The sequence below is a fragment of the Eretmochelys imbricata genome, chromosome 2, assembly GCF_965152235.1.
Source record: "Eretmochelys imbricata isolate rEreImb1 chromosome 2, rEreImb1.hap1, whole genome shotgun sequence".
Lineage (NCBI taxonomy): Eukaryota > Metazoa > Chordata > Testudines > Cheloniidae > Eretmochelys > Eretmochelys imbricata.
This window is the reverse complement of record NC_135573.1, coordinates 192281932-192400570: the sequence shown is the minus strand read 5'-3', so window position 1 is coordinate 192400570 and position 118639 is coordinate 192281932. Positions and strand designations below refer to the sequence as shown.

Below are 118639 nucleotides of genomic sequence, written 5' to 3'. Positions count from 1 at the left end.
AAAAGAAATCTCTCTGTCTAGCCACACCTATAATTAATGTGCACGCACACGCATAGCTGAGAGACACAGGCGAGGGTGAGCGCTATATGGGAAATTGCAGAAACATGTGATTAATTAATTGTTCCGCACCTTTGACTATCACCTGCACTCTGCCCTAATCCGTCTCTGCTAGGACTACACTTTGGGATGGCCTGCATAACTGGTTGTTTTGCCATTGCTGAGCAAGGTGTCCATCACACCTTCCTGTCCCACCATACTGTCATATGCTCGAGAACAGAGGTGGGCAAACTACAGCCCGTGGGTCTGTCCTGCCTGCCCCTGAGCTCCCGGCTGGGAAGGCTAGCCCCCAGCCCCTCCCCCACCGCGCCACTGCCGTGCCGCGATGCCAGAGCTCTGGCCTGCTGCTCCTGCCAGGCAGTGTGGGCGGCGTGGCTGACTCCGTCGGGGCTGCGAGCTCCTGCTGCTCTGAGCAGCATGGTAGGGGGGTGGGCTGCCGGGGGGTTGGATAAGGGGCAGGAGGTCCTGGGGGACAGTCAGGGGACAGGGAGCAGGGGGCAGTTGGATGGGGTGGAGGTTGGGGGGGCAGTCAGGGGAGGGGGAACAGGGGGGGTTGGATAGGCTTGCGAGTCCCGGGCGGGCTGTCCGGGGGCGGGGGCGTGGACAGGGGTCAGGGCAGTCAGAGGACGGGGAACAGGGGGGTTTGGATAGGGGGTGGTGTCCTGGGGGGCCTACCAGGGGCAGGGGTGTGAATAGGGGTCGGGGCAATCAGGGGACAGGGAGAAGGCGGGATTGGATGGAGGGGTTGGATAGGGGTTGGGGTTAGGGTCCCAGGGGGCATTTAGGGGTGGGGGTCCCAGGAGGGGACAAGGAACAGGGGGGTTGGATGGGTTGGGGGTTCTGAGGGGAGCAGTCAGGGGGCAGGAAGTGGCCCTCAGGCCAAAAAGTTTGCCCACCCCTGCTCTAGAAGCATGAAGGTAGAGGGGGCAAGATTTAGAGAGCCAATAGGGGTCCATGCTCTCTGTTCAAAAGGCTTCCTCTTCTCCAATGTGCAGGAAGGTTTGGACTGTGGGGAGGAGCCAGCGGCTCTGTGCATGGAACCATCACCCATGCCGACAATGCAGCCTTGAGGTTGCGGTAGGGCAGGGGTAGTCAATTATTTTTTGTCAAGGTCCAAATTTCTTGGTCAAGGTATAGTCAAGGTCCAGAGAAAATAATAATAAAAAAATGATGATACTAAATACATAAATGAAAAGATTTTGGGGGTCCATTCAAAAGCATCTGGCGGTCCGGATTTGGCCCACAGTCCACCTATTGACTACCCCTGCAGCAGGGAATGCATTGTGGGGCTGCAGCTGCTCTGTTGCGTGGGCTGCATTTTTCCCCTCCCGCTGAGCCAATGGACCTCACCTGGTGCACAGCCCAGTCCCTCAGGATGTCTGGATTTAAAATTGGCCCCCTATTACTGTGAGCTGGGTAGAAGATCAGCCCCCTAAATAAATCATATGTAACACCATTTAGACAGGCTGATGAGACATCTCTGAGATTCACATGTCAAGTGCACTGTGATGGGGTCTATAGGCCCCCCACTGAACCAGGGCAGGGGGTAGAGCAATTCTGGGCTAGGGAGGCCCCACTCCTTAACAAGGGCAGGGCATGTTCCCAGGAGAGGCACAGTTAGAAGGACAATGGTAACCCAGGGAGAGGGAATAAGCCGCGTGTAGCACTGGGAACCCAGGCTGATGCTGAGCAGGGAGAGGCAACCACGTAGTGAAGGTTGCTCTAGCAGCAGGGATTTAGGTCTTGCCCACCCTCCCTTTGGGAGCTGAAAGCCCTCAGAGAGATTGACTGACTGAACTAGACACTGAGTGACCAAGGAAACTGGTGACCATGCCCCAAACTGAGGAGCTCCAGATTGGCAGGAAGTGACCTGGGGATAACACAATTTGGGGTTGCTCAGTAACCGGGCTGGACACTTTGAGACACCTTTAGGGCCCTAGGTTGGGGTCTGGTGGAGTGGGTGGGCCTGGATCATCTTGCCTTCCCTCCCTTTCACCCCTAGCTTGTTTGTACTGATGAGCTCTGAGGCAGCAATCAGAGCATGGAAGTGTGATTGAGACTGCAGCTGGGGCTCCCTCTAGGAGGACTAGACCGGCAGAACCTGAAAGGCCATGAGCTGTTCACTAGTCCAGCTGGTCTCCAGACCTTCCCACTATATGCACACTGCTATAAACACTGTTTATTTGCTACTCTCTCCACTAACCAAATGTTGGTTTCACTGGCATGACACATGTGACCTACCGGTCAGTGTGTTATACATTGCATGCAGAGACGAATATATAGTATGTCCCTGAAACATTGTCCCTTGTGTACTACGGGGAAGAGAAGCCTTGCCTTGTTGTACAACTCTATTCCAAACCAGGAGCTCTTGGAGCTCTTTTATTCTTTCCCCAAGGGCCTCATCTAACTCTGGTCAATAGAAATATTCATATGGATTTAAAAAGGAGTTGGATCAGGCCCCAACGTTTCCTTTTTTCAGTCAGAGGCTGAAGAAGTAAAGAGCCCACTACCTGCAGCTGCAGCAATGAATCCTGAGGTTATCTCAGGTCAAAGGGATGGGTTATGTCAGAACAAGGGGATGCGTTTTTACTTCTTTAAACATGGCCCTTCATTGTACTGTAAGGAGCGATGTGTGTATGTCCTGCTTACTGCAGTTTTCAGGGGAAGGAGCCTGCTTTTAGTGTTTTTGCACTGTCAGCAACCCCCATGGTTTCAAATTCCTTGAATGGACTCTTTGCAAAGAATAACTGCTTATGAGTTAGTGGGTCAAAGTTTTATTTTTATTCTTGATACAGTTCCTAGTTTGTTAAATATATAGTGCCCATGAATCATTAAAGCAGAAGTAGCATGCATCATTGTGCAGGCATGTAAATAAAACACTTACAGAAAAAGTGGCAGATGCAATAAATAAGCCCATATTTCTTCCTCCTGAGGTTACCTACACTACAGCAGAAAAAAAGAGATGAAAAACACCCAAGCAGCAAACCTGGCTTTAACAATAAAAAAATGCACTGGGAAGTGCAAGGTGAGCACTCTTGTAACAGCTGAGTGGTGAATGCTTGAACTGTCCTGCCTGATTATGGATTATCTATTAAATGTTTATAATGTGGTCACAACCAGAGGTCCTAATCAAAGGCTCAGGACCCGACTGGGATCAGCACTGTACAAACACATGCAGAGATGTGGTCCCTGAAGAGTTTACAATCCAAGGCCCCAAACCTGTAAACACTTGCACAGGTCATTGATGTCAGCTTGGACCAACTCGCATGTATAAACACTGTCAGGATCAGAGCTAGAATGACCGACGGAGAGACTACACTCAAGACATAGACAATTTTCACACACATCTGTAACTTAAAAATTGCTAGAAACAGATGATATTTTAGCGATCCCCAGCAGCCATTGGCCTACTTCCAATGGGCATTGCACCATAGATGGGAAAGGGATGGTTTTGTGATGAAATCAGGATTGTTAAAGCAGCCTGGTGGAGACATGCTTCAGAGTGCTCCTTACTGCTATCCCAAAAGAGATAAGTGTATGACTCCCCGGGTCCTGCTGCCAATCACAGCATATGCTCGGGGGAGCACCCAGCCTGTCTTCACCACCAAACCAGCTGACTACATGCCCTTGGGTCAGTTAGGACCAAACATGATGGCAAGGAGTTACAAAGGGAACTCACAAAACTGGGTGGGCCTCAAAACAGCAGATGAAATTCAGTGTCGATAAGTGCAAAGTAATGAATCTTGGGAAAAATAGTCCCAACTATACATACTAAATAATTAGGTCTAAATTAGCTGTTACCACTCAAGAAAGAGATCTTGGAGGCAACGTGGATAGTTCTCCGCTCAATGTGCAGCAGTAGTCACAAAAGCTAACAATGTTAGGAACCATTAGGAAAGAGAGAGCTAATAAGACAGAAAAGGTCATAATACCACTATGTAAATCCATGGTATGCCCACACCTCGAATACGGCATGCAATTCTGGTCACCTATCTCAAAAAAGATATAGTCAAATTGGAAAAGGTACAGAGAAGGGCAATAAACATGATTAGGGAACAGATTCCATATAAGGAGATTAAAAAGACTAGGACTGTTCAGCTGGGAAAAGAGACAACTATGGGGGGATACACTAGAGTTCTGTAAAATCATGACTGGCTTGGAGAAAGTGAATGGGGAAGTGTTATTTATCCCGTCACATAACACACAAACAAGGGGTCACCCAATGACAGTAATAGGCAGCAGGTTTAAAGCAAACATAAGCAAGCACTTCGTCATACAACACAGCCAACTCATGGAACTCGTCACCAGGGGATGTTGTGAAGACCAAAAGTATAACTGGGTTCAAAAAAGAATTAGATAAGTGCATGGAAGATAGATCCATCCATGGCTATTAGCCAAGATGGTCAGGGGGCAACCCCATGTTCTGGGTGTACCTAAAAATCAGACTGTCAGACGCTGGGACTGGATGACAGGATGGATCACTCAATAATTGCCCTGTTCTATTCCTTTCCCCTGAACCACCTAGCATTGGCCACTGTCAGAAGACAGGACACTGAGCTAGATGGACCATTGGTCTGACACAGTATGGCCATTCTTAGTTCTTAACATAGTGCTGGCATGTGTTAGCTGGCCTCCCACCCAGTGCATTAAGGATACATCTACACTCCAAAAACAAACCTGCAACAGTAAGTCTCTGAACCTGGGTCTACTGACTTGGACTCATGTTCCTGCCTGGGTTGAAGCTCAGGCTCCAAAACCCAACCCGCTCATTGGGTTTCAACACCATAGGACGAGCCCCTCAAACTTTGCAGACTTGGGCTCTAGACTTGCTGATTTTTTGTTGCTGTTGTTTTTGTGTTGCAATGCAAACATATCCTTAAAGAGCTAGGAGTATATCCTGCCCTGGTAAAGGATCAGGGCCCCGATTCAGCAGAGCTTATAAACACAATTGTCATCCCTCTTCGACAAAGCACCAAAGCATGTGCATAAAATTAAGCATGTGCTTAAGTGCTTTACTGAACTGGAACGTATTACCAGCTCAGGGCCAAAGCACCCACCTACCCAACACAACAGGATTTTATCCACAATAATTTTTTTTAATTCAGTAGCTGCTTTGGCTTTGAATAAGAAGCAGAAACATGTTCCCCTTGCATCTGCAAACTATTACAAATCACACTACGACACTAAGAGCCTCTCCTCAGAGGACATTAAGTTGTATCCACTAAAACCCTAATGTGTTCAGCTCATCCATCTGCTGAAACACAATTTCTTAGTGGCAGAAACTTATCTCCTAACCTAACTAATTAACATTAGAAAGTCATTAAAGCTGTTACACTTCTGCACCATTTTAGCTTTCTTTAAGCAGCAGAATATGCATTTATTCATTAATTTATTATTATTATTATTTATGAATTTATTCATTCATTAATTCCACATCCCAGCCCTAGAGAATCAGCTTTTCAGTCTCTCATGAATGCTCCCTTTTATTTGTGTTAAGTGAAGAAGAGCCACTGCTCATAACCATAGGTTCTGATGAGCCTCTGTTCATGAGATGAGTTTTATTGTTCCACTGCCAGGCAGTCGAATGCTTTTCCAGGACAATTCTTTTATTTTAAAGCTATAAAATGAGCGATTCAATCTGAGATCACATTTTTATGAAAACGTCCCACAAACATGAATTCATAGATATTAAGGTCAGAAGGGACCATTATGATCATCTAGTCTGACCTCCTGCACAACGCAGGCCACAGAATCTCACCCACCCACTCTTGCGAAAAACCTCTCACCTATGTCTGTGCTATTGAAGTCCTCAAATTGTGATTTAAAGACTTCAAGGGGCAGAGAATCCTCCAGCAAGTGACCCAGGCCCCATGCTACAGAGGAAGGCGAAAAACCTCCAGGGCCTCTTCCAATCTGCCCTAGAAGAAGATTCCTTCCCGACCCCAAATATGGCTATCAGCTAAACCCTGAGCATGTGGGCAAGATTCAGCAGCCAGATACCCAGGAAGGAATTTTCTGTAGTAACTCAGATCCCACCCCATCTAACATCCCATCACAGGCCATTGGGCCTATTTACCAGGAATATTTAAAGATCAATTAATTGCCAAAATCATGTTATCCCATCATATCATCTCCTCCCTAAACTTATCGAGTCTAATCTTAAAGCCAGATAGATCTTTTGCCCCCACTGCTTCTCTTGGAAGGCTATTCCAAAACTGCACTCCTATGATGGTTAGAAACCTTCGTCTAATTTCAAATCTAAACTTACGTATTACTAGATTGTTCCATGCCACAGATTTAATCAGCTCCTCTCTCCCGCCCTTGCAGTGCTTAATGTATTTAGGATTCCACTGGGGCATGGCCTGAGCAATAGATGATGTGCAGTTGTGCCGCCCCAGCTACAAAGCAAAGGCCAGATTGTGATGCTCTGGTTCCCGGTTCCCACCTTGCTCTGGGGGGCAATGGGAAATACTGTGCTTCAGCTCCTATACCTGGCAGGTTGGTTCAGCTACACAGGCTGGCATGTTGAGGGAGGTGGAGCCAAGGTAGCAGTCCCACAGAGGCTACTCTCCAACCCCTTGTGCTGTTACCCACAATACAGGTAGCCAAGGCAAGGAAGTTAGATAGTCCCTTATGCTGATGTGTAAGGCAGCTCATAACCAAACCCTTATTTGGATGGAGGGTGAGGGGAAAAGGCCATACAGGGATTCTCTCTGTTTTGAATCGGATTACCCTGTAAGGTATTTACCATCCTGATTTTACAGAGGTGATTCTTTTACTTTTTCTTCAATTAAAATTCTTCTTTTAAGAACCTGATTGCTTTTTCATTGTTCTTAAGATCCAAGGGTTTGGGTCTGTGTTCACCTATGCAAATTGGTGAGGATTTTTATCAAGCCTTCCCCAGGAAAGGGGGTGGAGGGCTTGGGGGGATTTTGGGGGAGGAAGACGTTTCCAAGTGGGCTCTTTCCCTGTTATATTTGTTAGACGGTTGGTGGTGGCAGCAATAAGGTCCAGGGACAAAAGGTAAAATAGTTTGTACCTTGGGGAAGTTTTAACCGAAGCTGGTAAAAATAAGCTTAGGGGGTTTTTCATGCAGGTCCCCACATCTGTACCCTAGAGTTCAGAGTGGGGAAGGAAACTTGACAGTTGTGTAGGCTGAGATTTTTCAAAAATAGATACTTAAAGTTTGGCTTCTAAATCCATTGCTAAGCACCTAACCAGGGGCCTAATTTTGCACCAGTGCTGAGCGCCCAACATCAGCTCAGTGGCTGACGTGGGAGAAGAGCGTGTCTACTGCTGCAGCATGAAGTAATTCCCTCAGGGTTGAGGCTGTGCTCTGACCTCTCCCCTCCTTGGCAGGACATTGCTGTCCAGGAATGTTGGGGAAGACACCAGGGAATGTGGGCAGGTCACCCAGCACCCACTGGAAACCTCCTTGTGACCTTGTGGGAACATCTACACTTGAATTTTTAATTGCAACTTAACATGTTAACTAACACGGTTGTAAATTCTAGCATAGACAGGACACAAATGTTTGTTGTTGGTCATGTTTATCTTCAGCTTAGGGTTAGACTCAACTGGGAATAAAAGTTTGTGGCCTGGAACAAACATTTGTCTAATATCTGCTATAGAACTGACAATGGTGTTAGTTAATACTAAGATGTGATGTTCCATTAAAGGTATTGCTGCCATTTTCATGTGGATTTATTATGGTATGCATTCTTAAATATTTGTGATCTTAGAGGTATAGTCTAGGTGAGCTCTATACATTGAAAAACAGAAATATCTCACACATGTATTGAATAGAATCATAGACTTTAAGGTCAGAAGGGACCATTATGATCATCTAGTCTGACCTCCTGCACAATGCAGGTCATGGAATCTCACCCATCAACTCCTGTAACAAACCCCTAACTTATGTCTGAGCTCCTGAAGTCCTCAAATCGTGGTTTAAAGACTTCAAGGGAGCATTTTGAACAGTAGTGGAAAGTCCCTGACACTTGATGCCTAAAAATGACGTTTGTCCAGTTCATTGTTTCCTTTGCTTCATTTCTATTCCACTTGTTAAATCTGATAGAGAATGTTTTTGTTTTTTTAATTTGTAGCTGGTGCTTGGATTCATCTAGGACTGAAAGAACAGCATAGGCCTATTTATGATGGATCTCAGCCTTTTGGTTAAATATACATACAGGATGTATTCCTCAGCTATCAGATGTTAAATAGATACTAGTAAGTATCTTCCACCTCTAACTTCTGTTCACTCCGCTTTCATATCACTTGTGAGTCTCCTACTCTCCAGTGTAGCTGCTCATTTTAGCGAGGTTTTAATGTTATGTCCATCACTGTGATATCTGAATGCCTGCCACAATGGAGGAGATTGTGACTGCCACTAACCGTGTTCTCAAGAACATACAACCTTCACCCTTGGACACGATTTGTGGGGAAATTTTTGTGCTCTGCCCTATAGCCTGTGCAGCAGGCAAAGGGGTTGCACAGGTGTAAGCTGAGATAGAATTTGGTCCATGCTTTCTCTAATTTCAGAATATATTGTTCTGCCCCAGCCAGAGGCCTGTTTTAAGTCAGCCACAGTGCATCCTTTCCTATAAATAAATCATCTTAAATGGAGGTCTGCATGGCTTGTCAAGGGGAATGTTAGTAGTAATAGAACTGAATGAATAAAAAGTGGGAAAACTTGATTTGCCCTTTTGAAATGTTTTTTTCTTTTTCTTCTTGAGGAAAATGGAGCATGGGGGTGACCAACCACTTGTAGTCAAACGTGCACAACTCTGCTTTTTAGCCATAAATCACATTATTCTCCAGTGGAGAACATGCATTAAATCTACTTTTCTACTCATCTCAGTGCTTAGATGTTTAATGAAGCCCTGAGAAAGTTGGTGTTTCCCTGTACTGCGGCTTTATGGGGTACAAACAGAACCTCCAACTCTTCTTTCCCATTAATATTATGAGAGTTCTACATATGCCATGACAGAATAAATGCCAAACTACAGGAACCATTTACTCCCCAGGGGGAAGTGCAGCTACTTCCGGCAGTGTGAGAACAGGGCTAAAAGCAACCAGAAAGACGAGAAAGAGCTTCCAGCAACGCAGAAGAAAGAATCTACAGAAGATTAGTAATGCCAGGCAAGCAAGGGGTTTTGGAGTCTAGCCACATGATAGTGCTTGGATTGGGGACTGGGTACCAAAGCAACCAAACATCACAAAGAGAGTACCAGTAGGCAGGCAGGGCCCAGGTGCTATTGCAGGGGACTATATGAACTGGCTGACTGCTCCAACAATTCCTAGAGATGGAAGGCAAAGGCATAGCCATGAAATCTTTGGAAATTCTCCATGCAGCAGCGAAGGTTGGTCAGTCACAAACAGTAGGAACTGGCTGCAAAACCAACTCTTCTAGGACTAACAGACTAAGCCGAGGAGCTACAGAAGACCGAGCCTCTGCTCAGTACACTTTCATGAGGCTCTTATAACTGCTGAGCTCCTTCAGTAAAATCTGGTTTTAACCCATTTCCATGTACTCTCTTTTCACACAGAGTTCACGTCCGGATAAGAATGTCAGTAAACGAAGAGCCTCCCCCTATAATTATAGCAAGTGCCAATGTGACAAGGAATGATACACTTCAAGAAAAATAGTCTTATTCTACTGCATTTATTACGTTATGATACAAACCCAGTGCTTTCCTTCAGTAACTTCCCCGTGGCAGGCTTTGACATGTCCCCTGTGCTTTAACACAAAATATGAACTTTTATATTTTAAAATTAAGCTGCTGGGCTTGTTCACTTTCAAAAGCAACCCTCAGAGTGCAAAAACATGGACATTTACCACAGCCTTGAAGAGAAAAGCAGCAGCAGCAGAGGAGGTACTGAATCTGCCTTTCCACTCATCTTAGCACTTAGATATTTAAGGAAGACCTGAAAGGGTGGGATTTCCCTGTACTGCTGCTTCCTGCCATACAAACATAGCTGCCTACACTCCTCTGCCCCCCCCGCCCAATTCCTATTCTTTCATAAATGATCTGGAAAGGGGGGGCAAACAGTAAGGTGGCAAAATTGCAGACAGAAAACTACTCAAGATAGTTAAGTCCCAGGCAGACTGTGAAGAGCTACAAAAGGATTTCTAAAAAGTGGGTGACTGGACAACAAAACGGCAGATGACATTTAATGTTGATAAATGCAAAATAATGCACATTGGAAAACATAATCCCAACTATACATATAAAATGATAGGGTCTAAATTAGCTGTTACCACTCAAGAAAGAGATCTTAGAGCCATTGTGGATAGTTCTCTGAAAACATTCACTCAATGTGCAGCGGCAGTCAAAAAAGCTAACAGACCGTTGGGAATTATTAAGAAAGGGATAGATAATAAGACATAAAATATCATATTGCCTCTATATAAATCCACAGTACACCCACATCTCAAATACTGTGTGAAGATGTGGTCGCCCCATCTCAAAAAAGATATATTGGAATTGGAAAAGGTTCAGAAAAGGGCAACAAAAAAGATTAGCGGTATGGAACGGCTTCTGTATGAGGAGAGATTAATAAGACTGGGACTTGTCAGCTTGGCAAAGAGAGAATTAAGAGGGGATATGATTGAGGTCTATAAAATCATGACTGGTGTAAAGAAAGTAAATAAGGAAGAGGTATTTACTCCTTCTCATAACACAAGAACTAGGGGTCACCAAATGAAATTAATAGTCAACAAGTTTAAAACAAACAAAAGGAAGTATTTCTTCACTCAACGCACAGTCAACCTGTGGAACTCTTTGCCAGAGGATGTTGTGAAGGCCAAGACTACAACAGGGTTCAAAAAAAAAACAAAACAAAAAACACCTAGTTAAATTCATGGAGGATAGCCAGGATGGGCAGGGATGGTGTCCCCAGCCTCTGTTTGCCAGAAGCTGGGAATGGGTGACAGGGGATGGATCACTTGATGATTACCTGTTCTGTTCATTCCTTCTGGGGCATCTGACATTGGAATGGGAAGACAGGATACTTGGCTAGATGGACCTTTGGTCTGACCCAGTATGGCCATTCTTATGTAACCCACGAAGAGGCTCACTCACATCCCCACATCCTGCTTTTTGCTGAAGGACCCTGACATGATCCTTGTGGGGCTTGAACAGTAACATCAGATGAAGCTGGACCACTCAAGCTGCACCTTCCCCTCTGTTGAAATTAATGGGAAGACAAGCTGTAGAATCCGTATCTTTCCCCACTCCTCACACACCCCTACATCCAAGGAAGGGAGAGCTGCTGCTCAGGATACAGCTTTCCATGTGAACACTAGTCTGGTCATCCATGGATTTCAACTGAGTCCTCCAGCCAAAAGAGAGAATTAAGCTTATGCTCAAATAAATTTGTTAGTCTCTAAGGTGCCACAAGTACTCCTCTTCTTTTTAAGGAACAGATATTCCTATAAGAGCAAAAAAGCTTGAAAGAAAAGTGAAATGCAAGGTGATGGGTTTGGGCTTTTTTCCATCATAAAAGAGTGTGATGGCAAAACCACCATCACCTTTAAGGTCTCATACTGCATTAGATTAGGAGAAGCAGTTGCTAATATGGGCCCTGATTCAGCAAAGCCTTGAGCATGTGCTAAAGCCTTATTGAAGTGAATGGGATTTAAGCATGTGAATCAGGGCTATAGCAAAAAGCTGCTTCTGCCTAATACTGTTTCAGCAAGTTAAGTTAGGGCAGCTCAGAACTAGAGAAACTTTGTTTTATTTTTTTAAATGGGGAAAAGATTTTTGCTCAACTGTTTTTTAAAAATGGGTAACAGCCAGTTCTCCTGCCTTCCCCAGCTTCTTGGGTAAAGAGTCAGACATGTTTAGAGGGTGCATCTGCCAACAGGTCCAGGCCTACAATTTGATCATTAGAGAGCATGGCAGTGAAATAGAAAACTCAAGTGGTCATGTGCCGCTTTCAGGCTAGGATTTCCAAAGAGGGCTAAAGGAGTTAGGCACCAGCTCCCACAGAGTTCCAAACTGGGCACCTAATTGCCCTGAGCACATTTGGGGGGAGGAGGGGAAGCGCCTTACCCTTAATGCTGCCTTTTTTCTTCATTATTTTTCAGTGCCAGGCTCTTAGCCCATCCATCTCCAAAGCAGGATTTCCTTCTCACAACCTATGCTGTAATTAAGAGCTTTTCTGCCCCTTACCTGTTTGTACTATTTCTTTTACCCTAATCTGACCCCCTTCCCCAGCACCAAGTGAGATGTGACACTGCAAAGAAATCTCACAAACCAGTACCAAATGCAAATGGAGAAGTTAGTATCATCATTCAGAGTGAGTCACTCAAAATTTAGGTTATACTGACCTCTAGGGGACTACAATAAAAAGCCAAAAATATAAAGACCTGAATTTCCATTTACACTAAGGTCCCTTCACAACACTGTGTGATAATGTAAAGGGGCCTGAAAGTAAACGTAGTGTAATTATACTTGCTTTCAGACCCCTTTACACTGCCACAGCTCTGTAAAGGGACCTTAGGTCCAAATTGTTCCCATTCCCTGGTTTCTTTATAATTTTGATACCTTAAGAAAAGCACACACAACTATGCACCTGTGTGTTTAAAATATATACATTTGCAAGTTATGTAGTATTTGTCAATTGCTGGGGCCAAGTGACAAACGTACGAGCAAAATCTTTCTCTGATGCAGGAGGTGAAATATGAAGACTTGTAGGACAAGAGCGTTTGTTGTTGTGGGCTTTTTAAAAGGGTGTATGGATCTGCTTAGATGGCATGCTTTTATGAGGTTTCCTTTTGCTGCAATTGTGGTTGATGATGGAGGTGGAGCGAGCAGGGGCGAGTTTTGCAATTTGTAGGCTACTGCTGGCACAAACTCTAAAGGAATTTTCCTCACCACAAAGCTAAATTTATCATGTCACTGGAATAGCCTTGGCTCTCTTTTACTGACATGGAAGAGGGAGTGTCCCAGACAGTTGTGCTGAAGCCCTGTGCCTCCTGAAGAGCTGTCTGAAACTCAGAGAGACAAGGTGGTTGAGGTAGTATCTTTTATTGGCCCAACTTCTGTGGATGAGAGAGACAAGCCTTTGAGTTTACACTAAGCTCTTCTTCAGGTCTGGGATCCAATCTCCTGCCTGATCCACAAAGGGTGGACACCTTGCCCCCAATGGGAATGGTTCAGGATTCTCCACTGAGCATCCAATGACATTTCCCCCTTAAATGGTGTCCCCTGTTGAAGGGAACAATTCCAGCCACGGAACTTATCAAAACAATATGTAGAGTGTTAAAGTTAAATGCCTGTTCTTCCACAGACAGAAAATTATTTCAACAGAGTGAATGACGGTGGATTCGCTAGACTGGCACAGTAGTCTTCCAAACAAATCTGGGTATAGTATGCCGATTTCACGGTTGCATTTAAAAGTGCAGTGTACAGGCATATCAATGGACAAGTATTGCCATTTTCATTTTAGACAGAATGGATAACTTCCTAATTTCCACAAGACAGAGGACTTGTTACGTGCTCAACCAAAGCCTGCAGGGCAACAGCAACTCATATTAGGACAGCGAAACTACTGCCTCATGTTGTCAATGTTAAGATTTGCTAGTGATCCGTTCAGCTGAAAACAGCTGATAGTCCTGAACTCTGCCCTCCCAAGACACAGCTTGATCTGTAGGGTTTAGAACTAAATCTCACACAGTGCCTTACATTTGCAAATATTGTATCTGTTCCACCACACACCGAAGCTGCACAGAAAATATTAAGCTCGAACCCAGCCCCTTCCCCCTCTCACAGCATGTTCTTTGAGTTGTATACTCTGTCCTGGAACCACTTTCTAGCATTATTTCACTCACAGAGAAAAGAATCCAGAAGTCATCAAAGTTTGGTAAGCTCTTTAATGGCAAGCTACATTGTTGGATTTGATGCCTAGGTGTCGGGGGAGAAAAAGTAGGAATGGAAGAATAGACAGGGTTCCATTAAAAGTTCACACCTTTTAAAGCATTTAACAAAAGGGCAACATCTTTTGGCAACCCATTTCACAGCTTTGTAGTCACAAACAGAGACAAATCTTCCAGCAAGAAAATGAGAAAAACCACATTAAAAACAGTTTTGCATGGCAAATGGCTCGTTACTTCTGCTTGATATGTTGCTGGCTGGATTGAGCCCAACATTGGTAGAGTAAAACTTGACAACAAAAATTGATTTAGACCGAACTCCAGCTCTGACATTTATTCCCCTACTCCCTAAAGACGAAAGTAGACATCCTTTACATGCAATGTTACCACACATCTTTGTCTACATAAATAACAGTATGTCAGTACAGAAAGGGAATTTCAAAAGCTCAAAGTATGTTACATGAAACCGCTGTAGCTTTTCTGTGGTCAGTACTGGCTAGCTCAAAGAATTTTTTCTACAGACAAATGAACACCACTTGTGATACTCTATACGTTCCTGCTTACAACTGAGCTCTGATTGGTGAAGCAATGTTACATGGCTTTATTTAAACGAGCTTGTAATAATGGAGCTGCGCCTTTATGCATAATACCCTTTAGAAATAATAAAACAGGTGATGTTAAAAAATCCCAACTTAATGCATTTGAACAACAATTTAGCACACTGAACTTGTCATTGTAGGTAGGGCTCTTAAACAAATCTCCTCCTACAGAGTGCAATGTGCATCTGCCATGGATATCAGATCCCAACAATGCAATTTAGTAAATTTCAGACAAAGTCTGATTAAAATCCTAAAAGGGGCAGTTTCTGGTTTCAGAGAGGACTCGATATTTAGATATTGAGGAACTCTAGGGAGAATGATCTGTCTCATTGTGTGTTTTTATTGTAATAACCCCCTTTGGAAATTTAGGTCCCAATCTTACACCTTCACTCCCAATGACTTCAGGGAATCCACCCACACAGAGCCTGTTAGGATTTAATAACTTCACTTCTCTCAGTCACTCCTGCCTAGTAATCAGGGACCATGGTTTTCCAACTGGGAACTCATATTGCAGAAGTGGGTTGGAAGAGAAGGGCTTTGCCAGATTTAAAAACCAAACAATAAAATAACCCCCTTTGTTCAGCACAATTCAGAACAGAGTACACAGACACTGGATACAATGTGCCTGCTTCCTTAGCCACTCAATCTTCAGAGCTGGACCCCCCAGGCTGAACTGGATTTTCAAGTGACTAGTGATTTCAGATGCCTTTGTTTTTGGGTGCCCAAGATGACACATCTTGAAGGGACATGATTTTGAGAGGTTGGGTGTTCAGCATTTCTTGGAAATCAAGCCTCATTAAGATGTCTCAGTCCGGACACCCAAAATCACTAGTCACTTATGATCAAACCTTGACCAGTGTGCTTCAGTCTTGGGTCCTGGTACAACATTACTAAAAGTACTCTTTATTGAGAGAAATTGGACAGCTATTCAATGTTTATGTGAAACAACAGCCATCTGCAAACTATTTTGACTGTAATGGACCCTTGGGATGGCTTTTCACAGCTTATTAAGAAGTAACCACAGCTGCGGCTGGAAATGCCACAAACCACTTTGCTGCAGAACACCTTCCCCACTCCTGCTCCCCTGACTCAAGCAGCATGTCCTGCTACACAGGGTGAAATTGCAATAGTATGTGCGCAGGCCACTGATAAAGGAAATCTAGCTACAATTACTTTCAGCAAAAACTGCATTTTATGAGCTTACAAATTTCAAAGGCACAGAGCTACCCAAGGGGGGAGTGGGGTGGGGAGGGGACTGACTAGCTGAGAAATAATATGGGATAGGGCTCGTGATTTGGACAGGACGGTCCTGAGAGATTCAAGTTACTGATTATGACCATGTGTGGTGGGGTTGTTAGTCCCCACATCTGTGTTCGTGAACACAGAATTGCAGAATTTAGTTTGTCTCTAAAATGAGTTGCCTGTATCCAGATCAAGCTCTTTGGGGTCTTTTTGTTCTGTGTTTGGACAGCTCCTAGCAAAATGGGGTCCTGGCCCCTGGCTGGAGCTCCTATGCTACCACAATACAAATAATAAATAACAATGCCAGGAAAAAAGGTTTCTGAGGCCTGGTCTACACTTAAGATTTAGGTCAACATAGCTATAGCGCTCAGGGATGTGAAAAACCCACACCTCTGAGCCCAGGTCAGCGTAGCTATGAACCCCCCGTTAGAATGCTTCGGTCCGCCTTCCTAGCGCCACTCGGGGAGGTGGACTTCCTACAGTGATGGAAAAAGCCTATCCACCAACATAGGAAGCACCTACACTATCATGCTATGGTGGCATAGCTACTACAGCACATCTGTGTCACTACCGTGCCTGTTGTGTTGACATGCCCAAAGTTAATCTTTTCTCCATCCTCCCCTTGTCACCCCCACACGTTTATCAATCATTATGCTAATTTTAACCTACACAGAACTACACCCCTGACTTTGAGACCTTATAGGAACATGTCGCAGTTTCTCTATGGACTACATGGGACCCAGAAGCAGACTGCTTGGAGCTAGGTCTAAGATTTCTCAGCAATCCTGGCATTTTCCTGAAAGACGCCATTTTACTCTCTTGCCTGGCATCACCCTCACCCCACCAAAACGTAAGTTGTAATGTTTATAAAACGTATTCATTTTTTCCTGACGTTCCACCTATTTCTGAATCTCCCCAAACAGGACTCTGCTCATTGCAAAAGTGCAACTTGGATTCCAAAGCGCCCAGTCTGAGAGTCTGATACATTAATATTTAGTTAGAAAATCAAATCTACACATGGAAAAAAGGACTGGTTTTGCCCATTCTTTTTTACTGTCTTTTCACCAACATTCTGCTTTGAGGACGGGCAATAATAAAATACTTATCACCTTTCATCCCTAGATCGGAAAAGCTCTTGATATGGGTGAGTAAATGTGACTATCACCCTCATTTTACAGATTGGGAAACTGAAGTACAAGAGATTTTTCAAAGGAAAATATAGGAGTTAGGCACCCATTTCCCAACGAATTTCACCAGGATCTGGATTCATAACTCTCGCAGGCTCCCCTGAAAACCCTAGTGACTCACCTAAAGTCAAGAGTGAATCAGTGGCAAGCTGATAAGAAACACCAGATTCCCTGACTCAGGCTCCCCCCCTGCAAGCACTTACCCACGTTGTGTTTGCAGGACTGGGATCTCAGAAGGGCTATCCACCAGGCCATGCCTCCTCCTTTAAATTACTGGGTAAGTGGCTAATAATTCCAACTCAGACAAGGGAAGTGAGAAGGAAAAAATAATAATAAAAAGTGTGGAACCCGTGTGGTTCCACTAGATAATTCAGCATTTCTTGGATTGTTTGATAAATAAGAAACAATACCATAACAACACAGAAATGGATATGGTCAAAGTCTAAGAAACCAATATTTTTTTATAAAATACATTCTATATTAATGCTCATTTAACATTTAATACACATGTAAATTTATATTTTATCCTCTCTATATAAAATTCCAGTTTATTTTAAATGGTGCATGGTAGTAGCCTGACCTAGCAGTGCCTCAACATGCTCAGTTCCCAGCAAAATCAATGGGAGACAAGGGGGTTCAGCACTTTGCAGGACTAGGCCCTTTCAGGAGCCTGATCTTCAGTCCTTATTTGGGCAAAACTCTTGCTGGCTTCAATGGGAGTTTAATGGGAGTGAAAGCTGCAGACTAGGACCCTAGGCAAGTTGCAGAAGTCACTCATATGGTATATGATGTTCAAAATAAAAACAAATCAATGAATACAGGAAATAATATATCTATCTTTATAATTTACAGCTTCATGTTTGCTTGTAACCATATTAATGATCCACTGCTCATTTGCAGATCAGAGTCAATAAAAATGCAGGCAAAGGTGGCAAAGTGCAGAATACATCACAACTCCATTGTATGTAGTTCACAAGGGCTGGATCCTCCAGCCTTCACTCACTCAAGTAGCTCTTACTCACAGAAATAGCCCCATTGTAGTCAAACGGCCTGATTCTCATTTGCATTAAGGCTCCTACAAATTACATCTATACCCATGTTAGAGCAGTGCGAAGGGGCCTTAGTGTAAGGGAGAACCAGAAGCTGTGTGCACAGTCATTTGCACCTGTGCAAAATCGGTCTAAATGGTTAGCAAATCAGAATGGCAGTATTTTATATCCACCTTGTATAGGTGCAAACAATGCATTGCTTTAGGTTTTACGCAGAGGAAAATCAGCCCCAAAAGGTCTATTTGTATGATCAAAGGATCAGTGCCTAAGGAAGTAACCCCCAAAAGGCTCCTCTGAAGGACGCCCCTGTGTAAAGTTATGACAAGTCTCTTTTAGATGGAAAGGAAAGAAAAACTTGGGTACTTAAAGCAAGGATGGAAACCACTGGTATTACACTTTATTTTGGTAAGCAAAAAGCCTATTACTGCTGTACAGTGTTATACAATGAACTGGCACAGTTCTCACACCACTAGTCCATAGAAAATGTGTTGCGACTATCATATTTATGCCTGCATGCCAAGAGAATGTACAAAGTTTCATTAAGTTCGGTTTCTTGTCTATTTAGTGATATTCTTAAACTCAGACTTTTACAGTGTTGCAGACACTTCTGTGCATATTCAAATACCATTTTCCATCCTGGTTACAGAAAGTTTTGCCTCTGTTAGAAAATTAAGCTTTATGCATCCCCTAAGCCTTCACCAGACACACAAATCACCAAGAAAATTAACTCTTTAACTCGCCTTTAAAACAATTTCCTTTACAAACATATCCAGTAGGAGATACTGCTAATAACAGGGTTTTTAAAAGGGTGTCAGTTGTTTCTGAGAGTTGTCCAAGCATTTTCTCTTCACTCAGTGTTAATTTTTATAAAGCTAATGCTGCATTAAAGGGCTCTGAAGTTTGAGACCTACATTTTGTGTTTTTAAAAAAGTTGTCTAAAAACAGTCAATTAGAAATACTTTTTTCGATAGTGGAAAACTGCTGTACGAGAATGGAATCCCTTCTTTTCTTACATTTTCAGAATAAAAGGTGAGTAAATAAAGAGGCTGTGTGTCTTCACCATCTGATACTCACTTGGGAGTCATTTACACCTGGGAAAATGAGGTGTAAAATACTATGGGTCTTACTTTAATTTATACTGAAACCCCTTTCCACCACTCTGGCGGACAGGTCATCAGCTGATGGAAACCGTCATCATTCCATTGGCAATTGACACCAGCCGAGGACCCACCCTAGACAATGTAAAGGGACCTTAAAGTGGCCATAAATTACATCTGTGCTCCCTTCAAGACCTTTTTACACAGCGAGAACAATGTAAAGGGACCTCAGTGAGAATAAGAATCAGGCCCTACCATTCTGGTTTGGTAGCATTTTACACCCACTTTGACAAGTATGCTACACAAGGTACAAGACACTGAAGAACAAGGCCCAGTGTGAAGAAGGATTCCATTATAATTTAAAGAGCCAGGTGCTGGTTTACACCCTTAGGGCTTCAAGGTTAAGTTGCACTTTAATTCAGGATGCTGCAAGATTTGAATAAAGTTGTTGTTTTATTAAAGCCAGTGAAGCTAAAGGTTGATTTTCGTGCAGGAGGAGAATACACAATGGAAATTTTTAAATTCATTTAATTTCTATTAAAACAGCATTTGGCTTTGGAACAGATGGCATCAAAGTACCAATGTGTATCACGACGTGCACTGATCACACAAATGTCCTAATTATGCCCAGTGATTAACCCAGCACCTGTACATTCAGGTGGTGTTAAGAAACACTAAAATGTGCTGCACAAGCATTTATCTGAATTTTGTCCCTCCTAAGTAATTATTTTTGTTCAATCTTTATCTGCACTTCTGCAATATTAACCACTATGAAACTAGTGTTTTACAGGCATAATCTCTCACAGTTTGATATTCTGATTGGTAGTACAGCAAAAAAAATATAATAAAAATAAAAAATAATTGTTGAATTAAAACTAAAAGTGCAGATTGCATTTATTCTCTGCATTCATTTTCCTCCATAGGGTCATATGTGAGTACTTCACACACTATCCAACAGTTCCTACATTCAAAGTACTCTACATTCATGTCAGTGAATGTTATTCTCAAACATGAGTCAAAGAGACAGTCAGCGACAAAACTAGTTCTAAATTAATGATGGCAGAATGCTACCAAGACAACTCCATAGAAACCCCACTGAAACAGGAGTGAAATTCAGGTCACTTCTTAGCAAAGCTCATCACAGAGATATTTATGTTTTTATTATTTTTTTTAAACTTTGATTCTGGGAGCCACATTTCCCATGTGATGCGCTAATTCAAAAATGCTAATGCAGGAGCACATGACCCCACCTGGTACCAACAGATTAAAATCTTTTAATTCCTCAGATAATTACTGCTGGCTGACACCCATTTGTTGGTGATCGGCTTCTGGTTCCTCCTCTTCCACGTCTGCGTTATACTCTTCAAATGCATCATCATCGACATCTGGAAGCCCCAGTAACTATTTTAAAGAAGAGAAAATGGGAAAGTGTAACAATCAATGGCAAAGATCCAACTGATGCCATGTTGCCAATTCTTGCAAATTTACCATGTGTCTTGCCCCGATATTTGGCTTTTTTCTGAAAGCCCCTGAGTCATGAGGTTATGAGAGAATCTCTGCTTTCTTTCTTTTTTTAAAGTAAATTTCCAGTCCTCATGGTTGCATAGAAAAGCTTCATGTGAACCAAGTGCACCCTAAAGGCTCAGAAACCAGCAGACAAATAAAAGTATCCACAAATATTGTGTTGGGGGGTGGGGGTAGGAGGAGAGACACCTTATGATCTTTATGCCAGTCATGATTTTTGAGGCCTGAAATGCATGATTTTTGAATGCTTACGGTTGGCAATACAACTGATGCTCTAAATTCAAAAGGTCCCTGTGTAGTATACTTAAGCTCTAGTTAACTCAGTTTAAAATTCTCCATTTGCATTGCATTCAATAACCCTACAAGACGATCACACTTATTCCTTTTGCACCAAAAAGGAAACCATTCTATCCCACTAACAGAGGAATGACGAGAGTGCAGCTTGCTGAGTTAGATGGGGTAGCCATAGGTGCTAAAGCCCTAAAAAGACCAGAAGATCCCAGCATGCAATTGCTTCATCTTGAACTATTCACCCTCTCAATCAAGCTGGAGCATTTTATGCTGAATTCAGTAGTCTTACCAGGAGATAGCTGCATATTAAAATCAACGTTGGCCACAATCCTCTCAAATTTCTACAAATTAGATTTAGGCTCCTGACAAAGTACCAATTAGGACTGTCAAGCGATTAAAAAAAATCAATCATGATTAATACCGTTTAAATTTTTTTGATGTTTTCTATATTTTCAAATATATTGGGACTGAGTGGACTTGTAGGATCTAAAGTTTTACATTGTTTTGTTTTTTAGTGCAGTTATGTAACAAAAAACCTGCATTTGCAAGTTATACTTTCATGATCAAGAGATTGCACTACAGTACTTGTATGAGGTGAACTGAAAAATACTATTCCTTTATTTTTACAGTGCAAATATTTGTAATAAAAAATAATATAAAGTGAGCACTGTACACTTTGTATTCTGTGTTGTAATTAAAATAGATATATTTGAAAATACAGAAAACATCAAAAATATTTAATACATTTCAATTGGTATTCTATTGTTTAATAGTACGATTAATCGCAATTAATTTTTTTAACCGCAATTAATTTTTTTGAGTTAATCGCGTGAGTTAACTGCAATTAATCGACAGCCCTAGTACCAATACATCTCTCATCTGGGCAAAGTTTGGATGCCTCAGCTCTATAATGTTTCAGATCACTGTAATGGCAACTGTTTGTTTTAGAAGGTGGAGAAACTATTTGAACTTTTCCCTCTTCCTTCAAAAAGAGATTGGCAAGCCAATGAAATTCAGGAATACATAAGCATATCCCACTCAAAACAGTACATCTGCTTTGAAAATCTCATACCAGACCCCTCACAAAACTTACATAAACGGCTACTAATATCTGCAAAGCAAAATCATATGCTAAGCCTTATTGGTAATACTCGGTATTTAGCCTGCTAAGACTGAAAGAGCAACCACAGACTCACGCTGCACCTTCCTTAGAGAGGGATTCAGCTGTTGTCTTACAGAAGGGACAAAAACAACTGTCTCCACCAGGAGAGGGAAATTTTTATACAGGGATATGAAAATTACAAGGCCAACTTTTAAAAATGTGCATTAGTTTATTATATTTTTGTATTCAAAACTATTCAATGGACAAAAGGACAATATCCAGCTGTGGCCTTTGGGCCCGGTGAAGCTCATGGTTTTTGGGCCCACCATCCCTTGATCTGTAGGAAAATTAATCACATAAATGAGAATCTTAACCTTCATTTTGGGGGTGAGGGGAGTTTCTAGCTCTTTGCCTTCAAAATTAGCATAAGAAGGGTAATGAGATATAAACATATCATGAGGGTCAAAAAGGACAAATAACAGGGAGAGAGTCGGGGGACCTACAGATCACACACACACGCTGTACTAGTTATGTAAAATTAATCAGTTAAGTGAGGAGTCTACTCCAAAGAAGCATCTTGCTAGTCCTCTCTGAAATCCTTAGGGGATTAAATCCATGGACGTTAGGTACCTAAATACCTCTAAGGATCTGGGACTAAGTGGTTTAGGAGCCCAATTGCCATTTTCAAACGTGACTTGGATAGTTAGGTGCCAAAGTCCCTTTACGTTCAATGGTAGCTACATGTCTACATCACATAGCGCCTTTGGAAAATTTTATTCTTTGTTATTATTTATACTGCAGTAGCAACCAAAGGACCCAATCAGGATCTGGGCCCAAAGCACTAGGCAACATACAAGCATTTAGGAAGACCCAGTCCCTGCCTTAGAGTGTTTACAAAGAAACAGAGGGAGAGTGGGGCAAAGTGATCAGGCTCATGGCAGCCACAGCACATTAGCATCATGTCATTTTTCTTTTAAACACATCAGTTTTATATATCTGTCTTATTTATATTATAAAAATCTTGGTTTTAGTGTGTTGGGGGGGAATTGTGGGTTGAAGTGGGGGAAGAAGAGAAGGCTGGAACAAGAGAGGGGAATGGATAAAAGGAGAGAGAAAATGAGGAGGCGAGCAGCAGAACAGGATAGAAGAGAGAGGAGGAAAAATGGAGGAGGGACAGAAGCCTACTGGGCATGGAGAGCTAGGCCAGCCAGCTGAAGGAGTGCACCAGGAAGAGATGGGCTGGATGAAGGAAGACCAACAAGCAATCACAATACAGCAAATGATGAGAAAACAATCCAGAGTTTATTTATTCATTCAGTCCATGCTATTCATCTATCAGGGATTTTGGGGTGCAGTGGGTCGATCTCTGAGCCTTACATAAGATTGAAGGCCATGAGCATATCAGCTTTTACATAGAAAATGTCCTACTTGTATTTAGTCTTTCATACTGAAAGTACCACACATTGTCGGAGGACTTGAATTTGCAGAAAGATGTTGCTGGTACATCTAACCAGAGAAAAGTAACAGCCATTTGTATTTAGGGTATACGATTCAGTTGTAAATAAATGCTTTGGGTAGGGACTATGTTCCTGGGATTTTTTTTTTATCTTGTATATTTTAACTAGTGCAAAGTGTCTTGTACACTCATGGTGGTATCTAAATAATCCACTAGTTTGTAAACAGCAGATGTGGGGGAAGGTGATAATGTATTTAATCAAAATCTAACAAACAAATATTAAAATATGTCTATATATGGCTTAAGAAATAAAAATGATTCTACTCTGAAAATAATGTGGATGCATTAATTCTTTCACATCAGGAATCGATGGTCAGACAAAAAGATAGGTGCTTAGAACTACCAGCATAGATGCTTCACAACCTGTATTCAGGAACTAAAACGGCATAGTAGAAACAGGTATGTTTGAGGAGATGAGACAAGAATGCAGAACACCAAAAAAGTGACGAGTTTTGTGGGGATTTTATTATTTATTTGATTTTTTGCTAGGAAGAGTCTAAAGAAACTCAATTTAGTCTACCCAGGAGAAAGTTAACAGTGACTTGATCACAGTCTATAAGTATATGGGGAAGAGATTTCTGGTAATTTGATCTAGCAAAAAAGGCATAATAAGATCCAATGGTTGGAAACTGAAATTAGACTAATTCAGACTAGGAATAAGGAGAAAGTTTTTCATCTCACAAATGTATTGAATAGCTGAGAACATAAAACTGAAGGGAGCATTTTGAACAGTAGTGATCAGTCAGTAACTTATTTCCAGTGGCTAATTATCTAGGGATGTGGTCGATTTTCCGCCAAATGAAGCCTTTAAATCAAGATTGGATATCTTTTTTAAAGATACACTGTAGCTAAACCAGAATTTATGGGCTTTATGCAGGAATTACTCTGTGAAATCCTACAGCTTGTGTTACATAGGAGGTCAGACTAGATTATCACAATGGTCTTTTCTGGCCTTAGAATATATTACCTTTCATTTCTTCAGTTTAAGAGTGACTTAATTTGGTTTATTTTAAACCAATTCTTAATAGACTTAAGCTAAACTTAAATAAACCTGATTTAAACAGAAACAAGAATGTCCAAACTGGGGTTTGCATAAACTGGGGTTTGCATCAGTTTAATTTGGTTTGAAACCACTCCTTTAGTTAAACCACTGGAACTTTCTTATGTAGACAAGGCCTTAAACTATATTGAGGGAAGGAAAATCTCTCTCAAGGGCTGGACATTGTTCTGGGAAGTGTATTTTTATATATTTACCATAATTAGAGTAGCTGCATAGATGGATCAAATTTCCAGTCCCTTCTAAGAAAAGTGTGCATCGGCTTTATTCACCTCCACTCTCTAGATGGATTTTTTTAAACTAAGTTATTTCATTTTTTAAACTAAGTTATTTCACAGTTGCCAGTGAAATTGGCAGTTGGCCTTTTAAGGTTGCAACACAGAGTAAATGAGGCCCAGTATTTCATAGGCACACTCCTGGCCACTTGCCTTTTGTATTAAACTCTTTGGATAAAGTTTAGTCCTCATGATCAGCTGGTCAAAATATCATCAAAAAAAGTTAGAAGAATTGTCTAAAATTTTTCATTTTTCATCAGATGTTCAAAAACATAACCAGCTTCGCTTACTGACATGATCTAAGCAGACATAGTGAAAGCACATGACTCTGCCAATAAACCCCTACTCCTCTTTATGACACTCCAGATATTCCAGTCCTAGGTCACTCAAGAGAAGAGGCTGACAATATGCTGTATTATGTGGTGGTTTAGCAAGACAAATGTATAGTCGGGACTATGCTGAGACCACCAAATTCTCCTCAGTTTGACAAAAGCCACGTTTTAATATCGGTCTCTGGCAGCAGATGGCTAGTACAGTAACATGAGGCATCTTAGCCCTATACATCTCGGCGCTATATAAGGACTGATGAGCAAAATATAACAAAACAAAAACAAACAAAAAAGTCAAACTATTACTATTCCACTCAGCTCAGGATAGCATCTCAGCAAGTATCTCAAATATCAGGTGACCTCAAGGTTAAATATGAACTTAGTTTGAAACAAAAAACTGTATTTCCCTCCACCTCCCCAAACTGTATTTGCTTTATACAGATCCTTGAAAAACTCCCAAATTCCAGTGCCAGAAAATGATTCTGCCACCAAGTCCTACATAGTTTTGTAGCACATGGGACCCCAGTAACGAGCGAGTGCAGAAATAACGAGGAATCGGTCAATGCTACGCTCAGCTGATGCGGCAACTCATGGTGTCGGACACCATCAGGTGGTCAAGGGACATCTACATAGAACACACCACTGGACATCAGCAATACCAGGAGGGATGAGCTGGAGTGCTGATGAGAAGTGCAGTCAGGCAAGTAACAAATACTTTCCTCATGGACTGTATTTTCTAAATGGACATCTTATCCTAATTCTCAATTATTGAGGGACTATCTCCACTCATGGATATATTTTGCTTTCCACAACCAAATCTCTGTACAACTTTTCATGAGTGATGTACCCGAGTATTCGGATTCTAATATCTAAACTGTATTGTTATATCTATTCACCTAAATTTGGGTTATTACTGATTATGTACTCTATGTATCATATGACTTTTAAAAACTAACTACATTGTGGATAATCTAAGCACTATACCCAAATGTACAGACACTTTTCCCAACCTATGTATTATATAATTTTTTTAACATTAGCTTTAATAAAATTTTTAATTCCATTCTTCATACTCAGTGCTGGATCATGTACAATTCATCATCAGGGTGGGGTGCCAGCTTGACTGGCTGAGACATCAATTTGCTTCCCACCACAGCAGGGAATCTCAATTTGTCAAATGAGAAGCTAGAAATAAAAAGGCATCTGATTTACAAGAACAAGTTCCCTATACTCACTGTTAGCCTGTTTGGGCTATTTGACTGGACAAATAAGTCATTGTGAAAAATCTGTCTTGTTCTCAATGACACATTTTATTAAAATCACAACTATAGTAAATATATAGAAGTAAAACAAGCACTTACAGGCCTGAAAGATTTGAAGACTTTTTCCAGTATTTCATGGAGGGTCTTTTTACCACAGGAAGAGATGTAGTCCTGTGCCAACTGCAGGAAAGGTAAGCAGTCCTCACTTTCACTCCACACATGCTAAAAGACAATAGCAATGAAAGAAAGAACAGGAGTTAATAGGAATTCAATGGATTTTTTCTTATGATTTTATAAGGTGATATGGTTTAAAGATGTACTGGACTGCAATTTAAATTTGTACTAGGGATACGGATATTACATTACTTCAGGAACTGGGTATGGTCCCACATTTTTAAAGCAGCCTCCAGAGATACAACTTGGTTGCATTAGCACAATATACCAGGAGATAGAGAAAACGATGAAGGCTTGAAAATAAATTAGAAAATACACCGTTCATGATTGAACCAGGGTGGGGAATCAGAATGTCCCAAATACACATTGCCTCATGTATATCATTTTACAAGTAACGGTGCTTTTGTTTAACATCAGCCCTGCAAACTCAGCTTGGGATCTGAAAGTCAAGATGAGGTTTTTCCTTCTTATGCATCATCCGCAGTAATAATGCCCCCAGGTTGTTTGACCCTGTAAATGGAATTTGGTAAACAACACGGCTGATGATGCACAAGAAGAAATGACCCACCTTGATTATCATACACATTGTAAGGAGAGTGATCACTTCAGATAAGCTATTACCAACAGGAGAGTGGGAGGGGAGAAAACCTGGATTTGTGCTGGAAATGGCCCACCTCGATTATCATACACATTGTAAGCTGTCCTATCTCAGGGCCTCTCCTTCTGCCCCTCCACCCCCACAAACATGATACAGTTCTCTGGTGACCTAGAATCCTATTTTCGATGTCTCCGACTCAAGGAATATTTCCAACATACCTCTGAACAACATACTAATCCACAGAGACCTCCCTACCAACACTACAAAAAGAAGGATTCTAGGTGGACTCCTCCTGAAGGTCAAAACAGCAGACTGGACTTCTACATAGAGTGCTTCCGCCGACGTGCACAGGCTGAAATTGTGGAAAAGCAGCATCACTTGCCCCATAACCTCAGCCGTGCGGAACACAATGCCATCCACAGCCTCAGAAACAACTCTGACATCATAATCAAAAAGGCTGACAAAGGAGGTGCTGTTGTCATCATGAATAGGTCGGAATATGAACAAGAGGCTGCTCGGCAGCTCTCCAACACCACTTTCTACAAGCCATTACCCTCTGATCCCACTGAGAGTTACCAAAAGAAACTACAGCATTTGCTCAAGAAACTCCCTGAAAAAGAACAAGATCAAATCTGCACATACACACCCCTGGAACCCTGACCTGGGATATTCTATCTACTACCCAAGATCCATAAACCTGGAAATCCTGGGCGCCCCATCATCTCAGGCATTGGCACCCTGACAGCAGGATTGTCTGGCTATGTAGACTCCCTCCTCAGGCCCTACGCTACCAGCACTCCCAGCTACCTTCGAGACACCACTGACTTCCTGAGGAAACTACAATCCTTTGGTGATCTTCCTGAAAACACCATCCTGGCCACTATGGATGTAGAAGCCCTCTACACCAACATTCCACACAAAGATGGACTACAAGCCGTCAAGAACACTATCCCCGATAATGTCACGGCTAACCTGGTGGCTGAAATTTGTGACTTTGTCCTTACCCATAACTATTTTACATTTGGGGACAATGTATACCTTCAGATCAGCGGCACTGCTATGGGCACCCGCATGGCCCCACAGTATGCCAACATTTTTATGGCTGACTTAGAACAACGCTTCCTCAGCTCTCGTCCCCTAACGCCCCTACTCCACTTGCACTATATTGATGACATCTTCATCATCTGGACCCATGGAAAAGAAGCCCTTGAGGAATTCTACCATGATTTCAACAATTTCCATCCCACCATCAACCTCAGCCTGGTCCAGTCCACACAAGAGATCCACTTCCTGGACACTACAGTGCTAATAAAATGATGGTCATATAAACACCACCCTATACCGGAAACCTACTGACCGCTATTCCTACCTACATGCCTCCAGCTTTCACCCTGACCACACCACACGATCCATCGTCTACAGCCAAGCTCTGCGATACAACCGCATTTGCTCCAACCCCTCAGACAGAGACAAACACCTACAAGATCTCTATCAAGCATTCTTACAACTACAATACCCACCTGCGGAAGTGAAGAAACAGATTGATAGAGTCAGAAGAGTTTCCAGAAGTCACCTACTACAGGACAGGCCTAACAAAGAAAATAACAGAACGCCACTAGCCATCACCTTCAGCCCCCAACTAAAACCCCTCCAATGCATTATTAAGGATCTACAACCTATCCTGAAGGATGACCCAACACTCTCACAAATCCTGGGAGACAGGCCAGTCCTTGCCTACAGACAGCCCCCCAACCTGAAGCAAATACTCACCAGCAACCACAAACCACACAACAGAACCACTAACCCAGGAACCTATCCTTGCAACAAAGCCCGTTGCCAACTGTGCCCACATATCTATTCAGGGGACACCATCACAGGGCCTAATAACATCAGCCACACTATCAGAGGCTCGTTCACCTACACATCCACCAATGTGATATATGCCATCATGTGCAAGCAATGCCCCTCTGCCATGTACATTGGTCAAACTGGACAGTCTCTACATAAAAGAATAAATGGACACAAATCAGATGTCAAGAATTATAACATTCATAAACCAGTCGGAGAACACTTCAATCTCTCTGGTCACGAGATTACAGACATGAAAGTTGCAATTCTTCAACAAAAAAACTTCAAATCCAGACTCCAGCGAGAAACTGTTGAATTGGAATTCATTTGCAAATTGGATACAATTAACTTAGGCTTGAATAGAGACTGCGAGTGGCTAAGTCATTATGCAAGGTAACCTATTTTCCCTTGTTTTTTCCTACGCCCCCACCCCCCTCCCCGACCTTCTTGTTAAACCCTGGATTTGTGCTGGAAATGACCCACCTTGATTATCATACACATTGTAAGGAGAGTGGTCACTTTAGATAAGCTATTGCCAGCAGGAGAGTGGGGTGGGGGAGGTATTTTTTCATGCTTTGTGTGTATAAAAGATCTTCTACACTTTCCACAGTATGCATCCGATGAAGTGAGCTGTAGCTCACGAAAGCTTATGCTCAACTAAATTGGTTAGTCTCTAAGGTGCCACAAGTACTCCTTTTCTTATTGTAAGGAGAGCGATCACTTTAGATAAGCTATTACCAGCAGGAGAGTGGGGTGGGGGGACAGAAAACCTTTTGTAGTGATAAAAACTACAGTATAAAACTGTAAAAACTGTAGTATAAAAACATCTTATGTGTTTTCCACAGTATGCATCCGATGAAGTGAGCTGTAGCTCACAAAAGCTTATGCTCAAATAAATTGGTTACTCTCTAAAGTGCCACAAGTACTCCTTTTCTTTTTGCGAATACAGACTAACAAGGCTGTTACTCTGAAACCAATCTTGAGTATGTCCATGGAGTACTCTGACCTGCCCCACAGCCTGGTTCTATGAAACTCCACGCCTCCAACCTTTCCTGTAACCCCTGCATATTCTGCCAATACAATGTTGTTTGAAAAAGACTGCATGCAAGGGCTGATGAAAGCCTTAAAACAGGGACATGACTTGCATTGAAGTGCTGGGTGAAAACACTGTTCACAGGATGCTTTCTGAATGCCTCTCTCACTGAGATTCTAACGACAGAAGCATAACGCTACAGGGAAAGCTAGATGCTACATCTTCTCTTACTTTCCCCCCAAAGTACTGGGCATCTAATGTATCTGTTAGTACATGAACAGTAGGCTACACTTAATAAGGGTACAGTAGAAACTCTGAAATTAACCTAATATTAAGGAAAGAGTAAGAATCAAAAAATGTCTCAACCCATAACATGCAAACTTATTTCCTAGTCAGCAGAAATTAGCCGACATGAATTAAGTTCTACATTTCTCCAATTAAGAGATTGCAAAGCATCAGCTAAGCTACCTCTTTAAAAAGAAAAATTATAACTACCTTTGTACTAACCTCACTTGACCTACATTTTCTTTGATGCCTGTTACAGTTTACAAAAGTAGTGTGTGTTTCTGAAGTGAAATTTCTGCCAATATATTTCTGCCAATACATGCAAAAATGGCCCCTTCCTACTGAGCAGATTTGCTTCTGGTATTTGTCCAGAGTCATACCTGCCCATTTTAGTGACAAAAATATGTTTTTACAGGGAAATGTAATCCTGTGTAACCTCACAACGCTATTTTTTTACAGTCAGAGTCCCACCACATTTTAAACTCCACTGTGAATTTATCAGCATTTGCTCAAAATAAACTGGTCTTGTGCACGAGGGAAAACTCAAGCAAATTACTCATCAGAAAATCTTTTAGTCTTCAAAGAGGGATTTTTTTTTACATAGTGTAAAGCAATAAGCAATTAAGGCTTCCAGCAATTTCCACATCTACGGGAGATTTAAAATTTTGGTTGTAGCAACAAATGTATTATGGAAGGTCGTAAGTGTCATCAGTAAGCATCTCATGTGGGAAAGGCTTGCTTTCCTCTACCAAAAGAAAACATGAAAGTATTATCATGATATCTTTAATAAAGCTGCACCTACAGTCTTTTCTGCAAGTTTAGTACTGATGCATGAAGCAATTTAAGGATTTGAATCTAAACAGTCTGATTCACGTGTCTCCAAAAGACCCAGTAAATGGAATTTTTGTCTTTCACAATAAGATAAATGAAAATTGATGATTCAGCTCTTGCTTTGGAAGTTATAGCAGGACTTAAAAACTGCACACATTGAGGATGCTTTTGTTGAGAAACCCACTAAATATCTGCAATCTCTTTGCAGTAGGGAAAACAGCCTGCTGGTAAGCTGGGGTAAGAGAGTTTAATTGTGGCAGAGCAATAAGGAAAAGGTAAACCTCATCCTCCAGATAAGTTGTTTTCAGGCTAGACCTATTTTGCTCCTGGTTGCTTTGTGTTAACACAAAAGCACACAGCTACTAATTTCAACCTCAGCTGACCCAGGATCAAGGTTGAAATATTTAATTCAGCATCTGTGCATATCTTTGGAATCTTTGGAAAGCAAGGCTGAAGCAGTTCATTGTATAGCGCTTGAAGATTTTTCCATTCAGTCTTTAGCTGGTTCAGCAATATTAAACGATATTGATGGATCATTTTTTTCCAAAATCTACCTGTTGAGCATGTTAGTAAAGTATTTTATCTTTACTGAGGTAATTTTGGTGATGAAGAGTGTTCAGACTAGCTGATTCTATACTAACATGTATTAGAGGAAATGCTGTAATAAGGTAACGCAAAATTGGTGCTTGTAGTATCATTTAGTATGAATACTAGAAATAACAAAGTGACAACAGAGAATACATAATATAAAGAATAATTTATTCCACCCTCACCCATACTGGGTAAGGTTATATAGCAAATCCAGCAAAGTATTTGGGGGCCACTATAACCTATAAAAGCAGAGATTAAGGCCCAGATGTTAAAGGTACTTAAGCACCTAAAGTACAGATAGATGCCAAGTGGAGTTAGGCACCTCAAGTGCTTTTGAAGATCCCACGAGGTGCCTATCTGCATTGTAAGGCACCTAAATACTTCTTAAAATCTAGCCGTAAGAGATCTTCTCATGTAATTAAAACTATGCAATACTGGAGTTCTCAAATATTTTCATAGTGTGAACATATGTGATCTCTCGCCTGCCATCCATCTCCACCCTCTGACAAACAGAGGCTAGACACACCATTCCTTACCCATCCTGGCTAATAGCTATTAATGGACTTAACCTCCATGAATTTATCTAGTTCTCTTTTAAACCCTGTTTTCATCCTAGCCTTCACAGCCTCCTCAGGCAAGGAGTTCCACTGGTTGACTGTGCACTGTGGGAAGAACTTCCTTTTATTTGTTTTAAACCTGCTGCCCATTAATTTCATTTGGTGGCCCCTAGTTCTTATGTTATGGGAACAAGTAAATAACTTTTCCTTATTCACTTTCTCCACACCACTCATGATTTTATATACCTCTATCATATCCCCCCTTAGTCTCCTCTTTTCCAAGCTGAAAAGTCCCAGCCTCTTTAATCTCTCCTCATATGGGACCTGTTCCAAATCCCTAATCATTTTAGTTGCCCTTTTCTGAACCTTTTCTAATGCCGGTGAACCACATCTTAACAGAGATCACTTTATGGACCACATCCTTTGCATTCACAATCACACAACATTCCCCTGGCAACTACAGCAATTGCTTAAGTGGAAAAGTAATATTAGGAAAGTATTTAATATATTTTTACCTTCTTTTAATGTAATTCAGCAGTTGCAAACTAGGAGGAATCACCTATACCCATTGACTAGCCAGTTCTCTCTAGACCGCTAGCAAGTGCTTTGTGGGCCACAGTTTGGGGAATTTCTGATTTAACACAATAAAAAAATTATTCTCCCCCGCCTATTTCTCATCTACCCCCTGCTCTTACTTGTCTTCCTCTTCCTTCTGTCACACTCCTCTAATTAATCATTTCATCCTTCAAAGTTCATGATTTATCACATACATTTCTGGCACCCCCTATGTCAGTGGTACCCAAACTTTTCACGGTCACACCCCTCCCTTACCCCTATCCTCATCCCCCCACCTTGGGAGCCGGACTCCCTCGGGAGGGGGTGGAATACAGACCGGGCTAAGGGGGACAAGGCTGGGGTCACAGCTGGGATTGGGTCTGCGGCCAGGGCTGGGAATAGAGCCACGGCCAGGGGCTGAGGGCGGGAGCAGAACCACAGCTGTGTCCGCGGACAGGTGTGGCTCCTCTCCCTGCCCCAGGCTGGCAATGGAGCTTCGGCTGTAGGTGGGGCAGGAAGCAGGTCTGCAGCAGGGCCTGCAGCTGGGTGCGGAGCCTCGGCCAAAGCTGGGGACGGGTCCTGGAGCCCGGGTCGTGGTCGGAGCAGAGCTTGGGGAAGGGTGGTGCTCCCTCCCGACCCAAGTGGGGGCTGGCTCAGGCCCCGCCCCCCCATACATTCCTCTGTACTCCCCAAGGGGAGCACAGCGACAGTTTGGGGACCTCTATGTACTCTGTTGAAGTCTCTTCCTTATTCTGAAATGAACATGTAAAGAAAGGTGATGAAAACACTATGGGCCTGATTCTCATTTATACACTGCAAGTGCAGATCTGATTTGTTACTCATGCTAGCTAAATTATAGCTAGCATGGGTACGCCTACCTATGCTACAATCGCACCTTCACTTAAAGTGCAGACATGCCCTCTGATCCCTTCACAACACTCTGACAGTGTAAAGAGGCCTCAAAGCATGTAATCACACCATTCTGGCAGTGAAAATGGGCCTGAAAGTTGACGTAAATTAAAGTCAGATCCATTCATGTGGCCAAAGACATAGGAAGGGTCCGTAGTGCAAATGAGAATCAGGCCCCATGTTTTTATTGTTTTCTTAAAATGAACTTTAATACACAGTTCCACATATAATGAAAACTGTCTTTGGAACATTTAAAAAAAAGAGTCTGCAAAAATGAGTCTGTCAGGCTGGTGTAATTAATATGGTGAACAGATCATTATAAGTTCTAAGCTGTTATACTAAAGAGACATCATCAACTGAGGAACAATCATTCCTGTCTTTTTTGTAAAAGGACTAATGCTAAAAGTACCTCCTGAGGGGACGACAGCTGAAAGAGATTGGAGAGACATAGTTCTCAGTTTTTCTGGTAGCTTTGGGTTTGGGGATGGAGCCTTTCAAACAGAAAAACTGGGAAGAAAAAAGAAAATGTGGTTGTAAAACCACAAAAATTGGCAGGATAGTGCAGAGGCAGAAGTAGGATCTGAAACTACTTACACTTTTGTAGTTTGTTTTTTAATTGACTAGATTTCAACTAATGCTGATTATATAACAATATAATACAACACACAAATAAAAAACACATGAGCTTTCTCTGTGATGTAGGATATCATTAGAATCCCTGCACGGAATTATAGTCTTAGCCCAGATCCTGCAATTGGATCTACATGATAGCCAAAAGTGCTACTGACTTCAGTAGGGGTTGGCATGGCCACAGGCATTCACCTGCAGGTGTCCAGTTGAAGGATGTGGCCATTTAGGGCTGGTCCTACAGGGAGCTGTACACGTGCATAGGTGTTTGCAGCATTGGGGTGTCAGGATCCAGTCCTGCAATGGGCAAAAGGGCCTCCACAAACTGGCAGAACCCTGACTTTTGTTATACAGTAGCTGGTGGATACATTAGTCCTTCAGTTAAACTCTGCATTGTCTCCTGATTTATAATTCTGCAACACCAGCTGCATAATCTGATAAATAAGCATCTTCCGACTGGGTTTTGTGCTCTTTGGGGAAGTCACTTACCTGCACTCTGTCTCCATTTACCCAGCTGTAAAATAGGTTCTTATTGCACCTATCTATCAGAGGTTTTATGAGGGAGAACTTACTAACATTTGCATAGCAGATTGAGGGATGTAAGGTGCTATGAATTAATATGCTATGGTATTTCTTCAATAATGCTAGAAGCCATTTTAAAAATAAAACATTCTCTTAAGAGTACAGAACTAGAGCTGTACAATTTATAAACCCTGCAGTAAAGGTCAGGTTTTTCCATTCAACACTAAGATGTTGGAGTGGGGGGGGGGGCACTCTTTCCATCCTGAAGCCATTTTTGTTACCATCACTGTAGGAACTTGCTGCTGAACTCCAGCAGGCCAGGATGCGCAGGCAACTGAGGCTGCTGGGGAAGGGGGAAAAGGAAAGGCCAACACCTGCCTCCCATCACACTATAAGCAAGATGGGGGTGGGGAAGGATATTTAGGAAAGTTTCCTGGAGGATCAAGGGTGACTAAGAGTAAATTCACACACCCCTAACCCCAGAGAGGGGATGGGACGCAGGGGGAGGGAGCCCTGTCATTCTGACTCCATTTTATTCTCCACAGTCTCCATTTGCTGCAACAGCAAAGCAGCCCCCCAACCACAGCCTAGGGGGTCAGCGCACTTAGTGGTACGCAAGCCATAAGCAAACCACAGCGCAGGAGCAAGAGGGGGGCCTCAGGCTCCTCCCCATCCTCTGGGGGCCCGCATCCTCACCCAACCCCCAACTCCTCCAGCTCCACAGGGTGGGGCTGGGGTGGGGCTGCGAAGGGCCCCGCGGCTCCTTGCCCTACCTGGGGCGAGGGCCTCCCTCCATAGGGTGGTGGCTGCTTCCCCACCCCCCGGCAGCCCAGCCCGCCAATGACCACCCACCACCAGACTCCATTTTGCAGCTTTTTGCTACGGGCTGGCAAGTCTCTCCCCCCGCCCCCAGCCAAGGGCTCTGCCAGCCCAGCCCCAGGCCCGGCTGGGGCCCGCTCTCCCCGCCCCGGCCGCTGCGGCCGGAGCCCCCCGCCCGCCCCGCAGGGAGGCCTGGAGCCCGCCCACTGCGCCCCAGCCGCAGGGCAACCGGGCTGCGCCCAGCCCCACACAGCGCGGGGAGGCGGCGCCGGCGGGGCGGGGCGGCGGGTCACTCCCTCTCAACCGGGCCGGCTGCCCGCGGGAGAGGGGGGGCGCGGGAGCCAGGCGCTCCCCGCGGGGTCCCACCCAAGCAGGCGTGCCGGGGGGAGACGGGGGATAAGGAGCGAGCAGCAGTATGGCGCCCCCCCCGCCAGCTACTTACAAAATTGTCCCCGCAGCCGCTGTCCGGACACAGCACGTAGAAGGAGACGCCGGGGTCGGCGTAGAAATCCATCCTCCGCTCCGTCTCCTCGGTGGCGATGAGCTCGAAGGGGGTGTTGGAGCACCACTTCTCCGCCACGTCCGCCAGCTGCTGGAAAGCCATGCTCGCTGCCTCGCTCCCTGCAGCCGCCGCGCTCCCCACGCGCCCTCGGGGCCTGGCTCCGTCCCGCCCTCCCGCTAGCAAACGGGTGTGGGGAGAGGTCCGGGCTGGGGAGCTCCCGATCCACTTCAGCACCGCGGGCTGCGGCTCCCACTCAGCATTATTTGCTAACTTACATGTATTGTTTACATGCCGTGCGTACAAGGCGCCCTCCTCCTCCTCCTCTTCCTCCTGCTGCTCCCTGTGCAGCCTGACATTGGCTAAGCGCGGCTGCGTTGTGTGTCTTGTGTGCAGGTCATTTGCGGGTGTGGATAAAAGCTGGATGTGGCCGGCTCCTCCTGGATTCGGCCACAGCCAGGCAATTTTTGGACCCAAGCGCCCCCCATGCCACTGACTGTGTAGAGAACGACAAAGACCAGTTTCTCCGAGGGCATCAAAAAATTCCAGACCCGGGAGCATCCTGGCTGCGAAAAACCATATTTGCCTGCTGGATCCAGCCTGTCTTTGAACCAGACTCCCAAATTCCACTGCATAAATAGAGACTAGATGCTCTGATCCACCTAAAAACTCCAGACCCAGATGCATAGCAGTGCCGCAAAAAGCTGGACTCGGCATCTGAATCTTGCTGGATCCAGCCAATTTTTGCTACCAACTCCCCAAATTCCACTGTCGAAACAGAGACCACATCTTACCGCTTTTGCTCCACAAAGAAAAATCTAGAAACCAAAATTTCTTTGTGTAATGATGCTGCAGGCACTGAGACTCATTGTATGTTCTGTGTTGGCTCCTGCCAAGTTTAGGCCCCCAAACCACAAATTCCATTGTCTAAATAGAGAACGTTACTACTCCTAATGCTCTAGTAAAGCTTGAACCTTCATGCATCCTAGCTCCACAGTATTGCAAGCACTTGGATTCAACATACAGAGCATGACAGATTTTGAACCCAGGACCCCAAGTTATACTGTCGAAAGAATCAGCACACATTGCCACACCAGTAAAAGCAAAAACGATGTATTCTGCCACAAAAACAGCTCTCTACCACTTGGACCAAGCTGTATTTTTGGCCACAACCCCCCAAATTCCAATGCCTAAGTAGAGAACATATGTGGATGTTCCTACTGCACCTAAAAATTCCAGACCCAGACATATCCTGTGTAAAACACATAACCCCATATCAAACACCTTGACCAGATTTTGTCCTTGAACTCATAAATTCTGAATAAGCTTAACTCAGAACCCTGTTGCTGCTCTGACTCTGCGAGACTAATCTGGGCTTTGATACATCCTTGTACAACATATAACCTGCACCTAAAACCTGCAAGATCCTACTAACATTTTACCTAAATCAACAGCTTCTACCATCTAAACAGAATAAGAGTCGGCACTTCTTTTCTACCCGAAAAATCTGAATCCTGCTATCTCTTAGTTGCAACAGCACTTCAAAAATATATATTAGAATCCTTCCAGATCCTGCCAATTTTTGGCCCCACGCATCAAAAATTTACTTGCAAAAGAGACATAAATTCCACTAACTGGGGCCTGATACAACCTGAAAAATCCAAACATGAATCTGTATCCAGCAAGATCTAGCCCGTTTTTTCCATTAGATTTTCAGAGCTTCATCTTTTATATAGAAAACAAATGTAGGGATCGTTTTACACTAAAAAAATCTGTATCCATTGTACTCTATTTCAATGAAGCCACAATAATCCAGATGTGTCATCTTTCTAAATACAGACATATTTCCACCAATAACACTGTAATTCTACTATCTGTATAGGCAATAAATGGGACTGTGTTAGGAATATGATGGGCTGTGTTAGGTTCAGATTATATGTGGTTTAGCTGATCAACTAGTAGCATAAAGAAGTGAAAAGCTTGCTTTTTAGTTACAGATCCCAGAAACTAAGCTTTCAAATACAGGCTTATATAATTTGGATCCCTATCATGAATATCCCATTTCTGCTTTTTGTTTTTTTACTGTGGCTACTATCTGTTGCTTGGTACAGTCAAACACAAAAATAGATAATGTCAGCTAATTGGTATTTTTTGTGGATCAACATGTTAAGTTTATATAAAAGCTTTAGGTTCACACAAACCTGTTGGTGATCTGGAAAAGAGTCCTGTATGCACTGTTGAAATAATGTATTCAATACATTATAATCTTCAATCAAAAGTATTAATTGGCTGACACTTAATCATGCCTTTGGTGCCAACATAATTGATGAAATACTGAGCAGAAAAAGAAGGTGAAGGTTGAGGAGGTATGAGCAAGGAAGCAATTGTTGTGGAGCGAAGTAGAGGCATAAACTGGAAACATATTGTTACCATGTTTGGAGCTTTCGCAATCTACACCAGAGGAGAGGAAGAAAGGTGCAACATCTATCTACAATTAACTACTCTAGATGATATATTACCAAAAAAAAAAACAAAAAAAACCCTCCATTAAAATATCAGGAAGGTTGCCAAGTCAAGCACTGGTATGTTAAGAAATGCCATAATTAAGGTTGCCTGTGCCACCTTAATTTAGCGCAAATGTATGTATACATGATGATACAATTACATGATCACAGATTATTTTGTCCACAGGACCCCTGTCCCATTCACTGCATGGAATAGATGGTGCTGTGAAAATGAATCAGGGTTATGTAGTGACGGAGGTTGTTGTCTGTAGGACCCCTGCCTCATTTTTTTACAGGAGTTGGAAGTTGTGTAGTGAATGAATCTGGGCATTGCAGGAAGAGAAAACTGGTCTCATGGGTAAGACAGTTGAATGCTGCCCTGGATAAATTGATTCTGTTCCTGCCTCTGCCACAGAGTTCCTGTGTGATGCCAGGCAAGTCACCTACACCAAAGGTTTCGCAATTTGCCATAATCTATGTATTCCTCATTTTCTGGGTGCAACAGACGTAGTAGCTACAATGCTCCAAGTGATGCTGTTGCACTAGGGCCCATGAAGTTATGAGGGCCCAACCAGCAGAGGCCGCTCTACCTTAGGCACCACTGTAGTCATGCCACAGTCTATCTATTGGCAGACAGGGCTCTGAGGAGAAGGAATGGGGCTCCAGCCCCAGGGGGTTGAGGAGGCTGAGGGGAGAAGGTAGCAGGGAGGCTGAATGGGGAGCAAGTCCCCAGCCCCAGGGGAAGGATGGGGATCGGGTGGGGGTGGAAGAGACTGGGGAAGGGTTGCAGGGGCTGGATGGGGAGCGGCCCCTCGTGACAGAAATGCCTGGGAGGAAATTAATGATTTTGTATTCAGTGCAGGTGTGAGGCAAATAAGGCCTGGGTGACACACTGAATATGGAGAATAAAAAGAAATATTGAATAGCTATCCATTCATGGAATGAGGCAGGAGGCCTGTTGAAAAACAAACATATTAATAATACTCATACCTGGTCTTACAAAGCACTTTTCATCATTAGATCTCAAAGTGCTTCCCCATCTTTAATGTATTTATCCCTACAACAGCCCTATGAGGCAGTGCCGTTATCCAGTGATGAGCTGCCAAAATCTTAACAACGGGTTCCCTCCTCATCCCACGAGGGGGTCGTTGCTCATCCCTGCCCCCAGGGACTCCTGCCCCATCCAACCCCCTTGCGTTCCTTGATGCCCCCCCCATCCACCCCCCTCCCCTGTCCCCTGGCTGCCCCCAGAACCGTGCAGGAGGGTCTCGGCAGGTGCCCACCCCGCCCCGCCCCTAGAAGCCAGAGGCACCTGCCGGGGGGCAAGATGGGGAGTCCCGGAGGTGTTTACCTGGGGTGACTCCCAGGAAGCATCCGGCAGGTCCCTCTGGTTCCTAGGGGTGGGGGAACGTAGCTGGGGAGGAGCAGGGGGAGCGGCCGCTCCCCCACTGATCACATCAAAAGTGGTACCTTAGGCATCGACTCCCTGGGTGCTCCGGGGCTGGAGCACCCCCGGGGAAAATTTGGTGGGTGCAGAGCACCCACCAGCAGCTCCCCACCCTGCGCTCAGCCCCAGCTCACCTCACCTCCACTCTGCCTCTGCCCCTGAACACACTGCCCCGCTCTGCTTCTCCGCCCCGCCCCCAGCTTCCCGCGAATCAGCTGTTTGGCGGGAAGCCGGGGAGGGCTGAGAAGCAGGCGGCGACTTCCCGTTCAGGCTGAAGGTGGCGGAGGTGAGCTGAGGCAGGGAGCAGTTCCCCTGCACGCCTCCCACCCTGGGTTACCCGCTGCGGTGTGGGCAGCCTTCCCCGCGCCCCCCCCGGCCCCAGCTCACTTCCGCCTCCCTGGGCCTGAGCGGGAAGCTGCGGCCTGCTTCTCAGGCTGCCCCAGCTTCCCGCGCGAACAGCTGATTCGCGGGAAGCCTGGGTGGGGTGGAGAAGCAGGGCAGGGTGGCGCGTTCAGGGGCAGAGGAGGAGCAGAGGTGAGCTGGGGCTGGGGTGGGGCGGGGAGCTGCCGGTGGGTGCTCTGCACCCACCAAATTTTCCCCTTGGGTGCTCCAGGGCTGGAGCACCCATGGAGTCGGCACCTAAGGTGCCACTTTTGGCAGGTTAAATTTAGAAGCCCTTTTAGAACCGATTGTCCCTCACAGAACAACCGGTACTAAAAGGGCTTCTAAATTTAACAACCAGTTCTAGCGAACTGGCTCCAGCTCACCAATGCCGTTATCCCCATGTGATCGGGCATATAGGCCCCACATGGATGAGGAAGGGGTCAGAGAGGCCCCAGCGGTAGGGCTTGCTCCACCTCTCCATCCTGTCAATCATGCCTTGATAGGGAGGAGGGCTTTAAAAGGGAAGAAACTGCAGGAAGCAAGGCACCAGACTGTAGGAGTGACTCCTGATGCTCCAGAGTGAACTCCTAGGCAGGAGACCTTCACCCCAACCCTGAGGAGTATATAGCAGACTCCCAGGGTAAGGCAAACAGGCTGAGCCTGTCACAGAGACCTAGCCACAGGTATTTCCCTAAACCCATTACCTTGGGACTAGATTGTTGGCAGCATTGTAGAGTCACCCCTCCTTTCTTCTGGGATCTCAGGGAGAGAGTATCTCGAAGGCATGGGTGGTCTGTGACTTCCATTTTGATCCCCCAACCGGAGAGATTTTTAAGGAGGCCAAAAAAGGGCAGAACCCACCTATCCCTGCCATGAATATTAGGGAAGAGAGGCAGGTGCTGCGACCACCCCAGTGCAGATAACTGGGCACGGTCAGGTTCACCCACCCCTGAGGAAGGAACCACCAAGGACTATGTTACACCTCATTTGACAAATAGGGAATTGAGGTGCACAGAGAGGCTAAGTGACGTGCCCAACATCTCGCAAGAAATGTGTGGCAGAACAGGGACTTGAAGCTGTCTCCCAAATTCTGGGCTAGAGCCTAACCACTGGACCATCCTTCCTTTGTGTAATTAAAGATTGTATCTTAACGAATACTAACAAGAGGGGCCAAATTAAGGTTGCACAGTCAGCTTTAATTCTGGCATTTTCTATTTTTGGAGGGCTTGATTTTGCAATCTGAACAGTCTTTTAATGTAGGTTTTCTATATAATTAGTACAAAAATAAGATATAAATAATACAGAAATTCCTCCTTCAGCCTGACATAGTCAGTTAGCAAGTTACACATTGGCAGCATGCAGAGAAGGGTCTTCAGGGAGGACTGGAATGAGGGATGGGGAGGAGCTTTGCAGATGAACCTAGGATGGGCATTCCAAGCATAAGGGACAGCATCCAACCAAGCTATGTCCAAATCCTGCCATTTCTTCCTTCTCACCATGTCTAAGATCCAGCCTTTTCTCTGCCCCTACCAGAGAGGTAAACTTAGCAGCATTTAGTGAAGATGTGGCTGAGTGAGCAGCCATTCTGGTGCATGCAGCATTCTCGCCTGGCTGAGGTCACTCACAATGAAAGCTGCTGGGCTTGGCACGCCCTCTCCTGGATCACCAATAAGGGCTTGCTCTGTCTTGTGTGCATTGTTTGTTGTGCCTGCAGGTGGATTGCTAGGTGCTACTGACTGACTGGGCCCTGGTTCCTGGCAACACCGAGCAGCTAAGGCTGAGTCTCAGGCTGTGGCAGTTTAAAATAAATGAGAGTTCAAGCAAGCAGCTTAACACTTACGATTTCTGTATAATTTCAAAGCACTGTGAGAACCGCTAATGAATCCTTACAACCCCCTCTGAACCATGTATTGTTATCTCCATTTAATAGGTAGGGAATCTGAGACAGGTTTTGAATGAGATTTTTAAATGTCTCATTGCTGCACATGCAGCCAAAACCTTATCACATCCTGCATTAGTAGCCATTTAAATCAGACTGTAAATTTTCTGAGGCAGGAATCTTTGTCCTTTATATGCACATATTTTCAAAACTAACAAGCAGCAATCCAAAATGAAGAAGTCCCTCACTCCAAATGAGCGAGACTTGGTTGGTCTCAGTCGCTCGCAGAGATTATTTTCATTGGTGTGTTTGTGGCACAGCCAGACTTCTCAGAATCAAAGGATTGCAACATTCTGAGATGGATAGGATGCCCACTGAAAATCTGGGCAGCAGAGTTTGGATTTTTGCCTTTGAGAAAACAAACAGAAAAGGACAGTTCTGAGGAAGAAACAATTAACGCTTGTTTGAGTAGACAAGTAGATGGTCAGTGGAGATGAACTCTGTCTAAGCCTTTCCAACATATTGTGTAAATCAGTGGTCATGATTTTGTTAATGGCACACTTTGAAAGCTCCAAACAGTGAAGGCTGAATCTGGGGAAGAGGGAGTGTCTCTGGGAAGTGGCTGAAGGAATGAAGAAAAAGCTGACCTTGCCTGCTACACCAAGTGAGGGATACAAAGGGGAAGATACAATCTGGGTCCCTCATGGGGATACATTTATTTTTCAATCCACCAGTAGGACACAATAGCATAAATGCCTTTTATCATTCAGACTGTGACAGTTGCCTTTCCAATGTATTCAGGATAAATTTGCCAAATAATTTTAAAAGGACAGTGGTATCTACAGTGATTGACAATAAAAAGGTGACATTTAGCCTTTGAGTATCTTATATAATCTTATGGTATGACCATAAGATTACATAAAAAGGTAATTATCAATATTGTCAAGGTGACCACTGATATTGTACAGGTTTTGCATCATCCCAGATATAAAGGGCCACACATGGGAGGAAATACCAGCCACGTACACCTTCCGGCAGATAAGCCAATTTACTAACATTTGCATAGCATTGATGAAAAAGTACTCAGCTACTGTGGTGATGAATGCCTAGAAAGCTAGGTTGGGAACCAGTAGGGTGACCAGATGTCCCGATTTTATAGGGAGAGTCCTGATATTTTGGGCTTTGTCTTATGTAGGTGCCTATTAACCCCTCCACTCCCGGTCCCAACTTTTTACCCTTGCTATCTGGCTCACCCTAGGAACCAGAGACTGTTCTAGTCTTCTGCTGAGAGGAGGGAAAAACAGGACGATGAATGCTCCTGTGTAAATATATCCCACAATTCCTATGCTGTCCTGGAGATATTAGTTGACTCAATATGTGTCATGCAAATGCTGTCTGCACTGCAATCCTGGAGCATGGTGGAATGACAAAAGGGTGCAGAACACCAGAGTGAGAGTGAGGTAGAATGTCTGAAAGATTTCTGGAATACTGTCAAATTGCTGGACAAGAACAGGAGACAGTTTGCCTGCTGTATTTGCGCTCTTTTGAATACTGAGCTAATGTTTTCTGCTATATTGTCCAGAGGACTTAATATCTGACAAATCCAGTCCAGGCACATGCCGCCTTCAGGGTTTTTATTTATTTATTTATTTATTTAAGAGCCCTCTTTGGTCTGTTTGATGAATTGCCAAGTAATTCACACTAATTTGCTTGATTGGCTGTCAGAACAAAATTGTCCTCCCATGGTCCCCATTATGCACACTTTCTTCAGGTCTAAATAGAGAAAGAACATTAGTATAAACTTCAGTACATTATTAGAGATATATCCCTGCTATGCCTGATTGTTGTATCACATAGGACCAGATCCCCAGGTGCCTTTGGATGCCACGTGGATCGGGATTTGAAATCAATGGTCAGAGGAGCCTGAATACCTTTGAGGATCAGGGCCATAGTGCTTAGTGAACCATATGCTAACAGGGCAGTTTGGCCCATTAATGATGGGGTGGTAGCCTTGGCTCTCTGCGTATGCCTATGAACCCCTTTGGATCTTAACAAAGATGCAGTAGAAGCCTGATTGCATTGAAGCCAATGCCAAAATGCTCATAACCCTTGTCTGCACTGGAGAAAATTTCTAAATGTTTCCTATTCTTGCTAACTCTGCTTCAGCTGCATTGGTGAGCAGCTTTGGGAGCTCTAGTGTAGGGAAGGGTCCTCCGCTGGAGTCATTTTCAGCACCATGTCTATTAAACTTGCTCTGGAGTGGTGGAATAGGCATGGCGTTAAAAACAGCTGCAGCTGTGGGACCTTTGGCTGCACTAGGACTCCCAGCGTTGCTAATGCTGGTGCAGATGAACTAGTGTTAGCAATCATAGGAAATGTTTAGACACCCTAATATTCTGATAAAGAATACTGAGTCTTCGAGGCACTCAAGTACAGTATCCTCTAGCACAGCCATTCTCAACCTGTGAGTCAACAAGTGATAGCCATAAGTCACACCCATCAGCTGAGCGCTGCAAAATCCCTGACTCACTGGCATACCTTCAACCAACATTTTGGACAAACCATCCTGTTTGGAAACATGACTGTCTAAGGTTTGAGTCTAGGTCATTAGTATCCTTTTTAATTTCTTATCACTTGACTGGTTAGAATACTCAATTTCTCAGAATGCACAGAAAGTGAGTTGTAGTGGATCCTTTTTAATACTGAGTCTGTTATTTTTCTACCAGTTGTCAAGGCAGACGGAGAAGATGCAAGAGCAAGGAAGCTGCAAAATGATGCCAGCTGAGAGGAAGACATTGTTGGGGGGAGGAGGGAAGGGAACATGGCTTAGAAACATCTTTTTTCTCAGCTCTATTTTTAGATCTAGGCTTTTTTCTTCTTTTTCCTAGATTAAAATCTAAACACAATAAACCTACTGCTGCTGCTCCTAGCTTTGAAGTCAATGGCAAAAAACCCACTGAGTTGCAGAATCTTACAAAATTTAAGGCTGGAAGGGACCTTGAGAGGTTCTCTCGTCCATCCCCCAAACTGAGGCGGGATTAAGTGTACCTAGATGATCCCGAATAAGTGTTTGTCTGACCTGTTCTTAAAACTCTCCAATGAGGCAGATTGATTTTAGTGGTGAAGGATCACGCACATACTGAAGTGAAGATAACTTAATCAGGGTCTGACAAATCTTCTTCCCTGGTGAGAATTATTTTCTGCAGCATTTAAGCTTTCATTCTGATTGTGAAGATCACCTGCTAAATGTGACTGGAGTGTAACTCGATGTAGTGTTATCTTCCTGGCTCTGAAGACAGGCAGTTCCAGCGTCTCTGCGGCTGCTCATAACTTTGCTCAGCAGCAGCATCTTTCTTTACCACCTGGCCTGGAGTATTAGGTCATGTTTCTGTGTACTGTTAAATAGCAGCACAAGCTGCGTTCAAATGGTGGATGTTATATATTTTGTATTTAAGTGCTGACAGTATGCTAGTGTTTGTGAGCAGGGTGTTGAAATACAATGGTGATGTTTGACTATGCAGCAAAGTTAGGAGGCACAACAGACTAGATTCTTCTCTGGTGTAAACTGCAGTGGAGTGACACCAGGTATGAATATAACTCAGTCTTTTATTCAACTGAAGCTCTGAGGATCCCTTCATTCACCCACTCTCTTAACTTTTCTCTCAAAGCCCGTCCCTGCAGTTTGCATCCTACCTCACAAAGATGAAAAACACAGTGCACTAGTGAATCATTTTAAAACAATGGAGTAGTCAATTTGATTTTTCTTGGACCATTCGGAAGTGGGGATGATGTAAAATTGTTTGGTATTTGGTATCCATTTGAAAATGGAACATTTCTGGTCCTATCTTCACCATAGCTATAAGCTGGACCTCCTGATCATAGGAATGACCAGTTGTGAACTTCACCTAGATTATTAGGAGTTGATGTAATTAGGGAGGTAGTTTTGGATTTAATCTAGGATCACAGTTATGAAGCACTGTGATCTCTACAGATCACTAAATGGAATTTTCTGTATTTTTTTAATTTTCTATCATTTTATTATATTAAAATAAGAACATAGGCTCGCTGACTGTCTATCCCTATTTCTCAGATGAGTAGCTCCACTAGTATAAAAGATATTTTCATAATAATTCCAAATCAGATGATTGCTTCAAGTGCCAGAATTTTTAATGACTTACTATTTTAAAAATATGTAAATTGACTCATCACCCATCTTCCCTTTAGATATGTAAATTTATTGAAAAAGATGCCACTTCTTCTTCCTGAGATACAGACAAGCCTGATACTTTAGTTTTATGTGCACAAAATCTGGTTTTCCAGTACTGGTGATTTTTACTGGTATTGTTTTATTTTCCTTACTATGGCTGAGAGAAGCACTGGACAAATGATTATATGCATGGCAATACAGGAAGTTACACTGGTATAGTTAAATTGCTATAATTATATGGCTGTAACTCTCCATGTGGGATCAGAGTGCCTTTTTCTGGTTTATCTTATGTTGGTTTGGAAGTGGTGTAAGCTAAACTGGAGAAAGCCACTCTTATTCCATAATCAGAGCATCCATGTATACCATTATAGCTCTAGTGGTTTAATAATACCAGTATAGCTTCTTGCGTAGGTGACAAGCCCTACATTTATTGAGGATAGTGTAGGGCATTAAGGTCTATCACAGGACTAGATCAGGAGATCTGGCTTCCTCTGTGACCTGGCCAAGTCACTTAACTTGCCTTTGCCTACTTCACAGGGATGCTCACTAAAATCTATAACAACTGTGAAATTCTCTCCTGGAAGATGTAGAAAGTGTCAACTATTTTCTTGTGTGTTATTGTTAAGCATAAATACTACAAAGAGACTGCACAATCAAGGTTTAATATTATGTTTCTGGGATAGAGTAAATCACTTTTCTTAAATTTTTTTTATCCCAGAATATGGATATTATTTGTATGGTTATGGGGCCATTTCACATAACATACATACTTGTCATACTTTGAACTCTGGTTCTGGTAACTGGGAAGCAGGTGTTAATTTAATGACTCAACTGTTCACCAAACATGGTATCTTGGCTGAGTGCTACATTATGGGACTGATCCTCCTCTTGTTTACACTGATGTTAGTTCTCTTTGTCAGTGTGTAACCTTTGGGTAGGCTAGAGATCACTTCATTGCCCTTCTCCAGTGCCTAAAAAAACCCCGCAACTCCCACAGAAAAGTAGCTGGAGACTGAGAGTCGAGTCTCTAAAGATTTTCAGCAAGAATTGCACAAGGTCAACCTCCCCACGTTCAAGTCCCCAAAGGAACTAAAGAAATTAATTTAATTAAACAACTTTATAAAATCTTATGAAAAACAAATAATCTAATTTTTACTGCATAACATGACTCGTTTATAATCTAAAGACATTATCTACACAGTTATACATAAACAAAGAAAAATTAAAATCTGAACAGTTTAGTCCCCACAGAAGCACAATGAGAAGAAAATGAGAACTCCCAAAAGCTTAGGTTGAGTTCCCCTAGGTCTCAGAGTCTTTGATTCCCAAATCTATACAGTCTACTGAGTCTAAAATAACATCTTGCCTCCACTTGCTTATAGGAATCTTCAGATGGAATCCATGCAGACCCTTCCTCTGCTGAAATCACCGTTAGCCAGTCAACTAACTGATTAAACAATCACTCAGTTAAGTGTATAGATTTAAAAAAAAAACAACCCACCCAGTTACAAAAAATACAAAACTGAAAATAGTAAAATATAAATGACTCTTTCCCTATTACTACATTTAAAGAAAAGTTGGTGAATCGCACGAGTTGAGACAATTTAAAACAGTCTGGCCAAAATCAAAACAACATTCAAAGCATACAATTAAAATAGAAGAAATTATTTTCCCCTCCCAATTTCCCTTTGCTATAATTAACATTGCCCAGGCTTCCCTGTTAGAGGATTAACAATGTCACTAACCTGCTGCAAAATACATCACTGTTTGAGAAAACAGCCTGCTTTCTGCTCCTGGGCTCAGCTTCTCCCAACTCTCACTAGGCATGGCCCCCCTGCAAAGCAGCTGCCCCTGCCCTGACTGCTTGCCCTCATGGAGTCTGACCCCAGCAAGAGGGGAACCTATTGGACAATACCCAAAACTACCACATTCAATTCCAGAAGCTTCTGGAAGATTCAGCCTAGCAACAATGACCCAGACACAACTCACTCCTACCTCCCCTGGATGGGTCTCTCTGGAGATACCTGCCTATTAGGCACATGGGTTACAAGTGGATTTACTCTTACTATATATACTAGCATGGGAGAAGAATCATTAGCTGGTATAATGTACTTTCCTCACTTGCAAAAGGCTGCACAGACTTATCCTGTAACAAGATGGGGCAACTGCAAGGCTCGCTTTCAGTGTCGGACAGTTGTGAAGTCACAGAGAACCCTTCACTTGTAGGGCTCATAATCTGTCTGCATCCTTTTCCAAGCATGCTTTTCTGATCTGCCTCCCCATGCAATCCACCATTCCACTTCAAAAAAGGAATAAAGGGACATTCTAGCATCACAGCAATCAGTGCCCTTCCATGTCCTGTTGCTCTCCCCCACCAGACAAGCCCCAGATCCCTTGCCCAGTTACTAAATTGTCCTGTCCCTACATGTACTGTCTACATAGTCTCCTGCCAACTGTTTTATTTCATCCAGGGCCTTACAAAATCTTGGGCTTGCTCTTGGTAGAACATAAACATCTAACGCTTGTTTGGAGCATGGGAATAAAAATCATGTTGTTCAACGTAACAGATGCTCAGTTATTTTTGCTAGTGATTGTAACGTCTGGCAGCCAACAAGATGTTAATTAGGATTTAAGGAAGTAGAAGACCTAAGGAGAAAGAGGCTTCCCTCCAGGTTACCAGAGTATAGTGGAAGAGCTTATAGGGTGGCTAGTGCTGTGAAGTTAAAAACCCGTTTGCATATTGGAGCTAAGACTTCGTATGGAGAATTTTTTATATAGAACCAGGACCCTGTTTGTCTGTCCCATGGCTCTTTGCATTGGGGTCTAGAATATAGCTGAGCTGGCAATAATTTAAGCAAAAATTTTCATGCAAGTCTATGCAAAACTTTCAACCAATTTAGCATATTTCACACTGCCCTAAATTGTTTATTTTTGCAAAGATTATGGGGGATTGACAATTCATAGCAAAACCTGTGAAAACAAAAAATCTACCTGTGTGAATTTTAGCAGAGGTGTCCTCCAACAGACACAAAATTTTCAGGACCTAAATGCCTTAACAGCCTGTTTTATTTTCAAAAGTCACTCAGCGACCTCAGAGCCTAAATCTCACTGACAGTTAATGGGACTTAGGCTCCTAAATGGCTGAGTAACTTTTAAAATGGGACTTGGGTTCCTAAATCACATAGGTGCTTTGGAAAATTTTACCAATAGCATGAGAGATGAAGCCTAAAGCTAGAAGACAGGGAGCCCTGAATTCTACTCCCAACAACTGCTACTAACTGCCATTAAAACTTTGCAGTTACATGGCACTATTAAATAACAGGCTGTTAACAGGAAAATATTGTTATTCGTATTTTACAGATGGAGAAATTGAGAGTCAAAAGCTAGTTACTTGGTAACATTTTCAAAAACACCTCAGTGACTTAGGAGACTACACCTCATTTTTAGACTTTATTTAGGAAGTTACAGGCTTCACTGAAAGAAAATGAGACTTAGGCCTTGTGTACCTGGTAAAGTGTTTTCAACATTTTTTGTTGTTGCTATCACTATACAGATCAAACGAAACAAAAAGAGCATAGCTACATTGCTTTGCCTAAAGCAGCTTAAACTACTTCCCCTGTGAATCATAGCATCCAGGCAGCGCTGCTCTTTTTCAAAATAAGCACACAGCATTTTGGGCAGGGATCCGAAAGTGCAATGTTCTGCTAGACTCAATGTGTTATAGGCTGTTTATCGCAGTGGATTGCGGGACAATTAGTGGAACTGAGTGGAATTCTGGGACTTGAGGTCAAATTCATGATTCTGTCCACAGTATTCCACAATTGATTGGGGTTTTGCCGGCCAGTACATTTTCAAACTGTTTCCGGATCAAATTTTCAAACTGCTGTCAGGTAGCACTGAGGAAAAACTATTGCAAGCACTTTCACCCTCTGCCTTTAGCCACTCAGCAAGGTGGTGACAGGACCAAACTAAAACCTACATCTCACCCCTCTACTCCAGGTCTGCGGACACCCTCTCATTCAAATCCCCAGAGCCACAAGATAGTGTCAGCAACGATGAATGCCTTGTCTAGCCCAGGATTTAAAGGTGTGACGTTAGCTCAAGCTATGAGAGTAGCTAGCTCAGTCAATTTAACACCTTCTGAAACTCTAGCCAAGACAAAGAAGTTGTACTTTAGAATGTGATAAACTGGTCAAGTTAACTAGGGGAAATTTTGCCTGTAGTTCAAATCTAACATCACACCTTTAAATCCTAGGGCTCATCTACGCTTAACACGCTACAGCAGTTCAGCTGCGCTGTAGCACTTCATTGTAGACATTACCTATGCCAACAGGAGGATTGTTCCCTACAGTATACACTCCAGTGCTTTGTCCAAGCTAAACTGAAACGGCCCAAGCAATTGGGTTTCCAATGACTCCCTTAAGGCACTACTCCATAATCCAGCATTTCATTCAAAAAGATTTTGCCGATGTTCAGCCTCAAATATTCCCCTTGATAATCCATCCGTCACTGCACTACCCAAGTGCAATTTTAACAAGTCACGATTTCTCATTGAGAATTGAACCTGGGATTTCCATTGCTAATAGCCACTTAAGCTAAAGGAATGGCTCCATTATCTGGTAGATGTAGTAGACTAATTTCCTCTGTGGACAGGCTACTAGAAGGGGATACGTAACACAGTGAACAAGCTACATAATGAAGTATGAAGAGCTGCTGTAAATAAAAATATCCTTCACTCCAAATAACTCCAAGTGACACTTCCATTAGTTTCCCAGTTTAAAAGAATACACACACACACATTTGGATTGCTAAACTTCATTTTTTATTTAAATAAACTGAATTTGAAAGAGAAAAAATGATATACCTTTACACTGCAAATTATTTTCTTACATAACTGTAAACACGCACACGTTTAGCCTATAATAAATCAAACTATGCAAAATAAACTTGAGGCACAGTACTCTCCAAATAGTTATATGTAATTCAATTTTGTATTATTCCCGAGTATCCATTTCTCTGACCCTAGAGAAAAAGACACAAGTGAGAACGTTTTCCTATCAGCCTTTCCTCTTAAACCAATTGGTTAAGTCTGGTTTCTGAGAACATGGGATGTTCCAATTTGTTTTGCTGCAACATCAAGGAATACAGCATGGGTACACAAGAAGCCTTAAAACCTTTTGGGGGAGTGGGATACAAGTGTGGCCCATGCTGACCTTTCAGGTATGTATGTTTTAGGTTCTCCGGCTTGATGAGTGCTGACTCAGTACTGTTAGTGTACCCAGAATCCCAGACATGATCATAGGCAATGTCTGGTATATTTCTTTTTACGTTGTCTTATCCCCTTTTAAATTGCATATACTCGCTGAATAATCAAAACACTTCCTAATAATTTTAGAGGGCACAATGCAGCCACTGAATAACTTATAATGCATTGTTGAAGTAATTAGATACTTCACTGCTTATCTAACACGTAAGTCAAGGGAAATTCAGGATGATATTTTGGAAGCAACATTACTACTAATTAGGTTGCAAACACACATTCAGTTGAATAGCTGCTACGCCAATTGTTAAGACCAAAGCTTTTACAGCTTGCTAGAAGAGAGCACCTGTATTCCCTTTGCTCACAGAGAAAAATCAAATCATTTTGGTTATAAACCAACTGTATTTCTTAATTATGTGTTAAAATATGTATACATATTCTTTTAGAACAAAATATTTTTAAAAACGTATGTACAAGAAAGATGCCTCTTTAAATATATATCGAATGCAGGAAAATAATCTGCGTTTTATCACCTTCCTTCAAAATCCCCCTAGCGCCCTCCAATGCATTTTTTTAAAAAAGAAAAAAAAAACCCACTAACAAACAGTGAAACAAACACACAAATGATGGTAGACTATCAGTGATAGACAAAAGCCAGGAAAGTAAACATTTAGCTTTGTATTTCCTGGTTTACGTTAGAAGTATACTGCCACTTGCCTTACACCATGTGGGTAACAGCTGAAATTGAACCCTGTGCAGAGTGGGCAGCACGAACCTCATGCACCACTTAAGTCGCATGTACGCACAAAATGAAACAAACAAAAAACGTAGAGGGGTAAATGTTTCTTGCTCTGAGGAATGACAGGGCCAGTTGTCCCTCATGAGATCCACGCCAAGGAAACAACCCGGGGAAAACTCCATGTAGGGAACCTTGGAGAAGGTGGGCTGCTTCCAGCTGCATCTGATAACTGTTATTGATGTATTTGATGTAATCATCTTGTAGCAATGGGCTGTAGCCCTGCAGTTGCAAATATCTTTTCTCCAGTTCCAAATGGAGTATTTTGGAGTGGATATTCTATATTTAAACCATTTTCGTTAGAGACTGAATACCAGAACTAAATGAGACTGTGTGATGTATTAGAGAAAGTTGTCCTGGTTCTTATTTACATAGGTAGGTACTTTTGTTACTTAAAACATCTAAGAACATTACTCTGAGAGAATACCTGTCTCCAGTGCCCATTATTACACATATGTAGTGTGTATACATGCATGACTGTGGTTTGTTTCTGAAGGTAATTTGAATAATTTCTAGTATTGTTTCCTTTAATAATGGAGGCAGCAACTGAAGTTTTATTTAAAATTATTCTGTGAGGCATTTGTGCAACAGGGTAGTGATTGAAGAGGCAATTTTATAACTTCTTTTACAACTGTTTAAAACACTCCCACATCACGGTTAGCCATAAATAGCAATAAAAAGGCATTAGAAAAGTCCCAAACTGAAGAAGACAATTTAGTGATGAAATTTAGTTTACACTCTAGCTCCCACACGGGCTTTTTAATGAACTGTTGGCTCACGTCTGTCCTAAACACACATTTTTCCTTAATGTACTACGGCACTGAACATCTCCGATGAACAAGAAACATCTAGAGAATATGCATTATGCTTTACAGATCAACAACAGTCAGGAACACAGACTGGCTTATCCACTGTACATATCTATTTAAAACTTTAAAAGACTAAGAATATACATAAAATATATGCTTAATACACAAAGTAAAATCCTCCTCAGCTTCTGTTTAGGATAACAATTGATATTCCATAGGGTTACACATTGCTTCTATTAAAATTCCACGCATGGAGCTATTCCTGTGCCAATTTCCTCATCAGCACTGGGCTCACTGAAAAGTAAATTAGTTCTTCATATATATGCAGCAGAAAAAGAGAAACCTCAGCCCTAGTCATCACTGTCACTTCCAGACTCACTCAACTGCAAGTCATTTCCTATTGGGGAAAAAAAAAAAACAAGAACACCAGGCCAGACGTTAATTCATACTTTGATGATATTCAAATTTAAGAATTATTGTATTTAAACTGGAGATTTAAATAAGAATTACCCAGAAATGAACATGAACAGCATCTCAGCAGTTTATCAAATATAATCGTTCTCCATATTCAAGAACATTAAAATCTGAAGGAGTTTATTTAAGGCCCAAGCCAGGCAAAGTTGAGTCTCCTTGGCTCCACAACCACAAAGGCTACTACTCCTTGTTCACAAAAGCATTCCCCTTCTCAGCAGCTGTGGAATTAATTCCACACCCTCCGCCCAGCCAGACTGCCATATATGACTTTTGGGCAGGACACTAGGGAAGTCCCTGGCTCCATCTATGCTATTAAAATAACCATTTTTTAAAGATAGTAGTGAAGATGAGGCTGTTCCATGGGGAAGTTCTGTGTCATACAGGAGGTCAGGCTACATGATCACAGTGGTTCCTTCTAGCCTGTGGATAAATCAGGAAAGAATATTCAAGTGCCAGCAGCTCGGGAGTATTGGGCTCAACTTATCTGATAGCTCTGCTTCAGAAGTCAGTGAGGAAGGGGAAACCAAGGGGCTCTGAGGCTCAAAGACAGGTCAGAAGCAGGGAGGCTCAGAGCCCTACCCTGTCCTCATAGTATATAGCAAAGGTCCCCAAACTGTGGGGTGCACCCTCCTAAGGGGGTGCAGAGGAATGTTCGGGGGGAGGGGGGAAGGGAGGCACAGCAGTTACTGGACCAGCCCCCATGGAGGGTAGGGAAGGAGCGCCTCCCAGCTCTGCCCCTGCCACCAGGCCGTTGCTGCAGCTCCAATCCTGACTGCAACCCCCGGCCTTGACCACAGCTCCAGGCCGCGGCTCCTGGCCCCTTGGCTGCGGCTCCCAACTACAGCTCCAGCCCCCATCCCAGCCCTGGTTCCCAGGGAGCGCAGACAGGTTCCATTACAGGCAAGGGGGGCATGATGGAAAAAGTTTGGGAACCACTGCTATATAGCAATGTCTGCTGCCTCTCTTGCAGCATTCTGGTGAACATGACAATGAGAACGGTCCTCTTCATTCTTGGGCAATGTACATACTTTCTTTTAAGCTGGCCTATAACACGTGCCCCATCTTCTTCCACATTCCTGCCCTCAAATGCAGGTCAATTGCAAGGGAGCTACTTAAAAAAAAAAAAAAAAAAGACAGTGGCTGTTTCTTTTCCTTTTTAACGTTTTTGGGGGGTTTCCATGCGATGGCAGGCCTTCCCCTGTAGAGGTGGTCTTCATGTTACAGAAATATCAATAGTTTATCCAGGGACACATGTTGGATCAAGTCTTTGAAATTCAAGCACATTCCAAGCATGGCAAATCTGACCTCCTAAATAAAGGCCTATCCAAAGCCCACTAAGTCAGTGAATAGACTCTACTGACTTTAGTGGGCTTTGGATCTGGCCTGAGTGAAGGTCTAAATACTAATTAGCAAAACTCACATTTCTCTTTACATACTGGACTAATCAAGGAGGACTAGATAAACCAGATTTTCAATGGACATTCTACACCGCACTGACAATATTTGAGAGCCCATATATGTGAACATGTAAACCTCACAAAGGCACCCAATTCCCTATTTGCAGAGCACCAAGAGATGTACAGTAACTCCTCGCTTAACATTGTAGTTATGTTCCTGAAAAATGCGACTTTAAGCGAAACGATGTTTAGCTAATCCAATTTCCCCATAAGAATTAATGTAAATGGGGGGGGGGGGGGTTAGGTTCCAGGGAAATTTTTTTCACTAGACAAAAAACTATATTTTATATATATATACATACATATATATATACATACATACATACACACACAGCATAAGTTTTAAACAAACAATTTAATACTGTACACAGCAATGATGATTGTGAAGCTTGGTTGAGGTGGTGAAGTCAGAGGGTGGGATATTTCCCAGGAAATGCCTTACTGCTAAATGATGAACTAGCATTCAGCTGAGCCCTCAAGGGTTAACACGTTGTTAATGTAGCCTCACTCTACAAGGCAGCACAAATGGAGGGAGGGGAGACAGCATGGCAGAGACAGAGAGAGATGCACATTGCCCCTTTAAGTACGCTGACACCATTCTAAGTACATTGCCTTTAAAAAGATCAGGAAGTTGAGATGGCAGCTGAGGCCAGCAAGCTCTCTCTGTCCTGAGCCCTGTTGTCCTGTCCCCACCCTGCTCTATATGGAGAAGGGACACGCAGGGAGCAGGAGTACGGGAGAGGGAGACACCCTGATATTAGCCCCTCTCTTCCCCATTCCCCTACACAGCAAGCAGGAGGCTCCCGGGAGCAGCTCCAAGGCAGAGAGCAGGAGCAGAACATGGCAGTGGGGGGAGGGACAGCTGAACTGCCGGCAACGGATAGCCTGATGGGCGGCTGCTGCACAGAGAACTTAAGGGAGCGGGGAGCTGATAGGGGGGCTGCCGGTCCACCCTGGTTCCAAGCCCCCACCAGCTAGCTGCAACGGGCTGCTCTTCCTGCAAGCAGTGGACAAAGCAGGCGGCTGCCAAACAACGTTATAAGGGAGCATTGCACAACTTTAAACAAGCATGTTCCCTAATTGATCAGCAACGTAACAACGTTAACCGGGACGATTTTAAGTGAGGAGTTACTATACTCACAAACACCTCAGGCAGAATTAAGAATGCTATGTGAAAACCAAGGCCCACCTTACTGGAAATCTATTAAGATTTCCCCACCACAAGGATAAATCCCTTAAACAAATGTAACTGTCCACTATTCTTTATAGAATAGGCTGGGAGGAGCTAGGAAGTCAAACAACCCTCTGGCCTCTTCACCACCCCAAAATTTAACGTCCCCACTGCTCCTGTCCAAATAGGGACAGAAGGAGAAAATGAAGCACCTTCCCAGTAACTAGTTTCAACTACCTTTTAGTTACCAAAACCCATCAACCCCACCTCACACCTTTCTGGGTGCCCCAGCTGGATCTTGATAGTTTTTTTTTTCAGTACAATAACCTGTAGCTCAATAGAAATATAGGCATAGCATAAAAAACTGAATTCAATATAAAATTAAATAATACATAATACTACCCTATACTGATGGCATGGTTCATTTTCATATTTAATTCACTGAAACCCTCCATGTTTGAATTTACCTGAATTTGCTGCAGAAACCATGGACACTTAGCACACACCACACATTTTAGGTCCAATTTGTCATGGAGCATATGGAGGAACGACAGAGGGGATATAGCAATTTGACTAGCCATAATCTCCTCACCCTTGCCCATCTCCTATGGTAGACAGGAGCGGGTCTCTCTACAGTTCCTCCACATCCTCACATTCTTTATGCGTTTAAACTGGCAGTGAAAGATGGGTGGGTTAGCTATGAGCATGGCTGGTACAGTAACACAGGAGGGGAAAACATTTGAGAGGGTGTGATGCATAATTTAGCTGCACCTCTGACTCTTTCTCTGACCTCTCTGAATGCACCCTCCTTAGATCCTGGCCTTGTACCTTCACCTCTCTCAGGGTAGAATCCCATGATTCTCCTACCCTTAGACTTGGTGTCAGGATATAGAGACCAGCCAGCAGGTAACAGCCTGCATGTGGCAGGGGACATCCTGCCTGCCTGCCTCCCTCCACACCGATGGTCCCCAAGGACTCACAAGGGAACAGTGAGCTAGCGAGGGACACTGGTGTAAGATGTTTGTTGTTTTGTATGATCTGTATTCTCCTGTGTGGTGTATGATTAAGTAAAAGAGCACAACGCTCTGTGTAAGGTGTGGGTGTTACAGGCTTCGCAACTGCCGCATGCCCCTGAGAAAGTTAAACTGTAACCAGAAGCTTCACACCTCTTGGAGTTCTGGGAGAGGGGTATGTTGGAACAACCGGGTTATCTCGGGGGTCAGTGCTGGGCCTGGGGGCCTAGAACAGATGGGCATAGGAGCTCCATTTTGGAGAAGGGGCAGAAGACAGAGTCACTGCCCAGGAAACGTGCGAGAAAGGCCCAGGGAGGAAACAGTGCTGTAGCCTGCTGAGGCTCTAGAAGCTTAAACCATTCAGGGACACAGAAGGTTGCAGTCCCAGTGAGTGGTCACAAGAGGGTGCTCACTAGGTCCTGTGACACCTTCCTGCTTGTTTAACAGCCCTGTTCTTAAACTAAACCAACCTAGTAAGGATAGTCAGCATCCCAATAACCCAAAATAGCCATGCAGTAATTATTCCAATAACCAGGTCACATGCAGTATTCATCTGTTATTACACGTTAGCGCCACGTCCTTCATACGTCTATATCAACTTCTAAGTAACTCTCACAAACACAGCAACTTCCCTAAGGGGTTTACTATATATACACCCAATCCCACATTTTCAAAAGCTCAGATTTTTTTTTTGTTAATTTAAAAAAACAATTCTTCCCTTCCCCCAAGTGTATCCTACTCCTCCCTGATGGGGCTTTGCTGCCCAGTCACACTGAGGACCAGCTTCAAAACCCACTGAAGCTGATAGGAGTCTTTTGGGTTTTGGCTCAAGCCTTTGATGCCCAAGTAGCCTCTAGATCTTCAAATAAATGAGAGGTTTTTGTTATAAGGTCTCCCTTTCACATATTTCAACCTGCATGCATGCTACTGCTTGGGATAACTATTTGGTAAACTATATTCTGCAGTGGTATCTAAATCTGCTTAGAAAATCTATGCCTTTTGGTGGCATCACACAGGTTCCCACAGCAACAACACACAAAACTTTACTTACTGAGAGTGTTCATTAGCTGATTGCTTCCTTGTGGCCTGCTGGTACCATTAGCAACAGCATTTCTGTTGTTGTACTGCTGGTGTGGTGGCTGAGAGGGGGAAATGCGTGCAGCCTCTTCCCCGTCACTGCTAGAGCTTTCATCATCACTCCCAGAAGAGCTCTCAGAGTCCGATGAGCTGCTACCACTGCTGCTACTCATCTGTTCAATAATTTCAACCTCTGCTCTTAGCTCTGGAATAAGATGACATTTGTTGGGTCAAAACATTTACAAGCCTCTGTGAATTTCAGGAAGGGAATGTTAAAATGCAACAGTTTTGTCAAGTATAATTTACCAAGCACAATGAACAAGTCTAAATAATTCAAATCAAAAGGAGAGAGAGGGGAAGGGAAAACAAAAGATACACACAACTGTGCCTAAGTGCTGCCGCTGAATCTAGAGAAGAGGTTATAATCACTGGTTCTCTAAACTTCATTTATTTCACTACCTCTTATATGTTTTCTATTTTTAAAACCATTCCTTACTGTATTATTCATTTACTGAGTGCTCATTGTGCCAGGCACTTACAGACAAAACAGGCATAGAATGCAAATGTTTTGGGGGGAGGGTGTAACACTTGACACAATGGGTAAAAATTTCAAAAGCACCCAATGACTTAGGAGCCTAAGTTCCATTGAAAAATCTGTGGGATTTAGGTTCATTTGAAAATGGTATCAGATGCAACAAGTGATAGTTACAATTAGGAGAGAAGGGGACTACAACAATAAAGTTATGAAGTTCTTTAGATTTGCCATGCAGACTTCTTCGTGGTGCCAATGGTAATCTGAAAGTTATATCAGCAAGAGTTTGGAATAGTCACATTACTTACCAGTGATTTAGATAAGTCATCCAAAATCACACCATTGTTGTGTATTTTGAATATTCCATGTTACTAAAAACCTATTTTGAAGGATTTTTTGAACATTTCATAGGGACTACAACTTGTATCCCTCCACCAATAACATTAAGCATCTAGTTACCATAAGTCCAAAGGTATAGGGATCAGAGAGAGAGAAATAATAAAGCTAGCATTATTTATATTATGAAAGCACCCAAAATCTTCAGAGTTCAAGCCTCATTGTGCTGGACTTTGTACATACACAACCTAAGAAATGAGTTCCTGTCTTAAAGAACTTACAGTCTAATAGAAAGAGTAGGAAAAAGCACATACTATCACCATTTTACAGACGGGGACCTAAGGGACAGAAAAATTTAAGTGACTTGCCCAAGGTTACATAGGAATACTGTAGCAGAAACAGAGTTTGAACCCAAATTTCCTGAATCCTACTCTAGTGTTTGAATCACAAGACCATCCTTTTTGTGTAAAGTATTTCCAAAATGACCTGGAACAGAACTTTTCTATACATAAAAATGCCATGATGTTAAAGTTCATGATCTCGAATGTTTCAGGATTAAGGCTAAATACTGTATCTGATTGGAAAGGAGAGGGTTCCAGATGCTCGATGATACAACAGCCCTCCAGGGTCAGGAAATAAGACTAAAGAACCCTGCAAAGCTCTCAGCCTCCACTGTATTTTGGCAATGAAATCCATTGGGTAATTATGCACTGGCTTAAAGTTTCCTTTTATCAATTTTAAATTTGCTACCTTTCAATTTCTAAGTTTGCTACCTTTCAATTTCTAAGTCAACTGGAATTAAGGAAAACAATATTATACCAATACAATGGACCAATAGACTGTCTAAATCAGATTGTATTTCTTGAGGAAGTAAGGTTGTTTTTGCAATTTGGCTGCTGAAGCAAAACATACTGGGTATGTTACCTACAGTTCATCTGTTTGCAAGTCAGCCATTTCTATTCAATCTTTTAGATTTAAAAAAAATCTGTTTCTGTTGGATTTACATGACTGGGTCAATGGCAGGGAATACTGTATCTTTCAAAAATGATGTTTTTTTCTCTCTTATTCTCCTTCCCACTTAGTCTTGCAGCTTTTAGAATGTTATTTCATTCTTGAGTCTGAGCCCTGGTCTACACTACAAGTTTAGGTTGAATTTAACAGTGTTAGGTCAATTTAACCCTGCTCCCGTCCACACGACGAAGCCATTTTTGTCAACTTAAAGGGCTCTTAAAATCGATTTCTGTACTCCTCCCTGGCGAGCAGATTAGCGTAAAATCGACCTTCCTGGGTCGAATTTGGGGTAGTGTGGACGCAATTCGACAGTATTGGCCTCCGGGAGCTATCCCAGAGTGCTCCATTGTGACTACTCTGGACAGCACTTTCAACTCAGTTGCACTAGTCAGGTAGACAGGAAAAGCCCCGGGAACTTTTGAATTTCACATCCTGTTTGGCCAGCGTGGCGAGCTGATCAGCACAGGTGACCATGCAGTCCCAGAATTGCAAAAGAGCTCCAGCATGGACCGAACGGGAGATACTGGATCTGATCGTCGTATAGGGAGAAGAATCCATGTAGGCAGAACTCCGTTCCAAAAGACGAAATGCCAATGTATTTGCCAAAATCTCCAAGGGCATGATGGACGGAGGCTACAACAGGGACACACAGCAGTGCCACATGAAAATTAAGGCGCTCAGGCAAGCCTTCCAAAAAACAAAAGAGGCAAACGGTCGCTCCGGGTCAGAGCCCCATACATGCCACTTCTATGATGAGCTGCATGCAATTCTAGGGGGGGACCCTACCACTACCCCACCATTGTCCGTGGACACCTGCAAAGGGGGAGTCTCACGCAACAGGGATTTGGATTTTGTGGATGAGGAAGATGAGGACGAGGAGGAGGAGGATAGCGCACAGTGGCAAGCAGAGAATCCCTTTTCTCCGGCAGCCAGGAACTGTTCATCACCCTGGAGCCAATACCCTCCCAAGGCGAGCTCCCGAACCATGAAGCCGGAGAAGGCATCTCTGGTGAGTGTACCTTTGTAAATATAATACAGAGTTTAAAAGCAAGCGTGTTTAATGATTAATTTGCTCTGAAGACTTTGGATGCATTTGCGGCCAGTACAGCTACTGGAAAAGTCTGTTACTGTGTCTGGGGATGGAGTGGAAATCCTCCAGGGACATCTCCATGAAGCTCTCCTGGAGGTACTCTAAAAGCCTTTGCAGAAGGTTTCTGGAGGAGGGCTGCCTTATTCCGTCCTCCAGACGGTATGGTGGTAGGACACTTTTACCACGCCAAGCCAATAGCAAGTAGTCTGGAATCATTGCAACACAGAGCATGGCAGCGAATGGGCCTGGGCTTTGGTGGCATTCAAGCAACATTCGGTCTTTATCTCTCTGTGTTAGCCTCAGGAGAGAGATATCATTCATGGTTACCTGGCTGAAATATGGGAAATTTGTTTAAGGGGACATTCAAAGGTGCCCGTTCCTGCTGGGCTGTTTGCCTTTGGCTGAAAAGAAATCATCCCCGCTGTTAGCCACGCGGCTGGGGGAGGCCCATTCATGCTGAGCTGTTTGCGTCTGGCTGACTGGGATCTTCCCTGATACTAGCCACATGGTGGGGGGAGGGATGAAGCAATCATCCCAGGGAATTGGGCAGCGATGGTGGGGGGTTGTGCTGCACATTCACCCTAAAACTACAGCCCCTCCTTTTAAATGGCCAACCTAATGAGCTTTGCTTGGTATGGGAAAGGAGGGCGCTGCTGTTTGAAACCATTCCCACACGTTATGAAGGCTGAAGAAGCCGAAATCCTTTGGCTTACCATGGCTGCCTGCAAGCTGAATTCTGTTGCCCAGCTGTGTCTGTGTGATGTCTCACACCAAACTGGCAGGCACTCAATATAAGAGGCAAATTGCGACCTTGTACCGACAGCACATGTGCTATGTACTGTGAATCACTTGATTCACTGTGAAAGAGTCTCCCCTTTGTTCTCTAAAATGTATCTTTTTAAATACTACTCTCCCTTTTTTCCTTCCGCAGCTGCAAATGTTTCTATGCTCCCCCTATCATCTCCATCCCAGAGGCTAACGCAGATTAGAAGGCGAAAAAAACCACACTCGTGATGACATGTTCTCAGAGCTCATGCAGTCCTCCTGCTATGACAGAGCTCAGCAGAATGTGTGGAGTACAGCGTTAAATGAACGGGATGAGAGGAGGCAGGAGAGGGATGAGAAGAGGCAGGATGTAATGCTGAGGCTAATGGGGGAGCAAAGTGAAATGCTCAGGAATCTGGTGGATCTGATGGGGGAAAGGCAGCAAGAGCACAGACCGCTGCTACGGCCCATGTATAACCGCCTGCCGTCCTCCCCAAGTTCCATATCCTCCTCACCCAGACGCCCACGAATGCGGGGTTGGAGGCTCCTGGCACCCAACCACTCCATCCCACCCCAGAAGATTGCCCAAGCAACAGAAGGCTGGCATTCAATACGTTTTGAACTGTAGCGTGGCCTTGTCCTTCCCTCCTCCTCCACCCCTCCCGGGCTACCTTGCAAGTTATCCCCCTATTTGTGTAACGAATTAATAAAGAATGCATGATTTTGAAACAATAGTGACTTTATTGCCTCTGCAAGCTGTGATCGAAGGGGGGAGGGTGGTTAGCTTACAGAGAAGTAGAGTCAACTAAGCGGACGGGTTTTCATCAAGGAGAAACAAACAGAACTGTCACACCGTAGCCTGGCCAGTCATGAAACTGGTTTTCAAAGCTTCTCTGATGTGCAGCACGCCCAGCTGTGCTCTTTTAATCGCCCTGGTGTCTGGCTGTGCGAAATCATCCGCCAGGCGATTTGCCTCAACCTCCCACCCTGCCATAAAAGTCTCCCCCTTACTCTCACAAATATTATTGAGCACACAGCAAGCAGCAATTACAATTGGAATATTGGTTTTGCTGAGGTCTAACCGAGTCAGTAAACTGCGCCAGCGAGCCTTTAAACATCCAAATGCACATTCGACCACCATTCTGCACTTGCTCAGCCTATAACTGAACTGCTCCTTACTACTGTCCAGGGTGCCTGTGTACAGCTTCATGAGCCATGGCATTAAGGGTAGGTTGGGTCCCCAAGGATAACTATAGGCATTTCAACATCCCCAATGGTAATTTTCTGGTCTGGGAAGTAAGTCCCTTCCTGCAGCTGTTCAAACAGACCAGAGTTCCTGAAGATGCGAGCGTCATGCACCTTTCCTGGCCATCCCACCTTGATGCTGGTGAAACATCCCTTGTGATCCACCAGTGCTTGCAGCACCATTGAAAAGTACCCCTTGCGGTTTACGTACTGGCTGCCAAGGTGATCTGGTCCCAAGATAGGGATATGCGTTCCGTCTATCAGCCCACCACAGTTAGGGAATCCCATTGCAGCAAAGCCATCCACTATGACCTGCACATTTCCCAGAGTCACTACCCTTGATAGCAGCAGGTCAGCGATTGCGTTGGATACTTGGATCACAGCAGCCCCCACAGTAGATTTGCCCACTCCAAATTGATTCCCGACTGACTGGTAGCTGTCTGGGGTTGCAAGCTTCTGGAGGGCTATCGCCACTCGCTTCTGAACTGTGAGGGCTCCTCTCATCTTGGTATTCCTATGCTTCAGGGCAGGGGAAAGCAAGTCACAAAGTTCCATGAAAGTGGCCTTACGCATGCAAAAGTTTCGCAGCCCCTGGGAATCATCCCATACCTTCAACACTATGCGGTGCCACCAGTCTGTGCTTGTTTCCCGGGCCCAGAATCAGCGTTCCCCAGCATGAACCTGCCCCAATGCCACCATGATGTCCAAATTTCCAGGGCCCGTGATTTGAGAGAAGTCTGTGTCCATGTCCTCGTCACTCTCGTCATCGCGCTGCCGTCTCCTCCTCGCCTGGTTTTGCAGCTTCTGCACAAACCGCAGGATAACGTGCGAGGTATTTACAATGCTCACAACTGCAGCAGTGATCTGAACGGGCTCCATGCTTGCAGTGCTATGGCATCTGTGCGGGCAATCCAGGAAAAAGGGCGCAAAATGATTGTCTGCCATTGCTTTCACGGAGGGAGGGAGAAAGGGACGGGTGACTGACGACATGTACACAAAACCACCCGTGACAATGTTTTTGCCCCATCAGGCACTGGGAGCTCAACCCAGAATTCCAATGGGCAGCGGAGACTGCGGGAACTGTGGGATAGCTACCCACAGTGCACCGCTCCGAATGTCAACGCTAGCCACGGTACTGTGGATGCACTCCGCTGACTTAATGCGCTTAGTGGGGACACACACAATTGACTATATAAAACCACTTCTGAAAAATCGACTTCTATAAAATTGACCTAATTTTGTAGTGTAGACATATCCTGAAAAACGGACAAGGAGCACTCCCATGTCTGGGTTCTCAATTTATTCCCGAACTGCGTGTTTCTAGAATCCCATAACAACTTTCGGGTTTAGAGGATCTCTCAATGTCTAAACTTAAGCAACTTGGGGAAACTAAGTACAATGGAAAATGGAAATCCCACAGATGTGAATATCTTTTGCCCTAGCTTGATTCAGTAAATTTTCCACATGCCTCGAGTGATACTTTGGATCAAGGGAACTGATAATTATAACTACTCACTGAGCACTAAAAATTTACATGGTGCAAACATTGACAGTCCATGCCTCAAAGAGCTGAGAATCTGATGGACAGAAAAGATGCACTGAGAGATCTAGAGGAAGGGGGTTCCACCCATTTCTTTGTTTATAAGCCTTGTGGAAGACACGAGTCGTATGTGGAGGATATGAATGAGAAGTTGGGATGACCTGGCACACGGAGACCGGGAGGGCCCTCCAACATAGGAGTGTGGTGCTCTTCTCAGGGCAGCACAGAACCATAAATCACTGTTACCCTCTGCCTTAGCAAGAGAGAGCTTTGCTGAAGATGAGACTCTGTGTGAGCTTCCTGACACACCAGTTTGTCTGCTTCGCCAGCAAATTAATTGAGATTCTGCCAGTCTTAACCTTGTCTTGCAGGTAACAAATCAGTGAATCCCTGTTCCTGAGTTCTCCAGAGACGTGTCTCTATAGTGTCCAGTCCCTCTGACTGGATACTCTCAGAAATTGTTAAGTTTGCTATCTCGAAAGAGACAGTACGCACACCAGCTTGTTAGGTTAGCTGAGGATTCACTCTATACTTCAATAGAACAGCACTGAGATGGTTTACAGTAAAACTAGGAATAAGTTTATGAACAAAGAACAGGCACTTAAGTGATGCTAAGCAGAGATAATAGAAAATGGTTACAAACAAAACAAAACATACTTTCTAGTACCTAAAATTTAATTCTAGCTAGTTATGCCTTTGCCTAAACAGCTTTCTCACTCACAGCATCTCCAGTCCTTCCTGGCAGGAGCTCCAATGTTTACAGAGTCAGAGCTTGTTGTCCCCTTTGTTCCCTAAGAGATGGATAAAAAAGGGGTTCTCTCCCCTTCTTTTTCTAGTCCAGTAAGCCTTTGAAATATATTCTTTGAAAATTAAACCCAGACACAGTTCCTGTCCTCTACTGGTGTGTAGATGCCATGCTGTCTTCCTCATCCTCCAATCAATTTGTTTTTTTGATTGGCTTAATCAGTTGTTTACCATTGATGTAAATGTACTCTGGCCTCACCTTGCTCAGTTTACGTCAGAGACCCAGGCAGACTGGCAAAATGAATTCCTTTGTCTACAAAAAACTTGTTTATCTGCTCTACTCAGATTGCTTGGTCTGAACATATTTCAGGAACATATTTCCAGCACAGACATAATTCTTTATACACTAACCATACATACATCATGCAATAATATTAATGACCACTGTGTCAAGAGTTTTTACATATATCTTACAAGATATCGTTGGCTAAATATTCTGACAACAGCATGGTGGGTGGCATAAAGGGGCTCTTAGGGACAGAAGGAGGCAGATTGGAAGATGGTGTGAAGATGACAGAAGGGAGAAGAAGACAGTAATAAAAGAGTAGAGTGCTAAAAAATAATATTTTACATTGAAATTCAGCAAATTTGATTTACAAGTCCACAAGAGACAACAAAAATGCAATTATGTCATCTTTAGAGTTATTTTTCAAAGTACAACTACACTTTAGAGCACATTTTAAGCACTAAATTTATAGTTTTCCAGCAACATTGGAAAACTTGTACTTTTTCCAGATACTGTATACCTACATTATGTCAACATTATTAAAAATGCATCTGTTGTGATTAAGCATGCTATATAAATACATCAACAATTTTTTCCTGCACATACCACAATATGATCATTCATTCTCATTGCACAGTGACATGTGATAAGGTGCAAATAAGTATTCATAATGCATGAAATCCTCGCCTGTACTCCGGCCCCTTGATGCTGTGTAAAAGGGCTGCAGGGGCATAAAGAGCGACAATCCTCTGCCATAACTAGTAGGTAAAGGATTCCCCTGCTGTTAGCACTGCAAAGTCAGCTCTAAAGATGCCTCCCAAAGACCCTCACACATGTCACAGAGGGACAGGCATGTCAAGTGTGGGGCCACAGTATGCTATGAAAATTCTGGGCAGCACAGCAGCCCACGGAGTAGCCTGTGGTGGTTGCTGGAACTTAGAGAGGATCACAGAGCTGTGTTAGTAACACCAGAGGCATCCCAGCCCCTGGAGCATCTTAGGATCAGGAGGGTGCAAAGATGGCTTAAAGCCACTTTAGATCCAGCCCCCTATGACAATATGGTCTTAATATACAACGTATGCCTAGAAAGTACCTGGCTTTTCAGTAAAATATAAATTAAAAAAAAAACCGTTCATCGCTTCAACTGCATTGTCCACAATACACCCATGGAGTGCAACATCCGATTTGGGCAGAGATTCTGTGCATCAATCCCCAATAGGCCTAACTTTTGGGCACAGATACAGAAACACTGAGATTAGGAGCCTGATGCTGCTGCTTAAGTAGGAGATTTATTTAATTTAGGCACTCAATCCTTCTTTCCCTCCCAAGATACTTTCATAATAAATATAGCAACTACATGGCAGTGTGGTCCATATTGTGCAAATTTGATCCCTGTCCAATTACTTGATGGATCTCAGCCAGCCAAATCCTGTTCCATCCAACTGTGATGATGTGTATCTTTTGAGTTAATGTTATTTTTATGGAGAAAGAGTCTGAGATTAAATTATCAGCAAAGAAGGGATGCTCACATGCAGAGAGATGGGGGCAGTTTAGATGACTATGTTGACAGAAGAAAACAGATAATTCATTAAGAATCCTTAAAATGAGATACACAGACTATAAACCAGCAGTCATGTACCAGCTTTTAATGCTTTAAAGTTCTTATGTATCTTTGTAAATGAATAATTATAAAACAGTAGATTAAAAAAAATAACCCCTTCTTTACCTCTCTTAATGTCATCCAGCTGAGGTTCAGGTGAAGGGTTGTCTTTCAAAGGGGAGGTTTTGGGCCCAGCTGCTGGCTTGGATGGGGCTTTGAACTGTGAGGAAGGCTGGGAGGCTCGGGCAGCCTGCTGTTCTATCCGTGCCTGGATCTTACTGCTGCCCTCAGCCCTGAAACAAAATAAAAAAACAGTCAGTGGTGCCACAGAGCTGTGTTCCTTTGTTCCAGTAAGATCCGTATTAATATATATTTAATAAGTTTAGACTGAATACAAATTTACTTTGCATCCTGTAGAGCTATACGGTGAATTATGGATTTTAAATACAATACAGCTAACAACCTACACTGCTTTGGCAAATAAGCATCACCACTGACTTCCATGGGAAGCATGCCATAAAGTGACTGTAGAGTAAGGTCCCTACTAACTGTGCTCCAGATCCATGTGAGGCGTAGCAATATCTTGTTCTCTATTCAAATAGCAGTAAAGGTTTTTCATTTTGCAAAGAACGCCTTCTTAATACAATCAGCAACTACAGTAAAATACATTTACATAGCACCTTTCATCCTGAATGATCCCAAAGCTCTTCACAAACATTTAGACGTGAAATACAGAGGGATCACTTCATTCATCATTGAAATGCAGCTAACTATTAGAAGATGCACAGCAAGACTACCCAGCATTTTATAACAGGAAGTATCCTCTTTGATTACATACAGTACATCATCAGATGAAAGTTACTATGTAAGAGCAGAGAATTGTTACCAATATTGATTTATGCTCTTGAAACTACAGAAGGAATCTATGTGGGAAGAATGTAATTACTCCACTTTGAATTTTAGATTAAAACCACTTCTCTTGCAAAGAGTGCCAAGGGATCTTTAAAGACCAAAGTGATCATGACAACAGTTTTACATCTCAACTGAATGACATGACCTCTAATAGCACAGTGCCTTGGAACATCATGTTCACGCACTTGTAGGGCACTGACTCAGAGGAAAGTGTGGCAACTATTGAATCACTACCCTCACGTACAACAGCCTGGATTTGTTCTTTGGAGATCTCTGATGTAGCTGCCAGCCTGCATCACTATAAAGTTTTAGTGAGCTCTCAGTCAAAGTTTTTACGGCTGCAGTAATGCAGGTTATTTTAAATGTGTCGTTTCTAAAAAATGTTTAATAATGGCATGCTCTATAGAACTCAGCTAATATGCATTCCCCACTGCTAAAAGAACTTGATTCCGAGCCTTCAGGTACTTACATATTAGCACTACTCTGAAAAATATTTTATCTGAACACTTTCTAGAGTGTAATTTGTGTACTGAGGTATGGCTATCAGATCAGACAGAAGTTCTGATCTCAGCCGTTTTTAGGCAATTACCCACAATAATATTTATGTCTCCAGCATTCATTTTTTCAGAATCTTTGCCCATGAAGAGTTTGGACTTTTGCTCTGTTTTATATATTATCTCCTTGATGCAGCCATGTTCCCCCACTCTAATTATTACATGTAATTAGACTTCCGCAGGAAGTTTCTAGGTCCACTACTTGCAACTTCACCAGTCCACATGACAGGTTATCACTTCCATCTTCTTCAGAAAGAAATTATTGAAAGCCATCCAATCTTTTGACCAGCTTCTAAATTCTTATACCATCAACACTGTTCAATCATGAGTTACAATTATCACCCTTCAAATGACGGAGAATCTACTAATTCTTTACTCTCTGCTACATGCACACAGTGGAGATTTCCATATTTAGGCATGATAATTGGCCTCATAAAGTCCAGGAAACTCAGTAATTAAACATTACTGCTAATTCACAAAACTCACAGCCATAGCTAACGGTGACACTATTAACATGAATCTCTAGCAAGAATTCATCTTATTAACTGTATGTATCCCAGTTTTACCTTGTTTTCTTGACTTGAATGCTACTACTAAGTTTTTCCAGCACATATTCCCCAGTGTCATGATTGATAATAAGTACACAGTCCTTCTGATATGATCTTTTATTTCCTTTGAACACAGTCATCGGAGGAGTTGAGCCCTGGTGTCAAAGAAAAAAAGCACACATTCATTTGCTTATGCCCACACTATACAAGCCATTTATACACAATAAGTCTAATGAATATATGCATGCTTCTGACTTAGTATCAAGAAATTATCATTTACTTTGGATTGAAAGTGTTTGTTCATTTAAAGAAGGGATGAATACATTTATATGCATTACATCAGACTCTTCCTCATTCATTATTATGCTTGTAATCATTTTATGTGGCTTTGCAGTGATAAACACATCTACCCTTCAGTTATGATCATTTACAGTTCTACTTTCCATCATGGTAACAACTGAATGTTATTACAGTAGTTTGCCCTGACAAATATCAGAAACCTCTCTGATACTTCTACCAGCTCTGAAAATCCTGGGTTTGGATACTGAATATAAATCTAATTACGCATTCAGTGGAACTGTGACCTGATTAAATGTATGTGTACCCAATACATCATTTAAACTGCCTTTATATTTAATCCATCAAATAAAAAGCAACACTTCTGTTCTATGTTATGAAGCAAATATCACATGCTATACATTAGCAACAACTGTCTTTAAAAAAAAAATACAGCTTGTTTGCTTGGCAGACCTATTGCGTGAAGAATTATTCTTATGGAGCAATTTGGGGGTTTCTCTATGATACTAATTAACATTGGGTGAATCAAAAAATTGATTCACTTAGTGTAAGGGGTGTATAAAAGTATACTCTCTACTGTGAAACCTAGTCAGATTTTATACATACAATAGCTGTATAGTTATAGAGAAAGGCGAATGGTACTTACAACTGAAGAAGAGACTCCTGCTTCAGAGAACAGGAATCAATCTTTACATACGTTTTTGGGAAGTATCCTGAATTGAGTGCAGCGTGCAAAGCACAAGCTTCCACCCCCACCCCTCTTCTAAAGAAAATATAATGTCTTCACACTTAACTCAAACTACAATTTTAAATTCTCTGCACCATCAAAAATAGGGTACACATATAGTACACACATTGGTTATGGAACAGTACAGACTGCTTACATCTGGATTCTTCAGAGATGTTACAGTAAGACAAGTTCCAATCTGGATAAGATCATACTATCATATAGTCAAGCCTTTACAGATATTTACAATATTACTACACTTAGAAATTGAAAAGTAAAAAAGGATTAAAGAGAATATAAAATAAGATGAAAATTAAGTTCTGATCATACTTGACAGATAAAGAGAAGTTAGACAAACATATAAAGCACAAATATAATGGAAATTGTGCTAAGCTTCTATCCCACCATCCCCTATTCTGCAGAAAGCCTATAACTTAAAGAAAAGCATAATCTTTGCTGAGAAATAAAGAGAAGAGATGAAACTAAAGATCCAATGAAGTGCATCAACAGTCCCTCTCACATGCTTAAAATTAAGCAGGTATGTAAGAGTTTTGAGTGCCCAAATACCAAGCAACAGAAACCAAAATGCTACTTTACAGACTATTCTGTTACAAAGACCAGAAAAAAACCCACTGAGTGAAAGAGCTAAAGTTTAATCAGATTGTGATGAAACCCATAACTAAAATAAGAGACAAAAAGAATTCCTCAACAACTATTTGACTATCAAATATTAAACCACTGCATCCACAAAGCACCTGTAATCCCTGAAACTGTCCACATGCTGAAAGAGACCCAAAAAAATCTCCTCCAAACAGTGGTACCCTCAAGGATAGCAAAATTTCAAATGAGAAATTGGAACCTGAACCCCATCCAATTGTTAGGCAGCTAGTGCAATTGTTTGTTGGAATAGGAGAAATAAAGCAGGATCCAGGAGATCAGTGAACCTCTTATATTGAACAGAAGTACTTGTGGCACCTTAGAGACTAACACATTTATTTGAGCGTAAGCTTTCGTGGGCTACATCCCACTTCATCAGATGCATAGAATGGAACATATAGTAAGAAGATATATATACATACAGAGAACATGAAGGTGGAACATGAGCTCATCTTAATTAATTAGCCTCTTAGAGTTGGTATGGCAACTTCCACCTTCATGTTCTCTGTATGTATATATATCTTCTTACTATATGTTCCATTCTATGCATCTGATGAAGTGGGCTGTAGCAAACGAAAGCTTACGCTCAAATAAATTTGTTAGTCTCTAAGGTGCCACAAGTACTCCTGTTCTTTTTGCAGATACAGACTAACACGGCTACTACTCTGAAACCTCTTATATTGTTTTATCAACATTTCAAGAAGGGGTAGCTTTGAGATCATATATCTCATCCCTTTTCAGAGAATTATCCATTTAACCAGATTGAAAGCCGCCACCATGCAGATGTTGCTCCAAATCAATATTGACTGTGTTCAGTTTGGTAAACTAGAAAACCCTCTAGAATATAGTAGAGACAGGTCAAGCTGAAAGATGTCCATTCTCATAAAATAGTACATTAAAAATAATCTTGTCAGAACAGGCATCTGGAAAGGGGATGCACTACAAACAATCTTATTCACCCACGTTCTTATTCATTCACCTATGCTGGATTGGTTTTTTAGCATTAGCTTCAGCTAATATACAAATCCAGTTCCAGAACACAGGTGCAGTTTTTGTTTTGTTTCAACTCTTTATTATCAAAACAGAAATATATACAATCATTTGACCATATTCTTTACTGTCTCTTGTCCATCATCCTTCCACAATAAATCTTCACTATATAAATTGTGGCGGGATTAGATTTAACCGCATTGCAACTGACTAGGAATCCTGTGCTAGCTTCTGCAAACATGGGGTGCAGGATGTTGTTGGTATAGCTTTCAGCAACAGAAAGAGTTGTATCAAAGGCCTACTTTCAGTCTTCTGAAAATTGGATCTTGACCTGAGTCAAGGATAATCAGATATCTATACATAAAATGAGGAACTAAAAACTGATGGAAATTAGGTGGGGCCCCAGTTAGAATTAAAATCTTCTTGTACTTCAAAGAGTACTAAGAAGGATTAATTGTAAGCAAAGTAGATTGGACGTTTACAGAAATAACACTTTATAGAGAGTCCATTTTACAGCCCTCTCCCAGAATGATATACTGAAATGCTAGTGGAAAGACAGTGCAAAAGCTGCTCAAACAGTGGACTCATTTGTTTTAGCTTTGTGATCAAAGGTGAAGAGGATAGATTTAAGTCCATTTTCATTAGAATGTACCTGACTAGCTGACACTAAAACCACATGATGAGAAATTGCTACAAAGGCAAAAGGTAAATTTGCATCATAACGCAAAGTCAACTTACTGGAATATGTGGCAGTGTAATTGTTACTTCATCTCCTTTACCAACCTGGAGCTCCCCCTCACAAGATGTGTCTATAGATGCTGGCTTAAAATCATCTGAAGAGGAAAATAAGTGGTAGTAAATACATTTCACTTCTAAATTGTTTCTAGAGTCTCCATGTTTTCTCTTCTGAGCTAACTCATCTCCTGCTTTATTCCTGATTAGAAGGAATGTAAAACATGGGCTAATGCTGCTATTTAAAGAAGAGCTGGACTAATGCATAGGCATAACACATCTAATTATGTGGATACTAGCTCCTTAAATCATGTGATTACCTCATATTTTAATCTTTCAATTTTTTTAAAAAGTAAGTTTCTAGCCATTCTGGTCAAGGAAAAGCTTCAACATATGACCCAGGTATAACCAATGCAGTGACATTTGAGTCTGAAGACAGTCTGAAACAAGCAGCCAACACAGCATGTGAGTGCGGGTCACTTGCCAGGATTATCCGGGTATATTCTCACATTCTCATTTCCCTGCCTTTTGCGGGGGCCTTGGGCACTGGTGCATCTCGGTCCCTCCTCTTCTCTGCCTGTGGCACATAACAGTCTAGTCTCCTGTGTGGCACTACTACTTTTGTCTAATTTCAGTTGTTGGGTTTAGTCAGTGGGTGTTGGTTGCCTGTGATACACAGGAGTCAGACTAGATGACCTGGTGATCCCTTCTGCCCTTAAACTCTATGACTTTAAGTGGTGAACTGCTCCAAGTATCTCAACAGATTGTTAAATGTAAGACTGAGTGGTTTGTGGGGGGACCTGCCATCATAACCTCAGAACTCTCTGTCTGACAGAAGCAGAAGAATACAGTGGGCCCAGCTCAGCTACCCATGCAGATACACCCTTGCTGCGATAAGTTCTGGTCAGAGCCCCTAGGCTTCTACCTCTACTTCTCCAAGTGGGAGAAGGGAGCAGAGAAAAGGCCTACATGCTATTGCCCCTACCTGTATAGGAGAGGGGCCCCCTCACCAAGCCATTCCAGATAGAGGGTGGGAGCATGACATAGGAATGGAATTGTAGGGGCAGATCCACAGGAGCCCTTGTGTCGGTCAGAATATGCCTGAGGTAATTTAAACCCCTAAGATAGCTCATGAAAGTTCATGCTCAAATAAATTTGTTAGTCTCTAAGGTGCCACAAGTACTCCTTTTCTTTTTGCGAATACAGACTAACACGGCTGCTACTCTGAAACCAATTACTAGCTATTGTTTCCCTAAATGTATCAGCGTGGACTTGCTGGGTTGAGTAACAGGCAGCTGCAGAAGGTTTCCCTAATCTAGTTTAGCAGCCAAAAGGGAGCAGGCCTCTTAGCCCCCCCCCATTTCTCATTAATTGCTATGTGTGCATGTATCATAAATAATTTTGTGTTTGTTTTGAGCCTGACATTTTACCAGAGCTTCGTCATTTACAAGTCCGGCATACCTCTCTCTTACATATACATACAGGAATGGTAGGAGCCGGGGTGACTGACAAAGGATTTCAATACTAGGCTTCTTTCCTAGGGTCAGTGGCAGACGAAGATACACCATGCAAAACATTCTGCCTCAAACCTGTAGCAGATACTATTTATTTTCAGGTGGACCTTCCTGCCCACATGGAAGGCTGGGGCCTTTAGCAACCACAGTATAAGAGGAAAAAATAGCAAAAGTGGCTTTCCCACCCCGTGCAGTGAAGCTTGAAGGGCTGTCAGAAAACTCATCTCCCAGAACTGCCAAATACCACTCATCTGGAGCCAGACTCCCACCTGGAGGGAATGGGGGAGGTCATGTCATGCTCTTTACAGTGTACTGAAGGATTTTGATGGACATTTCAATAAATCTTAAGAAACTGTGTGTGTATGATCTCCCTTATTCAGATTTTCTCAGGTGAATCCAGAGCCCTACATCTTTCACAGTATAAAGTTTAAACTATGTCATCTGATATGACACTCAGAAAGAGATTCACTTCCCTTTCCCCACCCCCCACCCATAATTTTTACAATTACTTTCAAACTAGCCTCACTTTAATTTCCTTCCCCCATCTAAATTTGCAATTGAAAGTTGCTGCTCTCCACATAACCAGGTAAGAGCCTAGGAAGGAGGAGCTGGGGAGGAATGGGCAGAGTGGATGGCGAGCTGGTAAGGGGCGTGTGCAGCAGTTGGGGTGGTAGGGGACATTGGACAGTTAGGGGCTAGGGCTCAGAGGCAGGAAGGGCAGGTGAGAGGAGGAAGATGTGGGGGAAGAGAGTGGGGGATCCCAGCGCACGGAGTGTAACGAGGGTCCCCGGAAAAGGGGACAGGGTTGGACTCCTCCTCTCTCCCTCTGAGGCGGGTGCAGCATTGGGGGGGGAGGCAGGAAGTGCGGGGGCCGGGGTGTCCTTCGGTAGAGGAATAAAGGGCTAGGCCAGGGGGTCCCCAAGAGGTGCAGGAGGGACGGGATCCCGGGCAGGGCAGGGGGTCCCAGGGGCAGGAGTATCCCCGGGAGCAGGGGGGACGGGGGCAGGGCGGGGGGTAGCCCCGGGAGCAGGTGCAGGGTGGGGGGCAGGGGCCCGGGGCGGCTGGCTCACAGCGGATGGTGTGGAAGGAGGCCTTGGGGCGCCGCTCGAAGCTCTCCCCCAGCTGCAGCCCGTGCTCCTCCTTGTCCAGCAGCGGGTTCGCCGAGCCGTTCATGCCCCTGCCCGCGCCGGACCCGCACTCAGCAGCACCCGGCAGCGGCGGATCCCCCGCCCCGCTCCCTTCCGGGGCAGCGTGTCACCGGGAAAGCCGCCCGGCTGCAGGGCGCGCCCCGCGCGGGTAGGCCCAAGGGGGGCGGGATGGGGGGTGTCTGGGAGGGGTGTGGGGGGGTGTCTGATACGGGGAGCAGACTGGGGATGTCTCGGGGGGAGGAGGTGTTGGAGAGCAGGACAGGGGTGTCTGACCCGGGGAACAGAGGGGTGTGTGGGAGGGAGGGTGGGACAGAGGGAAGGGCTGTCTGGGGGGCGTGGGGGGCAGGCTGGGGGTCTCTGACACAGGGCAGCCCTGTGCGTGCAGGATCAAGTTCCCACTGAGCGCTGAAGAGCTGTGTGGCCCATGAGCTCTCTTTAACACCGGTCACGTCCACACCGAGAAGAGGCATCATGTTTGTAAACATGTTAACTCATGGGGCGATAAACTTAACTTCGTACCTAGCAGAGATGGGGTCAAGTTGGGTTTAAAAACAAAGTAACTTTAAGACCAGCTAACGTGTCTTTACATGTGATTGTCCATGTTCAGACTAAACTCAAAATCATGTATAACACCATGTTGGTTAATATTTTTCTCGTGTAGATATCGCCAATGAAAATGATCAATTTGGGGGTGTTTTTGGTTTGTCTTGTTAAAAAATGTACTGTATCTGCTTCTGTTTATTGTCTGACAGAGCACATTGTAAAGCCTATTAGTTTACTCTGACTTTTTTGAATCGTTGGGCCGAGTTGTGAGGTTTTTGTTCTTGCAGGGTTTGGGACTCTTGTTACTCTAACTTTGTCATAGATTTTTAAGACCAGAGGGGATCATATAGTCTGACATCCTGTATAACTGACCAAATAATTTTGGCCTTGTTTTAACTTGATTCTGTATACATCTTTAAACTTTGTATTTGTGAATGGGTAATGTCATGACTGCACTATATAAATAAAATATAACATTTTTGCTTTGGTGAGGCATTGTTGATTTTTACCTGAAAATGGGGATGCTGTCTTCATCCTTCGTCTTATGTTTTTGAATGTCAGAGGTCAGTAGCTCACTTTTATTTTTTTGTAAAATAACACAAAGGCTCCAGTCCAATCTGTGCTTGCACCAGCATGGAATCCCACTGGAATCATTGGGGATATGAATGGGTGCAAGGTTCCTTTCAAGTGGATCAGGTTGCAGGATCAGGCCATAGTGTGGGGACAAGGTGATAGTCAGTTTTTGTGGCTTCTGTATGATGTATAAGAGGACCAGAAGTGTGTCTTATTGACTGTTTTTGTTTTTAATCTTAGAAATCTTCGGAAAGTCAAGTCTGATAGTGCCTGGTTTTGCTGGAGGACTTTCGTGGAGGTTTCAGAGAAGTAGGTTTGGTGCTTTCTAAGCCTGGTGCTTAGAGCGAGTTACAAGAAGTCCCTAAGAAGTGCAAGCTATAACCCTTTTCTCGTTATTTCTTATGTTTCTAGGGCCTTGATTGTCTTTTCTGAAATCAGAGATGGAAATATACACCTGAGGAAAAAACACTTTAAATCTGCTTTGTCTGTATTCATATGGATGAATCCAGGATGTTCCAAGGAAACACATTTGATAATTACTTGAATTCAGTCGCCCCAATTTGTGAAGATGATGCTTTCCAAAAGAAAGGGCACAGTGCAAGGACCCTTAGCCCTGAAGAAGCTGAGAAACTGGCAAGAGATCAAGTCTTGGTGTCTGACTTCAAAAAACTGAAACTGGAGAAAGAGGCACAGAAGAACTGGGATCTGTTTTACAAAAGAAACAGCACAAACTTCTTTAAAGACAGGCATTGGACAACTAGAGAGTTTGAAGATTTAAAAGCATGCCGGGAGGTGAGCCATTACGTTAGTTCTACAAGTAAAGGGGAAAATATTGCTAATTATTTTCAAATGATTTAATAGTTCTCCAAATAAGATATATCAGTGACAGATCACTGTTGTATGTCAAGTGTGCAGTGTTGTGTAGTTGATAGCCTCCATTACTTTTAAGATAAAATATTTGAAACGTTTTTTGATTGGACTTTTCAGCCTGTTCTCTCCTCACTATCTCTGTTAGCAGGCTCCAACCGGGACCCATCTGAAAGTTTCAAAAGTTGAAATCTCTTATGAAGTCTTTGAATAATAGTGGATGATTGACCTATATTTTACATTCAGACCCACTCTCTCTAGAACAGTGGTGCCCAAACTTTTCCTGTCATGCCTCCCACTTACCAGTAATGGAATTTGTCCAGTAATGGAATCTGTACAATTGGCTCAGCAAAAGAGCTTGGGCTGAAGGCAAAGCTGGGGCCTGAACGGGAAAGGAAGAGGATCTGAGGCTAGAGGCAAAGCTGGCCTGGGGTTGGAGAGGGAATCAAACAGAGCTGGGCCATGGGTGTGGCTGTGTCTGGGGTGGGGCCATGGCTGCAGGTGGAGCCAGAAGCAGAGCTGTGGCTGGGGCAGGGTTGGAGAGGAGCTGGGGGCTGAATGGCGCTCCCTCTCCAATCTGCATGGGGGCTGGCCTGGGCCTTTCTCTCTGCACCCCCTAGAGGGGCGTGCCCCACAGTTTGGGGACCATTGCTCTAGAATATTTGCTCTGTGTCCTAAATTATATCTGAGTTCCTCTCTTTCTTCCAATTTTCAGACACAAGTTGCAAAACTTCTGAGCACTCTGTTATAAAGTCACCTATCTAGAATAGTCAATGCATTAAAATATACATTTTAAAAACACATTCAAATGTATTTGTTGTTCACCCTATTTAATAAAAGGGCCAAGGCAAAGAGGATAGCATAATTTGATCGTTGCTGAAATGAGTAGATCACAAATGAGATTTTAGTAGTTTTTAAAGAGAAACTTAATGTAATATAAATTGCCAGTGGAAGGATACTTCCGATTTTAAACTGATAATTGAAACTCTAATCCTAACTTTAAAATGTGAAAAGCAGTATCTTTGTACTATGAGGATCAAACACAAGTGATGTTCTGTATGCTTGGCCTCTTTCTCCCATATAGTTTGAAGATCAGAAACTGACCATTCTTGAAGCAGGCTGTGGGGTTGGAAATTGCTTGTTTCCACTTTTAGAAGAGGACTTGAATATCTTTGCTTATGCCTGTGATTTCTCTCTAAGAGCTGTTGAATATATAAAGGTTGGTGTGATATTTGTCTGTATTTTTAGTGCTTCTTTAGAAATTTGTGCTCTTCAGAGTCCAGATTATCTAGCTTTGTTTTCTTCTATAAGGATGGTAAACTGTCCTGTATGGAAGAAGAGAGAAACTGATATACAGTATTAAAGCTTAATTTACAAGAAATTGAATCATCACTGAGGACCTGATTTTCTAGTATTAAATTATATTACTGTAATAGTAAGTGTGAATGTTGTACTTAGATATTTCCTAAAAGTTAAGTTTGGTCAATTAGAATAATAGACTGATTCAGCAAAGAAAGTCCTTTCCCCTCCCCCCCAACGTACCTATGTCCTGACAAACAACACAATACAACACAAATTTGATTTGGGACATAAACTCAGCTGTGACATCCTTTGCAAGGAAGGAGGAGGGACAACCAGAGTGATCTTGAAAACAAAAACTGAGAGGCTCTTTTCAAGAAAATTTGAAGACCTATTATAAACAGATAGCATGTTTATACTCATTAATTTATTTTTATACAATACATTACACCCTCGCTAGAATGCCTAACAAACCTTTGGCTATAATGAACCCAGTCCCTGGATCCTACCTCCAGCCCCGGGGCCGCTGGTGTAATTGTGTTATTTTGACAAAATATGCAGAATTTTAAAATATTGTGTGCAGAATTTTTAATTTTTGGCATAGAATTTTTAATTTTTTGGAACAGAGTTCCCTCAGAAATAGTGACACAGCACTCCAGTGACACTGTAGTGCTTAGTGAAGACGCTACCTATGGCAACAGGAGAGCTTCTCCCATCAGCTTAGGTACTCAATCTTCCCGAGAGTTGGTCGATATGTTGATAGGAGAAGCCTTCCTGTCAACATAGCACTGTCTAGACTGGGGGTAGGTTAGTATAACTCCATCACTCAAGGGTGTGGATGTTCCACATCCCTGAGCCAACAAAGTTATACCAACATCATTTCCTAGTGTAGACCATAGTGTGACTATGGACTTGAGTAAACAGAAAGCTTGGAGTGAATGCACTTTTGTAGTTCTGTTTCCTTTTGTTGTGCTCCCAGTTTAAAAAAAAAATAAAAATCACAAAATACAATTTTGTATTTTATAATTTTATAGCGAATGCTGTTACTTTTCAACTAAAGCAACATCTTTTCACTCCATAGAAGAACGCTTTATATAATATTGAGAGATGTAAAGTATTCCAGTGTGATCTGACCAAAGATGACCTTCTGGAAAATATACCAGCAGATTCTGTGGATGTTGTCACATTAATATTCGTGCTTTCTGCCATTCACCCTGACAAGATGCACCTTGCCTTGCAAAATATTTATAAGGTAAATATGTAAGTATAGCTTAACAGTTTTTGGGGGGAGGAAGTTTGATCTTTTTTGACTCAAGAATACGATTCCACTCTGAAAAGAAATTATGTGAAAATGACAGGTTTCAGAGTAACAGCCATGTTAGTCTGTATTCGCAAAAAGAAAAGGTATTCGCAAAAAGAAAGCTACTGTAGCTCACGAAAGCTTATGCTCAAATAAATTGGTTAGTCTGTAAGGTGCCACAAGTACTCCTTTTCTTTATGTGAAAATGGCATCTCCTTAGTTAGTACTTTACTCCCTAAGTGAATTCAGTCATATTTGCTTACTATGGGGACTAAAAGAAGTTTTGACTACATTTTTCTTCTGTTAGTTCTGAGTGAGTGACCTGGATTCTCCTGTGGCTTGTGCATCATCAACATATCTAAATTCATGTTACAAAATTTTTCATGTTGATAATATGACATCTACATTGCTGTAGGACTGGCTGTTAGAAGAAAAATCTTTTTTGCAAGTAACCTAAGCAGATTTGCTATATGGTCCTTGAGACGCAGCACATGGAATCACATGATGCCATTTTTACAGCATGACTTTTTGCCTTTTTAAGAAATACCCATTAAGAAAATGCTATTATGACTTGTTTTTATAAAAAGGAAATCAGCTGATTGGCTGAAAGTCAGATCAGAGATAAACAATGCTTTCTCTAGGTTCCCAGCATTATTTTCTCTTGGTTTTTGTTACCATTTTTATCTATACCGAGCACCTTAACACACAACAAAATGCAAAACAAAATGCAGTGTTGTCAGTTGTTTTTAATGAGAACTAAGTACCATTATTTTTCCTTTATCTGAATTTAAAGTTTCTATGGTAGTGTGTTATGTTGATAGTGACTAAGGCCCTGATCCTGATGATAACACTAACATATGTGCTTAACTTTACACACGGTGAGTTGTCCCATTGAAATCAGTGGGACTACACACAGTATACAGAGTTAAGCATGTACATAAGTCTGTGTGGGACTGGGGTCTTAGGCTTCAAACAAGAAGTAGAGGAGGAGCATTAGCATCTCCTCCTGTGAAGTGCTGAGATTTTTCAACTCTGATTGAGGGTTGAAACTCAGCATCCTGCAGGAGCAGGCACTAAAATGAGGAGCTGATAAACGCACAACTACTTTGAGATAACTGTTGTCCAAAAATAATTGGCTACTGATTGGGAAGAAAGGTTCAAACTTACATTATTTTTATTTGCAGTTCGTATTTGGATTTTTATATTATAGGATATTTACTGTATCACATCAGCTATACTCTGACTAATAAAGGTTAGGTTTTGATATACTTCAGAGGTTGTTTTCTAAAATAGAGATTTATTTCTTAGCTCACATGGGACAGAGGCTAATTACTGTTTTCTTTGTGAAGATGGCTTAGCTCATTTAATCCATTTGTTCACTTCTGCAGAAATTTACAAGCCACAAATGTTTGCTCTCCTTTAAATAATTTTGTTATGTCCACTTTACTGATATATCTGAATTTTATCTGACAGATATTAAAACCAGGCAAATGTGTCTTATTTCGAGACTACGGGCTCTATGATCATGCAATGCTTAGGTTTAAATCTGGCAGCAAACTTGGAGAAAACTTTTATGTTAGACAAGATGGGACAAGATCATATTTCTTTACTGATGGTAAGATATTTAATAGAAACTTTTTTCTCTGCAAGTTTTTTGTTTAAACTTGCTTCAGTGAATTGCTGCTATGCCTTTAAGGGTTGCTTGTTACATATATGAACTATGAAACCTTGGTGTAATTTGTTTTCCAGCTGTATATGTTTGTTTTATAAAAATGGCAGGACTGAAGGAGCAATTTGATCTGTTGACAGAACTACCTATATGTACCATCATGATGAGGCCACAGCATTATAGGTTTAGAACTTGTTAGCTGCAGTGGCCTCATTCAGATCAATACTCTGAAAGAAAGAGAAAAATGCTTCGGAAAAGATTTGGTCTCCTACATCACTAAGCAACTAAGGGATGCAGTTATCCCATAATAGTTTTATTGCAATGTTCTTACGTGTATGAAGCCTGATTTAAAACCCATTGAAGTCAGTGGGCCTTGAAGCAAACGTATGACTGGAATGAAGGAAAGCTTCTACAAGCTTTCATTAAGGTAACACTGTGCTAATAATTTGACTAGTTGTGACTGCTGTCTCTTCTGGTAGATTATTTCCAAGTTCAGTCAGCTCTACATTTTAGTAAAGATAACTTTTAAAAGCATTTCATTATCATCATCTTATGACACTAACAATACTTACAGTAGCACCTCAGAGTTATGAACACCTCAGGAGTGGAGGTCGTTCATAACTCTGAACAGAACCTTATGGTTCTTTCAAAAGTTTACAACTGAACATTGACTTAATACAGCTTTGAAACTTTATTAAACAGAAGAAAAATACTACTTTTTTTTTTTTTAGTGGTTTGTATGTACCACAGTACTGTACTGTATTTGCTTCTTTTTTTGGTCTCTGCTGCTGCCTGATCGTTTAGTTCTGGTTCCAAATGAGGTGTGTGGTTGGCTGGTCAGTTCGTAATTCTGGTGTTCGTAACTCTGAGGTTCTACTGTATATAGTCTTTCATTGAGGGATCTCAAAATGCTTTACAAAAGAAGGTAAATGTCCCACCTTTATGGATAGGAAAACTGAAGCACAGAGAAATTAAGCAATTTGCCCAAAGTCTTGTACAAAACTGGGATTGTAACTCTGGTCTCTTGACTCCCAGTTTCGCTCACTGAACACTAGAGAACAAATACTTCCCTGTATTAATTATGGGGCTACATGAAAGAAAAAAGTCTTTTTTTTTTCCTTCTTTAAAGCAAAATCAAACATTGAAAGTCTTTTGGAGCTAAGTAAATAATTTTTATATTTTATGACGTAGTCGGTTACCTAGTTGCTGCTCATATTTAAAAATAAAAGCTAATTCCATTGATCATTTTTGAGATGCTTCTGTTCTTTAAAGGATATTAATTAAATTTAAGATAAATAATGCAAGCAGCTATGCAACTTAACCCAAGCATTCCTAGGGTCATTTTTGTTCATCAAATAGCTTGTTTAGTTCCACTTACACTGGTAATTGTGGCAAACTGAGTTCTGCTGTTGGAGGGAGGGACTGGGGGACCCAGCCTAGAACTGGAAATTTGAATTCAATCTCTTGTTAGGTATTTCGAGAATGAGATATCACAGTTGAGTGTTTTGGATGGGAATTCTTAGTGAGGTTTTTTTCCTTGAATTTTGAAGATTCTGTTATTACCTGCTGTCTCATTTTCTTGTGGTGATATGAAAACAACCTGTATATTGTGCGATAGTAGCGAATGACTCTTAAAATATCATTCACCAGTGTCAGTTCTCTCCAAAATGGCCTGTTGAGTTTAACTGTGATCTAACAAATTTGTTTTTCCAGGAGTTTGATAGGCAAAACATATTGTCTAGTGCAGCAAAATGTGCTTTGTGACCACTTGGTGGTGGTTCATGGAGGAGCTTGCCAGTCAGGAGGTGCTAGCGTTCCTCCTTATTTTCAGCTGAGAGAAATTAAACAGATGAGAGAGGCGAAAGGAGGAGCAAATGCAGATAGTGATTGTTCCTTTTTGAAAGGGATAGATATCTGGCTCAAACAGGATTATCAGTTTCTCACCTTCTCAGAGAACTAATTTTTTCACTCCCCTAAATTATTTTTAATTAGTAGAGGAGTGAGTGTGTAGATCTTGCTCATAGCCTGATTTCATTACAGTGAAGTTGTCCTGTGGTGGCAGTATCCAGGGTGACCTTTCAGCAAATGTGAAAAATTGGGACAGAGGGTTGGGGGTAATAGGAGCCTATATAAGAAAAAGACCCCAAAATTGGGACTGTCCCTATAAAATTGGGACATCTGGTCACCCTAGCAGTATCTATTATTTATATTTCAGTAGCTTGTATTTCTTGCACTGTACAAACGACAATGAGCAACAATTTCTGCTATGGAGAGTTTACAGTCTAATTAGGTAGAACAGATAAAGAAAGGTGTGAGGGTAAACAGAGGAGAAATGACTCGCCCAAGATCACACAGCAGGACAGCAGCAGAGCCAGGTCTTCTGACTTCCAGTCCAATGTCCTGTCTCCTAGGCCTCGCTCGCTCCTCCAGGGAAAGAAATACTTCACTAAGGTTTCTTCCTATGTGTGTACGGAAAGTAAGTTTGAACTGTAGTATCAACGTAGTATCAACATTTCCAGTGTGCCACCTTACTTTTTTTTCTGTTTAACTACAATGTGGGAACTTGGCATATTTTGCCCTTCTGTAGAGAGCAAGGCGAGTCCACCACTGAAATCTTCTAAGTGGGGTTGAAGCGGGACTTAAGATGATGCATTGGCTTTGTGCTGGCCCACTACACAATGTGAAAATAATTTCATAGTGATTCAGAAGAGGAATGGGAAAACTTTCAATTTAAAAGGATAAATGCACACAATTTGGGAAACAGATTGTGTTACCAGTTTAAAGCCCCAGTCCTGCAAGCTGCTCAGCATGAAAGCAGAGCCTCATAGGCTTCAGTGAAGCTCAGTGCAAGCGTCGGTGTCTGTCTGCACAGAGCAACTTGCAAGTTTGAACCCTTTGTGATTTTCATGAAAGTGGATGTAATTAAGTAGTTAAAAACAAATGCTTGTAAAAATGCTCACTAGTACTTAAAAACAGTCTAAACTAATTTTTAGTAACACCACCTTTCATCTTTCTCCCTTGTAGAGTTCTTGTCTCATCTCTTTAAGGCTGTAGGATATGAGCAAGTGGTCAATGAGTATGTGCTGCGAGAAACTGTGAATAGGAAAGAAGGCCTGCGTGTTCCAAGGGTTTTTCTTCAGAGCAAATTTCGAAAGCCTCTAAGTGAAGCATGAGTATTTGCTAATGAACCACAGAAACGCTTGTTTAAATGGGGTGGTGAAGGGGGGAAATCTAGTGTGGTGTTTTTCCTTGGCTGTACAGTCCTGGAGTCTGCTAAACCAGAATGACAGAATCATGTTTTCCAAAACCTTCTGTTTTTGATCCTTGGGTATAGAAGATGAGAGTGACTATTAGAATACAATTTTAAGATAGGATAAAGGTACCTATATACAATCAACCTCTTTGAGTGCCTAAATCTCCCCTTTTTAAAGTAAATTCTGTGCACCATTGTGTGATTTTAATATAAAAATGTGTAAATAAGACAGTCTGTTTTTAAATAATTCTCCAAGGATTTTGCGTAGGATTGTAATTTTCATTAAGGAAAGTATGTTGTTGAGCATAAACAGGCTAAATGTTAATTATAAGCCAATGTTTCCACTAGTTGCAAGAATGGATTAGTGTTGTGTCCCTTCTCTTTCATATTAAAACTATTTTATATTTCCGCTAATGCACACTTTTTGTTTGATATTCATTTTTATAATAAGGCCTAAACAGACTTCAGTGAGAAACTGCAGAACTGGAATTAATTTGCAAACTTGACACCATCAAATTGGGCCTGAATAAAGACTGGGAGTGGCTGGGACAGTACAGAAAATAATTTTCCCTCTGATACTCACACCTTCTTCTCAACTGTTGTGAATGGGCCACATCTACTGTGATTGAATTGGCCTTATTAGCAGTACAAAAAGTAATTTCCCCTCTGTTGAGAAATGGGCTACATCCCCTAATTGAATTGGCCTCGATAGCACTGGCCCCGCACTTGGTAAGGCAACTCCTATCTTTTCATGTGCTGTGTATTTATACTTGCCTACTGTATTTTTCACTCCATGCATCTGATGAAGTGGGTTATAGCCCACGAAAGCTTATGCCCAAATAAATTGGTTAGTCTCTAAGGTGCCATAAGAACTCCTTTTTTTTTTTTTTTTTTTTTTTTTAGTTATAGGGGTTTATTCTCCTTTCAGTGCACATAGGGCATCTACACCTACTTTATATCCGGTGTTAAGAAGAGAAATGGACAGACTCCATGTGTGAGAAGTTAGCCAAAATACTGTTGTTATGAAAATAATCATCTGTAGCAATTTGAACTATTTCTTAAGACATCTATTAATCATTTATAAGCTATTTCTGAATGGAACCTTAGTTTAAAGCGTGATCACTATTTTTATATATGCTTCCTCTTTCTTCCAGCAAAGAGAGACTTCCTGGAACTTAAGGGGGAACACAAAACCATTGCCTCTGTAAAGCATGTGACCTGACACGGACCATTGTCTTGTTTGTTTGTTTGGCTACATCTTACAATGACAAGTTAGAAATATCAGGAAGAAACACTACTTCTAATTTTTGTCCATTTCTTTTACAGGTGTCTGTTTCTTTCCTGCTTCCACCCCAAAAATTAGTAAAGCTATAGACTTTTGACCCACTAACAAAGCAGTTGAGCCTCAAGGCCCTATCAGTTGATGGCCTGGTGAGGCTGTTAGTTAGTGAGACCATCAGTGCTGCTTTGACATGAGTGCAGTGTGAGCATTTATGTCCATTTCTCAAAAAGTTTCAAGGGTGACTGATATGACACCACCACGCCCTCCCCCTTTTTCCCTTTTCAGAGAGGCTGAGGCCAGTGCTGTTCTGTTAAGAACAGTGGATGCTTTTTGCAGACAAGCACTTGGCTATTACATAATGTTAGGGAATGGCCAAGAAGAATGAAGAGGGGGGAGACCTCTGGGCTTTTTCCCTTCACATACCCTGGCCTAATCTTTGTGAGTTAAAGAGCCAAGAATCACATGCCTCAGTTGCTTTAAAAGGCATTTTGAATGTCACAGGACTTCTGAGTCTTGAAAGGGAATCTGGAATCTCTTCTCTGAGCAGTGTTGAAAGAGATATTGACCCTTCACCACCCCAGAATTCAATCGCTGCTGGCAGGGAAAGCCAGGAAGTTGATATCTTGCCCAGTGAGATGACTGGTGATTGTATAACCCAGAAGGTTACAAAGTCCTCTGAATGGTACCCTAGTCCCCAGGTGATGTCTAGGTCCCCTAGACAATCCATGTTGCAAAAGGATAATCTCCTTTCCCTGAGGTTTACACAAAACTGTAACCAATGCCTGATTCACACTGCTCTGAAATTTAATATTGTTTGAGGTATCCATTCAATGCTATCCTTGGGTGAACCAGTGTGGCAGTTTTGTTATCATCCTGTTCTCCAAATGGTTGAAAGGAAGGAGAAACTGATCTTAGCCCATAGCACATCCCAAAATCAGGGTGGGTTTGTTCTATGAATTCCATTAGCATTGTGGTTCTGTTCCTCCCAGAGGGAGGAGGTATTTACCTACTCTAGCCCTTGCTTGCTGTAGCATGGGTCATCTACCTTTCATGTAATTAGGGAGGAGAGGAGAAATGCCTGCCAGTTATTTCATGGTGACCAGGCTTGCAGTGGGGATTGGAGCACACAGGGAGGGTGGAGTAGTATACAGTGGAAGAAGTCTAACCTTTCCCACCTACAGACAGCAGGGAGAAACTTTGAGGTGCCCCTGACCCCATCTAGTGATGAATGGGACAAAGAAAGAGGGGAAAAGTCCAACTCTGCAAAAAGGAGGAAAGTGGAAATGCCCCCTGCAGGTGCTGGAGGTGGGGATAAGCATGCTTTCCTCAGTTAAAGACAATGGGTGTGGGTAGTAAACCACTGCCTTCCTCTCCCCCCCAGAAGAGATATGTAGGTAGATAGCCCCTTTTGTTGGAGCTTATTTGAAATGGATGATCACAGGGCCTTGCTTATGGGCCTCCATACTTCTGGACCAGCATCTAGAATTCTGGATATTTCTCTGAACCCAGAACCAATAGAAGTCTTCATATTTAAATTATAATAATAATAATAACCTACCTTAACTGCAGCTCACACATTAGAATCCTGTCTTCTTTGAAGAATTGTCCCTGGGGAGGGGAGAAAGGAATGAGGGTAAGGTGTGTAACAGGATTTTAAAATCCTATCTCCATGGTATCCTAGTCACCTATCATGCTGAGAAATTGCTATGCAGCACTTTTAATGAGCATGTGTTGTTCATCTTGCTGCTCGAGTTCTTGTCAGTCAAGCAGGGCTGCTGTTTAGTTGACCTGATTATGTGGAGATGACTTCCTTCCTGTCCCCATTAAGCTCAACGGGCTGCTTGATCTAGTTTGCTTAAACTTGTCCAGTGAGGTGCTCCTGGCTAGATCTGTTTCAGGCAAAATTTAAAACAGAAAACAATTAGAAAAATAACCATTCGAAGGAGAAAACAGGCCCATAATAGCAGGCTTTGTGTTAACCTTGGGAACTAAAAGACTGTTGATAGGTTGGGTTCCCTTGTGCTGTCCTGTGATTCTGCAAACACAGTGGTACTTTCGTGTTCAGCAATTATCAGTGTGCTCAACCCCCTACTGAATGTGCACAGCTTGAATGGAAACAACATAAAAGCTATTGATATTGGCCTGAAAATGTAATTAACTCAATGTTCTACATCTACAAATGTCAGTAAACCGTATGCCAACATGTGGGAAAAGATGCAGGCTTGGTTTCACCATGAAATCAGGGAAATGATTAGACCTGACAACCTTTTTCTGTTGTTTGGAATGTTAAGTTCATGCATTTGAACATATTGGAGATATGGGATACCACCAACAAAGTATTTTACTGGAAGAGTTATTCCTGATGTGTACCTGAAAGTTTGCAAGAAAATAAATAACGAGGAAAAAAAAAATTAATTTACCACAGATATTTGGACTTCTGTAAGAACCCAGAAAAGATAGTATTTTCTGGATGCTGAATAACATGCAACCAAAATGAATTGTTCTTCTACGTAGTGAATCTTCTGAAGGAAGCCGTGTAGGTTCCAAAACAAGACTGGCTTAAAAAATGCTGCAGACACAGATAATTATACCATTTTATGTGCAAATGATGGTCTGTGATACCGCTGCTAATATGTGCAAGAATTTTGGAAAGCAGAATTTTCCATTGTTGACTGGTTTTCCTTCGTTCAGTGCAGTTATGCATACATGATGGGTTTTCCAGCAAATGAGTTGTCTGATTATGCTTGTTGTTAGGAAGAATAATTGTGAGCAATTTCAAGCACTTTAGTGCAATGACTTCACAGTTACATATTCTGCAAAAAGATCTGGGCCTCTCAGAGGTGCAGTTGATTCAACGCGTAAGTACATGTTGGCTTTCTCTATTTCTACTGTTAGCACATTTATTAAAACAAAGGCAGGCAATGAGTCTGGGCTGTACAGAGGCATAGAGACTGTATTTTGCAAAGATAAAGTAACTAGCCTAGTCAGTGGCTTTTAGCAGAAAATGTTTTCTTGGTTGCGTTTAAAACAGGTTGGACGACAGCATAATAGTTTCAACTTACATAGAAAAGGAGTACTTGTGGCACCTTAGAGACTAACGAATTTATTTGAGCATGAGCTTTCGTGAGCTACAGCTCACTTGCTTTCGTGAGCTACAGCTCAATGCATCTGATGAAGTGAGCTGTAGCTCACGAAAGCTCATGCTCAAATAAATTCGTTAGTCTCTAAGGTGCCACAAGTACTCCTTTTCTTTTTGCGAATACAGACTAACACGGCTGTTACTCTGAAACTTACATAGACTTTCTGGTGTTATATTTGTATAAATTGTTAGTACCAAATATGTTGGTATTTTAGTAAAATCAATGAAGTGGCAAGTGTAATACTTTTATCTTTCCTTTATGGATCTATCCATTATTTGGCTTCAGCCAAATAACCTTCCACTTATTTGGTATTCATTTATGCACTAACTTTCAACTCTCAGTACACCCTGTATGGTAAACGGTCAGCCTGGTATGGTTCTCATGAAAGGATTGAGTAGGCAGGCCTATGCAACATGGGCTGGCAAGCCTCGAGCTAAAATAGCCCTGATTACAGGATGAATCACACCTGGATTGAATCAGGTGCTTTCAGGCTAAGAAGAGCAGGAAGTTGCAGTAAAAGGGGGCAGCCTGGGGTACTGCAACTGTGTCTGTAGATGCTGTAGGGAGCAAGAAGGCTGCTGTAGGGCCCTGATTCAGCAGGGCAAAAACAGAAGTAGCTAGGAGAGTGGGAGAAAGCTGTCTAGGCAGGGAGGCCTGGGAAAGACTGTAAAGGCCAGCTGGGATGAAGACTGTGTGAGTTTGTGCTTTTGTGTTGTTTTGGGATTAATCTGGAGAGAGACTGAATTAGAGTTGGGGGCCTAGAGGGACAGTTTGTAAAAGAGGACTAAAGAAATATGATTCTTTGTGGAGCTTGTTTGAATGACCTATGAACTCTTAAAGGGCCCTGAAGAGTGGGGGAAACAGAGCAGGGCACTCCAGAGTGACCTGTGGCCATGAGGAGGCACTCAGGAGGTGGCTGCGCAATATTAGTCTGTAATAGCACACAAAAATAAACATCTCCATATATTTGGCCCCACCCTACCTACGATGTAGCTTTTCAAAATACTGTAGTAGAAAATACACTGCCTTGTGAGAGACATGAGCTCTCTGCTTCTGCAGGGGTGTAGTGAGCAAGCACTCCAACACAGCCTTGGCAACAGAGATGATCAGTCTTAATTAAGAATTGGCTGCCGAGAGGAGCAATCTGGGAAGATGACCTGGATACCAGAGGGAATTTGTTTGGTGAACAGCTAGTGAAGGAAGGGGCCTTGGGAGGCATACTTAGCGCTTTAAAAGAGGTGTAATTCACAATAACAAAGGTGTTTGGGGTTGGCAGAAGGAGAGCTCGTTCACTTGCCCTCTGCAGCCTAATCTCTTAGGGATATTCATGGACTGGTCGAAGGATTAGAGGCGTTTAACCACAGTCTGCCGAGTGTCCCAAGTCTCAGTGCACGCAGAATTTTATTTTCTTGTAGTCAGCCTCTGGACTTCAATTTGTGTATGGTGTTTGGTTGCAAAGAAGAGCTGCTGGTGTTCTCGGCTGTATAAAAGAGCTGTGATGCCATGTGTATATATATGGGCCTGTAGTGCAACTGAAGTCCAAAAAAACAGTAACTTCTGAGGTTTTTATTGAAATGTTAACTTCAAGCTGGTGCTCTGGGAAAATGATTTAATCTGAAGATTTATTATGATGTCACACTTAGTGGGAGCTTGATTCTTTTTCATGTCACCAGACTTGTAGCTGCTACACAAAACCTACACTCTAAAAACTGTTTAGAAGAAAATAATGTAAAGCTTTTAAATAAAAACTTGGTTCCTCTCTGCACCAATACAACAAATAAACCTGTAAATGCCTCTAATAGTGAAATGATGCTGGTCAGAAAGGGGAAATGCTTTTGAGAATTAGCTGAGACGTTGTCTAGAAATACAGTCCCCATTTGTCAGAGTGGTGCAAAGCCTTGAGGTCCTGTTTGACTATTCACTAAGCTTGGATGGCCGCGTAGGATCAGTATCAAAAAATTCCTGCTTTCATCCCCAGCTTTCTAGGATGATTCATCTTTTCCTCCTGGACAATGCCTTTTCTGTAGTGATCCGGGCATTTGTCATGTCAAGGCTGGATTACTGTAATTCACTGTATTTGAAGGTGAATGTGAAGACCTCCACAAAATACAGCCACCCACCTCCTTCAACAGTCTAGGCCAAGGGGTTGGTAACCTTCGGCATGTGGCCCATCAGGGTAATCCGCTGGTGGGCCGCAAGACATTTTGTTTACGTTGACCATTCATAGGCACGGCCCCCCGCAGCTCCCGGTGGCCGCAGTTTGCTGTTTCCAGCCAATGGAAACTGTGGGAAGCCACCCGGGACGTGCTGGCCACCGCTTCCCCCAGCTTCCATTGGCCGCTGGGAGCGGCAGGGGGCCAAGCCTACAGACAGTCAACGTAAACAAAATGTGTCATGGCCCGCCCAGTGGATTATCCTGATGGGCCGTGTGCCGAAGGTTGCCGACCCCTGGTCTAGGCCATTATGAACATGGGCCTTATGTGTTCACATCCCTCAACTGGCTCCCACTGAGCTTCTAATATCAGTTTAAGGCTTTGGTCCTAAACTTCAAAGCAATTAATGGATCAAGCCACCCCCTCCCCCCCACTCCAGCTACATTTAAAGACTGAATTTTTAACTATGAACCACTTGGACAGTTGCACTCCTCTGGGATAGTGAAGATCACTGGATGAAGTGGACCAGGATGAAGCATTTGAGAGCTGAGGACAAAGCACTCTTGATTCAGGGGATCCAATTTCTGGGAGAAACTTCCAGCAGAGATTAGGTGGATCCAGAATCCTGACTGTCTTTAGGAAATGCTGCAAAACCTTCCTCATAAAAAAGGCCTTTCCAGTCTAAGGGCACTTACAACATTGACACTCCTTGAGCCCCAGTCCCCCACCATCTAAAAGGGGGGGGAAAATCAAAGCTCCTCTCCCAAATGGGTGGTTTGGTTTTGTTTGTTTTTTGTTTTAAATCCTAAAAATGGAGAAGTGCCAAAGCCTCCATTAAGTCAATTAAGGACTTTGTTCTTGCTATTGATTTTGTGTGGAAGGTACTCATACTATGGTGATGGGCAGCGGAATAAAAATCTGAGAGACTATGATACTACTGATGAAGTCTCTGGAACTGAGGTAAAAGGGGCTTAAACCCCACAACTATAAGGATGGCATCTTCCAAAGATCTTGAAAAATCCCCTTCCTTTACTTTAATGTTTATTATGGTGGTATGTAGAGACGCCAGCCAAGTGGGGCTCCATTGTTTTATGTGCTATACAAACATACAGTGCAAGACAGTTCCTCCCATAAAGCTCTTACAGTTTAAATGCAAAAAACTGATAAAGGGTGGGAGAAAAGTAATATTATCCCCATTTTACAGATGGGAATTGAGACACAAATTAAATAACTTGTCCTAATTATCAAGTGGTTGGTAGCAGTAGTGGTACTCAAATCCTGATCCGAGTTCCTATCCAATGCCTTAATCACAAGGCACTTCCTCTTGTCACTGAGCATGTCCTCTGCTACAGTGAAAAGGAAGCACTGGTGAAGAGAAATATGGCTAATACATTTGTTACCAATAAGATGCAAGAGACCTGGGTTCTAGCACCACCTTTGCTACTGGCCTGCTGGATGACTTTTTGGTCAGGTCATTTAATCCCTCTGTGCCTCAGTTTTCTATCTATAAAATGGGGATAGTGATACTTGCTTCCTTTGTGAAGTGCTTTGAGATCTATGGATGAAAACTGCTATGTGAGAGCTAGATGGTTATTTATGAAGTGATGTAATCTTTTTCCTGAAATTACTACTGCCACAGCTGTAAATTTTTTTAAAAAAGTTTAGTGTGTTGAAAAAGCAAATGAAAAGCTAGATCAATAAGGAAATAGGCAATCTGAGTGTGTGACAAATTTTTTCTAGGTCCAGAAAGCAAAAAACCAAACCCAAAATGATTTTGAGGGACCTGATTCTGATCCTGCCTCTGTTGAAGTGAATGATAACATTTCAATTGACTTAACTGAGAGCAAGGACAGCCCCCAGCTTGCAGCTTTTATGCAAAGCTCAGGCATCAGCTTTGGTTACCAGTATACAGTACATTGAAGTATGAATTGGCTCATAGCTATGACAGTTCTAACGTATCCTTCCTTTGCTGATCCTCAGAGGTTGGGGATGAAGGGAAAGGAGGCACTGCTCATGTCATCAACCCCAATCATTCAAACTAGTGAATCAGACCTCTCCAAATCATGTGTTTTTTAAAAATAATACATTTGGGGGGGGGGGTTTATGTGCCTTCTGCATTTTGAGCCCTTGGAGTTTATAAGCTCTTCTCTATAACCATGAGCGCTAAAAATGTTTTTCTTTAAATGGAAGCCAAGATTCTCATAATCACATTACTCCAGAAGCTGGGGCTTGAAGAAAAGTACCAAATATGATGATTGGCAACCCTGAACTGCTCCTAAGCCCAGTCCCACCCATCATTGCAGCTCAGCGACTCTGATCCTCACAGCATCAGTAGGGAAAAGAGGAGAGGATTACAGGATAATGGCTTATCCTGTAATTGCTGCAGCCTGGCAGTTTGCTGGCTTCATAGCGTAAACCTTTTGGCAATACCGTGTTTTTTAGTACAACCCTATTTTATACAATTGTTTAAAGTCCAGCCACAAAAGAGCTATTTATCTATACAATACGAATCCAGGATTGTCACTCTGTTGCCTAGAATATCTGTATAGTCAGTACAAAGTGGTGGAAACAGCTATATGCATGATTGAGAGCTCTTTTTGTTTAGAATATCACCAAGTTCAAACATTTCAGTTTTGAAGTTCTCTGCCTTTTTGATTTTATGAATTACACCTGTACAGGTACAGTAAGGCATGTGTCTATGCCATGCTAGGAGTCCTAGACCTTTGTGACATCAGAGGCAACTCAACCACTCGCCACCTTCATGCTACAGATAACTTGCATGCAACACTTACTTTCATTGGTTGTATGAGAGAGACTGCACAAAGGGTGGATTACTTGGCCAGCTGCCGCACCCAGGCGACAGCACAGGCTTTCAGCTGTTAGTTTAAAAATAATAAACCTTTAAAAATGTTTCTGTTCATTTTATTATGTCAGAAATATCTTCACTTAACACACAATATATTTTGTATTAGGATACCTTGCAGTGGAGAGAACAAAACACTAAATCACTGGCCCCCTAGGTGGCTATGTAAAATTATGCCCCAAGGCTGGCTTCAATACAAAGATGTGAAATCAAACTATTTGACAAGTCTCTAACTGGCCCAGTGGGAAGGCAGCTCATTTTCACATTTTTTGTTCTCAATACCCAGAGATGCGGAGTCCATCAGCATGGTTGCTTACCTGTGCAAAAATAAAATTAGAGGAAAGGAAGAGTTACATTAAAAGGAAGTTGACTTGAAAGAGAAAGGAATAGGTGTTTGACATTTTGCTCACAAGGTGGCAGTAGATACTTATCAGTGCTACCTTCCTTTTAAAGCTTAACTGTCAACCTCCACATAATTTTTTCCCCATGGTTAGCTTAATGATTTATACACGGATGGGCCTATGGCCTTTCTCATGTGCCATTAAACCTTTGTTTCCTTTTTAAATAGCTCTTTGGATCCTGAAGAAAGAAGGGAAAATTAGGAGTTACTTCAAGAAGGGGGCCAGCTGCTTGCATGCTAATTAGGGGGAACATCTTAGCATGATGCAAAGGCAGGATAAGGTGAAATTCCTATTACTGTGAATGGCAGCTGTGCTGCTAATTGATTCCTGTAGCTGTGAGGCAGTAATATGTTGCACTGACAATTAGCAGTTTAATGTTCTCTCATTTGATTTTTATTAAATTGTTACCCTAGAAACTGCACTACCGTAAGATACTTTGTCTCTAAGCTTCACAACACATTGCTTAACACCTCCCTCCTCTCCAAAAACACAGGTACATTTTAAAAACGAATTGTTCCATTTTCTTCATACTCATTGTGTTTTATAGATGAGGTGCTCTTCCATCAGTCGGTCACTCAGCCAGAGCTACAAAGGATGTGCACTATTGGATATGCTGTATCTTGTATGTTAATTACACTGAGCACAGCTGTAGTTCAGTTTGCGATTTTATGACTTCCTGTACTATACTAACCCCCATCTTGTTGCCTTTAACAAACCCTCCTCACTTCAGTGGAAGGAGGAGGAAGAGGAGGGTAAAATGGCTTTTACCTATAGGTAGCTTGCAGTATTATTAAATACTGTGGTGTTAGCATAAACCTTTCATAGCAGCTTGAATAGCAACATATGAAGTTGGCTCAGTAGCGTCTTAGGCACGAATTCTTTCTAGTTCTTAATATTGTAAACTTTCCATTACTGCACTGGCAGGTGACTAGATTTGTAGTAGTGGTGCCTTCCAATCTTCTTTCTCACCATTTTCCCCCTTCTAGCATTTAGGGCTAGATTGTGTCCTGGCCTTTTGCGGCCACCTAGGCCAAGGGTGAGGATTCCCCCTCATCCCTTTTCCATCAGAGGGCTTGGGGGGAAAGGCTGTTTGGATTGAAATGCAGTGCCCAGGAGAGCATGGAAGCTGAGCTCCAGGTGCTTCCCTCAGCGGTGACTGAGTGACACATAGGTGGGGAGCAGATGGAGCCATTGCTCCTTTTCCCCTTCCCCCACCTATGCATGGGTGAATGGAGTTGACTCGCTGTGCAAGGGGCAGAATGCTGTACCCTATACAGCAGTGTCACAAAGCATTCCCTTCTCCATCCTCTGCAACCTCTCTGAAGCACAATGCCTCTTGGTAGTCCCCTGGGGCAGTCTGTCTACATACTACTCCTTCCATCCGGCTGTGTGCTAGAAGCACTATCTAGCCATCAACTTGTTCACCAAGGGTGGTATCTTACGAAGTGCAGAGTGCCATCAGCTCCCACTGAAGTCAGTGGCACCTTACAGGACTGGGCCTTTACACAGCACATTTCTGTAGTACCATTTGAAGAAGAGTATACTGGCTAGGGAGAAGTGTGAGTGCATTTACAGGGGTTTGTTTTAACATTCTGTTGTTAGCACTCTGGGGCATAGTGAAAATCTCCTTGCTCCCCAGACTACTGTGATTCAGTGTTGATTTCCTTTCTGTGGTTAAAGCAGTCAGGCAGCCACTTCCTCCTGTATCCACCACAGCCATCTCACTAACTTGTTTATTCTGAAACAGCTGTGGTCAAAATTAAATACATCACTTAAAAATGCTCCCATCTGAATACAAGATGGGCTGAGGGAGGGAAAGCAGGAGCTCCTATGATAGCACCAGCCCTGAAATCAAGAGTCTGTTCCTAGCAGTGGGGCAAGGGGTGAGTGTGACAGACTATACCCTTATATTCAGCACTTTTACAAAATTAAAATAAATTTTGTGTAAAGTATGCCTTGTGAGGTATCATTTGAAAACTCATAATTCGCTGATCATTATTGTCCTGATACATACAACATTGCCAAGCATTTTAAGTTTATAAGATTCTACCGTATGGTGTTACTAAGACACATGCCACATCTGGGCAAGCAGCCCAAACCAGTTCCTCAGGGACAAAAGGCTAGTCAGCATCTCAGCCAAGTGTCAGCATAATCAAATGAACCTGGTTAAGCAGCCATTATTTGGTAGCAAGAAGGGTGTGCATGAGAAATTTACATCTTTGCAGACAGACTTGCTGTCACCTGAACCCCAGCTGGAGATGATTCTCAGAGAAAAGAAATGCTATAAGAAGGAAGAACAGAGGACACAAATCATCTCTCTCCTCTCATCTTTATTTACAGTATCAACAATGCTTGAAAGACAAAAGGGGCATTATTGAACTGGGGAAGTGGTCCTTGCTGAAAGATCCAGCCAGACTTCTGTAAATATGTGATGAGAGAAATCTTTGCTTTGCAGTCACTTAACTTTATCCTCTTGCACAATTATTTCAAATTTGATGACCATCCATACCTCCAGACCAGTGGCACTCTATAGGCACCCACATGGCCCCACAATATGCCAACATTTTTATGGCTGACCTGGAACAACGCTTCCTCAGCTCTCGTCCACTCACGCCCCTTCTCTACCTACACTACATTGATTACATCTTCTTCATCTGGATCCATGGGAAGGAAACCCTGGAAGAATTTCACCACAATTTCAACAGTTTCCACCTCATCATCAACCTCAGCCTGGTCCAATCTACACGGGAGGTCTATTTCCTAGACACCATGGTGCAAATAAGTGACGGTCACGTTAACACCAACCTATACCAAAGACCCACTGACTGCTGTGCCTACCTTCATGCCTCCAGCTTCCATTCCGGACACACCACACGATCCATAGTCTACAGTCAAGCGCTGAAGTACAACCGCATTTGCTCCAATCCCTCAGACAGAGACCAACACCTACAAGGTCTTCCCCAAGCATTCTCAAAACTACGATACCTGCATGAGAAAATAAGGAAACTGATCAACAGAGCCAGACATGTACCCAGAAGCCTCCTACTGCAAGACAAACCCAAGAAAGAAGCCAACAAAACCCCCCTGGCCATCACATATAGTCCTCAGCTAAAACCTCTCCAACACATCATCAGTGATCTACAACCCATCCTGGACAATGATCCCTCACTTTCACAGGCCTTGGAAGGCAGGTCAGTCCTCGCCCACAGACAACCCGCCAACTTGAAGCATATTCTTACCAGCAACTACACACTGCACCATAGTAACTCTAACTCAGGAACCAATCCATGCAACAAACCTTGATGCCAACTCTGTCCATATATCTACACCAGTGACACCATCACAGGACCTAACCAGATCAGCCACACCATCACCGGTTCATTCACCTGCACGTCCACCCATGTAATATACGCCATCATGTGCCAGCAATGCCCCTCTGCTATGTACATCTGCCAAACTGGACAGTCCCTACAAAAAAGGATAAATGGACACAAATCAGATATTAGGGATGGCAATATACAAAAACCTGTAGGAGAATACTTCAATCTCCCTGGACACATAATAGCAGATTTAAAGGTAACCATCCTGCAGCAAAAAAACTTCAGGACCAGACTTCAAAGAGAAACTGCCAAGCTTCAGTTCATTTGCAAATTTGACACCATCAGCTCAGGATTAAACAACGACTGTGAATGGTAGCCAACTACAAAAGCAGTTTGTCCTCCCTTTGTGTTCACACCTCAGCTGCTAGAAGAGGGCCTCATCCTCCCTGATTGAACTAACCTCATTATCCCTAGCCTGATTCTTGCTTGCATATTTTTACCTGCCTCTGGAAATTTCCACTACATGCATCTGATGAAGTGGGTATTCACCCATGAAAGCTTATGCTCCTATACATCTGTTAGTCTATAAGGTGCCACAGGACTCTTTGCCGCTTTTACAGATCCAGAGTAACATGGCTACCACTCTGATAAGTTAGGTATTAGTTTGCATTTTACCTTTTTATTTCTTTGTAACCAATTCTTTAGGCCCGATTACTTGTAATCACTTATAATCTATCTTTCTATGGTTTAATAAACTTGTTTTATCTAAACCAGTGTGTGTTTGCATTGAAGTGATGGGAGACCTCTATTTGAGATAACCGGGTTTGTGCATATCATTTTCTATTCATAAAATGACAGACTTTCTATGAGCTTGTACTGCACAGCAGGAAAGAGCTGGGCAGTACAAGACGCACATTTCTGGGGACAAACTGGACTGAGAAATTGCTGGTGTCACTCTGCAATATAATTCAGGAGAGACACGCTAGAGCACGCATCGTTCAGCTGGGAGTGATTTGCATGCTAGTGAACAGGCCAGACATAGCTGCTCACGCAGCAAAGCAGTGTGAAAAGCACCCTAGGGTGGAGAATGGAAGGGACACAGCTGTTCTACAGTCCAGACTGTACCTTGGGGAATGTCCCAGTGGTACAGCGAGCAGGCTATATGTGCAGCTAGTTGTTTTGAATGAAGGTTATACTTTAAGCACTGGTATAGTGATTTTAAGTGAGTCTCAAGTGTGGTGGCTGGAAATAGTTTAAAAAAAGGGTTACAGTTTGTTTTCTGTTTGCTTATTTCGGGTAAGGGAAATAGAAACAGCAAAGCAGTGTAAAAGGCACCCCAAGTTGGAGAATTAAGAGGACACAACTATTCAACAGTCCTGATTGTACCCTGAGGAATACCTCAGTGAGCTCTAGTCTAGACTCCTGGTTCCTGTATCCATAGATGAGCTGGAGGGGACATCAAGTTTCAAATATGTCCACTTCTCTACCTGGAGCCTCCTGCATCCCTTCAGATCCCCTGGGTATCAACAGACTGTATGCTACAATTTGGACTAGATATTCTTTTGTCTGCCAGTTGACTTTTTTGCTTCAACTTCCTCCTGTCACCCACTCCCCAAATCCTGCCTGATGCCAGCCTTGCTGTCCCTTCTCTGTGCTGCACTGCATCCTTTCATCCTCTTCCTCTTTCTAGTACCAGTGGGAGAAAAAGCCTTCATGTAAAGGAGAGGAGGCCAGCCTTCAAGAGTGTTCACCAGCAGCGGCTTGTGTTGTGTCTACCCAGCACTATCACCACCACCCCTTAGGCCCCAAAAAATGAGGATAGTCTGCTCCGTAATAACACAAACAACATGCAACTAGACTTTTCCCAGTCACCACCCTGCTCGCCATTCCCTTGTATGTTCTATTCCTTTCCCCATTCCTTACATTGTTTTGGTTTTTGTTCTGTTAGGCTGCAAACTGTTTGGGACAGAGATTTTGTTTACCATTATGTTTATGCAGCACTTAATACAATGGAGCCTTGCTTTACACAGGGTTTGTTGGTGCTACTGCAGCTTGAATGATAAATAAGAGTGGAAGAAATTAAAGAGGATCAATTCTATGGACAAATGTTCTGGCAAAACGCTGCCTTCACTGTTCCAAGTTCCAACTGTGCTGAAGTCTCATTTGCAAAGAGGAGGTGGAGGAGGAAATAACTTCACCAAACAGTGTTAATTGCTGCTCATTATATCTTTCTTCAACATATGTTTGATTTTAGTTCTTTATTTTTAGTTTAATTAAATTTAGTTTAATTTTAATCCTTTCTGTATTAAGCACAAACATTGCCAGTAGGAGTTTTCTTACATTAGCAGTAACAATGAGAACCCCGTGTGGATACAAAATTTGTATCTGCAGCCGATCCGCAAACATGACCTGTGGATAGCTGCATCTGCGGCTATCCACAGATTTGCAGGGCTCTAGTTACAACCTCCACTGGCTCTCCATTAAGCTGGGTATCAACTTCAAGCAGTCCGTTCTTACGTTCCAGACCCTATGTCACCTAGCCCCAACATACTGCTTTAATCTGGACTTCCTACCCACCACCCTCTCTTCAGGCATGTAAACCAGTCTCAATGTGCTCTTAGGCCCTGGTCTTCTAATGAACTCTGCTAATGAATCTCTGGGTCCATATGGACACCCACTGACTTTAATGGGGCTGCACATGGATAAAGAGGACTGCCTACACAGTTCACTGTAGGATTGTGTCTTAGTTTCCTTCAACCATTGATGCCTCCATCCCTTCTTCGACGTTATTCCTTGTGCGTGGAATATCCCCTGAAAACCTAATTCACTTCTCATAGGAGGCATGGCAGGAGTGAGGTTTTAGGAGGGATTTGAATTAGGAACAGAAAGTGGCTTGGTGACTAGTTAATTAAAACACAGACATGGAACCATCAATATGTGCCTATTATGTGGCTATTGAATGACAACAGGATCTTATTGAAAGCTTTCTCCTGTCTCTCTCCTTCTGAACACATAGGAAGATACAGTCTCTGCCCTTATCCTTTTTGGTTTTGACTGTTGGATCTTGTCTGTATTTACCATGTATACTCAGGAGGGAAGGGGGTGGTGTTTTCACTTGTTTCGAGGTGTGCCACCTTGCACACATTTATGTGCTCAAAGCTATTAACAGTAAGAGAACATCAGAGTGTACAGCAGAGTCAAGACAGTATAAGTCACACCAATAACTATGGTTCAAGGAATTTTCAAGCACTCAGATATAACCAGTGTAAGTTCCACAAGCCAGATAGCTCCTGCTCATGTAACTTAGAAATGCTGCTGAGAACCATGGCACTGTTAAATTCTTTGATCAAAATATTGGGGGAATTATTAAATGGCAGCTCATGAGTAGGGGTCTGCTTCGGAACAGGGCTGCTACTGGAGGGAACAGCAGGGACAGGCCTGCAAGGCCTAAGGGCAGGTGTGAGCTGCCATGCAGATACACTGAACGCAAGCAGCAGCAGGCAGACCTAGTCCCTCCCCAAACGCAGCACAAGGAGCCTGAATGAAGCCTACAGGTGCCCCTTGGACAACCTGACATTCTGAGGGGGAGGGGAGTAAAAAAAAAGGGGGGGGGATGGAAAAAAACAAAGGGCTAGAGACAAAGGGGAGGTGGGGGAGGAGCAGAGCTAAGTTAGAAACAATGAGCTACGGACTAACATGAGGTGGTTACTGTTAAGGTACGTCTATGCTGCATGCTTTTTTTGGCAACATTTGGAGTATGTACTTGAATAGTCCCCCTAGCATGGATATAAATAGCAGTGTAGGTAGTGAGGCATGGCTTAGGTGAGAAAAGACATGCCTGAAGGGCATATGTACCCAGATATCTACACGCTTTCTACTCACCCAAGCAGTGTGTCCTCCTCTTAAACTGCTACTTCTATCAGTCTAGTGCCCTGCTGTAGGAAAAGAGTCTGAAAGGCTCCAATGGTGGGAGGCAGAAGGGAAAAGCTCCAGCAGAGGAAAGGCTCGGTCAGGTCCCTGCCTCCGGAAAAGGCAGTGGAACATGCTGGCAGGCTCTCCCCACCGCTGAGCCTTTCCCTGCTGTGTTCCCTCCTGCCAGAGCCTTTCACCAACAGCTGTAGCTACACAGCACAATGGGCACACAATTTGCTTTTCACTACTCTTTACACACACTCTACACACCACTGCAAGAGGAGTGCAGTGTAGATGTAGCCTTAGTCTTTGACAAATGCGGCTGTCACAGGCAGGCTTTTTCTCATCCCAGACCAAGTAAATGCTAGCTATGTCTTTGCTGTGGAATGGGGTGTAGCCCTGCTGTCCTGCTTCTTTTTTAAATATATCTATGAACATTAATCTTTCTTCAAATCCTTTTTTAAACACAACTATACCAACAAAGTTAGACGAGGAAAGGTACAACAATGTGGGGTGGTTTTTTTGTTCTTTCTTTCAATCTCATGATTTTTAAACCCATCTCATGACTTTATGACGCCTGACTCATGATTATTGAATGCTTGCAGTTGCTAGTACAGCACAGAGTCAGGGGGAAAAAAAACACATACAGTCCCTCTAGATCAGTGCTTTTCAACCTTTCTTTTTTTTTTCTTTTCCATTTGTGGACCCCTACAAAATTTCAGATGGAGATGTGGAACCCTTTGGAAATCTTAGACATAGTCTGCAGAACCCCAGGGGTTCACAGACCACAGGTTAAAAAACACTGTCCTATGGTAACAACAACCTTTTGCGGATCCCTTAGATGTAATCTGTGGACCCCCAATGGTCCGCAGACCACCAGGTTGAAAACCACTGTTCTAGATGGACAAAGGGCAGGTATATGAAATCAAAATTATGGTTGGTTGTTTGTAGAAACTAACTTTGAATTTCCTGATTTACAAGCAATTTTTTGTTCATTTTTTAACTACAACATTCTAATGAGCTTCTTGTTTAAGGTACATTTATTTCTAACTTTAACTCTAGCAATGATTGTTTTGTTAAGGAATTATATACAATACATATAACTAGGGGGGTCACACACTTTGTCCCTGGGTAGGCTGAACTTACTCCACACTCCAGGAGCTCTTTCCAGTCCTCTGTTTTCTCCCACAAACTCTGCATGCTACCCTCCCATCCCTCTCCTTTTCAGACAGTCCCTGCAATTCCCCCTGGCAGGGGTTCTGTGTGTCCACCATTCCAGGGACATAATGAATATATTCTGGCTCTGACACTGCAAACACTTATACATGTGCTTCAGGCACGCAAGTGTTTGAAGGATTGGGCTCAGAGTGACGGGCATGCTAGAAACACCTACAATAGATCTCTATCCTTCAGGGAAACAAATTGGGTCTGTAGTTTCTAAAGACAGAGGTGAGATATGTAACGGATGAAAGCAATTTAGAGATTCTAAGTCTTTGTTGTAATTTGTGCCTAATTTGTTTTACACTGAGACAGACATTAGGCTCTGTAGTACGTTTTGAAAAAATGGGTGCTTTAAGGCTCAAATGTTAGTTCTTTCAGAGTGGTTTATTTTCCCCCTTGATGTGCACCTGCAACTTTCATTGCTGTTTAATGAGAGTTGAGAGTATACATGGAAAGGAAAATATATTGTAATCTGCCATTTTAATAATTAGGAAAATATTGAATGTAGGGACCCTGTCTGAAAATTATGGTTTGGTACAAAAGTATTTCAGTGCTTTTAACAATTTATTCCACTTTAATGAGTTCTTAACACAGTAAATTATACTCCTAGAGTAAATCACATCTCTGGATGTGTGGATATGTAAACATTGTATTGGATATGTAAACATTTTAAGTTAAAAGAACTTCTGTTAGCTATACCTGAACATGACAAATGATAGACGATTTCTTAGTCCAAAAACTTAAGTCTGCCTTTCTTTTGACTAATAACAGTTCTTGGTCATGAAAACAGGCTGTAAATATATAACAAAGATTGCCTCTTGCATAACAAGATAATATACTCTGGTCAGGAGTCCAAATTTCAAAAGCTTTTTAAAAGGGTATTTATCGTTAAACCTTATTTAGTCTATGCTATTGTACTTTTAATAAGGCTTAACTTTAAGCAGAAAGAAGTCTTCTGTACTTTACAGTTTTAACATTCATAATGAATACCTAATTAAAGTTCTGTTTAATTTTAAAAGCATGGATTTGCTTTTCACTCTCTAAAATTACCATAAAAATCAGAAAATAAATTAGTCACACATCCCTCTTCAGAGATCCCATCAAAGCATAATTATAGTAATTTTAAAAATTAAATCCTCAGAGTGAAGTCCATAGTATCTGCTCGCACCAGCATAGATAGGAGAAGTTTATTTTTGAAGAGACACGATCCAACTGTGCACACTTGGGTACCAATTAGGGACAAATCTTCAGTACAAAAGTAACAAGGAAGAGTGGGTGGAGGGTCATTGGAACAGGATCTAAAATAATAATCTCTTTTCTAACCATGTTCGTACAGCAGCATGAATCACACAATAATGACATGACCTCTCACATACACATTTTTGGGATGTGGAAGATTCATATAAAAACAAGCCAGCATCAAAACCATGCCAGACATTTTAACACCTCTGAGTGCTATAAGAGTGCACTCTCCTCTAGCAGAGATCTGAAGCCCAAACTAACCGGAGTTTTTATACTGATTTAAGTAATGGGTTAGGGGCGTAATTTTCTACTGAAATACTTAAATCAATACAACCCCTAGTATGGGCACAGTTTTACTGGCATAAAAATGCTTAAAATGGTATATCTTATTCCCCTTCCCTTACAAGAATAAGCTATACTGGTTTGAGCACCTTTATACGGTGTAACTTTGTCCACATTGGGGGTGTGGGGTGCTTACTGCAACTGTACCTGTATCATTGACGTAATACGACTTTTGTATGCAGACAAGCCCCGTGTGGGCCCTATGCTGATAATGTAACATTATTCTTGGTTTGACTGGGCATGGCAACAAGGGTTGTGTGAGGTTAGCACCCTCCCTTTGCTCAGGTCACCCAAACTAGGTCAACATGGGAGGAGTTAACTCCATTCCAAAAGATGCGGCACTGACTGCTCGACCTCTGTTCCCCAAGGTATATGCCTGAGCAAGGCACATGGGTTCAGATCCTCGGATAATGTGAACTAACATAACTCCATTGACTTAACTGGAACTGTGCTAATTTACAGGAGCAAAGAATCTGGCTCATTGTGTCTAGGCATTCCAACTAAGGTGATGCATGTGCATCCAGACCCCACTAGTATGTAAAGAGCAACAATTTTGTCCTTTAACTTTCTGTGCATGTAATGCTCCAGCGGTGGGGAAAGCTGTAAAAGCGTCTTTCCTGATCTCAGCCATGCCAGCATTTACTCAGAGGTGTGACAGGCTGCCATTTTCTAGTTTTGTGTGAAAGGTGATCCTTAAAACCCCAGCCTTGCCAGCTTATTTGCTGAGTTCAGGTGTATATTTATGCTGCTTTTCCTAGCAGGTGTCCTGGCAATTCAGTGCAGACTGTGCTTGGGGACATGATGATAATTGGACCATTCAAAAGTAAAATAAGATTAATGAGTTGCTATTATTGGTGTTGCTATAATTTAGAGTACCATACTTGGTGTTCTTGATTCACAGATTTAACTGAAATGTTAGCGTTTTGTATGAGAGAGAGTCAATGCCCAGAGCTTTCTTAAATGTTCCAAAAAGAAATGCAAAAAAACACATCTAAACAATAAAAGGTTTTGCTTTGTGAAATAACTGTTGGGTTATTTTAATAGTTAAAATAAAATGTGTAATAATAATCACCAGTTAGATTCTGGACATCTAAGCAACGGAATGTAGAGGTTGGTAGATGATTTCTCAGATGATTTATTTAAGGTTGGTTAAAACTTATTAACTTAATTGGTGCTAGTGTGACTTCAGGGTGGCATTTCCTATGTGTTACCTAAAAGTGTTTAGGAACTAATTTGATATTCACTGTGATCTTGAACTGACAATTCTTTGGTATCTAGATGCAAGGCAGAGTCTGCAAGTGATATACATGGAATCCTACATTAATTTAACATTTTAAGTTTCATTAATTAGAGTTGTTGCAATCTCCCGTTATTCTGAATTTAGTGGTAGTGTCAATCACCTAATTCCATCCATCCAGTTTATACTGAAAATCTTTCTGTTATGAAGAACTGGTTCTAGATTGTTTGGCTCTCATGCATGTGACCATAAACCTGGGGCACAACCTTCCCTTTCAGAAATGCAAGCTAATTATAGAGCTGCTGCAAAATAATAAGTAACTCAAGTGAAAAGAAAATGGTAATTACACAGTAATTCACATGCCTGCTGCTGTGTTATCTCTTGATAAGCGTAATTGCTCTGTGTCAACCCTGCATACAGTCTGTATAAGCATGTTTGATGAATATGTATGTATTCCTGTAAGGGTTCTCCACTGCATGCTATTTTCTGCCAACGTAAATGGTTGCTGACACAGCATCATGTCTCCAGTTGTTCCTTGATCAAGCCTTCACGAGGTTTGTGTTAATATCCCTTCCTTATTAAAGTTAATGTCACTGGGGATTGCCACTTTCAACAATTTCCACATCCTAGGCACAAAGGAGATTGTAATCCTCCAGAGGGAGGAAATAGACAGCATTAAAGCTGCTCTCTTTCTGAAGATTAGCATGTTCTCTGAAGGAATCATCCCTGTGAAGGGGGTTGTCATCTCTCACCTTCCAGACTGCAGCGTCCCTGGCTTGCTTCATGCCCTTCAGCTCTCTCCAAGATGACTGCTTCAGAAAATCATCTTCTCTCCCGCTGCTGTGCTTCTGGCATTCCCACCTGTGTGTTTCTTTTCCAACTCACTCAGCATCACTTGCACCGTGGGAGGACTAATTACAAGAGGGCTTGCCATCTCTGGTGATGCTATATCAGTGAAGACTGACATGGAGGCAGATGATATGGCTGCTAGACTTGCTCAGAGCAAGTGTAATCGTCATGATGGTGTGATTGCCTATGCCCCTTTGACAGCAATTTTGTGTGTGGATGTATGATGTGCAACATGTATGGGGTCCACATGTGGTTTAGCATGAAAACTCTCTACTGTAGACATGGTCGGGTAGCAAGAGGGTAGTTCAGTGTTAAGACAGCCAGGAGGTTACCACATTGTCAAAATGTCTTGTGATGTGGATAGTTTCCTAAGCAGGAGCTGGACTGAGACCACCATACAACCATCAGATTATAACAACCTTCAGCCACCACCAACCTGCCCTGGAAACCTACCTCTATCTCCAACCTTTATCACAATATCAGACTGTATGGATCAAGAAGCGATGATCTATTGTAATTGTCCTGATGAGAAAACACCTAAAAATTGTCACCAATCATCTCCCTTGGTAGACTCAGCGTTTGAATAGTTCATTTACAAACAAAGGTTTTAAAGTAGCAGCCGTGTTAGTCTGTATTCGCAAAAAGAAAAGTACTCCTTTTTCTTTTTACAAACAAAGTTCTTAGAACTTCAAACGAACACAGCAACTGACCCTGCCAGAAAATCTTGAGACACAGAACGAATTTCACATTCATATACCCAGACTGCTTTAGGCACCCATTGTGCCTGCAGTCTTAGGAGCAAACATTATTAAAGGATTTATGCATTATGAGAAAGCTACGCTGTGCCCCTGAAGTGGCAGATCAGAAATCTCACCTATTAGGAAATAAAGTTTCCTGTAATCATCAGTCACTTCCAAGAAGCTGGAACAAACCTCTGAAAGAAGTAAGGAATGGAGGTGGATTAGAAAGAGAAGCAGAGGAAGGGTAGAGGACAAAGATAGCTCTCAGGCATCATTGGGGAAATGCACTTCTAACCCTAAAAAAAGAACAGGAGTACTTGTGGCACCTTAGAGACTTAGCTCACGAAAGCTTATGCTCAAATAAATTTGTTAGTCTCTAAGGTGCCACAAGTACTCCTGTTCTTTTTGTGGATACAGACTAACACGGCTGCTACTCTGACTCCTAACCCTGAAATTATCTGTGTACACATGCATATTAATTAAGGGGGCTCTGTAAAGCTCCCCTCAGTCCTCTCTAGCAGCCACAGAGCTGTTCAATGAAGTGCTGAAACAGTCCCTGATCTGCTGCTGCTGCTTGGGGTGGTTACTGACACCTCCCCGCCCTCAGAATATGCACTACACATTGTGAGGAAATTGCCTGCCTGTATAATTCAACTAGAAAATGGAAGCATTGTACAGGTAGATTAATTGGTTGTGAATGACACTAATAATTAGGGTGCTCACGAAAGCTCATGCTCAAATAAATTGGTTAGTCTCTAAGGTGCCACAAGTACTCCTTTTCTTTTTGCAAAGACAGACTAACACGGCTGTTACTCTGAAACCTACCAATAAAAAGGTATTCAGCAAGAGATATTGCCTGGTGTAGACTTGAAGGACTGTTTGTTTGTTTGTTTTTTTAAAGGTTTGTGATTGTGTAATACAAGGTTGGGCTGTTTGAGGACATTAATTCCCAAAATAAAGGACTTTTGGTGAGTGAGAAGAGTGGGGGATGAAAGGAGGACTCCCCATCCACCAGGGAGAGTGGTGTTAAGTGGCTAGACCAGAGTATAAGGCAGAGGTGGGCAAACTGCGGCCCATGGGACCGTCCTACCCAGCCCCTGAGCTCCCGGCCGGGGAGGCTAGCCCCTGGCCCCTCCCCCGTAGCCACACTGGCAGCACGGCTTGCACCCGCTCACCTCCCAGGCTTTCCAATAAGCCTGTCCTGCTGCTCTGAGTGGCATGGTAAGGGGGCGGGGGGGATGGGGTTGGATAGGGGCAGGAGGTCCCGGGGGCAGTCAGGGGACAGGGGGCGGTTGGATGGGGTGGAGGTTTGGGGGGAGGAGACAGGGAGCAGAGGGGGTTGGATAGGGGTGGGGTCCTGGGGGGGGCAGTCAGGGGACAAGGAGTGGGGGTGTGTGCATGTGGATATGGGTCGGGGACCCCGGGGGGCCTGTCGGGGACGGGGGTGTGGATATGGGTCGGGGCAGTCAGGGGACAGGGAGCGGGGAGGTTGGATAGGAGATGGGGGGTCCCGGGAGAGGACGGTCAGGGGACAAGGAGCGGGGCGGGGGTTGGATGGGTCAGGAGTTCTGAGGGGGGCAGTCGAGGTGGGAAGGGGGAGAGGGAGGGGGAGGGGGCCAGGCTGTTTGCAGAGGCACAGCCTTCCCTACCCAGCCCTCCATACCGTTTCGCAACCCCGATGTGGCCCTCGGGCCAAAAGCTTTGCCCACCCCTGGTATAAGGAATGACTCCTGAGTTCTGTCCTCAGCTCTGCTACTGACTTTCTGCAGTCATCTAATCTCTTTGTGCTTCAGCTGACCCATTTCCAAAATGGGGACAATAATATATCTTTGTTCTCTGTTCTAATCTAGCACAAGGCTTTTCAATGTCCCTTCTCAATGTCCCTTTACTGTTGCCACTGTTAGTATGTGAACTTTCTCCTCTGCAGCTCCTGCCATCTGGAACAGCCTTACTCCAGGGATGTATTAAAACGAACTAGTCCTTAGATCCAACAAAAATTTGCCTTTCCTCAAATTTTCAGTTGTATCCCCAAATTAATACTTCCTTCACCTAGAACCTACTAACCTTTCTTTGTCTCCTATCCTTGAGTCCTTTTTCCCTCCCCTTTGGCTTCTCTACTGTCCTCTCCAGTCACCTGTCACTATGGGGAGCCATTAGGGGCCCTATCTCCCTATTCCTCACAGGATCCCAAACAGCTTCTCAACAGTGTTCAGGGGTCATTTTTTCTATCCTTTTTATAAGCCTGCTCTTTGGGCTTCCTTCTGGTAGACAATATTGAGCTGTGTGTTCCTGTCTCTCCCTTTCTGACTGCTTCCTCACTCTTCTCTCAAGCCTCAGCCAGCAACCTTAGCTATCCCTCTGCAAAGCTGGGATTCTAGAGTGTAAAGGGAGGAGCAAGAGATAAAGGGCTGGATGATTCTGGGGGAGGTGCTGAGGGACTGGAAGGGCATTGCTGAAGTGTGGGGGACGAAGGTCAAAATGGAGTCTGGTGTGTACGCTTTGGGTGCAGGGCTGAAAGGCTAGAGGTGCATCAGGCAGAAGAGCTGATGGGTTCTCTGTGGAGGATGGGTGGTGGAAGGGCTGCTGGGTGCTTTGTGTCTTTTGTGTGTGTGTGTGTGTGTGTGTGTGTGTGTGTTTGAGGGAGTGGATGAGCGGCACCTAGAAGAAATGTAGGCTCAAGAGGTGAAGACCCCATGGAGGAGAACTGAGAGAAACTCCTACTCGGCAGCAGGATGAAAGAGTGAGAGATCCCTGGGGAGTAGAGTGGGAAGGGTGAGAGGTGGGAGACCCACAGGAAGGAGTATAAGGAAGAGAGACTGCAGTAGGAGAAAGAGACTGGGTAAAAAGCATCCCAGGCTGAGAAGGAGGGTTGGCTAAGACCTGGAAAATGAGGAGATGGTGGGACTCCAGTGAAGAGAGCTCTAAAGGGGCAGGGAAGAGAACTGGGTAGCAAGCAATGGAGATGAGGAAGGGATAGGGGGAGAGGGTAGAGTGGGAGAATAGAAGAGCTAATGGGGTGTGGGAGGCGACAGTACAAGGAAGTACAAAAAACAAGGCAGATAATGTTGTTCCTTATAGGGTTATGAAGGTTAGATGCCAAAACACTGCAACTCCCCCCACCCCCCATGTGTTTGATTTTATATAGCAGGCAGCATTAGGGAATGTGATTCTGTTAAACTGAGGGTGGAATGGTGGCTCTCGTTACTAATGGGAGGTGACCATGGGAGTGTCCCTAAATACGGTAGTTTTTTTTTCTTTTCTGACTGCTGTTTCCAGATATATCTGATGGGAGATCTGCAATGACACTCAGAGGGGGCCCTTTGAGTTTGGTGGATGGTTGTCAATATCTAAGAGACCCTAACTTGCCGAACTGGCAAGCTGTGCTAATATCTAGATATCTAGATAAATACCAGGCGAGTTTGGTTTTTGGCATAAGGGACACAGGCCCTATTCTGCCTGCCCCTGCACTGGAAGGAGGAGGGCACAAGGAGTTCTCCCTATCTCTTGTCCTCCTGCCCAGGGCCAGCCAAATATGGTCAGGAAGCAGAAGCATTGTGCAAAAACCTTTATAATGCCTCTCCACCAAGGCTTGACTAGCTAAGAGACTGCCGCCTCCACCTCAGGGCCTCCTTGCTGCTTCCTTGTTAATTGCCAGCCTGGCTGAGTGCTTTGGAGGCAGCTGTTCCTGTGTGTTTGCCATTCCACATTTTGTTTGTCCCTGGGCGTAGATCTGTGGATCCACCCTTTTTCTTCATCTTTATGTTGTGCTCATCACAACAATGGTATCTGTCCCCTAATCTGTGCTTGCCTCTCTGTATCTTGCCTGTTTTGAAAGCTATTTTGAAAACGTCTTTCTCAGTGTCTTTCTATGCTCTTTTATATTTTAACTATCTGACTTCATTGTTTAACCCTGTAAATCATTTAGGGGTCCTGAAGGTAGGAACAATGCTGTAAAACAAAGTACAAACCACACTGGGTTATTCGATGACTTAATGAATTAATGTTGGCAAGTCCTTTTTGATTCTCAGATGGAGAAGCTACAGAGATGTGACAGGGTGGTGTTGGCAGCTGTAGAGTCCCTTTTGGGGGGCCAGCACACTGGTCACTTAGAGCAGGAAAAGCACTGGGTGTAGATAGAGTAGGCAGTTAGGTAGTCTGGGTTTGGGTTTGATATCTCTTACACCAGAAAGGAGACGGATGAGCTAATTAGCTCACTAGCAGGCTAGCTAGGAGGAGAAAACAAGCAGTATAAAAGGCTGAGCCAGGGAACCAGAGGGGGCCCCTTCTATCTGCTGCTACATTGTGTTGTACCTGAAGCATAAGGCAAGAACTAATAATCAAGACACTTGGTGAAGGTACCCAGGTAGAGGACATATGCTGTTTAAGCACCAGAAGGGCTTACTGGGTAGATTTCAAGGGCTGGAGAAGGAGCCCACTTACAAGAAGCACAAATTATCACCTCATGTTACGATCTTAACCTAAGTGATTGGTGAATTTCCTGTCTGGTAGGGCGGCCACTGAGTAAAGAGTGCAATCTCTTTGTCAAACAATTATTAAGCCCTTAAATTTCAAGCACTTGATTGTGTAGGGCCTTGCTTTCCCGGACCAACTTCATAGCATTTCTGCTCGTCTATGTAAAGAAGTAAGTTTGGAACACTGCAGCCAATCACTTCCAAGATGTCAGGGGATGTTCTAGGCCTCAATGGGCAGAACTCTACTGATTTTGGTGAAAATCGGAAAAGCCTGATTCAGAGGAGAACGAGGGCCTAGATGGCCTGGTGCTCCCAGCTGCTGCCTACACATAGCCCAGGCAACAGTGTAACTTGCAGTGTGGGGAAATAGACTCCAGGTGACAGACAAACTGAAATCAGGAGCATTAGCGGGAGAGGCTTTCAGGGGGAAGTGGGCATCTGGGTGGGAGGGGAAAAGTGGACTGGAAGGGGGAAGAAAGCAACAGGGACCAGGGGGATGGGGCAGTGGTGATGGGAGAAGGAGAAAAATAGCGGATGAGGGGCAGGTTAACAAGTAACTGGAAGGCAAAGGACAAAGCAGCTCTGTGCAGAGATGAGGTGGTGTCAGGAACCACCTGTGACCCTCAGCTCTGGTCCCCCCCACTTCTGGTCTTGGTTGCCTCCCCTGCCACCAAATTGCTGCAGGCAGAGGAATTTCTCTGGTGCCCTTGCTGCTGCCTGTACATCACAGACAACACCTTCATGTGTAGCTCTCTCATTGAGTGCACAGCTCAGCCTACAGGAGGAGCAAAGCGTGATCCTCTACTTTTTAAACACTTTTAAAAACAAATTTCAAAGATTAAAAGTGAAATAACTGTAACCTCAGGTGGATACTGTGAGGGGAACTCACTGCTTTTATAAGGGGGTCCTTTTATGACTAGATACTTTGGCTCCAATCCTGCAAACACTAAAGCCCATGTCTAAATTCACCCATTTGTCTAGTCTTATGGATGTGACTGAGGTGAATGAAGTTTTGCTAAGTCCTTAAGGATTTGCAGAATTGAGGCCTCTGAATGTTTAAGGTTGTTTACAGATGTTAATGTTTGCAGCTGAAAAGTGCTCCTTTCTGGTAAATTGGAAGAACTATTCTGTCCTTGAATCCAAGTAATATTAACCGAGGAGGTTTCAATAAAAAGAAGTATAGGGCCTTATTTTTAGGATTGTTGAACATCCACAGCTCCCATTGAAGTCAGCTAGCTTTGTGGGTGGTCATTACTTCTTGAAAATCAGGCCTGCCTATGCTTTGCTTTCTGGAATTTGTTGTTTGTAATTAAATGTGTGCAATCCCTCCTTTGCCCCCATTTTCCTGTCTCGGTATTATGTTCTATTAAGTGTCAAAAGGAGTTTGGGTCAGGTGACCCATGAGTAGTGAAGGGAGGGGAAAGGGAGTTTTCTGTATTGAACTGCCGTGGTGTTTCTCTTGCTACTGAAACATCACTGAATTCTCAGACTGGGGAGGAAAGAAGGGCTGTTAGGACTCAGCTGCTCACATGGCAACACTGCTTTTAAGAGACATTGCTGGGGGCACATTAATACCTTTCGGTTTGATCTGCTATTGAAATTGGTGGGAGATTTGCTGTTGATCTGACAAGCAGTGGGACTGGGTGCTTAAGAGGTAGCCTCAGGATTCTGGATACACTTAAAATTCACAATGTTTTTTATACTGTTTTCCCCCTACTCCCATAATTAATAACAGGGAGGGGAATGGCCTGATTTCCCTGTGGCTACTAGCCAAGGCTGTTAAACAGGAGATCTGAAGAGTCCCTAAGCCTAGTCTCTCATTTCATGGATCCAACAGAGGTAGTGCATTCTACCCTTTGGGGGAGGGACAGAGAGAGAGTGCTTCACAGTTAGTGATCCCTGTGACAGAACTAGGACTCTTGGGTTAATGGTTTCCAAAGGGAAATTCCATACAGTCCTCCATGCCTAAGGATGGGACTTCAGAGTTCTTATTGTGGTTACTGGAACAGATGGATGTAATGTCTACACTACTCACCGAATCGGCGGGCAGCGATCGATCGAGTGGAGGTTGATTTATCGCATCTAGTCTAGGTGCAATAAATCAATCCCTGAGCACTCTTCCATCGACTCCTGTACTCCACCGCCACAAGAGGCGCAGACAGAGTCGCCGGGGAAGCGGCAGCAGTCCACTCACCCTAGTGAAGACACCACGGTGAGTAGATCTAAGTACATCGACTTCAGCTACATTATTCATGTAGCTGAAGTTGCGTAACTTAGATCAACCCCTTCCCCCCAAGTGTAGGTGTGCTCCAAACTAAAGGCCCACCTAAGGGAACTAGAGAGTGAAGAAGGAAAGTCCCTGTGAAGACCAACAAACAGGAATCAGGGGAAGTCCATAAAACTGTTAATTCAACAGTGTGAATCACCATATGCTAAAAATAACAGGTTTCAGAATGAGATAGTTAGCTAATGAGTTTACTCAAATTGTTGTCATCAAGGGCTTCATATTCAAGCAATAGGATTTGCCAACATATGTGGTGTTCTGGGGGGATTGCAAGCAACACTTCTTGTACCTGGTAGGTTGGAAGGGTAGTTCAGAGTTTGTTTCTGGACACACAAGAAGTTGTGCTATTTCTCTCTGGGTGTAATGTGCCTGGAAATGTGTCTACGGGCTATTAGATAATGGCTCAATCTAATTAGAAATTGCAGGAAAAAAGGAAAAAAAAGATTTTTATACAGGTTGAAAAATGTTCCCCTGAAAGAGGAAGATAAACAATGATCCAATGTATGTGATTTCCGGTTCAGTCTAAAAGATGCATAAAAATGTAAGACACAGTTAAAGTCAGCCCAGTAAACAATTTGGCTAGTAATACTAATTGTTCTCTTTTTAAATGAAGAATATTAAACTTCTTGAACTTTAGTGCTAGAAAATAGCATATCTCTTTAAATCAGCCTATTTACATTGTAGCTCTGTGAAGCCCAGGTGGTATATGGTTTTTAATCACCCTTAAGTGTTACTTGTTAAACAGAATTGAAACAAAGAGGCTTTTGGGGGAATATTTATTTTCTTATCTCACTCACTTTTTTTTTTTTTTACTCTAATTAAAATGCAGTGGAGGTGGGGGAAATCCTGGTATGATCTGTCTGTAGAATAAATGCTCATTCCCACCAATGAATGTGTATATGTTTTTTTTTCTGTGGATGGAGGGTGCTACTTATACGGGTGTGAGATTTCCTAGATTGGATTATAAATAACAGTAATCTAGAGGACTCAAAGCTTCCTGAAGTGTAGCACGCACAGTATAATTACATAAACCAGAAGTACTATAGGAATTTGACTACTTTAAAAAATGTGTTAATGTCATATATAAGCTTCCAAGGAACTTCACAAACTCCATCATCTTCATGCCTATGATTATGGGCAAGATCCTGCTTTGTGTTTAAAATATACTGCTATATATCATATAATATGCTTCCCTGACTTCCAAAAGTATAATTGCTTTGAAAGTTAGTTAATAGAGCAACAACTCCACTGCCGTTTAAAAGAAAGGTATCATGTTTGTTTTACAAGGGCAATTCTGTGGTCCAAATTCAAATTTGGTGTAACTGCACAAAAATTCATTGAGTTACCTCACGGGGATGACTTTTGCTCCACAGGTTTATCTAGAGGATTTTATCCCCACATATTTGTGTATTTAAGAACGAATGGGTCCAAATTCTACTTTCTCAAATGTCTATTTTTCTTAAAAATTGTACTGTTTGTCTTTCCAGTATTTGGTTCAATGGTAAGAGTTATTTTAAAACTGAATTGTACAGTAATGCTATTTGAATATTCTAAAACATTTAATATATATTGTTTGAAAATGCTTTGGGCTGATGTGAATAATCAGCAGGAGCCATAGCATTTTTCAAAACAAAGATATTATTTTCATGCAAATTTCCCTTCAGGAAGAGAAACAGGATTCTATAAGCAGAATTGTCTCTAAATCAGTTTTTCCAAAGTTTTCCATCAACTGCAAATGGGTCTTTAGTAACCAAATATTCATTAATCAGTCCAGAAAATGCCTGTATAATACTAGTGTCTATATACATTCAGGGGCTGTGATGCATCTTTGTTTTGTGTGCTAATTTCATTTCTCAAGTATTTTAGTTGAATTGAGCTCTCAGAAGAAGCATGAACAAAGATATCAATGTGAGCATAGATTTTTTTTAAAAAATATGTAATTTACCACCTGCAAAATCTGTACAAAATCCACTGCTATATATACAACACTACAACAATCACTCAATTTGAATTTAAAAAGCCGAAAATTAAGCACAAGTTATTATTGTGTTTCACTAAGATGTTTCAGGCAGGCTTGGATTAACCAGTGAGCACTGTTCGATGGGGAGAAAAAAACAAAAAGACTATGATTAGTGCTGTGACTCCAGGCACAGGTTGCAATGCCAGTCACTCAAAATTGGCTTGGCCATGTTCCTTTCTCCCCCCTGACCCTGTATTGTGATGGAGGATTGCCAGGACAAACCTGGGGGAAAGAACTGGACCCAGGCTGGAAGGGCATCTGGCCTGTGAAGATGGTTATTAGAACCACATTTAGGGTGAGAACTTGCACTAAGAAACTGGCTACATGTATTAAGCTTAGTTTGTGTGCTCTGTTTTATTTTCTTAGTAATCTGCCTTGTTCTGTCTGCTACTTAACTACTTAAAATACACCTGTTTATAGTTTAATAAATTTATTTCTGGTTTATAGGATAACCCACTTTATGTGATTTCTAACTGGGGGGTGAGAGGCTGTGCATACCCTCCTCCACATTGAGGGAAGAGGTGAATTTCATATAATTTTGTGTTTGTACTCCAAGGGGGGTGGACATCTGGATGCTGTGGCAAGCCCCTTAAGCTGAGCCTCCTCAGAACAGATCTCTGTTTCTCTGTGCAGCTGGGTGCGGCCCTGCCTGTGTGCTTGGCTGGAAAAGGCTAGCCCAGCAAGACCAGGTAAAATAGTCTGCCTCAGTGGCATCCCAGCACATCAGGTGACATCCCAGGAGGTCCAACCTGTCACAGGCATCACATACTTAAATCAATAACAGGCATAATTTAGTAATGAAGAGGCAACTTATCTTTCCCATTGTATTTTTTTTTCTTTGTATTCTGTTTAGGATTCTGTGCCGTGGGCAGATGACAGGAGCAGAGACCTCATTCAAACGGCCTAAAATCTGTCTGTGAGAGGAGAATGAAGACTAAGCAGTGACTTTCCTCCATCCTTAACCCTGTAGAAGCCTGCCCTTACATATGAAATCTAAGTGGTCGGAGCTATGTGAGTTGTGGGTGCGGGTGGCAAAGCTGAGGAAGATCCATGTTACATAGCAACAGTTTCCAGAAAACCCATGGGAAAATGGTAGCGGGAATTCTGGTCTTGTCAGCATTAATTCTCTGTTTCTGCTCTGGGCTTTGAGACAGTGGGCCAGCATGGCTTCACAGGGAGCCCGGTTGCCATGGGAATGAGAGGGCTCCATGATTGTCATGAAGGATATCTGACACAGATGTCCTGATATCTGACACAGATGTCCTGAAATCTGTGTGGTTTTTCTCTGTAAATTTCCTTAATTTGCTTCAGTAGGAGTTGTAGGTGCTCAGCACTTCTTAGGATCAGGCCATAACTGTTTTTCTTTAATGAAATAGTTTAAAAAAAAAAAATTCTGCCACAGCCTTGTGTGGTGTAAAGCTGTCTTAGCAACCTCAAACAGTCCACCTATGATTTGTAGCTGTGTTCTCTTTCTGCTTTTATGCAGCTTTTATGTCCTCCTCATTGTTTTAGGCCATTGGTGTCACTTCAAAGGTGTATGGTATTTTAAAATAAAAAATGTTTACACCTGGTCCCTCCTTTTTTTTGCTGCATTGTTGTATAAAAGAAGGCTCGAGCAATATTTGTAATTTATCTAC

The 118639-nt window shown here is 42.7% G+C and overlaps 3 protein-coding genes across 5 annotated transcripts; 1 reads left to right on the top strand and 2 right to left on the bottom strand.

The window, feature by feature from the left end:
* Positions 1-13937: 13937 nt before the first annotated feature.
* On the bottom strand, positions 13938-36446 carry MTURN (maturin, neural progenitor differentiation regulator homolog). Its single transcript, XM_077811210.1, has 3 exons — positions 36258-36446; positions 26566-26688; positions 13938-20511 (listed from the first exon to the last, which is right to left on the bottom strand). The coding sequence occupies exons 1-3, from the start codon at positions 36417-36419 to the stop codon at positions 20401-20403; spliced, it is 396 nt and encodes a 131-aa protein (XP_077667336.1). The 5' UTR covers positions 36420-36446; the 3' UTR covers positions 13938-20400.
* Positions 36447-51534: 15088 nt separating this feature from the next.
* Positions 51535-76121, bottom strand: EAF1 (ELL associated factor 1). The gene is made up of 6 exons (XM_077811209.1): positions 75943-76121; positions 73365-73459; positions 69974-70110; positions 68068-68234; positions 58767-58997; positions 51535-53997 (listed from the first exon to the last, which is right to left on the bottom strand). Exons 1-6 carry the CDS (start codon positions 76043-76045, stop codon positions 53951-53953), a joined length of 780 nt encoding a protein of 259 aa, XP_077667335.1. The 5' UTR covers positions 76046-76121; the 3' UTR covers positions 51535-53950.
* Positions 76030-118365, top strand: METTL6 (methyltransferase 6, tRNA N3-cytidine). 3 transcript variants are annotated; one of them, XM_077811207.1, is made up of 8 exons: positions 76030-76168; positions 77377-77445; positions 77548-77928; positions 79088-79222; positions 80384-80554; positions 82076-82217; positions 84683-84747; positions 85296-85938. In XM_077811207.1, exons 3-8 carry the CDS (start codon positions 77632-77634, stop codon positions 85323-85325), a joined length of 840 nt encoding a protein of 279 aa, XP_077667333.1. In that variant the 5' UTR covers positions 76030-76168; positions 77377-77445; positions 77548-77631; the 3' UTR covers positions 85326-85938. The 3 variants fall into 3 exon arrangements, with proteins under 3 accessions (XP_077667333.1, XP_077667332.1, XP_077667334.1); XM_077811206.1 differs by lacking the exon at positions 84683-84747; XM_077811208.1 differs by lacking the exons at positions 82076-82217; positions 84683-84747; positions 85296-85938 and adding an exon at positions 117856-118365.
* The last annotated feature ends 274 nt before the right edge of the window (positions 118366-118639 follow it).

Excerpts from the sequence above, each read along its gene's own strand:
- MTURN (XM_077811210.1), bottom strand. The coding sequence starts at position 36,419 with ATGGCTTTCCAGCAGCTGGCGGACGTGGCGGAGAAGTGGTGCTCCAAC. Across the intron at positions 26,689-36,257 it reads GCGGCTGCGGGGACAATTTT|CATGTGTGGAGTGAAAGTGA; the intron begins GTAAGTAGCTGG and ends ATTGTCTTTTAG. Across the intron at positions 20,512-26,565 it reads TCTTCAAATCTTTCAGGCCT|TTACTGGGGCTTCCAGATGT; the intron begins GTAAGTGCTTGT and ends TCTTTAAAATAG.
- EAF1 (XM_077811209.1), bottom strand. The coding sequence starts at position 76,045 with ATGAACGGCTCGGCGAACCCGCTGCTGGACAAGGAGGAGCACGGGCTG. Across the intron at positions 58,998-68,067 it reads GCTGGATGACATTAAGAGAG|AGCTAAGAGCAGAGGTTGAA; the intron begins GTAAAGAAGGGG and ends ATCTTATTCCAG. Across the intron at positions 53,998-58,766 it reads TCAGCTAATGAACACTCTCA|GAAATGACTTGCAGTTGAGT; the intron begins GTAAGTAAAGTT and ends TTTCCCCAATAG.
- METTL6 (XM_077811206.1), top strand. The coding sequence starts at position 77,632 with ATGGATGAATCCAGGATGTTCCAAGGAAACACATTTGATAATTACTTG. Across the intron at positions 77,929-79,087 it reads ATTTAAAAGCATGCCGGGAG|TTTGAAGATCAGAAACTGAC; the intron begins GTGAGCCATTAC and ends TCTCCCATATAG. Across the intron at positions 82,218-85,295 it reads ATCATATTTCTTTACTGATG|AGTTCTTGTCTCATCTCTTT; the intron begins GTAAGATATTTA and ends TCTCCCTTGTAG.